At 30.5% G+C, this 144,179-nt stretch overlaps 1 protein-coding gene and 2 long non-coding RNA genes across 5 annotated transcripts; 2 read left to right on the top strand and 1 right to left on the bottom strand.

The window, feature by feature from the left end:
- Positions 1–45,123: 45,123 nt before the first annotated feature.
- Positions 45,124–83,449, bottom strand: LOC129989433 (gastrula zinc finger protein XlCGF57.1-like). Of its 3 annotated transcripts, XR_008785771.1 has the most exons (5): positions 83,360–83,449; positions 68,454–71,061; positions 59,835–60,243; positions 50,218–50,304; positions 45,124–46,648 (listed from the first exon to the last, which is right to left on the bottom strand). XR_008785771.1 is itself a non-coding variant. In XM_056097977.1 (2 exons), exon 2 carries the CDS (start codon positions 70,437–70,439, stop codon positions 69,489–69,491), a length of 951 nt encoding a protein of 316 aa, XP_055953952.1. In that variant the 5' UTR covers positions 70,440–71,061; positions 83,360–83,449; the 3' UTR covers positions 66,691–69,488. The 3 variants fall into 3 exon arrangements, 1 of the variants encoding a protein (XP_055953952.1); XR_008785770.1 differs by lacking the exon at positions 50,218–50,304; XM_056097977.1 differs by lacking the exons at positions 45,124–46,648; positions 50,218–50,304; positions 59,835–60,243 and having other exon boundaries at positions 66,691–71,061.
- A 7,622-nt stretch (positions 83,450–91,071) lies between these two features.
- Positions 91,072–111,570, top strand: LOC129989395 (uncharacterized). Its single transcript, XR_008785766.1, has 2 exons — positions 91,072–91,219; positions 109,785–111,570. It is a non-coding gene; the product is annotated as an uncharacterized LOC129989395 (long non-coding RNA).
- On the top strand, positions 101,493–105,987 carry LOC129989396 (uncharacterized). The gene is made up of 3 exons (XR_008785767.1): positions 101,493–102,272; positions 102,597–102,698; positions 105,127–105,987. It is a non-coding gene; the product is annotated as an uncharacterized LOC129989396 (long non-coding RNA).
- Positions 111,571–144,179: the final 32,609 nt, after the last annotated feature.

Below are 144,179 nucleotides of genomic sequence, written 5' to 3'. Positions count from 1 at the left end.
TCGCGTCCGGCGGTCCTTTAAACGTCGGTGTCGGTTGTGTAATGACCTTCGCGATCGCAACATTGAGCAATTTTTATAAAATTTTCTCATCGTCTCCTTTCTTATGTTAAAATGTATGTGCTGTAAATGTATGCTGTATCTGTATTCCAGCAAATAAATATTCAAGGTCGTTTGCGACTCTATATTTCTTTGAAAATTCTTATCGCCTTGATGCATACTATTACTCCTCAGAATTTTTCGGTAGAATTTTGCAATACTTTCTGTAAACATCGGTGCCGATGTTTAACGGCAAGCATTTTAGTTTTCCTTGAATATTTTAAAACCTTCTCAGTTTTCACACTACAGACTTATATCAAATTAAAGAGTATAAAATTCTTCATACTTTCAATCTTTTATTTTTTTTAAAGTTTAAATATTTTTGAAGGTTCTAAACTACTTTTTCGTTTTCAATAATTTACGACCCCCTGGTTCATCAAATCGGCATGTTACTTACATGAGAAACAGCCTTTAAGAATGTGCTTTCACTTAAAAAAAAAATTCATATTTGAAACCCCATATTTTATTTTTTTATAAATTTTTTACATTTTCCAACAGTTTACTGACTCCCTGTATTTTTGAGATTTTCACCCCCTAAACGTCGTTTGAGGTCCCATGTTGTATGGTGATTCTTTATCCTCTTGATGCCTACTATCATCCCCCTGAATTTGTCGGTCGAATTCGGCAACACCCTGTATATATATTTATCATGGCCTTATATTAAATTTATTTAATTATTTTATTTATTTTATTAAATTTATTTATTTTATTAAATTTATTGTATTGTATGTTTTGTTTTATTTTATGATATTCATTCAATGTAATTTTTATCAATGCAACTTTAACATCTAAAAGAATTTCATAAATGTTCTGCATTAAAAGTATATTGTTCAACATTATTTTTTTTTTATTGGTGATAAAAAAAACCCTGTTGTTTAGGGTGTTTCTATTGAATAATATTAATTTCATCATTTACATTGACATTCTTGTCATACTGTGTTTATATTTTTTCTAAGTGTCTAAAAAAATAAATGTTGATAAATCGCTTCCTAGTTTTTTGAATTAGTGAGTACATTGAAACATCCATTTGATTCATATTTTTTCAAATAATTATCATATATATTTTATCTCTCTTTTTTTTTTTTGTAATGTGTAAATAAAAAAAATATGAAAGCGAAATTTTGTTTGTTTTCCTTTAATGGTCTCAATAAATTAAAATGTAATAACTGATTCATAAATCGCATAGATTTAAAAAAAGGTATCTATACCTTTTACATTTCATAATTTGAAATTGTAAACATAATTTATTCAATATATACTAATTTGAGTTTCATGTTCTTTTCTCTGAGCACACTGAAAACATTAAAATCTTAATATTAATAAAAATCATTACATAAGAAAAAAAAATGTAATAATTTTGTTAGTAAGCTTTAAAATATTAACTTATCTAAGAATAATAATTTATTTTTAAAAAGAACTATATTCATAAGATTCAACATTCAATAATATTTAAATAATATGTAAAAAAGAACATATGTAATTTTTCAAAAACACAGCCATAGTAATTTGTCAAAATGTATCCTTTGGATAAAAAAAGGGGGGGAAAAGGATATGGGAAAGGAAAGAATAAAGCAGCAACAAACTAATAAAAAAGCGATGTTAATTAACTATGCAAAAACAATAATTCCATTGAAAATACTAATTACAATTTTAATATAAGAAATAAAATTATATAACTACGAAAATTTGGAGAAAATAATTCAAAATAATATCTTTTTTTTAAAAAATCAGAAGTTTTTAATAATTGATCGGCTAGCGCAATATTTACTAAACAATGGTTTCATCAACGTTATCGGCAGACAACGCGACATGTGCAGAGCGGTTGAAAATTGAACAGAAATGGTTTGTTCGGTACCTGACACGTGACCGTGAATTAACCCCATTGTAGTTTTAAATGCTTTCCAGATTTTGATTTATTTCTTTTAGATTTGTCAGATTTCAAGGTTCCAATCGTATTGTTTGTGGAATTCTCTTTTTCTGAATCAGTTGACTTTTCAAATGTTTTTATCTGAGAGACAGATTTTACATAATTTGGACAAGAACAATTTACAAAAAACTATTTCAGTACCGCAGAGGCCCAAATTAAACCAAGGCGTAAGTGTTTGAGCGAGGATTTTACGTCTAGCTTCAGGATAGGTAAGTCATATCACTGACTCTCAGACCTGCCCGAAGGCACACGGATAAAGAAAACTGAATAACCGGACCGTCGCAAAAGCAACATTGGTGGGAACTGTGGTTGAATCCTAAGGACCAACACCGGCCACGGTACAACCCTTCCAGAAGGAAGTACGTCCCGTCATTGATGGGAGGAGCCAAATCCTCCACCTTTTCGTGTACCCTCCAGTGTAGTGAGATCCAATCACCATATAGGAAGCATCTCATCCTCTTTTCGAGGTGTTCCCCCCGGGGGATGTTCAGGATAGGTAATGTTTTCTTTGAATTTAAGAGTGGTTATTTGTTTTTCGAGTATCCAACGTTTGCATAGTCGCGAAAAGGAAGCATGATCATCACCACAATTGACGCACTTTTCCGGCGAAGGGCACTGCTAGTTTTGATGATCTTTTTTCGGCACATCGGGCACAAGTTACTGTCTCACGGCAATTAGCTTTGAAGTGGTCGAAGCTTTTGCAACGGAAAAATCTCAAGGAATTGAGTATATATGCTCGGATGGATAGTTTAATATAGCCGGCATATATAAAAGCTGGCAGTTTAGGAGAATGGAAGATAAGGATGAGATGTTTCGTATTAATGAGTTACCCATCCCACCGAATGGTTATGCGGTGGACATGAGTAACTCTTTGATGTTGCAATTATTTAGATATTTCCTCAAGTGGAACATTGTATAGCTCTCCACAGTTTATGGCATCTTTCGAGTAATTTAATGACAAGTGAGGGGAAACAGTAACAGCTATTGCAACTAAAGCTTTTAGTTTGGTCACTGGCTGGAATTGCTTCTTAGGATTAACTTCTATAAGAAAGTCACCAGAACGCATTTTAAGTATTCCTGCAACATCACCAACGGTCGTTGCTATGGCTTTTTGTACAAGAAATGGTGATACACAGTGAAAAGAGTCTTTAGATTCAGAAACTCGTTTAATAATAATAAAAAAAAATGTATCAAAATGTGACGAAGTGATTGGCATCTGATTTGGTAATATTTGATGCCCACTAAAAAAAAGAACATTATTTAATTATTATTATCATTTTTTTGTCATACGACATTGACGGGGTGGCAGGCCCGACGGCACCGCCCATCACGAAACCCAACAAGGGAAGGCAGCCACCGTCTCTGTCCATTTGTCCATTCTCAGCCTCTGCGCATATTCGGGGCCTCCGAGAACGAAGAGAGTGATAAAAGTTTTATGGGCTTGGAACAGTCACCGTTTCCGCCATTACCGGTTTTAACTAAACGATGGACTGTCTTCAGCTTTGATCAGCTGAATGTCCATTGTCTCTAACGTCCGTACGTTTGCGATTGTAAAGATTTTTTCGCATTTTTTTTTTTTTTTTGCATTAAAATTCTAGGACATTGTCTCTGGATTGCTAAAACGAAGTACCATATCACACTTGATTATCATGTGAGTTATTAAGACTATTTATTTTTCTTTTATAGCAGTTCTTTTTTCGAGTTTTAAGTTCTAGTGTGAATTATACATTAAGCCTAAAATCCTTTCTTGTCTCTTAAGTATTATTTTTTGCAGAGCGTAAACTCGAGTGGTTAAACGATTCATATAATTCAATTTGTGTAATACTAATAACAGAATTATTTTGTTTGCTTATAAAATGTTTTTTTTTTTTGACATTACAGAAAACCAATTTTTTGTTTGTTTCCCTATTTTTTTGCGTTTAGTTTTTTAAAAAAAACCTTTTTCGCAGGAAATATTTTATTTTTTAAAATAATTGCAAACTAGTCCATCGCTTCTAATTTTAGAAAAAATAACATTATTACATCAGATAAATAAAATTATCATTAAATATTAGAAAATTAGAGCATTATTTTATAAAAATATCACAACTATTTGGAACCTATCCGTTTGGAAATGTGAACAATGTTTGAATTAACTTTAGATTATTTTTGCTCAATGGAATACATAATTTGATATTTTTTATTATTATTCTTTAAAAATAACAATGCCGTCAGTCTACTGTGTACAAAGTTGCAATTCGAATTATCCTCCTACTTTAGAAAATCCAAGAGTATTTAAATTCACCAATGATGCAGATTTTAAGGAACAATGGCTCCGAAAATTACCGGGAAAAGATTTTACGAATACTTGAACAAATTTTACAAGTAGGAAAAAATTAAGAATTAATACCTTGTTACCTTGTAAAACTGTATTAAAAAATATATGGCTCTTTTTATTTGAATTTTTTTTGTGATTTTTTTCAGAAAAAGAAGCATCCTTCGAAATCAAAATAAAAAGACGTAGATTTCTATAATTTTAAGGATGAAGAAGAAAAGTTGATTCCTTTGCATATTTATCTTTCCGGATATGTGGTTTACAAGCTGAAACCTTATCTGCAATGCAGTGACTGTATAAAATTATTATCAGTGGAAAAAGAATTGACTTTTGAAATGACAAACGCTGTTGCTAAAGAATATTTGCTTGATATTAATAAAGGAAAGTTGACATATCCAGATGAAAGCACCATTAAAATTTTTGTAGCAAGTTTCAAAATTTTTAAATTTATTTTAACACACAATGAAAGTTTTCTCCGCTCAGAAAATATACGACCAGCAATAAAAAAAATAATATTAAATAAAATTCCAGATTTAAATAGTGCAGGTATATGGTGTACAACAAAAGAAGCAAGTACAACAAAGAACAAAAGAAGAGCACGATCAAAAATTTGTATCTGTTTTTATTAATATATTTTTAAATAAATATTCCAAGCTCAAAAATATTAATGCAAAGTTAAGTAAAAGCAAAAAAAGAAAACTGGATATCATCAGTGCATCTTAGTTGTATTCATGGAAACAAAGTATTAATATTAATAATAAAATTTAAATTGTTGAAGAATTAAAAAAATTATTTTGAGAGGCAAAGTTCAACCACACCTCCTCGTGATGCTTCTTGGGGAATTTGATTTTTAAACAATCGGATGGCTGACGGGGCTCTGGCAATTTCACATTAAAGTTCAATGATTTTTATAAATTTTTTTACTTTCAAATAGTGTTAAAAAATTACCCCTTAAAATATTTTAAAGAAAGAAAAAATACTCTCTTAAACAGTTTAATAATTATTCCCTGAATTTATTTTTTTAAAGCCAAATACCAGTGCTAAAAATCAATTAATATATATTTGAAACATTTTATGTGTTTATTCTGTTCATGTATAATTAACTTGAATAGCTCTATATAAAATTATCAACAACTAAAGAAAGTGTAACGATGCTGTTAAGTACTCTTAAATTTAAAGCTATTTTGCACAGAGTGGAAGAAACTGAACGAAAAAGGATGTAAGCAATACGCTTAAGCGAAAAGCAACCATCGCTTAGTCGTTTCCCCTTTTCTGCTGTTCCAGGCCCATAGAAGAGAAAGAAATCTCGGAGGCCCCGTGACAGCTTCCGTCGAGGGAAAAACCCTCATTCCATAACTAAAACAAAAATAGCGAAGTTGGGGGGGGGGGTGACATAAAAATGTATCACGAGGTATAAACAAAAGATTGCGGCGGATGTTTACAAATCTTTATTTTCAAATATTTCTCATATTTAGAAGCCTTTTGACACACATTTCAGTTACAAAACTCTCGACAACTGCTTTGGGTAGTCTCGATAGCACACAATGTAAAAAAAATTCTGAAAGATAATGTATGGAGTTAAGCCCACCAAAGAAAGAAAAAAAATTGTGTATGTTCTATCTCTTATTAAAAGAGAGGGTAAAATATCCATATCTTAATGATAACAGACATCTTCGTTTATGCGTGTGTAACAAACCCTCTGCGGAAGTTTTTTTTTTTTTTTTTTTTTTCGTATCCGCAAAGAACATTAACCTTCTACTAGGAAACAGAAATATTCTTAAGGGGGAACAGCTTTGGAGTTGAAAGGCAGTATGAGGATGTGCACCATATTTCCCTTGCATCCATATTCCATTGTAACCATCCTCTATAGACACATCAAAGGTAGTATAACAAAAGATATGTCATTCAAGTATGTATAGCAGCAGGTATGTTTACTACCGTATCCGATGAATAGGATGCTACCGGATGTCATGATGGATAACTGAGGAAGGATGCAGGGGAAGATAGACAAAAGGGAATTCTCCTTTCTTATTGTTAGCGTGCTAAAATTTTTAATCAAAATTTTCGCTAAACGTGATTTTTATAAGTTCTATTATATCATTACAGTTAATGCTCAACCGAAATAGGTAGTGCCAGGTTGTGAACATATGCTAAGTTTTAGATAGTTTGAAGAAGAAAAGTAAATTATTAATATTTTAAAAAGTTAATAAATGAGTTATAGTACCTGGAAGACCAAGTTCCGTTCGGTATTTCTTTTCTTAAACTGTAAATAAAACTCTATCTTACGGCTCGTTTAAAGTTATAAGCAATGTTTAATTGAATTGACAAGCACGGATTGGACATTAGAAAAATGTATGGGAATCTGAAGCCCTAGCCACTTCCCCATCTCCGATACGTTTAACCTTGTCATGTATAGCCACATGTCAATATATATATATATATGTATGTAATGATATTTTAAACTCTTAATTTCAATTTAATTAATTTCCAAGATTTTATCTTAATTTAGCCCATAGTAACTTCATTCTAAAATATTCTCTTATTTCGTGATCTAATTCCACTTTCTCTACTTAATTAATTCAAGAGAAGCTTTATAAAATTGCTTAGTCAGCTAAACGCCGATTCTTTCACACGCTCGGCGTCATGTGGTAAAAATGTCCAGTAAGCACATTCTTTCTTAAAAGATTTCTGTGTTTCCCTTACATGTGATCGACATGCGTCAGAAATCCCTATCAGAATCTTATTAATATATTGGCATTGTGAAGAAATATTTTCCCTATCAATATCTAAGGTTATATAAGGCGAGGGATAATTTATTTCGCCCCTTCTTCCCCACTTCGGCTTTTTGTACTGCGCTGTGGCGGACGTCTTGTCCGCGTCTCTGCTTGTAAATAATTATGCTTTCCCGATGGATATTAAAAAGATAAAAGGAATCTCTTCACTGTCTTCAAACTGCATTCTGCTTCACAAAAATAATGTTACATATATAAAAAGCCGACAGGATTCCCGAAAAATATCATATATATATATATATATATATATATATATATATATATATATATATATATATATATATATATATATATTGTAAAATCATGTGTTTTCAGAAAAAGATATCTGGATAGATAAAATTAAAAGGCAAAATCTTATCTAAATATAGAATTTGGTCCAAATCGTTATAGCCATTTCCGAGATACATAAGATAAATTTATATATATATATATACACAAGAATTGCTTTTTTAAAATTATAAGGTTTTTAAGAAATTAGAGAAATTCAGTAAAAATTACAGATTAACTAACCGCAAATTATTTAGAGATATATCTTTAAATTTTAAAATGTTATAAAAATAGGTTTATGCAGCGATATTTATGAGAAAAACGAAGAGAAACAACATGCAAAGGCTGTCTTGAAATTTATAATGAAAATTCATCTAATTCCTATTTAAAAATGATAAAAGCGGTTTTCGAGTACATAAAAAATACTGATAAAATTTATGAATTTTGCAAATTTGAATATTTAAGCTTTTTTTCTCAAAAAATTTCAATTATAAATTATTTATGAAAATTGGAATTTTTAAATATAATTTCAATATTTATGAATGAACAAATGAATGAATTATTTCAATATTTCAATATTATGAATCCAGAAAAAATATGGGAAAAAGGGGAAAATTCAGTTTTCGTTTTTCTTATTAAAAATAACGTTTGTGGCTTAAATCGAGCATATTTATGTGAAAAAAATATTCTTATACTCTGACTATATTTTATTTTCATATCAATAATCAATAAAATAAGGAAGCAAATGCCTGAGAATTTGGGACCAAAATGATCGCGCAATATCTCAGAAGTGCTGAAAGATTAAATATCATTGAAATTTTTATTTCTTTTTTTTGGGGGGAAAAAAAGCCCCAATTCTATTAATAAAGAAGAAAGCGCGTTTGTCTGTGTTTGTAAACTAAAACACTAGTTATTTCTATGACTTTCTACCTTTTATTTTTTCTTAGTTAAAATATGGAAGCTCAAAATTCATTTTTTCTTGTATTTCTTATTAGATGGCATTTTTATATAATTAGTCGACAAAATTTAATCCTGAAAATTTTAAAATATTCCTTGTAAAAGAGAACTCGAAATTATACAAAATTTTTCAATTTCAGCTACATCAAGAAGTGAGGGTGAACTCGATTGCAAAATGGAATTTTAACAAACAAATCATGAAACATGTCGAATATAAACTTATTTAGCAAAATGTTGCATAGATATTTAAATCAAGTTTATTTTCATAACTGCATTTTCCTCATCAGACGCCCTTTGAAGGGTCCGTGGTCCTCGAATTTTTTTTCAATGTTTTAGAAGTCCTGTTTTACACCATTATTACATTTAGAATAAATACATGCAATACGAATCAAAATTAACATTTATGTATAAAAAACATATAACAATAAAAATTGGCAGAATCTTACCTTTCAAGAAATAAACTTTTCTTTGTTAAGAAACATCAGCTAAAATCATTTATTAGGCTACCATGCATCAAGAAGATGGCTTTCGCACACTACGGTGTTCTCAACCACAATCACAACCTTCTTTAGATGTGAAGGGCTTCACGACCCCGAATTATCCTAGTGACCTGGTCGGCCTTCCAAATTTTCTTCCCCTCAGTCTGCCGTTTTTTATTTCTTCCCTGGACGGCAAGCGAGGGAGCTCTCCATGGGTAGCTGTCGCCACTCTGTTTGCTTCCGATTTTTCTTGGCCAGCCACAAACCTCACGTGTTGGCCGTACGTGGCGGTGCACTGTAATCTCCGGTGTATCAATCGGCTGGTAGCTAGTCACCTGAGTGGCTAGTCTGCAAAGGATCAAGTGAAGGGGGTTACTCCTTGAACTTGGCGTTAAGGGTGGTCACTCCCCCGGGGGTAAATCTGAGCATATAGGTTCCGACTAGCACCAAGGTTCCTACGACTGAAGAATTTTCAGGCCCGCCACGCGTTCCCCCCTTGAGCCCCACCTGCGGTTTTCTGGGGTGCTTTGTACCAATAACGAGGTAGAAAATGTGACCTTGAACCTATAAGAATACACTGTGTATAGAAAATACACAGACTATAAGCGATGGTTGCTTTTCGCTTAAGCGCCTTGCTTACGTCCTTTTTCGTTCAATTTTTTCCACTCTGTGCAAAATAGCTTTAAATTTAAGAGTAATTAACAGCATCTTTACACTTTCTTTAGTTGTTGATAATTTTATATAAAACTATTCAAGTTAATTATACATGAACAGTATAAACACATAAAATGTTTGAAATAGTATATATTAATTGAATTTAAGCTCTAGTATTTAGCATAAAAAAATAACTTCAGAGAATAATTATTAAATTGCTTAAGAGAGTATTTTTTCTTTCTTTAAAATATTTTAATGGGTATTTTTTTAACATTATTTGAAAATAAAAAATTTATAAAAATCATTAAACTTTAATGTGACATTGCCAGAGCCACGTCAGCCATCCGATTGTTTAAAAATCAGAGTTCCCCTAGAAGCATCACGAGGAGGTGTGGTTGGACTTTGCCTCAAAAAAAATTTTTTTAATTCTTCCAACAATTTAAATTTTATTATTAATATTAATACTTTGTTGCCATGAATACAACTAAGATGCACTGTGATATCCAGTTTTCTTTTTTTGCCTTTACTTAACTTTGCATTACTATTTTTGAGTTTGGAATATTTATTTAAAAATATATTAATAAAAACAGATACAAATTTTTGATTGTGCTCTTCTTTTGTTCTTTGTTGTACTTGCTTCTTTTATTGTACAGCATATACTTGCAATATTTAAATCTGAAATTTTACTTAATATTGTTTTTTTTTAATGCTGAACGTATATTTCCGGAGCGGAGAAGACTTTCATTGTCTGTTAAAATAAATTTAAAAATTTTGAAACTTGCTACAAAAATTTTAACGGTGCTTTTATCTGGATATGTCAACTTTTCTTTGTCAATATCAAGGAAATATTTTTTGACAACAGAATTTGGGAAAAAAAAAATGTATAAAGGGGTCGGGTGCAAGAAAACATTTGGGGCCCTTAATTTTTAGTAAAGAAAAAAAAATACGAACTATTACATGTTTATTTAATGTTCTATTTTGTTTTTGCTATTAATTACCTCTTTTTTGGTGCTTGATATAGCAAATGCATGTATACATGCTTGATCGAAGACAATTATTTGTTCGTTTTAATTTGCTGAAAGAGCGCTCATCACTTGCTTATAGTAAATGGCAACGCATCTTTATCTCTTCTTCCCATCCTGCTATTATTGTTCAAAACATTATTTTACTTCTTGATCATGTTGAGGCCCCCGCAATCGCGGGCCCCGGTGCATAGCATCCATCGCACCCCCCAGGTGGCCACCCCTGGTATTTTGTTTGAATAACTTAGATGTAAAGAGGCACACCATGTTTCAAATACTGGTTTGTTGGTTAACCAATCGTCCAAAAAACGCTTTTGATTTAAAACTTTTTTAATGTTTGTTTCATTAAATGTTCCATATGTTTATACAACTTGCCGTTAATGTAATTTAACCCATCGAGCGCCGGCTGTCTAGCTTAAGAATGTTCTTAAAACGGCGGCAGTCAAAATAATGGATGAACACAATTTACTAGAAAAGAAATTGGCAGAACGTTCGTAAACCGGCCTGGTATGTTTTACTTTCCCCCGACCATTAACAGCAGGGTGTAAACTTTCCCGCGTCTCGACTATCACGTCCCCCTAAACACCGGGGATTTTGAATAGTACTGACCGATTAATCAAGTAATAAATCTGTCAACGCAGGGCAATTGCCATGCGGTTTTTCAACTGAGAATTTGGTTTTCGCTCTGAAGACTAAGAACTTCTCTTTTAATCTGCAATATTTGCAAAAAATAGAATTTGTTCAAAAATAAATTCCGCATAAATTCAAAAATAAATAAAAAATTCCGTAATATGATTTTATAATTTTTTTAAGTAATAGAAAAATTTGTTTAATAAATGATTTAGAGGAATTATCATTTATCAAATTGCATTACGAATATAATATATTCTTTTTACTGACATTCAGAGAATTTTACTTAAGTTTCATCTAATTTTTAGTTTTAAGCATTTTACTCGTATATTTGGTATACGAAAAGAAAATAGCATTGCATATTATATATATATATAATATTATTTTCTGATTAAAACAGATTGTAAAAAATTTATTTTTAATGATTTAATAATACGTAATAGTAAAAATACTACGTTCATTTCGGAAAATATAATCTGTTATTGAAAATTTTTAAATAAAAATTTGCATGATTTTTTTTGTTTTTTTTGTTTTAGATTTTTGTTTCCTATTCCATTTTTTTAAGTTCTGAAAATAATAAAACAATCTTTGGTCAATATATAGTAGGTGAATATTTTATTGATAATATGTTTATGAAAATATTATTAACTTGAATATTTTTGACATATTTTATAAATCCTTTATCACTTTTTATTGCCTCTGCTTTCTTATTGGCCACATGTTCAAATTCTAATTTCTCATTGGTATTTTCTTCATAACAGCTTGACTTATATAAGCATTCACCAGGATTCTTATTCTTATATTTTAAATCCAAAGGCTCTTAAGTTTTGCTGGCTATAGTTTTCTGTTTGAAAGGTCTAGCAACTCGAGGGAAGTGCACTGCGCAGGGAACTTCAGTAGACCTTATTAATATTTATTTAATTAAATAAATGTTGATTGCTTTAATGAAAGATTTTATCATCCAGTTTCTTTAATATGTTATTGAAATTTGCAATTGAATTCCTGCAGTCAAAGTAATTAATATTATATTTATGAGAAAATTGATGAGCTTAATATGGATTCAAATTCTGACTATTCTGACTGTGATGAATTAATGTTATCGTCTGAAGATGAATACTCTGAAAGTGAATCTGACGATGATACTTTAAATGCGGCTCGCTGTTGGTGTCCTATTGACTTGCAAGCACTTTCACATGCTCCTTAAAATTTGCAATTTACTTCGACTCCTGGTATCAGTTCAGCGGCAAAAAATTTCCTTGGGGACTCAGATGATCCGATGATGTTTTTCAGCATATTTTTTGATAATGCAGTGATGAGTTTCATTATGGAAGAAACAAATAGATACGCCGAAGACTTTTTCAACAAAACCGATTTGACACCATCATCGAGAGCATTAAATTGGAAAAATACGGATATAAAAGAGTTACATCTATTTTTTGGTTTACTTTTACTTCAAGGAATAATGCCAAAATCTTTGGAAGCAACGTACTGGAGCATAAGACCCATTTTAAACACTCCTTTCTTTGGACAAATCATGAGTGAGAAAAGATTCAGTTTGCTAATGAAATTTCTTCATTTTGAGAATTCAGATGAATTCAATAAAAATACGCATCCAAATGTAAAGTTAAGAAAAATTTTTGATATCCATAACATGCTGGTTGAGAGATTTAAATCTGCTTATACACCCAATCAATCTGTAACAATAGACGAGTCTTTGCTTGCTTTCAAGGGTTTACTTGCATGGAAGCAATACATTCCAACTAAAAGAGCTAGATTCGGAATTAAATTTTTCCAACTCTGTGAATCAGAAAGCGGTTACATTTGGAATTCTATTATCTATACCGGTAAAGGAACCCTTTTCATGGAAGAATACGAACAATTTGGATTATCTACAAAATGTGTACTGACTTTAATCCATGAACTTAAAAATAAAGGATATCAGCTAACAACAGACAATTTTTATACTTCTCCGGAAGTGGCCGAAATTCTTCTTCAATATAAAACTGATTTAATAGGAACTGTTAGAGGAAACAGAAAAGGGTTACCGGTGGAATTTAAGAACACAAAATTGAAAAAGCATGAATTGAGAGCATTTCAAAAGGGAAAAATTATGGTACTACAGTGGAAAGACAAGAAGGTTCTAACAATGCTAAGTACCATTCATAATGCTGCATTAGTTAGTGTTGAATCAAAAATATCCACTACAACCAAACAAAAGCCTAAGGTGGTAGTCTATTATAGTAGATCTATGGGAGGAGTTGATAAGTCGGATGAGTGCTTAGCATACTATTCTTCACCCAGAAGCCGACAAAGGAAATATTACAAAAAAATATTTCGACATCTACTTGACCAGGCTGTGTGGAATGCTTTTCTGCTTTATAAAAAAAATGGAGGAAGTGTAAATCATCTGGAATTTAGAATGCGATTGATAGAGAGATTATGTGAGGAAGGAAGAGGATTACCATCGTCTAAAGTCCCAAAGAGTATTGAAAATGTGGGAAGATTGACGGGCAGACATTTTCCGTCTTTAGTAGCTCCAACAGAAAACAAAAAATACTCTGCTAGGAGATGTGTCGTGTGTTGCTCAAAAACAAATGCAAATGGTAAAAGAGTGAGAAGAGAAACATGTTTTGAATGTGTAATCTGCAAGGTGGGTTTATGCGCTGCTCCATGTTTTGAGATATATCACACTCAATCTGTTTTTTAAACTTCCTTACATGTAATTGCAGTGGATGAAATATTGTAAAACTTGCTCATGATCACATTTATCTTTCAAATATTGAATTATGCCTTTTTATAAATTTCATCTAAAAATTTTGCTGTATTTTAAGTTCGTATTTTTTTTTTTTTTCAGTATTTATAGCTTCATGTTAATATTCTCACTTTTAAGAATTCTGTAATGATACGTGGAATTTGGCAGTTATTTTCTAATTTTGTCACTTTTCAAAGAAAGTATACAAACTATTTCTGATGAAAAACTTTTAATAATCGCTTAATTATTTTTTAAAAAATATTTCTAGTAAAAAATAAACAGATTTTAGGCAGTACTGTTTGTGTTATATTTATTAATCTTAGAAATTTTATTATATTTAAAATTTCTTCTAGAAGACATTTTAAAATATTTATATTCTACAGATTATCAGCAGCTTTGTTGCAGATATATATAAAAAAAAATGTGTCATCTGTTAGGTAGTAACTTTTATTTATAATTGCATTCATTTACTTTCATTTTTAAGTTTGCATGTAAATCAGTATTCATTATTAAGTTCTGAATCCACAGCCTTGGGATACGTTCAAACAGCTAGAAATCGTATCAGCCTTTAAATGCATTTGTTTAATTTCATTAAATAGCTAATATTGTTTTAATGCAAAGCAATAATTATAATCACACAGATACAATTTATTCTTTCCATTTTTCAAAGCAATATCTATTAAATTCACTCATCATCGAATTTTGTTGAATATAAATAAATATTTCTATAATAGTTCCCCATTTATTAAATATATTTTCTTTCTTTCATATAATAAACTTTTTTTAATAGTCCTTATTATTTCTATGTTATTATTATTTTTTTATTTTTTTTCATTTATACTTTTCGCAGCCCGTCACAAGACACAAAACTTCTTCCCATTTCAATGTGGTTTTTTTTTATAGAGATTTTAAATATATATTTATAATATAATTATATATTTTAAAAATATAATTTCTAGTTGTTTTTTTTAAATATTTATAAAAGAAACGTTTTTTCCCTTCCCGAGCCCCTCTCCCGAAAAAAAGACAAATATGATTTGCAAAAAGCAGTAAACAGCGCTTGTATTAAAATAGTGAAATAAAAAATAATATTAAGCAGTAAAAAGAATAATAGTAACAACATTTATTAAGATACTTTAAATAAAAACGTTTATAAAAATAATTAAAAACACTTTTACTATAGTTCACTCTAAACTATAAAAAATAAATATATAATTAGATCCAAAAGTTTTCAAATGTGCCTTTCATTACGTATTAAATACTTCGCCAAAATCTATATACAAAACCTAAGCAATAATTAAAATTACATTTATAAATAAATATTTGTCTCGATTAATAAGTGGAATGAAAATAAATTTTAAAAAATTATATAAGGATTTTTTTTATATTTTACTGCGTTTTAAAAAATGTATTATTAAAAGTTCAAACGAATTTTTTTAATATTTCATCAACCAAGTACTGAAAATTCAAATCTGTTTTTGCGAGCTAATCACAGTCATTAACTGTTATACATGATTATGACATGTAAATATGAGGGATTCCCTACCTTTAATAAGTATGATAGTTTTCACCTGTATATTAAATTTGCTGTGAAATAATGAAATATTCAAATCAATAATGAAGTATACAGCTCATATCACCAATCGATCCTGCAATCGTGAATTCTTGCGAAGAACGTTATTTCCACTTCTCGTGAGTTCATTCCCCTAATTGGAGGGACCACCCAAATTCTAACTGTCAGCGAAAACCACAAAATGACCTTAACAAGCAGATGACCCACCTCGTTTATTGCCTTTAAGGGGGAAAGCATTGACGACTTTCTACGTTGGAGCCGGGATTCGAACGACACGTTGGAGCGACTTCCTACGTTCCAGCCGGGATTCGAACGACACGTTGGAGCGACTTTCTACGTTCCAGCCGGTTGAAGAGTTAAAAAAAATTCTCTCAATGAAAGGCAGTTATTATACACATTACTGTTGGACGATTTTTAAGAACACAATGAAAGCTCCACTAGAAGACATTTTGTACATATAGAGCACCACAAGCATGAAAAGCGATTAATTGAATAGTATATCTTTTTAAAACATAATTAGCTATTTTATTTTTGGGAAAACAAGAAAGCTAATGTTTTAACTTAATTTTTTCTATGTCTGAAAATCAGTTCGAAATTATTTATCGTAATACTATTTAAAATGCAATATATTTTCAAATAATTTTTAAAAAAAATGCATACTTTTCAAGATTTTTTTATGACTATCTATTGAAGTTTAAAAGAGAAAGATAGTAAAATCGAATATTTGAGCAATTCTCCAAGAGAGATTTTTAGTTTATATTGTTTTGGATCCCACAAAATTTTAATTAGATCTTGAGTGTTGTTGACTATCATTTCATAAGAATTGCATTAATTTTAATTTTGATGGTTAATTATAAATTATTTCTGATTTAATAATTAATGAATTTTTAAATAATTGCTATTGTATAACTGTATTCTAAGCGATTTAGTTAACTGATAAAATGTGATATTAATTCGTTGAAGCTTTCGATTCATTAAAAGGATATTCAGTCTGTTCACCTTCTTTTTTTCTCTCTCTTTTTTTTTTTTTTTTTTTGAACATTATCTACTATTATTTATTTTTTTGTTCTACATTGTTCCCTAAGCTAATGAATTTCTAACTTGAAAGAATTTTACCCAGTCTGGCACAGCATGACCAGATCTATTGCTCTTGAGCAAAAAAAAAAAAAAAACCAATCATTAAAATGATGAAGAGTAAATCAAGACATCTGTCATTTTACATATATTTAATTGGAAATCATAAGAAATATGTTGCAGTAATTTTGAAGGCGTAGCAAAAATCCGCATTTTTTTCATTTAGCCATTGATATAATATTATTTGCAATGATTACATGAAGTAGACTTTGTCTGACACTTTTAACTACTTTAATAACTAATATCAATTTCTTAGCAGTGTATGGAAATTGTACTGTTACTGAATTTTGGAAAATGGGACAGTTAAATAATGATGTTATTCCATTTAAATTTGATTTCGAAATACTTTCTCTATATTCCATTTCGTTTCATTAAGTAAATGAAGCTAGTAATAAAGACTACATTTGCATTAAATTAAAAACTATAATTTTATTAAATTAACATTAGTACAGTGCTCATCAAAATTATTATTTCTACACAGCTAATATATAGACAAGCTCAGGTTTCAGTTAATTTTTTTAGAAGCAAACCTCATTTTCATATAACACTATAAGTCATCTTCCCAGAATTTTCAAAGCATAAAAAAACCTTTCATCCGAAATATTACTATTTGTCCTTCTTGAGCATTCAAAAATAAACTTAAGTTATGACCAATTATGCCATTAAAATATTAAGGGTCGATAAAAGTGATGCAATTGTCGTCATTAGATTCATGTTGAATTTGTCAACCTTTCGCCACCCCCCCCAAAAAAAAAAAAAAAAAAATTGGAAGCCATCCATCTCGAAAACATCGTATTGAACGTCGAAAATATTGAAACAACAGTGGGGCAACGATTGCATTCTTCCACTGATAACCTCTCAAAATCTCTTTCTAAAAAGGAATCTTCCTCAAATCATTGAGGCATTAAGCAAATAAACACCTTCGACTAGCTTGACCGATTGAAATAAAGCGAGTATCCGTCAACACATAATAGTTCAATCCAGTACTTAGCTTTTACTGGCAGGTCATTTATTTGGGAACGGTTTTTTATTTTCTGGGGCATTTGCTGCCACATCAGGAATATACTATTTTCCAGGCCGAGTGCGCAAGCCAAGGAGAAACGAAATGTTACATCTATTTGCTGATCTCGAGATAATACTTTAACGATTTTTCTTCCAACAGAAAGTTCTGTTGGTAACCATTCTGTCACTAACTTCTTAAATATTACGAAGTATAAGTATCGGCATTGATGGAATGATTCTAATCTTGAATGTTGTAATGAGTTAGCCGCAACTCGAAAATTTATAGTTGTTTGATAAAGAAATTTAAAACAACCTGACAACCTCTTCGAATAGATTTCACTAATGCCCACAACTTCGTTCTTTAACTTCAAGCCAACGATTCTAGCCATAGTGGCCACTTTTTTCTGAAGAACTACCGGAAGATTGAAGTTTGATACCTTATCATCTATAAATATTTTCCATTCTTTGTTCCAGTCTGCTGATTCCACGAGTTTTTGTCTGACTTCAGGATCATTGTAGACAAGTACTGCTACATTAGACACTACGATGTCTTCAAAAGTTGTATTCATGTTTTATGCAGGATTTCTTTTCAGCTAAGTGTTTTTGATAAGACTATTTACGTAGATGAATACTCTGGATACAAAAGATATATGTTATATAATAAGAACTTTTTGAAGCAAGAAGACAATTTCGATATTCTTGGATATTTCGGTCAGGTGAGATTCGAAGACAACCTAAAAGGCTGAAAAAATAAAGTAAATATTTAAAAAAGGCATAATTATTAAATTATATTATGTGATATTTATAGAATAAATTTTTTTTGTGATATTCTATACTAGATTTATATTCCAATAATATTTTCAACTATAGGACGTATTTAGGAGATGGGAGAATAAAGTATATTGCATCAAAAAGAAATCAACAAGTAATTCTATACAAACACACATTATATATACAAGTAAGAATGCATAAATTCTTCTTAGAGGTACAATTAATAACCTAAATTGTAACAAATATATCTAAATATTAACAAATTACCAATAAATTTAAATATTGAATTAAATAATTAATACCGCAAAACCGTAGAAAGCATCCATTCCATTCTGTTTCTTTTAAATAGCATATTCTCTGTTCGGTTCATAAGAGTATATCCCCTCAGGGGCTCACCTTCTTTAGGTGAGCACGGGTGTCTCAACCCCTAGTTACCCAGAGATCTTTACTCCATTCATGTTTACTCTCCCCTACGTCTTTTATTGTCAGCTTGATCTTTCCATCCCTCAATGGCAAACGAGGGAGTTCTCCAAGAGATGCTGTCACCGCTCTGTTTGCTTCTTGCTTCTCATGGACAGGCAAAAAAAAACCCCACGTATTGACCGTGCGTGGCTACCCATTACACGGGTGCTGCACTGTGGTCCCCGGTGTATCAATCCGCAGGTAGCTAGTCACCTGAGTGACTAGTCTGCTAGAGATCAAGCAAAGGGGTTACTTCTTGGGCTTTACTTTAAGGGTGGTCACTGTCCCCCGGGGTAACTCTGAGCGTATAGGTTTCGGCTAACACCAAGGTGGGCTCGGTGGTGGGCGGTGTCGTCGGACCCGAATCCCTATTCATGTCATAAGGAGCCTAGAATCAATTATCCCTTCAGTGGGCAACGTGTATCGTTACGAAATCAAACTCCAATGCCATCGTTTTTCATCATTAGTCGTGTATTATCTGAAAATGAAACATTTCACGGTATGTCACCATTTCTGGTTGAAAAAGCTATATCTGGGCATATCGGGAGAGCTAAAGCAATAAGGAAAATTAGCTCTGGCGATTTACTTATTGAAGTAGCCAATAAGAAACAAGCTTAAAAAATTTTGAAATCAACATTACCTGTCATTGTCAGTGCCCACAGATCTCTGAACTCTTCAAAAGGAGTTATTACTTGTGGGGAATTCTATAATAAGGAGACTGATAAAATTTTAAAAGAATTGCGAAATCAAGGCATTACAGAAGTGCGGTGGATAACAATGAAAAGGAATGGAACTATTTTGAATACCAGACACATTATTCTGACATTCAACTTTCCAAAGGCACACAAATTTATTAAGGCGGGTTACATGCGGTTAGCTGTCAGACCATATATACCGAACCGTTGTTTTTAGTGCCAGAGCATAGGTCACACCAAAAGCCACTTGCCGAGGCACTCTTACCTATTGTGCTGAGGCCGGTCACGAGAGCGTTGATTGCACTGCAGATGAAAAATACGTTAGCTGTAAAGGAGAGCATAGCTCCTTTTCCCGCTCTTGCCCTATGTGTCAGTTAGAAAAGAAAGTACTCTTTGTCAAGGTTAAGAATCAAATGTCTTATCCAGAAGCAAAAAGGATTGTAAAAGCCCGTCTACCACCGGCTGGTATTAATTATGTAAAATTGGCAAAGTTAGCAATTCCTTTCACTCCTGGAAACGCACAAGATAAATCATGTGTAGGTCTTTCCCTTTTTGATAATCAGCCAACAACTGAATTAGATGTTTCAGATGCTGGTTCACCACATAAATTAAAACCAAAGAGAAGAAAATTACAAAATCACAGAAATCATTGGCACTGAAACTTGCAAAAGGAGGTCGTTCTTCTAAAGACATTACTTTTTATCTTTCTACAAAGAAATCTCTTGCCTTAGATATGGTAAAATCTGACCTTGTTCGTAAAGATCTAACTTCCTTGCTCGGTGGCGGCCGAAGAGTTCGGAATTATTGCGACTTCACCCCTCCGAAGAGGAAGATGACTTTCAGATGTTTGCAACTTCGCCTACGAATGATAATAAAAATTCCCCAAATAATTCTTAATGTGTACTTTCCTTTACTGGAATTTTCGCAGCATTCGTTACAAGTCTTCTGACATTATAGTGTTATTAAGTACATTTCAACCTGTTTGCTTCAGGAAACCTGCCTTCTTCAAGAAACCCACCTTAGGTCAGATATTCCTTTTAAGATTCGTGGTTACAATTCTGTGCGGAAAGATGTTGATACTGGGAGAATTAGCTCCGGTGGAGTTTGCATTCTGACCTCCAACCAATTCCCCAGTACACCGCTTACCTTTCATACTTCTCTGCAGGCAGTAGCTATCCAGATTCACGTTAGAACTCTCATTACAGTCTGTTGTATTTATCTACCGCCAAATGATACTATTAGCTAAAACGACCTCAATGCTTTAGTTGATCAGCTTCCTAAACCATTTCTCTTGATTAGTGGTTTTAACGGCCATAGTCCTTTATGAGGTTCAGATAGTTCAAATTTTCGAGGGAGACAGATTGACGAATTTATCTCAAGAAATTGTCTCTGTCTTCAAAATAATGATGAGCAAACGCATTTCCATAAGCCGACGCATGCTTTCCACAGTATTGAACTTGCTATTTGTTCTACCTCACTTTTCCCATTGCTGAATGTAGGCGTTGGAGATAGTCGGTTTAATATTGATCCCTTTCCCCTCATCGTCTCCTATTCTGATAGTATTTGTGGAACTCAGCGACCACAACGATATCTATTCCACCGGGAAGATTGGGGAACATTCACTGAGCTTGCAGTTATTAGGGAAGCAATGTTTGCTGTTGAAAATATAACTGATGTTACTCAAAATATTATTAATACAATTAGAAGTGCTGCTGACATTGCCATCCCAAAGAGCTCACCCCACAAAAGAGCATTTCGTCGGTCGTGATGGAATGATTAAAAGACGCAAAAGAAATCATGGGGAATTTTCCGTAGGTATCCCACTACTGAGAATCTCATTGCCTTTAAAAAAGCACGAGCAAATACACGGAGCATTCGACGTCGTAGCCAAAGGGAATCATGGCTCCAATTTTTCTCCTCTGTCACTTCATCTACAACCAGTGCGCAACTTTGGAGAAAAGTTAAGGCAACAAATGGGATTTACTAGGAATTCTTATTTCCAATTTTAAACACAGGAAACTTAACAAATGTTTTAAGCACATATTCCTCTCTTATAGATGTTGCTATCATTTTCGGGCAAACATTTGAGAAAATACAAATATGAGCATTACTTATACGATAACAAATTTTAATCTAAATATTTTTTCTTGAAATGCCTGAAATTTTCCAGAGAAGGAGGCTGAAAAGAAATGTGTAAACTTTATCACAATTTTATAACAGAATTCAGAGTATATTGATAAAAAACTAGATGTCTTGAAAGGAAGAAAACATACAATAGTTAGCATTTTACACCCCTGCTGAAAAAATAGGCTACAAATGTAAAATTCTGTGGCATTACTAGAGCACATATCAAACAATGAAGCAAAGAGAAACAAAAATACATTTATTTCTGTAGTCGCGGCTTGGCAGTCCAAATTGGTATTCAGAATGTACGATGGACCCCCCCCCCTGCTAATAACGGGTATGATTCCTTTAAGCTGAAATGCATACTTGATAACGGCGAGGGTGCTGGGAATTATGTCGTTGATTTCTAGTTGTGACAGTAATGTCCATTTCTGTAATATGGCTTGTTGGAGTTCGCAAAGTGTGCCTGGCTGCACACCGAGACCTGCAGTCCATATCTTCAGCATTTCCTACCCATACTCTATGGGATTTAAGTCCGGTGATCTAACAGACCACGTCATCTGTAGAATGGTTTCATTTTCGAAATGACTCCGCACCAATCGTGCTCTATGCAGGGGAGCATTATCGTCCATAGATATCGCGTCAGTACTCACTGCAGCAATAAAAGGACAAGAGGGTGTAGGATTTCGCTGCAGTATCGGACAGCTGTGGCGGAACCGCCAGCGAACACGTGGAGATTGGTTTGGGCGTTCATTGATATGCTTGCTCAGACAAGTAAGCTGCCACTTCTGTATTGGTACCTTTCGACAATGTTTGGAGTCCGATAATGTGTCTATGGCTCTCACCATATCCTCGTTCTTCTGGAATCGTTCCGGATATTAAATCAAACGCTATCGTAACGAGTACCTATCCCTAATGCTGTAGTGTCCAACTGCGATGTTCAAGAGTCTAATGCAACCATGTGCTGAGGAGAAAAAGCACACAAACGACAGGTCATATTGCGAACAATCCGTCTTCATGCAGTCTACGTGATACAGTTCCTCGGCATTAAGGCCTTCCTACATCAGCTAGACCAGCTACCATGTAGTTAGTGACCTCCGGCATCCAGCACATTGCAACAAGAATGTCGTCTGAAGATGTGGTGATTCTCCGGCGTCCAGACCCATGTCTTCTTCAGGCGTTTTGATCCATTCGATAATAGTTCCACAGTCTATGGCGAGGCACATCCAGCTCTCTGACAGTAGCAAACTGTTTTGCTCCAGCCTGAAACATACCGACAGCCTTCCAACACATCTTATCATGGAAATGGTTTCTTTTACTCATGCTTTCCGCTTTGGTTATCTCGTACTTTGCGCAATTATCACTGCTTGCGAACTTAAGTACACGTCCGGCAAGGCCCTTTTTAAAAAGTGTTACAGTGTGACTGCTGGATTGTGTTTTACGCAAATTTCGGTTACCCATTTGCATTCAACGATGCAACCTCTATCTCATATGTAAGTTATGTGTTCTAATTCTCCGTCTTGCATGTGTACCCTCTTTTCGTGTTTGTTGCTTATTTTTTGAGCAAGAGTGCACTTACATATTCACTTATTGTCTTGAATAGATACCAGATAGTGGTGTCAACGATAAGTAAGGATTCAAAAATTTAATTTAATTTATCGAATAATAGTTTTTTTTTTCTTTTTACGGTTTATGAAATGTTTATATTATTTTTTTAAAAAATATATAAAGAGAAATCATTATTTATTACAAGTATTAACATTACTAGTATTAGCTTTATTTATTACTATTACTGTTGTTTCTTATGGCACTTGCCACTGACAAGCCCGCTGTTACGAAGACAGCGATTTAAGCCTGAGGGGGAACGTCTCTTATTTTTTATAGCAGCGCCAACTAGGGCCAAGAGCACGACTTTGCCACTCACGCATCATTCATTCGCCTGCACAACCCCTTTTTACAGGAGGGCACATTCACACATCTCACAGATAGAACAACAGAAGAACAACCATGCCCAAACCGGGACTCGAACCCGGGACGCCCAGATCACGGGAAAGACGCGCTACCCCTATGCCAGGACGCCGGCATTATTATTACTAAATATTTCATATATAAAGAAAGAGTATTATATTTGTTAATAAATTGGACTGCGATGTTTGATAAAATCCATGTAACAGGACTTCAGATATCTGAAAAAAAAATGGAATCTGTATGTCTGTCTGTCTTAGAAACACATAATTAAAAAGCAGAATATAATATATGGAATATGATTAAATCTATAAAATTCTGTTGAAAGAAATCCGTATCTATGTAGGCATAATTATTCAACAAGAGTTAGTGGTCTCCTCTAAACTTTCTCGTATACTCTCTAACAAAGATTTTCGTCGCACAAAATTCTGGACTTTGGGCAAGGCGAATGCTACGAGTGTTCAAATTTTCTGAGTCTCATATAAGAGATTCCATATTTCATGTTAAAGATTAGAAAATTTATATTTATTTATTAATTGCATGTTATTAGCAAATAATTACGAAATATCGATTTTTGGCAAAAATCTAACGTTTTCGAGTCTCATCTGCATATACACACAAGTACCAGAAAATGGAATGTGTATTTTAGAAGACTTTTTTCCCAATAATCGAAACCAAAATTTGGCAGAGAACTCGATGATAATCACAAGACCATGTATCAAATTTCATTGATTTGGAATTAATTAATTGGAATAATTTGAAATTAATTACATATATGTACATGTATGCAAAATTACAGACCAAAAGACTGTCAACCTCTCGACCATGGTCAAATATGGTACTTGCCCCAATAGGCATCACACAATAACAGCAGCCAACCTCTCGATAGATTTGATCCAAAATTTTATACGGGCCTACACTTCAGATGTTAAATTTGTGTACCAAATTTTATTGATCTAGCTTTTTCTAGTTATACTATTCACTTAACTCACACACTTAGACTCCTCTAAAGGGATTTCGTTCAAAATTTAATAGAAATCTGCAAATGCGATGTCTAGATAAAAAAAAAATTAATCCGTTTAGTTTAAAGTGTTTTTAAATTATCATGTTTAGAGACAGATAATTTCAAAAATATGTTTTTTGGGGGACTCGGGAAGGAGGGGGGGGGGGGTCTAAAATATGGAAAATCATTGAAATCTCGAATTCAATTAAATATTTTACCATTCCACTAAAAGATTGATTGTCTATAAATTCGTATATATGCGAACGCGAATAAAACAAACAGACAACAATTTATAAACTAAATTCGGTTTGTAGAATTGGCATATTTGTAGTTTTAATACAGGGATACATGGAAAGAGGCTCAAAATGCATTCTGGGTGTTTCTTAGCAGTTTTGTGAAACATACAAAAAAGTCAAAGGGAAAAGTTGCAAGAACAATTTAATTATACAAGTCTCACAATTACTGATATCTCAAATGATAGAATGTTTTCTAGTGTAAATAATGTTTTGGATTTGTTAATTGTTTTACCCCTTTATTTCTAGCAAAAGATATGTTCTGAAGGGAAAACTTCTGAGTTCGCGAAATTCGTTTAATTCACTTTTTGCCATAAGAATCAACGGTGACTTAGTTTAGTTATATTAACGTTCCATTTTAAAGCAACACAATGGCTATTTTGGGATGGATGTCTTAATTTTGAACCGCCGTCATACCAGAGGCGGCGGCAGAGATTTGCCGACGGGCAGGCAAGACAAAGCCGACAGGAGGGTAAGCACAATATCTCTCATTTTGCTTCAAAATAACTCATAATATTAATTTTACATTTAATTAAAGAAAATCAAATATTATTTAGCTTCTTTTTTATTCAGATGCTGATCCTTTTTTTCATTTTTAAAACTTTACAAAGAGATTTATAAAAACAAATTCTCAGTTTCTTTTACTGACCATCAAATAATTTTTAATATTTGAGTCTATTTCTTTATGAGACTGTTAAGATTTAATTTCTTTGAGATCTGAAATTAGAAAAAGTATGTTATATTCCTTTCTAGATTGCTGAATATAGATAAAACACAGATTGCGCCAGAATGACATGTCATGCTAAATGAACAAATGCATGTTCTTATTTTATATCAGAAGCTATATAAAAAAAAAGTTCAAAGAAAAAGTTTTTTAAAAGAAACTTTTTCAGAAATCTAAAACAATAAAAAATTTGGATGTTTTCACCAAAAGTAGATTTTTCAGCGTAGTTCCCCCTACCTAAAATATTTGTTAAATCAGGATTGCAGCAACGAGCAGGAATTCAGATGTGTTTCGAATCTAAGAATAATAAGTGCGCAACAAAAATACAACAAATTATATTTAATACAACAACAAATTTACTATAGTTCTGACACGATCAATATAGAATGCGGAAAAGATACAATGTGTTGTTTTTTAAGAAGAGAGGAGAAAATACTTTGTAAATATATGTACAAACTTACTATTTTATGTAAGATATGAAAAATATTCTTATGAAAAATGGACTGCGTAAACATTAGATCCCCCATGATTTTATTTTTCAATATATATTTAGGCTTAAAAAAAAACAGTTAATTTTATTAAGAAACAATTAGATTTTGAATATGAATTCCCCTATCTTCAGTTTTAGGCATGCGTTCTTATGGGTAAATACTTTTTTTAATTTAAAGTTATTGCAAGTTAATATTCCTCCCAATAAGTGAGTTTTAATCCCTCAGTTGCATGCATTGGTTTTTCTTAACCCCTTCTTATACAACGGCGAGTCTGATTCGCTATGGAATTACTAAATTTTTAACTTCAAATCTGCAATTAAGGGAAAGTATTAAGTAATTTAAAATAAGAAAATCACTTGAAAACGCATCATTACCTCAAATGCCCTATATTATTCTGGGGATTAAAATAACAATAATTATCTCAAATAAGATCTGCCATCTAATTAGGAAGTTAAGTAAATTCGTATGTGAAGGGATTAATGTGTTATATATGAATATTCTATGAATAACAATTTTAATCATCCTTTTATCAAGACATCTTTATATAAAATCTATTAAAAATTTAAAAACATCTGAAATTACTTAGTTTTTCTGCTAATAGTAATTGGAAAAAAGAAAACCAATACATTCCCCAATTGCAAAATCATAATATTGAACACTAAATTTGAATAATTTAGGAAGCAATTTATTTAACGAATTTAGTGCATACTTTAGTGCATACAGAACTATTGACTTACACTAATAAATCTTCTCAACATCCTGAATTTCTAAGACAAGCTGCTCTTGAAGTAATCAATAATATCCCATCTGAAGCTGTACTGATTTATACTGACGGTAGTAAAGATGAAAATGGTCACACTGGTAGCGGGGTTGTAATTAAATCCGGCAATGAAGAGACTTTCCTTAGTCAGCGCAACCCTGACTTTAGTTCCGTCTTTGGCTCAGAATTGATAGCAATTGACATGGCTCTGGGCTTTTCTTTAGATCACCAATTAATCGGTGAGATTTGGCTTCTAGTTGATAGTCGTAGCGTCATACAGTACTTAGAAAACTGGAGGAATATTGTAGACCAGAGAGGCATCCGTGTTTTTGAAAAATTAAAATTGATGTCCAAGTCCTCCGCTATACATTTTCAATGGATACCATCTCATGTAAACCTTAAATATAATGACAATGCCGATAGTCTGGCTAAGAAGGGTTCATCCCTGACTCTGAATTCTGCTGAGCCCTTAACTTTCCAGGAAATGCATTCCAGAAGTAAGGCCCTTGTCAACTCATCTTGGAAACTACCACCTTCCCATCCTTGGTACCTTGGCTCTGGCCCTGGTGGTGCTAGACAAGACCAGACGGCTCTGTCTAGATTTAAATCTGGCCACCTCAAGACTCTTCGGTTCTCCGGTGGGAACAAGATCTTCCCCATCTGCACAAAGTGCAATTCAAGCGAGGCCACTGCTGAGCATTTGCTTCGCTGTATTGGCTTTTCCCGGGAGAACCTGCTTCATAGCCCCAATAATGTCCTTGATGGTTTGAAGGCGAATGGTCTCATGGACCTGATCTGATTCCGATCAGGGGATTAGAAAGAAGAAGTGCATACTTGGTTAAACTCTTTTAGTGTAACTAAAAAGCTACCGTACCACAAATACTTTTTTTTTTGTCGTCAGGTGTAGTCGGTAATACCTCTTTAGTGTAATAATTGGAGCTTAATAAATTAGATTTCTTAAGAAAGCAGACATTTTACTGTAAATAAGCTTAATTTGTAATTGTACAATTTACTTACTTCAGTAATTTATAATGAAGCCACATAATTTCGCTACAATAAAGTAACTTTTTTAGCATGCATATGCACAATCGTGTCAAAAAAAAAAAAAAAAGAAAAAGAGTGTTTGAGGAAATTTAGTTTAACCATTAACTAGATTTTAGTCAGACAATTCTCATAGTGAAATGAATAAAATAAATTTACGAATTCGTTATCGAGGAAGTAACCATTAGATGAATAAGATAACAATTAACTTTAGAACTTGAATTTGAATGATGAATTATGGAAAACAATTCTATCGTCCTATTCATGAACAATATAAAAGCTTCAATTTCTCTAATAATTCCACTGGCAGATAATCGAAGTGCTCGATGAAAATAATTTTTTTCCCATAATCTATGATAAAATCTAGCCGAAGGGGAAAAGATTAGTCGAGAAAAATGTGTCGTCTTATTCACTTGCCAGCTTATTGATTATTCTGCTAAATATAATATAAAGTCTATGCTGAATGAACCTTATAACATTTAAATCAGATGACTGAGAATTTGGATTTAACATCGTCGACATCCATCACATTGAAGTCTTAGTCGTCCGATCAAAGTTTTTTTGGCAAAATGCGATATATTTTGTCTTATTCGCATGTCACTTTGTTGGTTATATATTGCCAAAAGTAGTGAAAATTAAAAGCTTGATGAACGACATTTGAATCAAATGTCTGAAACTCTGCCGGTATAGTCTTAGAAATTCATCACATTCAGTTCACAGTCGGCCACCTTAAAATTGTCTGCAGAATGAGATATCTTATTCAGTCGGATATATTGCCAAAACTAGTGCAAATTATAATCTTAATGAAAGACATTTGAATCAGATGTCTGAAAATTTGCGAACTTAACATCTTCGACATCCATTGCATTCAGTTCTTAGTTGGTCTATCAAAAATTGTCCGCAAAATACGGCATACTATTGACCTACCACCCTATCTATTATTTTGCCAAATATAGTCAAAACACTTTAATCATTACTTGAATACTTCGACTGTTTGCAACATATTAACTTCAAGGCAGTTTTTAAATAATCATATTCGATAATGCGCATCTCCCTACAACCATCCTGAAGTGGTAAACACTTTTACCGACGAAATTCTGAATCTCTTGCCGGTGGGGGGGGGCAAGACGCTGCCCACAGGAGGGGGGGGGAATTTTGCAATAAATGTGAAGTTCGATTAATCGAATTAAAACCTGTGCATTTCTATGAAAAATATTTAAAACATTAAAATTACTTAGTATCAGAAATGCAGGTAGATGGTAACAAGTACTCTGTTGTTAAGAGAATGAATAGTTTGGAAAAATAATTATCATCAATGGTTTAAAGAACAGCTTTAGAGCTTTATAAATATTCTAAAACATACTAAATCATAAAAATATAAATACAGAAACATATTTTATCAAAAGACATTTTTATAAGATTAGTGAAGTACTCTTATGAAAAGAATCAGCAACTAAACTCAAAAGTATGCTCAATCAAAGGATTAAAAAAAATATTCCATTTTTATTATTCTATTTTTTTAATTTTACTGAATCTTCTTCTAGTCTTGTCTTGTTTCAATAACTAAAATGAAGGAGTTGATTTATGAACGAACGAACTTACGAACTTGAAAATATGAACTAGAGGCATCCCGATTATTTAACATTCATTTGGCACTAACTGGGAAGTGACCAAAAGATATTGTTTGAAACAGGCTGGAATTTAACTTAATACTTTCAATGATATAATGCTAAAATATAAAAGATGGTTGCATACATATAACTCGGATATGCTCTAACATGGTTTTAAGAGGATTCGGTAAACTATATAAAGGAATCTATTTTTCCCCCTTTTTAAAAGTCTTTTCTTACTTTATATAACCGAAGCCAAAAATGATAGGTATTTTAATTAATTTCATAATTCATTTACCAAGTCTTCTAAAACAAAAAATATATATATATGAACTTATTCGAATAAAAATCTTAAAGCTGTAGTAAAAATGCGAAAGCCTGCCTCATATCCGGATTCAAAATTTAAAAGATACCGAACCTACAAAATATTTTTTATTATTTAATATTTCTCATACATATTTGGAGAAGAAAAAAATGTTGGGCCTAATAGAGAAAAAAAAATTATTTCATTGAAAGTCGACAATGAACTTTAATGTTTTCAGCCCTCGAATATGGTCTTCCCGAAATTTGTGAGCATATTCCCCTATAAACCTTCCCCTTATCCCCCCCCCCATCATCTTCGTGGAAAAGGCCGCGATTGCCTTACGTGGTATTGGAGAGCAATCGTTACATAATGTAGATTTTCGGCTTGAATTTAGCATTTTTCTGAATCTATCGTGTGAATATGTATTTTGGGTGGCTTTTCTCCAACCGATTGAGAATAAAACAAAGTTTTAAACGGAACTACAGTTGTATTCACAAGATCACAGAACGAATTTTATAAATTTAAGCCATTGTATTTATACATTGTCGCGTTTACTTGAATTGAAAAATTGTACGCCAACATAGGGTCAACCTCTCGATTGATTTGATTCCAAATTTGATATCCACACTTTAGATTTTAAATCTGTGTACCAAATTTTATCCATTTAGCTTTTTACATTGGTAATTACCAAGTCCGCTTATACTCGAGCAGTCAGACTTCTTTTGAATAGATTTATTTGAAAATTCTTTAAAAAATCTGCGAATTCTGATGTATATTTAGTACACCAAATTTCACCCATCTAGGTCAAAATGTTTGAGTTAAAAGTGTTTGTAGTATTATAAATAGGACAAGTGTTTTTAATTATTGTCTAATTAGTTAATATCTATTAAATCATTCTCGATCTTGACTGCTGAACTAGTTGAAATTTTCTGCGCTCTAAAGAAAATTGTAATTTCTCAAGTGCGGCAATTTTGTACATACACAGATGATATGAGTGTTTTGGAAACTTTTTCTCATGCTGACAATTGGATGCATCCTGTGGGTGTGGATATATTATCGGCATTAACTTCAAAATAATGGCTTCAAATTAATATTTTGCTGGGTTCCTAGTCTTACAGAAATTTCAGTAATAGAACAAATTGGCTGCCCAGAAAAAACGGCATCCACATTTTTACTTCATCACATTTCATGTAGTGACACGAGAAAGGTAACTTTTCATTGTATTCATTATTTTCTTTGTAAACGGACATCGGCGCTCTAAATCTAAAACAATCTTCTATGGCTAGCTGCTTCCATACGAACAGTTGTTTTAAAATTAATTAGGCTGCGCATGTGCCACACTCGCTTCACTCACAAGGTGAGAAAACGCTAGAATGTCCAACATGCCATGTTCAATTTACAATTTTGCATATCTTAATTGGGTGTCTTACTTTACACCTTCATCGAATTCATTATATTAATGTCTCCTCATTAACCCTTAACTGGGGAGGTGAAATTTTAGGACTTAACTGGGGAGTTGAGGTCTACGAGACCGCATTTCTTTTACACTCAAATTAAATTTTCTAATGAATATATTAGAATGAAAAACTGCCAATATATTTTGCAGATATTTTTCTTGATATATAGATAGGTTTTAGAAATTCTTCAAAATATATTATCATTGGAAAAAGTAAATGCGTTGCAAGATACGTTTTCTTCTCAAATTACATGTTACAATAAATAATATTCTTGAAAAAACATATTATTCTTTATTTTTTAAATCATATTTATTTTTACAGTATATGAAGGTATATAGAAGACAATATAAAGTAAAATTCAACAATTATATGAAAAATAAAAAATTAAAAAAATGACAAGGGGTAAAATTAGCCCTTTTTTTTATCGAGTTGTGTGACTTTCATAGCATGGTTTTCTAGGGCATTTTAAACATACAGGTTTAGAACTAGTATAAAAATCAACCTATAAATTCTGTATATATATATATATATATATATATATATATCTTGGTATATTAATATATTTTATAAATTTTTCAAAATACATTATCACTAGAAAAATTAATGATGTTTGAACATACATATCAAAATTAGTTCAATGCGAACTTTCATCGAAAAACTCTTCTGTACAATTATCCTTATCACTAAAATCACTTTCTGCTTCATTTAAAAGTGTCTGGAACACTGCTTCATAATAGGATCAGTAAACTGGATGATATTTCGGAGCCCAAGTTTTTGCGCCATCTGCTAAGCCTTGTTTATCACTGGGACACTAACAGGGAGGTACGGTCTTAGAGACCGCGCTTAAAGAAACAACTGAATTATTTTAAAAGGCATCCGCTGAAATCGGTTGAAAAAGAGCACGTGTATTGAAGGTCACAAAACAGAAAGCTACAGGGTCAATCCATTCAATTGAACTAAAAATAGAATAGGGGTGACCGAAAATCCATCGCTAGCGGTCTCACAGACCGCACGTCCCCTGTTAAGGGTTAAATATGCTTGATTTGATTGGAATTAATTCCCATAAAATATTTTTAAATTCTTACATGTTATTGGTTTTTATAATTCTATTTAATTTTTAAATTTTTTAAGAAGGCATCAATTTCAAATATCATTATCGTAATTTATGATTTACCAATTAGTGTCCAAATAAAATAGTCTTCATCAACGTAAAATGCCAAAATTTTAATTCTATATTTACATGTATTAACTTCTAACACTTTATTTTAATTATTCTATGCATTTTCATTTGCGAGTTTTAGTTTTGAACCGTTTGTATGGCGTGATTTAACCAATCTTGGCTCTTGCCGCCACTAAATGGCAATAAACTAAATAAAAATAAATTGCTATTTTTCCAGAGTTCATCAGTGAAAAAGAAAACATGCAAAATGACACAAAATATGCCTTAACATAGATATTACAAATGAAATAAGTAAAAAGAATAGCGTTTTGTATTTATACCTTCTCTCCTATGGTTGCTACAGCATGTTTAGAAAAGACGAGACTTTACGATATATCAACTACTTTCTACATGAACTAATTTTGATCAGCACAGAGCATTGGCCAGTTGTCCTTTGTTAAAGTAAAATTCGAATACTATAGGAGAAAACATCCGTCCTTTCCTTTTTCGTAAAAAACTGCATATCAACAACAAAATGGTCAGCAGAATGATGGACGCAGCTGGGAGCTAAACCTTCGGGAACGAATCAGAGAAGGGTCCAGATGTTTTTCACTCCCCCTACCCCCAATGTAGGGGTTACACTCAATAGTGACTCGAGGGAAACTCAGCCCTGAATATGACGGACGATTCCATTTTTCCCCTCGTAGATTAGCAAGGTAAAAAATAGAGGGGGGAGTTTCGATGGTGAGGCATGACTAGCGGCTAAATTACAACACGCTGTGTATGAGACTGACGAGTCCATTGAAAGACGAATTTTTTCGTAGGGACTAGGTTTTAAGAAGAGACTAGTTTATGTTTACAAAACTACAGGGGTTTGCAAATTGTGCAGGCAAAGGATACCGACGTGCTCTAATTGGTAGATTTCTTTCTCGCAGAATTTTCTGTGCTGTATTTGCTGCATCCCTACGTGTTGTTTAATTTGGTTTATGCGTACCTTTTCGTCTGTTCTTTTTCAAAATGGTGAAATTAAATCTTCCAGAGAAATATAAGTATAAAATAATTGAGACTGATGAGAATGTAGCTGTTTTCCATATTTCTGATATTATAAATAAAGAATTGGCACAGTTAGCAGTTCTTCAGAGAAGAATTATTAAAATAAGATTTGAAATCAAGCTTATTTTAAGGAAAATGTGCGGCCAATTTATAATTCAATTTTCACGTTAAAATTATTACCATAAAATATCTATATGCAAATATAATATATTTATTAAGTTATTTCGATGACATTAAACGGTGTAGAAATCATTATAATTCTTATTGAATATGCATGTAATATAAAATAACACAGGGAGATATTTATTTTTTAATTTTATATTAAATTTATTACCGTTAGATGTCTATCTGCGAATGTATATTTTGATGAAATTAAATGGTATAGAAATCATTTCAATTCACACTGAATATGCATGTAAAATATCACAAGAGGAGACATATTAAATCAAGAGAGATTCAAAATAAATGAATTGAAAATCAAACTATTTCTTTTGCTGATTTTCTGAATTTAAATATGATATTAAAATTTATCTATGTTTATCTGAAAACAAAATATATAATTTTATGAAAAAAAAAAGTTTAAATTTTGATAAAATTCTTACTTTTGGCAATAAAAAAATTGCTTCGCTTATAAATTGAATTCTAAAATATGAAACGTTGATGGTGTGTATCAAGAATAGATAGTAGATAAATGTTGTAAAGTGGTGAGCAGCAGCTGCTCCTCGAATATTTCAACTCTGTTATGGATAAAAATCATAATATTTTTGACACCTTGCAATGAAGAAACAACATTCCCAATGGCTTCATTTTTTAAGGATTGCCCAGAGATTTCTGGCTTTTCTTTGAGCTCTGAACTTTTAGGAACTTCTTTTTCAATAAACTGGGATTTTCAGAAAACAGAGAATTGAACTCTGTTTACTTATTAACTCAATATCAAGATTCATAAATATATACAGAGTTTATACATCTCTTTTGAATACTTATTTCTTGCATTTTTGTAACATATATTTTAGGAATGGATTAAAGAATACGAACAAAAATCAGAAACAGGCGTGTTCAGAGAAAACACAAATCAACTGCGCGACTTAATGTTTATAAATGTGACTTAATATGCCAGCTCAATGTGCGACAAGTAATAATTATTATTTTATATTTTATTGTTTCAAATGCATTACATGTGTGATTTTATACACTTTATTTTATTATTTAGATGATAACAAGGTTAGATTTAAAGTTATTTGCATGTGGCAAGAAACATATTTGTATCTGTCTAGCTACAGATATATTTATTTGCAGCAACTTTTATTATAATAAGTAATTGTATTATTCATGTTTTCTGAATTGTATAATTTTAATAATATAAAATTTAATTCACTGAATAAATATTAATTCATTTTTTATTTTAAAATTGTGTTGGAAACATTCACTAAAGTATTCTGATACAGATAAAAATGAACTGGTAGAACAAATTATAAATTAATTTATAATTTTGAGTAGCGTTTATTTGATAAAGTGATGGAAAATATGCGGTTTCGTTTTTGGATGCAGTATTTCTATTAAAAAAATTACATAACTTGAATTCTATTATTCGAAAAAAAAAGTAAAGCAAACACAGATGTGGAGATCCAAATAAATAGGCTTTAAAAGAAAACAGTAAAAAAACCCCCCAATCTGCCTTTTCAATGCAGTAAGATTCCTTTAACCCTCGATTCGGCTTTAACGCTTATCCAACAACATAGCTGTGGGAGAAAGCAGCAACACGGTTGCGTATGATAACCGAACTTACCTACGAAAAAAATAGATTCGCCCATCCAATCCACAACCGTGTTGTGATTTAGCCGTTACTGTGAGACTCATGTGTCATTTGGGACGCATATTGTTTTTTAGTAGAGTGTGAGCATTTATCTGTTTTTTTAAGGTCTTATTCGGCGATTTTTCTCTTTCTCTCTCACTGCTGTTCGAATCAAGGCCGGCTATCTGTTTGTTGCGGCTGATGCTATGCCCTGGGGCTCAGCGATCGAGGGTCCCCCAGCATGATCAAGAACTAAAATAATGTTCTGAATGGTAATAGCGGGACGGAAAGAAGAAAGGAAGAAATTTAAAGACTATAAAAGGCAGCCAGGAATTCCAGTATCCAAATGGATTCTGCTTGTGAATTTCCCACGAGTTTCCCAGTTTACCCGGAGAGGGTGTAAAACCATTAAAGGGGACACGGGGAAACAGGATCCACCCCAGCACGCCGAAGATCCCGCGGGGCCGGATCAGCCAAGCGGGCAGATTTAAGCCGCGGTCCAACGGCCGGATGATCTTCACAGATGTGGTCATAAAACTGTCACCCTTCCTTCGTGGTTCCACCCCCGCCTGTGGCAGCGGACCCACGACCAGAGAAATCTTCAGACGGCACGCGTTCCCCTTTCGACCGCTCAAAACCCTCAGTTTCTTTGACTCCCTTCCCCCCCATAGCCCAAACAAATTTTCCGGTTCTTTGATGTTTATCCATCTACCGACATTTTGCGGGAAGCTACAGGCGTACCACGGGCGACGGGGGAGTGTGGTCCCCCAGTGGGTTGGATGTCAGATTTATGACCGAATCCATGAGGTGGCAGGTCGTTGGACAGGCAGGTCGCTTAAAGTCGTTACAGGCTTCAAAGTCGTTACAGGCATTGCCCCGACATGGGCAGTAATTATTTACATTACTTTTTTGTACATAGGTTCATGTTTTATTTGCATGGCTCGACTCACAAAGATGGGGAGTTCTTGTACATTTGCCCCGTCGGGGCCAGCAGAACTGACAAAATGAACAAAATAAGATAACTGACTAAAATAAAATTAACATTTAATATATATGGCCGTGGAGGAGGAGGAAGGCCCATTAGGCTATTTAACTAACAAGATGAAAGGATGGCAGATGGATGTGATTTAGTTAAGTTATTTAATTGATGTTTTTATTATATAATTGTAGTTCTATGTTATTTATTGCTTGCAGTTCTATTTAGATGAATGGAGAAAAAGTTGATATATTGCTATTGTTTTCATGTTTATAGATTTTAAGTTTTTAACTATTTCCTCCCACCCCTAACCTCATCTCATTACATTTCATCGTAGTATCGGAACCCCAGGTTAAAATTGCATGTTTACTATTATTATCTCTTTTCTATTGCAGGTGTGGATGGGGACCGGACCAATGGGAGTCGGGGGCCCCCGGGCTATAAGTATATGTTTTTATTTATTTTTTTAAAATTTATTATTTATTAATCTAATTTTAATTAATCCAACCCACCCCCCAGCTGGCAGTGGTAGCCAAGCCGGGGGGCTTATTTTTTAAGAAATTTTTCTGTCCTGTGTTCCGATGGACTTAGAAAAAGATGGAAATTTGAGATGAAATCGAGCCAGGGGGTGGGAGTCGGGCGACAACCTCCCCAACACGGTCACAGAGCAGAAAAAAAAAAAAAAAAAAAAAAAAAAAAAACACGACATCACACGAAAATACACAGAGTAACACAAATCATACAGAAAGACAGGTAAGCACAAATGAAGAAACACGGAAGTAATTTTTAAAAACATTACACACAAGTTACAAAACAACACTAAGACAAAACAGAAATGGACAGGACATCACACACAAAACACCAAAAAACGTGTTGGTCCAATTCCTTTTAAATGTATCTGTTACCGTTAAAGTATATAATGCAGTTATTTCATAGAATACCTAATTATTCCATGAAATAACTGATCGTGTCCGTTAAAGTGTGTAATATGTTATTAATTTGACACTTTAACTAGTTATTCTATGAAATAACTAGGTATTCCATAACTTAACTAATGAGAGACAGTTAAAGTGTAAAATAAACAATTTATCTAACATGAAATTAAACTAATGATAGACAATTAAAATGAAAAAGAAGCAATTTATCTAATTTATGCAGCGTAAAAATGGTATTTATGGAAACGTACCCTAAAATCATTTGTTACAACAAGGATTACTAAAATGACACTTGGAATTACAAAGAACATTATTTCTAAAACAAAAACATTTTTTTATTTCTAAAACAAACAAACAAAAACATAAATGCAGTAGGGGTGGAAGGTAAATGTATTTGTCGTGGAGATATATGATATAGATTATTTTACACTTTAACGGGCTGCAGATCGTTATTCTATGAAATAACTAGTTAAACCATGAAATACAAGAGAGTTTTACACTTTAACGGACACGATCAGTTATTTCATGGAATAAATAGGTATTCTATAAAATAACGGATTTCATACTTTAACGGTAACATATCAACAACAACAAAAAAAAAAGATAATAAGAACAACAACAACAAAAAAGCTAATAACAACAACAACAAAAAAAAAGATAATAATAAAGTCCCAGTATAAAATTCAAATATTAAAAGAAAGTAAAAGCAGGCGTGGAACCCGGATCTGCTGAGGTACATGGGGGATGAGTGATAGTTTGAGGATGAAAGTAAATGCCAGCTATGGAAGTGCTGCCTTGTCGCTATCTTATTTGTTACTGATTTGGACAGTTGCGGTTTGTCTTATGTGTTTATTTTTTAATCTTTTTTTTTTTTTTTTTTTTGCGGAGAACGGCGTGTAAATAATTAAAATAACCATAAAATGCTTTAGGTTAAAATATAATAATAAATATGTCGATGATTAAAAACAATGAATCAATAAAACAGATGAATGAATTGTTTGTACAATGAATATATACACAATGAAAGTGAGAATATATATTGTTACGAAATTTCCCGGGGTTCGTTTGGATAGTGGATGTTATATGGTGTGGAGAACACTCAATCACCAGGCGGCAGTAGAAAATAAAACAACGACGTTTATTTACACGAAGACACACAGGACAGCACAAAGGCGACAACTATATACAGCACAGAAGACGATTATCTTCAGCCGAGACGTGCAGCATACAACAGTATACACAGCAGCTCTACTCCGTCGCTGCTCCGCTAGTCCCTGGAAGACGATTTCTTCACCGTCACTTCCGACTACTCTTCGACTCCACTGGTCCACGACTCGACTCACCACCGGTTCACACTACTATGCTCTGCCGCTTCCGACTTCTTCTCAATTCACCGTCCCGGTTCACGACTCGACTCACCACTGCTGGGTCACGACACAATTCCCCACGACGACTCTGGTTCACTCTACTGTGCTCTGCTCTGCCGCTTCCGACTTCTCCTCCATTCACCGCTCCGGTTCACGACTCCCCGGCAGCTGCGGCTGCTTCCTTTTATAGGTCTCATTAGGCGGAGCTAGACGCCTCTCAACCAATCAGGAGCGTTCGAGAGGTATCTCCGTTCCTACTCGACGGATCGGGAAAATTCTCAATGTTTCGGGTATAATATATTTTGGCGCCAAAGTCGCCAAGTTTGTCGCCAAGCTCTGGGACCTCCTATGGAACCCACTATGCTGGGAAGCCGCATCGCAGGTTCGTAACAATAATTAACTATGATGAATGAATAAATATATGTGCATGAGTGTGGGGTGAAATAAAATTTTATGTACACTATGTCCCAACATTAAAAGTACGTTGAATAAAAATTTGTTATATAAGTCAATTAAATAAACATTTAATAAAATTCATAAACATCCATAAAAATTTTTCAATAAAATCCCTCTAAGTCAAAGTTACATTTAAAATTAAATATAAAACTTTAAAAATTTTATAAAAATCTTATTTTTTATTTTTTGGGGTGCTCAGAGGTGTGGATGGTGTGGTTCTCAGTCATATAATAAAAATTCCATAGAATTTTAAAACAATATTTATAATGATATTAAAACTTATCCTTTGAATTCTTAATTAATTATACAACCCATAGTGATTGATCCAAATAAAATTTAGAATAGCGTATAATTAGATTATAATGTTAGATTTGTATATATTGTGATGTAATGCATAATGCATTGCGCTCCACTACTTAAATGGATTGTTTAAGTTGTATAAAGATATTTAGATAAAATATTCTATATTTAGTCAGTCTTATAATAAATCATTAAAAAATCCTTCAAGTAAGTCGGTTGTCTGCAATTTTGTACAAAAGTAAAATGCCATTCAATTTGGACCGAAATTCGCAACAATACCATGAAATTAAAGTATCCATTAAAAAACTCTTGCTTCAGGTGAAGAATTAGTAACAGTGTTGTGAAGTTGAGAAATATCATAACTTATTTTAAGTTCTTCATCCTCTTCTTCAGATGGATGAAGTGCGATTAGGTCGGGACTTTTGGGTGTGCCACCAAAAATGGACGTTAAGCTCAGTGAGCAACACCTTGAATTGTAAGTTCCAAAACAAGGAGAAATCCTGTGGAGAAAGGCCATGTTTTGAGAGTTGTAGTTTCAAATGCTTTCCAGATTTTGATTTATTTCTTTTAGGTTTGTCAGGTTTCAATCTCATTGTTTGTGGAATGTTCTTTTTCTGAATCAGTTGACTTTTCAAGTGTTTTTGTCTGTGTGAATACATAATTTGGACAAGAACAGTTTACAAAAAAACTGCTTCTGTACCTCAGAGGCATAAATTAAACCAGGCGTAGGTGTTTGAGCGAGGATTTTACGTCTAGCTTCAGGATAGATAAGTCATATCCGTGCCCGAAGGCACACGGATAAAGAAAACTGAATAACCGGACAGCCGCAACAGCAACATTAGCGTAAACTGTGTTGGAGTCCTAAGGGCCATCACCGGATATGATACATCTCCGAAGGAAGTACGTTCCCATCATCGATGGGAGGAGCCAGATTCCTCCACCTATTTATGTACCCGCCAGGTTAGCGAGATCCAACCACCATACCGGAGGCATCTCATCTTCTTTTCGAGGTGCCCCCCGGGGGGGTTAAGGATAGATAATCATATCATTGACTCTCCGACCTTCCCGAAGGCACACGGATAAATAATACTGGATGACCGGACCGCCGCAACAGCACAACACTGGCGGGAACTGTGGTTGAGTCCTAAGTGCCATCACCGGCCACAGTACAACCCTTCCCGAAGGAAATACGTCCCGTCATCGATGGGAGGAGCCAGATCCTACCCCTTTTTGTGTACCCTCCAGGGTGGCGAGATCCAACCACCCTACCGGAAGCATTTCGAGGTGTCCCCCCCCCCGTGGGTTTACAGGATAGGTAATGTTTTCTTTGAATTCAAGAGCGGTTATTTGTTTTCGAGTATCCAGCGTTTGCATAGTCGCGAAAAGGAAGCATGATCATCACCACAATTGACGCACTTTTCCGGCGAAGGGCACTGCTAGTTTTGATGATCTTTTTTCGGCACATCGGGCACAAGTTACTGTCCCACGGCATTTAACTTTGGAGTGGCCGAAACGTTTACATTGGATAAATATCAAGAGATTGAGTATATATGCTCTGAGAGGTAATTTATATAGCTGGCATATATAAAATCAGGCATTTTGGGGAATGGAAGGTAAGGATGAGATGTTTCGTATTAATGAGTTGCCCATTCCACCGAATGGTCATGCGGTGCTCATGAGTTACTCCTTGGCGTTGCAATTCTTTAGATATTTCTTCAAGAAGAACATTGTATAGCTCTCCACAGTTTATGACGCCTTTCGAGTAATTTATTGACGAGTGAGGGGAAACAGTAACAGCTATTGTAGCTAAAGCTTTTAGTTTGGTTACTTGCTGGGATTGCTTCTTAGAATTAACTTCTATAATAACTTCTTAGAATTAACTTCTATAAATATTGAAAATATATTAAAATATTTCAACTTTTATGAATAATTTATAATTGAAATTTTTTGAAAAATAAAGCTTAAATATTCAGATTTGAAAATTCATAATTTTTATCACTATTTTTTATATACATTCTTAAAAAAACGCTTTTATCATTCTTAAATAGGAATCAGAAGAATTTTCATTATAAATTTTAAGACAGTTTTTGCATATTATTTCCTTTCGTTTTTCTCAAAAATATCGTTGCATAAACCTAATTTTATAACATATTAAAATTTAAAAGATATATATCTGAATAACTTAATTAGTTAATCTGTAAAAATGGCTGCAACAATTTCGATCAAATTCTATATTTAGATAAGATTTTAATTTTATCCATGAAGGTGTCCTTTCTGAAAAAACGGAATTTTACAAAAGAAAAAAAAACAAAAAAAAAAAAACTGAATATTGACATGTGCTTCAGACTTCCATATATTTTTCCAATGTCCGATCCGTGTTTGCAATTCAATTAAACATTGCTTATAACTTTAAACGAGCCGTAAGATAGAGTTTTATTTACAGTTTAAGAAAAGAAATACCGAACGGAACTTGGTCTTCCAGGTACTATAACTCATTTATTAACTTTTTAAAACATTAATAATTTACTTTTCTTCTTCAAACTACCTAAAACGGAGCATATGTTCACAATCTCGCACCACCTGTTTCGGTTGAGCATTAACTGTATTCATATAATAGGACTTATAAAAATCACGTTTAGCAAAAATTCTGATTAAAAATTTTAATTAATTTAACTAACAATAGGAAAGAGAGAATTCCCTTCTGTCTATCTCCCCCTACCAACGATGTGCTTCGTGCACGGTGTTGGGGTGGAGTGCCGTATCAAATGTCTATCTCCCCCTGCACCCTTCCTCAATCATCCATCATGACATCTGGTAGCATCCTATTCATCGGCCACGGTAATAAACATATCTGCTGCTTTACAGGCTTGAATAACATATCTTTTGTTATACTACATTTGATGTCTCTACAGAGGATGGTTACAATGGAATACGGATGCAAGGGAAATATGGTGCAGATCCTCATGTTACCCTTTAATTCCAAGCTATTCCCCCTCAAGAATATCTCTTTGTTTGGTAGCAGGAGGCTCTGTTCTTTGCGGTTACGAAAAAAAAAAAAAAAATGACCTCTTCTACAGATAGTTTGTTACACACGCATGGACGAAGATGTCAGTTATCATTAAGATATGGATATTTTCCCCTCTCTTTTAATAAGAGATAGAACATACACATTTTTTTTTTCTTTCTTTGGTGGGCTTAACTCCATCCATTATCTTGCAGGGATTTTTATATTGTGTGCTATCGAGACTACCCAAAGCAGTTGTCGAGAGTTTTGTAACTGAAATGTGTGTCAAAAGGCTTCTAAATATTTGAAAATAAATATTTGTAAACATCCTCCGTAATCTTTTGTTTATACCTCGAGAAACATTTTTTATGTCATTTCCCCCCCCCCTTTGCTATTTTTATTTTAGTTATGGAATGAGGGTTTTTCCTTCGACGGCAAGCGAGAGAGCTAAGCTATCACCGTTTTATTTGCTTCTCATGGACAGCCAAAAACCCCATGTACTGTGCACCACCCGTCTTATCTGTACATGGCAACAAATAAGACGAGTGATGCACTATGATCCCCGGCGTATCCATCGGCTAATAGCTTGCCAACTGACGGGTTAGTCTGCTAAGAATCAAACAAAGCAGTCACTTTTTAAACTTTGTGTTGAAGAGAAACGGCATGACTCTCAGCATAAAGGTTCCAGCTAAGTTGGATGCCGAGTCTAGGAATGCCCAGCTTCGGTGGCTGCTTTTCCTTGTTGGGCTACTCATTCGAGTCCTTTTTTTTAGAATTCCATTGGAAATTTATTTAAAACATGTTTCATACTATTAATTGTTCTTTTCAATTGATAATTAAAGAATGAAATGGTCCTATTATCTTGTGTTTGGTGCAGCATAGTCAAATATAGCTCTTGCTCCAGAAAACACAACTCAACCAACCAACCTTGTTGAGCTACGCAGTGTCGTTGGGCCTGAATATATGGTTCCAAAATCCAAATCTCTCCTCAATAGGCATCACAAAGACTTTAACTTGACTCAATATTTTACCTTTTGATTCATACTTTATTATAAAGCGTCTTTTGAAAGGAAAAAAATGAAGCATTTAACACCGTTTCTCCATGTCTCACGCAGAATGCCATTACATTGTCTCCATCCGAAAAAATGCGTTCTGGTAATTTGCTGGTTGAAGTTTGCTTTTAATAGCAATCCCAACAAATCATTAAATTAAAAGTTTTAGTTACCATTAATGTAACTGTCCATCCTTACATTTCATTAAATTATTCAAGGGGTGTCACACATGTGGAGGAATGTTCAATGCTCCTTTAGAGGAGATGTTTTAAGATGAAATCTCAAGGAATAACGCATATTTGTCAGATTTCTATTCGGAGGGATAGACAACTTCTTCCCACAAAACATTACGTCCTTACATTCCATAGTCTCACGACATCATATATGTAGGATATATACAATTACAGGTTTGATAATACATTTCAAATCAGTTTAAATATTTTTAATGCCGTCGTTTCGGCCTTTCGATGACTAATTGCCACAGGACACTCACTTGCGCCCACTGTGCAGAAAAATGTCATGATAATCAGTAATATTGTGCACAAGAAACGTGCATAAACGGCGTAGGTAATCATACATCCTCCTCCTGAATAGGCGAATGCTGGCAATTAGAATCATATATCAATTAAATTGAAAGAAAACGCACATTGATGATCCTTTACATGATTGATTTATTCATTTCAGTTTTCTTGCATAAAATCTGAAGTGAATAAAATTTATCTCAATTTTTTTTTCTGTTGCAGCAATAAGTGTGCCTGTGCTTTCAATTGTATCACAATTGTTTATAGTTTCACTTTAGAAATTTGATGTACAGATATCAGATGTGATGTTTATTAAAACGGCTATTAATTTTTCTCTATAATAAAGTAAATGTAGACTTCTTTTCCTTTAAATGTATTCACTTATATGTTTCTTTTGTGATTAATTCAGCCATCTATTTTATGATCCTCTCATTTTATATTACTAAAATAATTGCTCTTTGTTCGTTCAGAAAAAGGCATAATGGTTGCAATTATTACAAAATCTGTTTCCGTAATGGGGAAATTCCAAGATACTAATTAATTATGTTAATTAAATCGGTTTATCAGTTCCCCAATCTAAATTAACATGTCAATTGAAATATTCCCTGGATGCCAGTTTTGTTAAAATGCGAAAATGCATACTCAAGATATTCAGATGTCCCCTTCTCCTTTATTTTTATTGTTGTTGTGCAACTTTCGGTAATAAATTCATTTCGTTCTCTATGTTTTTTTTTTGTTGTTGTTGTTTTTTTTTCAATGAAACTTGAGAGAGGGAAGGAGGAGGAGAGGGCGGTCCAGCCTTCTTATATATCATTGTTTTTTTTTGCCAATTTTTTAATTTTTATTACAGAAATATTCAGTTTTAAAATGGAATCCATTGAGAAGCGGAATACTTATGAAGGATCTTCATAATTTAATTAATCATGAATGATTAAAATTCCTTTTTTTGGAAGGGGGATTATTTCTGTCAGTTCATGCTTTTGCATTTTGAGCCCCAGATTTGATAGACATACACGCACACACACACAAATTTCTACCATTTGTTAACTCACTTTTCTTAGTTTTTAAAAACTTTATTCAATTTCGTATATTACAAATGCAGAAAAAACAGCAAATTATATCAATGATTTAATTACATTGTCAAAACATGAACGCTAATTGATAATGACATATCTATTAGATATTCATGTAACAATTAAAGCTGAAATTTGTACTGATACATATATTGTACTTAGAGAGCTACACAACTTGTCTTAGACATCAAAAAGTTATACCATTAAGGTAATAATGGGCATATATGACCCAGTTTGCAATTTTGGATAAAAATTTAAAAAAAATATGCCATTCCAAGATTTAAAAGTGCACCCTACCATTTTTCTTTGAAAATATTAATAGATGAGTTCTTTAACTTCGCTTATTTCTTTTAAGAAAATATCATGATATTGATGAAATAAAAAAAAAGGTCAATACAAATTATTTAGTGACTTATTTCGAGTAGCTCTCTATGAAAATAAATAATTGAAATCTATTTTTCATAATAACCAAAGACGAGTGTTATATTTTGCAAATTAACTATTTTCCCCAGATTTTCTTTTAAGAATGTCATAAAATGCTTATTGCATATCTTACAGTTAAAACTTTAAGCTATTTAAATTAAAGCTAATTAAAAGAGTGTATATTTTGCAGATTTAGCAGGTATGGAGATACTTATTCATGGCAATTATGTCCCATGATAATTCTCCTAACAGAGCCAATCTTCCACTGCACAATTTTATTGGAAAACTGGCTTAAACGATGAGAGATCAAACTTGATGTGGAGAAAATTGAAAAAATTCTTCTCTGCACAAAGAAATAACAACTGGTCAAAAATCCAGATACATGACATTGACGGGGAAAATGGTATAAAATACTTATAGATGGTTTTAGATAAAAAATTAAATCTTAATAACCATATTATGTATATCAGAGAAAATTACAATCTGGTTTTCAGAACCCAATATCTGCTTATCTGCAGAAACGGTCTTGTCTTTAGATTAGTTAAACTGTACATGCCCGTATTAGGTTGGCTTAGGTTACAATAGGTCAAAAATAGGCCTTGTTGCTGACAGAAAGACCGTTTGTACTTTACAAATCTGTATTGTTGCTTCCCAGCACGACTAGTTGAGTCACTGAAAAGACCGTTTTACGATCAGCTCTGTTATGGATGCAGACCGGATGCTGAATCGGTAATCCCAGGGTTTGGCGACATCTGGCGACGAATTTGGGAACTTTGGCGACAAACCGGAAGATACTAGAATCTTACAGAATTTTGGCGATAGAGTCAATAGAAACTGAGATATGCTTGATTGTTCCAGAACCTTCTCTGCCCTGATCTGGGAAATGTAAAATGCCTGTAGTCCTACCCGAAAACAGTCGTGTATACAGCGTGAAAACAGTCGTCGAGAGGTTTAGAGTTGCATAGCGAGTCAACGGCAAATCAGTTGGATCAATCCAGTGAAACGCGAGCGTTGAGTGGAGCTCAAGCGATTGGTGAATTAAGCAGCGTGCCGAATCTTGGAGTTTATTATAGAAGCAGCATACAGTCGAGTGAGGAGAGCACACTTCATAGCAGTGTTCATTTTAGTTCTGGCAGCTTGCTTCATCTGAAGCACTTTGTATTTCAGAGCTGCGGTAAATGCTCTACTAAGAACTACTAAGCCATTGGGAAGATGTCCTGCTTCGACACACAGATTACCTGCAAGGAAAGGAAGTATTAATTATGCTTTGCAGATGCTAACGACCAATAAAAGATTAAAAGGTTTGATATAAAGAATTCGGATATCAAAATTTAGATATTCAGATATGAAGCATCTGCAAAATAATTGAGAAAGAATTGGTAAAAAATTATTAAGTAAAGAATTTTGAGAATAGCAAATTCATGATGATGATGTCGTGTCCGCGTTGCAACGGAAAGGGGAATGCAGTAGTTTCTGAGATAGTCCCTAAACGGTAGTGGGACTCATCCGTACCGGTCATAAAAATCCAATAAATCACACGTGACTCTTTGAAAAAAAAGGGGGTAAAGAGTGATTACTCAGTCTAGGTTTGCTAAAAAACATGTCATCTGTTGGCAAGAGTATTTGGCGAGAAAATACATTGGTATTATTTTAATTTTGAGGTTTAAACATAAGGAAAAAGCTTGTTAGTTAAAGTAAAGTTAAACATAAGAACCTCCTTTGAGCACCCGAGGGCAGAAGTCTGACTTCCAGTTCATATGCAGATGACACTCATACACACGTTTGCGCAACCCCTTTTTTACATGGGGGGGGGGGCTCTTTCACACCTAACAGATAAAACATAGAGTAAAGAACAAGAACCATACCATACAAGAACAAGAACCATAAGGAACATAGAGCATAGAACCATGCCCGAACCAGGATTCAAACCCGGGACCCCCAGATCACGTGGAAGACGCGCTACTCCAAAGCCAATAATTTGTTAAAATGATATAAATTGTTTATATATTTGCAAAATTGCTTTATTATCACTGATTCACCTACAACGTAATTATTTCTATGAGCATGAGCAGATAATATAATTTAGTTTATGGTAACTTATTCCCTGTAATAAAATACAATGAAAGAGAAATGTGTTTCCTTCCCTCATAAATATGTCTTAATATTTAAAAAAATTACTTTAGACTTTAAAGTCTATGGTTTTTATTTGGTTTGCAGTTTGTTTCCTACAATGTTTTGTTTTTCTTTGCAGTAATAATGTAAATATATTTGCAGACCATAGAAATATATTAAGAATTTTTTTCATTACTATGTTTATTATCACAATAATGTTCAAATAAGATTTCAAAATTTAAATAATTTTCAAATAGTTTTAAAACAATTTTCTCGGATTTTCAAATGCAATAAAAACATTTTAAAACTCAAAACAAAGTTTAAAAATAATAATATAATTATGCTCAATAGCATTTTACAATAGCATTTTATTAAAAAATAATTCAATTAATCTACAAACCACTCAGATTCTCCTCTTGTCAAAATCAATATATATAAAAAAAAATGACAAATAATTATATTCTTAAGAAAAATATTAACTTTTATCCTCAACTAAAAAAAAAAAATAGTTACATAGATATATTGATTAAAGGGTAGTGTTAACCATATGACACATTCCCCCAGCTCACCCCCGTTCTAACGAATGCCGAAGAAAAAAAAGCGCTTAACGATTCCTGTAATAAGTTTCTTCAACGCGAATTATATATAAAAAAAATGATGGGTCAAATTTATAATACGCAGGTTAAAAAAATTTATTAGATGTAAATTTGAGGCCACGAAAATACAAATGTTTTTCAGCTTTTTTTTTCTGCACCAAATAATTTCAATAAGAAACATGCAAATCATTATTTATTCGTATTCATATCGAATGTTTCAGAAGAATTTACATTACCACATAGCTCGGTGAATTTTGAAAGCTATGATCATTAAAGTGAATGTTTGATGGTATAAAACAAATTAAAATATTTTCCAATGATACCATCAATACTGTTAAACAACACGAAATTGTATTCTGAAAGACGCATTATTTTTAACTTCCATCAAGAATTTAAATGAAATTTGGAAATTAATTTCATTGCCTCGAACAAATACTAAATGTGATTTAATGGACCAATCGAAAATAAAATCTCTAAAATTTAATGTTATTTATTGCGATTTAATTAGTTTAAAAATTTCGAATTTGTTCGGAAAAAAAATCAGAAATTAACATTATCACAAATAGTCCAGTATATTTTGAATGAATATTTAATTATAATAAACAAATTAAAATATCTTCCAATGGATACGATTCGACTCCAAGAATTAAAGTACAACATAGATTTGTATTCCGAGCGAAGCATTATTTTTAACTTCCATTAACAATTTAAATGACACTTGGAAGTTCATTTCATTGCCATGTACAAATATTAAATCTGATTTAATGATTCAATTGAAAATAAGATGCCTAAAATTTAATTCTAATTTACACGCTAATTTATTGCCATTTAATTAGTAAAAAAATACTCGGATTTGTTTGGAGAAAAAATTTGGAAATTTACTTCAAATAGTCCAGAATATTTTGAAAGCTGTTATCATTAAAATGAATGTTTAATTATAATAAACAAATTAAAATATCTTCCATTGAATATTGTTAAACTACAAGAAATAAAATTACAACATGGACTTGTTTTTCAAATGAGACATTCTTTTAAAATTCCATTAACAATTTAAATGAAACATGGAAGTTCATTTAATTGCCTCGAACAAATATTAAATTTGATTTAACGAACAAATCGAAAATAAAATCCCAGAAATTTAATTCTGATTTACACGCTAATTTATTGCCCTTTAATTAGTTCACAAAAATTCGGAAATTTACGTTACCACAAATAGTCCAGTAAATTTTGAAAGCTATTATCATTAAAATGAATGTTTAATTATAATAAACAATTTAATTAACATTAACAATAACAATAACAATAACATTAACAATTTAAAAGGAACTGGGAAGTTCATTTTATTGCCTCAAACAAATATTAAATTTGATTTAATGTACCAATCGAAAATAAAATTTACAAATTTAAATCTAATTTGTACGCTAATTTATTAATCATTTAATTAATTAAAAAAAGAACGCATCCATGTGGAGGATTGAGATTTACCATGCTTGAGATTTACCATGCCTTAGCCATAAATAACATTCATAATAGTATCATTTCTAGTCAAAAATGAGATTCATAAAATGAATATATGCAAATATATCATATGAGGGTATCGCTTTTTTATTTTATTTTACTATTAAGAAAGAGCGCTCATAAACGAGGGCTACCTTCTTCAAGCAATCGATAACGGCTCATAATGTTTTATTCTTGGCGTGTAAATAAAATTGGCGTAAGTGCTTTGTCGCCAAGCAACCGTACAGCAAGCGCGGCTTCCATTACTACCGAAATAAAATCTATCCTCCATATCAACTATTTTCCCCTTTCGCTTAATAAATAAGGTTATTTTTTTAGCATAATTCATGATTCCACAAAATCACATCTCCTCAAATTAAATTAGACGATTGTTTTAAACAAAATTTTACAAATGCATTAAAGTAGAAAAAAGTTGTTAAAAAATTGACGATACCTATTTGGAATCTGTTCTTTCAAAAGTGGTAGCGTCTACTCTATTCTATATCAGAAGTAAATACAATGTAGATCGGAATAGTTAAGTGGTTGCGCGTTGGGATAGTAAAATAGTAGACAAGTGAAAGCAACAGGCGATGGCAACCTACCAATCATATCCCATGAACTTTCAAGCTTTTCCATTATTTGCAGGGTAGGTTAGAAAGTCCCTTCGTCCCCCTCTATGGACCCTCTTCCTGGAAAACAAAATTAAGATAATTTCTAACCCCAATCCAACTTCCAAAATACTGCAACCTGAAGAGATAATAATTTATCATTTTTAGTAATTTATGTATCATATTTAACTTTATATTACCCATACACTTTCAAATAAATCTAAATATTTGGTAATTCTGAAGTTTTCTGCCTTTTTCGACTCAAGTTTTGTGACGTATCTCCACAAACGTTTGCATTCAGTGGCATGACCAAGGAACTTCAGTGGCGAAGTAATAAACATAGCCAGGAATAAATTTCAATGCAAAAAGAAGTGCTAAGCGTCGAAATTATAAGCAATACATTTTTTGTTGTGTAAAAATAATAGAATGGATAAAATAACAAATTATTAATTGGATATTTAGAATGCTATTTGAGGCAGGATTGATTTACTGGAAATTCGAATCACAAAATAATAATAATAATAATAATAAAAAAAAGAAATAGTTTGTTTTTTGTATTAAAAAAAAAAAACGTCAATTGAAAACGAATTTTTCTCCGAGAATTCTATTCTGTCTCATAAACTAATTTAATATAAGTTCTTCAAGTCATAAAGATAAATACCATATTTTAATTGCAGCACTGTATTTGATAAGTTGAAGACCTAAATCTTTTTACTTTATTTTTGAAAAATACAGCATTTTAACCTTCATTTAATTTCGAAGTTAGCACTTCCGAATTTTTAAGAAATTAATGTAAGAAAATTTGTAACTATGAAGAATTTTTTGTATACTTTCACAACGTGGGGCTTTTTGTGTTCGATATAGTGAACAGTATCAATCATAAATTTGGAATTTTTTTCTTTTTCCAGATGTATAATGTCCGGATTTATAATAACAGTAAAATTTTTCTGCCAAGGACCTATTTCAAATTTCATTTATATAGTTAGTTACGCTTTTCGAATTAGCGTATCCAATGGTGAAGCCACAGGCGCTAACTTATTCTGTGGTCCCCTTATGTATAAATTGTATTGATGGTTAGAAAGTAACATGAATTAAACTTATTTGCACTTTTAAATTCATCTTTATGCTTATTTTATTTATGTGATATATATATAACACATATTTTTTCCCTTTGGTAGTTTTTAAAATGAGATTTTGATGTGGATTCTTTACACGTATCGATTTAGGAAAGGGAATTAATTATATGTATCTTTTAAAAGAATTTGCTTAGAATGACAAGTTTTTATTCCTTCACTCGAAGTCTCGGAACTCGAAGTCAACAGTTTTACAGAGCTTCTGTACCATTAATTAAATAAAAATGATGGAATTATATCAGGAAATAAGAGAGCATTTTCGAATGAAGTTAATACGAGTTAAATTATGATAAAAATTAGGAAATTAAGTAGGATTTAATTTAGATTTAGATATATTATTACATATATATATTACCAAAAAAAAGCCTCACATTTTAACACAGAATAATTTAAAAAAATATATGTAATTCTTTAAAATTAATTATCTTTCCTTTTTAAAGATGAAATTTTTATGAAGCATTTGGGGTCTTTAAAAATATTTAATGCTTAAACATTTTTTAAAAAAACATGTACTTTCCATAAATAAATTTTTAAAAAAGGATGAAAAATTCCCTATATTTTGAGATCCGTATTTTCATGCGTATTTTTTTCAAGGAATTAAGTGTTCGTGTTAAATTATGTAAGAGTTCTGAAATTTGCCGAAACAATTTATGATTTGAATTACTGATTCATAATGCTTATCTGTATTTAAAGAGAATAATATTTTAACATTTTTGGAATGAAGATGTCTCTTTATTTAAATGTAACTCACTTAAATTAAATACTTCTAAAAAAAAATTCCGAATCTAAATACTATTTGCAGAAAATATAAGAAAAAAAAATTAAAGCAGCCAGGGAAATTAGTAAAAAAAAAAAAAAAAAAAAAAAAAAAATCGTTTTCAAGGGGAAAAAAAAAAAAAAAAAAAAAAGCGCCATAGAGACAAGATTTAAGGAGCGGCTTTTAAGCTTCAATAATTTGGTTTTAATAAATGTTAGTATTCAACCATTCAGCAAATAGTAAATCTATTTCTGTTGAATAATAAATACCGTTCCTGCGATTCTTTTTTTTTTTTTACCAAAATCATAAAATTTTCATAATATATAATTATATGAATGTTTTTATACTAAATGAATTTGTTTATAATTTTTTTTTATGTTGGAAATAATCCTAAGAATCCACAAAGTAAGTTCTAAGAATAATATGTCTAAAGATTTTTTGTTTTCCTGGGATCTTATACTGGAGAATTTAACTAATAGTATTATGAAATTTTAAAATAATTGGGTTTTTTTTTTCTGTCATTTAAAAATATTAAATTAATACGAAAATAAGTTGATGGCAAACACCAATATTAAAATTAACATTTCATTTTTTAACTATTATTCATCATATTTTTTTAATGAATTATGCTGAAGTTTCTTAAAATAATTTTTTAACATACGCAGAAAATTATTAAATGAATTCTCTTTAAATCATTCAAGAATAGAAATCAATAATTAATCAGGATAACGGAGAAAAATTGCATTTTTAATTTTTAAAAGTTGCATTTGTTTGACTCCAGATTTTGAAAGATGCCAGAAGCTGACTACAGTAAACTCCCGATTATCCGCGCCTGCCGCACTAAGTGTTTGTTTTTGCTTCCAAGCAAAGAGAAAATGCTTCCAAAGCAAGAAGCAAACATAAATGACTGATTTCTTCAAAAAGGTGTAGTTTTACAGCTATGCTTTTGTAATTACATAATACATTATAGTATTAAAATAGTACATATGTATTAATTTTTCTGTGTATCCTTGACGCCTCTCGTAAGTACAAAGCACTTTTCTATTTTCATTAACAAAATGCATTTTAGGTTATTTTTGATTGATATACTAAAATATTAAGCGTTAGTTAAACATTTTCTGCTGTTTATTTTACGTTTCATTGTACATAAAACGATTTTTCAAAGTTGGAATGACTGTTTTCTCTTTTGCTATACCCGTTTTTAGCTTTTTTCGGATTATCCGCGATTTTTGTTATCCGCGGCGGCCGCGTCACCCAATTCCGCGGATAATCGGGAGTGTACTGTATCTCCAAAAAAATTCAGCAACAACAACAATAACAAAAAAAGAAGCAAAACAAAACAAAAACCGCCAATATCTTGTGAGGAGTAACGGAAATGTTCACAGGCAGGAAACAAAAATACGCAGATGTGTTCAAAGTCATCCCCTAGGCTTAAGGTCAAGGGGGGATCAATGTCACACCCTTCTTTTCGTGAGGAATAATTCTTTTTTTCTTCTTTATTTTATGATAACAGAGAATTGTTAACTTCCGAGTCAAATCTTCATACAAAATAGTTTGGCTGTTTGGTCCATAAAAAAGCATTTGGATCATCATCTTGGTACGCCATATTTCACTTGGTTAATAATAATATTCGGATCGTATTATATTGCTAATCATGTTGCAATTTATTTAGAACAAGTGCTTTTGATATATTGGCACCTTAAAAAGTTTTCGAATACTATTGCTTTTGAAATGATTTATTCATCTTTTTTTTTTTTTTTTTTTGTCGTTTTATTTTGCATTTCTCGTTGTACTTATTTTCCCTAAGTTCGCTTCTCTCTTGTCATTTTTATTCGGTTTCTTTCTTTCACCTTTAATTTTTTATTTGGAGTAAAGAAAAAATGATGCGAGAATTAGCCTGCAGTGAAAAAAAAAAAAAATGTCACTAACTCAGCAATGAAATATATATTTTGTGGCCCCCTAGGTCACGAGTCATGAGTCTCCAACCGTGACCTCCGACTCTATACGGCATTTTTTTTTTTTTTTTTTTTTTTTTTTGCGAATTATTCATTTAGAGTTATGAAATTTTTTATGCATTTGTATTAAAATATAAATACGTCAAATTTCTTTTTAAAAAAAACTTTTTAAGACGAAATATTATTTTTTTAAATTAAAAGATGTATATATTTTTTTAAAATTTCGAAATATTCCAGACAAATTCAAATTTTAATTTTTTTTTCAAGACATTTTTTCCTTATTTTCCAATATAAATTTATTTGGAATAAAACAGTGAATGATTTTGCAATTTCAATTAAATGCTAATTTTTTAGAAATATTTTTATGCACATCTACTGAATTTTCACAAAAATTTTGTTCTTTCGGAATTAAAATTGACTTTAACTATCTAAAAAAACTGGAAATATAAAATGTATACCCTTTGATCTAAATCTTTATTATAGATTTCATTTAATTTCTTCAAAAATTAAGACACCCGGAACATTTCAAAGATATTTAAATCTAATTGCAATATCATTTTGAGCAAAATCATTAAAATGTACTTTTTTTTTTTCTCTCTAGGCCTTTGAAATATTCATTTTATTGAACATTATATCTTTATAACACTGTTTTAGTTTAATATAAATATATAAGGAAACGTTAAAAATAAAATTTCGTGTTTTCTGTCCATTTTTGAATTATTTCAAAGTCCACTGTCCCCTTAAATAGAGGGCAAGCAAGCATGGACTGATTTTCATTCCTGTGACATACACCACAGTTTTTATTTTTTAATTCATTGAAAAAAATTTGAAATAATTCTAGCATTTTAAAATGAATTATAAATTGTCTGCCTTTTACTCTTTACGAGTTTGCCTCTCAGATTAAAATATAAATCGCACTCTTTGGCCAACTCAATAGACCGAAACCATTTATTAGTCTTCTTAACCTTAATATGAGTGGCTGTTTCTTTGTCTAATAATTGGAATAATTTATCTAATACTATCAACTATTTTAAGTTTTCGAAATCTGGTCTCTCAATTTTAAATAATAATCGAAACTCAATTATTCAAACGAAAAGATTGAACGAGTGTTTCGTTTTGCCTGTATACATTTCAGAAATTCTCTAAGCAGGCTTCGGCGGGGTTGAGCACAAATTCCCACATTATAATGGATTGGCTTTCCTCATTTTGATTTTAAGAGAAAATTCTTGAATCACTTTTTGTTTAGTTTCCAATAAATTGTAATCTGGTGGGAAATACATGCTAATTTGCAATGCAAGGGGTGAGAGAGATTTTCTGTTCCAAAACGAATCAAGAACTGTTTAAGGAATAGTATGAATCAACCGCACTTAAATGGTCTGTCACTTATTTAAATATTTAAAATGACATAATACAGGAATTAGAGAGTAAAATATTTATAGATAAATTCTCCCAGTTGAAGGCAAGAAAAATCCTCCCCCCAATCGTTTTTTAGTTTTCAGTTCTTTTATTCTATTTCAAAAATATCATTTTAATTTTACTTTCTATGTATGGAAGCATATTTTAGCAGCTGCGTGTTCGAATAGAAGAAACTTTTGAACTTTGATTTATTCCCTCCCTGGAGGCATAATTTATGTACAAACAAAAAGTGGTCAGAAACACGACAATCTAAATGGCGAAACAAGAGCAGAAGAGACCGAAATTTTCCATTCAGTGGTTTTTACAATGAGATTTTGATAGAGATTTCTTTGACACGAATCATTAAAAGAATGTTGCTGACATTAAAGATTTTTATCTCTTCATTCAGAGCCTGAGAAACCGTTGAGACAGCAGTTTTGTGGAGCGCATGTAATATTAATTAAATAAAAAAGTAGGATTTCAATCAGGAAATAAAAAAATACATTTTAGCATATGGGGTAAATTAAGATAAAAATGAGAAAATTGATTAATAAATATCATTCATATATATTTGTGCGTCCTCAAAAATTTATTTTTTGCTTTTATTATCATTATAATTTCTATCATATTGATTTAATTTTATTTTTTTTTTACCAGAAAATATGCTAATAGACTGAATGTAGGACACCAATATATTTTATAGTATACTACTGTTTATATATTATATTAGAATTCGCTATTTTCTTTTACAGTCTATAATACAGAATTACGATAAATTACATTATTAATGAGGGGGGGGAAGAAAAGATTGTTTTACAAGTGATCAAAGACAACAAATTTGTTCTTTCAATAACTTAGAAAGAAAAAAAAAAGAAAAAAAAGGAAGATAGACTGACATTTTTGGTTTTTGGGCCAAGTAACATTTTAAAATGGTAATTGAGATTTTAATTAATCTTCATTTAAATTTCTAACAATTACCTATTTTATTAAATACTAGCTGGTACCCGGCATGTTGCTACCGCTGAAGAAATAATTTTGAAACATCGTTTGAAATTTGAAATACTATCTTGTTTAATTAGGAATTATAGAAAGAATGATATTTATTTTCTTTTTGACAATGAATAAATTGAAATTTGAAATAGCTATCTTGTTTAATTAGGAATTATAGAAAGAATGATATTTATTTTCTTGTTGACAATGAATAAATTAATTGAAATTGAAGGATATGTAAAGGATAAGTATAAATATTATAATAATTATTATTATTATTATTATTATTTTACTTTGGGTTTAGTGTTTTAGAGTAGGAAATACTTTTTTATTTTTCCGTCTTCAGCAAAAAAAAAAAAAAAAAAAAAAAAATTCTTGGTTGTCTGATCCGTGAGCATCCAACATAGAACTGGCCATGTGAAAAACATAGATTTTCTAAATTCAATTCGCACACTTGAAGTGATTGACATTGCGTCTTGTTGATGGTCATCTAGAACGCAAGTCAAATGAGGAATTACAATCGTTTGACATCAAAAAGCATGTCGTTGTTAACAATGGCAATGTGTGGAATGAGCACATCTTCACCAACCGACTTTCCGTTAAGAATAGTTGCTTCGATTCTTGCCACATGTTGGTCTTCTCATTCTGATGCGTATGATCTGGTAGCACATAAACGTTGTCTTTCGATTCTTGCCACATGTTGGTCTTCTCATTCTGATGCGTATGATCTGGTAGCACATAAACGTTGTCTTTCGATTCTTGCCGCATGTTGGTCTTCTCATTCTGATGCGTATGATCTGGTAGCACATAAACGTTGTCTTTCGATTCTTGCCACATGTTGGTCTTCTCATTCTGATGCGTATGATCTGGTAGCACATAAACGTTGTCTTTCGATTCTTGCCACATGTTGGTCTTCTCATTCTGATGCGTATGATCTGGTAGCACATAAACGTTGTCTTTCGATTCTTGCCGCATGTTGATTTTGAGATTTTGAAGCACGTTTATTTGCAATTCGTTAACGATCTGCTTCATTGCTCGCTTGGATAGTCAACATAACAACTTAACTCCTTTACATTATTGTTACATATATTTCTCTCGTCGAAGAAAAATATAACTAGATAATTATACTAAGAAATAAAAACAAAAGTGAAAATATCCAAGAAAAAAAAGCAATTTTGACATCAATTAAATCAAGAAGTGGGCGAATGACAGATGTGATTAAACAATAAAGTATTTCTTATATTTTAAAGAAAATGAAAAAGGAATTGTTACAAATTAACATGGTGGTGTCCTAGCATAGGGGTTGTGCGTCTTCCTCGTGATCTAGGCATCCTGGGTTCGAGTCCCGGTTCGGGAATGGCTGTTCTTCATCTGTTCTCTCTGTGAGATGTGTGAATGTGCTCCCCTGTAAAAAAGGGTTGTGCAAGCGATTGTGATGCGTGAGAAGCCAAGACGTACTCTTGGCCCTAGTTGGCGCTACTAAAAACAAGAGACGCTCCCTTGGCTTAAAAATCGCTTTCGTCAACAAGCTTGTCCATGGTAATTACCATTAGAAACAAAAACAACAAAGTAATATTGATAGAAGTGATTAAAAATTAAATAGCTTTTCAAAATTTATATTTACAACACGAAACATTAATTTTTTTTAAAAATTTAGGATCTAAAAATAATTTTTATGCTATAATATGTCCCGAAATAGGCAGAAAAACGTTATTTTTTTTTACCGCTATCACACAACTTTTTGTAAACTATTGATATTGAAAAAAATGAATTCAAATTAAATAGCCATTCGTAATTTAACTTTATGACACTATATATATATATATTAATTTTAGGATGATATAAAAATAATTCTTGTGCTACGATAGCTCCCGAACTAGGCAGGAAAACGTAAAACTTTTTACCGCCATTTCACTCTTTTGTAATCACTGATATTAAAAAAACATTGATTAAAATTAAATACCCATTCGAAATTTAAATTTATGTCACTGAAAAATTATTTTTTTAAATTTTAAAGATAATATGAAAATAATTTTTTAAAAGCCAAAAAAAAAAAAAAAAATTTTCTACCGCCATTCCGTCCTTTTTGGGAACCATAATAACTTTTAAATGGCGGGTAAATTCCAAGAAACGCTTTCTGAAACAGGCATTCAACAGGCGAACCTCATGTATAAATAGATTTATCGATTTTCTCTTCGTGGAACTCGAGATTTCTCAATCATTATAAAAGCAGCTTTGAAGGCACGTGGACAGTCGACCACGCAGTTTAACTGCGCAGACGACCCCTGGATGTTTTGAACACGTGTCCCTGCACCCGGGGGAGTGGAATCAGACCGGGGATTCCGAGAAAAAGCTCTCTTCTCTGAATTCGGAGAAGCAGGAAGGAGTAAACACCTACGCGATGGTCGATTTTCACTTAAGCGACTTGTTTTTTTTTAATACATGCTTTTTTATTCCATGTTTCCCCGTTTCCTTAAAAAATTAGGTAATATAAATTAACAAGTAATTAACAGTTGCTAAACTGCTCATAATTTTACACAGAGATAATAAAATATAAAAAGCACATAAAATGTTTAAAAATTATATATATATATATACACAGTACACTCCCGAGTATCCGGTTCGCGATTATCCGGCCTAGTTTCCTGATATCGTAATTAAATGAGGAAAGCAAGACCACTATTTAAGTCATCTATCAAGGACTTTTTCAAAACCTAAAAACTGTAAATTTTGACTCTTATCTTAGGGTTACCTTTTCATATCTGTGTAATCATTTATCAGTGAAAAATAAAATTAGTTTCAACACATTTTCTTAAGAATCGTACCTACGATTTACGTTATTGTTTTGTTTATGTTTCCTGCATTTAAGTTGGGCATTACAGAATTTATGTGAAAATGTGAACAGTTTATATCTTTTAACTTATCTTTTCTCTAATAAATTCTTGAATTGTGTAGTGCAGTATCTAAACAAATATAAACAACCAGTACAGAGCTTTCTCTTGAACTCGACACGTTACCGGCAACTGCTTCTATGATTCACGGGGCCGCTATTGCGTTCACAGTGAGGTAAACGGAACACTTGTTACTCAATAAGAAGTGAGAATAAGCGTATTATAACAGTGTGTTTTGGTATAAAAACTTTGTCTTCTGGTATTGGTGGATAAAGAAATGAGCTCATGGAACTCCGGCCTATCCTTCCGCCACATTAGGCCGAATACTCGGGAGTGTACTGTACTTTCATTACTAATATATTTATTCGAGGTTGAGGCTGTGCTAGCATTTTTGTTTTTAATCTTTTACAAATTTCATTTACAGATATACCACTTGCTGAGGAACACTTATTCTAAATCTAACTAGAATGGTGTTCAAAACAAAACTCACCTGCGAGATATTCCTTACGAATCTGCGTGTGCTCCCCTGAACTTTCTTGGTGGCAGTAAAGAGCCTGGGCCCAGCTGGCTATAGTAGTCTTCAGCGTGATAACTTGTATAATATCCAGGTGGCTCTTCGCTATGTACTCACGCGTTATTTCCAAAGATGTGGGGGTCACTCGTCTTGGAGGCAGCGCCTGGTGGCTGATTCGGCTCTATTTCCCTTACAACAAAGGGCTGGGTCAATGACACTTCATTCTTTAGTATATCCTCATCTCCTGATGAGTTCTCAGACATGCTCTTCCACTCTGATCCTTCGAAAGATCAGTTCGGGCATAGATCGGGCCATCGATTTTCTTCGTTAGCATCTTCGCCGACTCCTTCCTCTTTTTTGGTGACGAAAGCAGATCCTCCCTTTCCTACAAAAGACGGAGGATTGTGCGGAATTGTGTTATTGACAAACTACGAGGTGATCAAGAAATAACAGGATGTTTTCGGAACCCTGTAGCGTGTTGTGTACTGGACGAAATGTAACAAAATTTGGCCACTATACACATTAAAGTAGGCGGTTTCGATTTGTCAAAGAAAAAAAAAGTACCAAAAAACGTCGATAGGGGGTATCCTAGCCCTGCAAGCGCATAATGTGTGAAAAAAAAAAAAAAGAATATATAACTGCCAATGAAAACAGTAAATAACAACACACTAAATAACAATGAAAAACGTTTATTATAGCAACTTACAATTTTGGCTCAAGGTGATGCTCCAATAATTGCATGCGATATGCGAGGTTTTGGACGGTTGTTAACAGCATATCGGCATTTATTCGTCTGACATGTAACGTTATTTGATCTTTTAAAGTAGGAACATATCCTTGATACACAACGCATTTCAAGTAACCCCACAACCAGAAATCGTTCTCGGCCTTGTTGCATACCAAGAATTCCTGTTGTTTCAAATCTTTCAACCATTCTTCGTAAGTTAGTTATGGTCATCAGTCCTCTACGTAACTATTTTAACCGCTGGTATTCACGAAGAGCAGCACTGGCATTTTCATCCCGCTGATAAAACAGCTTGACTAATAAGGCGCGTTCACATAGTGACAACGCCATTTACGGGCGAATTCATGCAGAATAACTTGAATTCCCACAACCCTTCCTTTTATCCTCTATATCGTGTCACAAAGTACCCGAATATGCAATGCAAATTACTTAATAAAGTTTTCGGTCGAAGCATCAGAATCTTCCCTACCGGCGTTTTTTGGTACAAATTTTTGTTTTCTTGACAAATCGAAACCGCATGCTTTAATGTGAATGGTGGCCAGATTTTGTTACATTTCGTCCAGTACATAACACGCTACAGAGTTCCGAACACCTTCTGTTATTTCTTGATCACCCTGTAGATTTCATAGACGAAAACGATCCCAATAATTTTTTTTAATCCAAGAAAATGGACAACGACCAAAAGTTAAATTTCACATTCCTATCTAGGACTTTTACGGAACAGATAAATTATAACAAAAAAAGAATACACCCACCCACCAAGTGGAGGGAGTGGTATAATAATATTAATAATAATAAAAGAAACTTACGCTTTACCCTATCTATACCTATGCGAAACTGCACTTTGTAAAAGCAACCACATTATCTCTGAACTTCGACGATAGAGACCACTTTACAATTACTTACATTTCCTTTTTCCTCCCAACAGTAATCCTACTATTATATTACTCACCTTGAAACTCCTATTGAGAAAGGTCCCTTCTGGGGCTGCACGAAGTAAAGACATCCGACTACATAAAACGACCTTTGTTATTTTCTGGGAGATCCCGACATGGATTATATGGAGATTTCATTTTCTATTGACAGGGGATTTCTCTACACAATATGAGAACTGGGGATTCAAGGGGAAATGCACAGGGATGGGAATCCTCGACTAATTTCCCCTCACCCTCCCAACGGCATTCAGTTACAATTCTGGGAACAACAACAACTACAGACAGCAAAAACCTTTATTCTCCCCTATTCCATTAGCTCCTTACCTGAACTGCATTCAGTCGCTAATCCTGTTCAACTCACCTTTCATCTCAAATATTCGAATCTTAAAGCAACACATCTATATTGAACCCATATCAAGACGATACTCGGATGATTTCCCTCAGGTATTATTTAAGACGGTGTATTATTTTCATTTATTTATTTTATTAATTTTGATTGTTAAAAATATTTACAGAGTGGTATGAAGATGCAGATTAATTTTTTGGTAAATTCCCTTTAAAACAATTATGTATACGTATTAGTCGCCTCAGATGACCAGGAATATTGATTATATTTGATTTCAGTTAAATCGTTCAATGCTCATGATTTCGCAAATTGTCTGTCATAAACGCTGTTTTATTTGTCTTATTTAAGTTCTGTTCATTACGTACATGAACCTTTCTAATGGATGCCAGTGTCCTATAATATCATGATGCTGTAATAAATAAATGTTTTCTATTTTATAAATTTTTATCTTATATGCGATTTCTATCTTATAAATTTCATGATGTTTTATTAACTTTTTTTTTATCCCTCTTGTACACTACAGAGATGCTAAACAAGATATTTATTTCTTTAATTTTCAACAATGGAAAGAAAAATCACACAGTCAGATAGTTGATGAAAACGGTTTGAGCTTCAGGGGGGGGGAATGTAATCTGTGGTAATTAAGTGTTAAGAATAATATTTTTTAAAAAATTGCTAAAACTCAGCTAAAATTTGGACGACTATTAAATTGGTTTCATTAAAAATACCATTTTTAAAAGTTCTGAAGCGGTTTTTCATTCATATGCGTTATAATATTTTTGTTAGTTATCGCGAAAAAACACCAAATTACAGCCTAATTTTTAATAAATTAAAATTCTAATTGAATTTTTTTTAAAAAATTACTTTTATACTTCACTTTATATATATGTGCCGAATGTAGTAGATATAGGTCAAACGAGCACCACCACTTTCATTTTTGTTAATTATATCCCTAAAATCCATAAAAATTACAGACATATATAGGCAGCATTAAATCAGTACTTAGCAATTCCCAATATCTGTTTTTTTTTTCAGTTTTTTTTTAGATAGAAAATTATCCTAAAAGATTAAAAAAAAAAAAAAAAGGAATTGATGAAAGAAAATCACACATAAAAATAAATTAATCCTTTGCACTCGGAAAACTAATTCGATACAAAATTATTCATCTAATACAAGGGCTTCTTTATTGTTCCGAAATATACATAATTGTTTCAAGTTGAATTTCTCTGAAAAGTTAACCATTTACACCTTTTTATCATTCTGTAGATATTTTTAACAAACAAAATAGAAAAACAAATAAATAAAACGGCAAAATGATGCACCGTCTTGAATGGTGACCACCATGAGTTGAGGATTGACCATGAGTCACCTCTCTAGTACAAAGGGTTAAATAATCAAATCATACAATAGACTCTGCAAATCAAATATTTAGCCCTCACATCAAACATAACTGTAACAACCAATTTGCCCCTATTAAAAACAAATTCAAAGATTCAACAAAAAAAATTTCATCCCCTAATATTGCATGCTTATACCACAATTTTGCATACAATTATTACGTATTCCTGTCCTATTTGTAAAGCAACTGCTAAATCCAACCTCAAAATTCTTGAGGTTTTATTGAGATAAGATTTGGAAAAAAGTATCCTCAGGCAACTTTGTAATAAAAACTGAAAAAAATCAGAAATGCCATAAAAATTGTAACTTAAATTGATTTCATTAAATATACCAACTAACTTTTACAATACCTAGAATGTAGTATACATGTTACAGTAAGAACCCGAAATCAAAACGCGAATTAAATAGGTAAAACGCGTTCTGACTGACAGCGCTAGGGAGAACTGGTTTTATCTAATTATTTATCCATTATTTTCTCTAGTTATAAATGTATGGTTATTATTTATATTAACTTTAAATTCTACAAGTATTTATACAGTAGACTACATCTATTCAGGATACAAGTTTGATACAAAAGTTTATTATATTCTCTGATTTTAGATCAGAACAGCACCAATAAAAGGAGCTGTAGGAAAACAAGGCGGGTTTGTCCTCTGCTCTTGTAAAAAAAATTGTTCTTCAAAGAGATGTTTCTGTATGAAAAATAGTTCTCTTTGCAATTCTTAGTGTCACAATAATTGCCTAGTCGAAATAAGTAATTTGTAATAACGGTACTTACTATGTTAAACAATATCCAAATGAAGTATTTTTTTTTTTTTTTACTAAGTCTAATTTCACACAATAATTTTGGATAGATACATGCAATACTGTCTAAAAAATCAGTCGAAATTCGAATAAAACGGGTTCTCCCTAGCGCTGTCAGTTAGAACGAGTTTTTCCTGGTTAATTCGGGTTTTCACTGTAACATATATATACAACAGAGGTATCAAAAATTCGAAAAGTGTTCACCAAATCCAAAATAAAAAGTTGCAGAAAACTCTTCTTGTTCAAAATTAAAATACTGCATTTCGAAGTGCTCCAAAGTGATACCGAAAAGCAAAGCCTTTAAACATTAATGCAATGGACAGAATTGTGATTTTCCGGTTTGAGCTTCCCTTCTTTATTTCTGCAGATAGAGCATTTGAATGGATTATTTGTCTTCTTTCCCCAGCCTCCTGCTTTACATCGCTCCCATGCAAAAGTACAAAGGCCACATCAACAATGGAACCCAGGTAGTTGAGTCCCCTTATGCGGATTATACAGCAGTACGACGAATGAGACCACCTGCTAGGGACATAGGCCTCTACTTCTTTATCGGATTCTTTTCATCACCAGACATAATGCATTGTTTGAAATCTGCACAAATTTAGTTGGAATTTGATGGAAAATCTTAGTAAATAAGAATTAATAAAATATGGATAACGCACAGTACAAAAATCTAAGTCCATTTGAATACATTTTGGCATTTATTATGTAATATTCTTTTAAAGCTTTAAAGAAATATGTATAGCGCCTTTGCAATAAGAAGATCCAAGTATTACAGAATCGCATGCCTCAGTTAAGAATTTAAAATAAAATTCTGTTGATCAAGTAAAGGTTTTATTTCCGTATTTATAAGTGCCTTCTAAGTAATGTAGGCAAAGGAAGGAATTAAAACTTTTTTCCTACGTTTAACGGCATCAGCCAGATTAATCTTAACCCTTCTTTCTTTGCATGACTATGGAAATTTCCATCATAACATTTTGTGAACAAAAAATTGTACTCAAAACAGGTGTACTGTAAACTGATTGTTGCTAGCAGCCTTTTTTTCCCAAGACTATTGCATAATAAGAACGTAGCTGTTAAAAAAATAAATCAGATGTTGCTGTCATTCCACTGTTTGTTGTGATAGGAAGAAACGTTCGATTTCTTGAATATTTTTATAGCTAATCTGAAATTTTTTTGCTAATAAAAGCGATAACGAGCGGAAAGAAGGTGCGCTTTTTGTGTCTGTTATTTTCTGTGTAATTTATAACGAATACGCCAAATAATCTTCCCAAAACCATAGGACAGAAATTTACATCACTATGCAGTTGTTTCACTTCTAATGTATGACGAAAATATTTTTTACTATATATTTTTATAGAGAAATTTAGAAGAGAGGGAGGGGCATTGAAGATTGGCCAAAAAATAGGCGAGTCACTCCGGTGCACATACCCTAAATGCGAGGGATATTTTACAATCTCATACAGTAGATGTGGAAATAATTTGTATCTAAATAAGACTAATAATTGTATTTTTAATTATTATCAGGAATAAAAATGATACAAAGATACATTATTTTTTATTTATTTTGTACTGAGCTTAACATGTAAATTTGTATGGTGATGGATATTTCCGTCATGCAGTTTTTTAATTATTTTAAGAAATATATCGGGGTGAATTCTATCACCCTGATATATTTTACACACACACACACACACACACAAACACACACACACAAAAAAAAAACATGCAAAGAAGTAAGATCATTTAATGATCAACTCATTATCACATATCCCTACGCCGGCGTTCTGTCTTAGAGGTGGGGCGTCTTATCGCTATTTTCGATTTATCGCTTTTCAGATAATTGTTCGCTTTTAGAGTTACTAGAAAATGATAAAGAAGGTTGCCAAATTTAGAGAAAATAATAAAGAAGGTTGTCAAATTTAGAGAAAATAATAAAAAAAGATTGCCACATTTCACGACTTATCGCCAACAAAAAGTTACAACTAGGCGCGAATGTCCATCATGTACCCGATTCTCCTGTCGGGCCAATAAAGAGCAGGGTCGAAAAAAGTTTTGGAACTCGAACAATTTTGAGATAGAGGGAGGGGTGGAAACATCGTTTTCTAAATATGGATGCATGCGTAATATGATAGTCGCGTGATTGTTTTAAACTAATTTTTCAGATAAAATAATTCTGGCCTCGAGAAAAATATTTTAGAACTCGATTGATTTTGAGATGGTCAAAACCCATCGCTTTCCTAAATGTTGGTGATTGTGAAATATGAGTCATGTGAGAAAATGATGTTTTTCGGTCTGATCGATACCACGTGACTTATAAAAATACTGTTCTCACACGATAACTTGAAATTTGCAATTGCAAATTTCAATTTTTTTTTTCAGTTTTATGTATATTGTCATGAGGAAAATTCAATTTTAAAAAACAAATTGGCTTACCTCAAAAAGAGTACTGGCCATACAAGAAGAACTGTTACCTAGCGGCATGTGGTAACAAGTTGTAATTTTCTTAGAATGATAAGTAGCCAAAAGAATTAATATTTTATCTTACTTTCTTATTATATTAATTAATTTTCATAGGTTTGGCTAGAAATTTTTTCGCTTTGGCGAGAATGTTAGTACACAATTCTCCTGTTTTACCGGACAAATAAAGTAAACATACTCACACTCTTTCTTCCAAGATAAAGTTTATTATAAAATACATTAAAAAAATGTGCAGTTTATGGATATTTTTAAGTTAATCATTTTTACATAATCTTGCCATTAAATCTTCATCCTCCTTTATTTTTATTTATTTAATTGTATTCAAACTCTTAATCTTTTGCCCACGTGCATTTAAAAAATTTCAAAGAATCAAAAGGAAATCAAAGTAATAGTTTGATTTCATTATTTTCAAAACTGGCAACAGGAATTTCCGATGATTAAAAAATCAGGAGCTGAAATTTTTTTTATCCTCTAAATTCTAAGCAACTGCAGCTATCGAAAAACTTTTTAATTAAATGAATTTAGTGTAACTCATTTAAAATTCAATTTTATAATGTTTCTCATAAAGGTTTTTTTATTATTATTATTTTTCGTTCTTATTATGAACTTATTTCCTTACCTTTCTTTATTTCTTAGTATTCTTTCGAGATACTTTTCATGCGTATCATTTTTGAAAATTAAAAAAAAAAAAGACAAAGTTAAAAAAAAAAACCTGAATCGAAATACTTAAACAGGCTTTGGAATTAGAGGCTTTGTCAAGCAACTGAAGAAAGACAGAGAGAGAAAAACAAAATTGGGACACATTGATCTCCAAACATGAATTTAAAAACGTGAAGGGGACGCTGTAGCCTGTTGGTAAGGTCTCCGCTTCAGGTTCGAGACCCGATTCCACCGAAGAACCACCGTGTATATGGGTCTGGTGCACGTTAAATCCGTCGGGGCCAAGTATGCTCACGCTGGTGCGGCATGGAAGTTTGGAGAAGTGAGTGCCAGCTCAGGTGTCGTCCATGTCATCTGACCGCTGATCAAAATTAGGAGGTCCGTCCCAAATTAGCCCTAATGTTGCTTTAAAATGGGACATTAATATAACTAAACTAAACGTCATAGTGTAAAAAAAATTCCGAAGAAAATTTTTTCTAAAAATGAAATTAAAATTAATTTTATTTAAATAAATTTGAATCCGTGACATATGTAAATCAAATCAAAGGCTTACATTAAATATGATTTGATAATATTGCAAAAAAGACCTTTCTACAAAAATGGTGCCCGTAAGCACTTACAAATTTTAAATAAATTTTAATCCAGCCCTAAAGAAGGTTACAATTTTACTCAGTAAGTTAGCAAAATAATAGGTTGGACACCTCTAGCCGTTAACATCTTTCTGTGAGTAAGTCTTTTTATTCATTTCTCTCTTTTTTATTATTATTATTATAGAGGATGCATTAATAACAATTAAAAAGATTTTTAATCTCTAATTTCAAAAAAATAAAAAAATTAACCGAAATGTTAAGCCATTTGAACCAAATGTGTTCATATTGGTAAGTGCTCATACATAAGTTCACAGAAACATACATGATTTTAAAATGTTAGTGTTAATTCCAATGGAAAAAATTTAATAACAAACAAGTCAATGCAATATTACTTAAATCGGAAAAAATCCACTTACATACTGTACATAAGAAAAATAGAATGTGAATGTAACTTGTTAATGATCTGTGACATATGTATTTTTTTTCTTAAACATTAATAAAGATCATACAGTCTAACTAAATATTTTATAGTAATATATGTTCTTAAATTTCTTATTCATGAGGATTTCTTCTTCTTCTTCGGCATTTTTAATTAGAATACAAAAAAAAAGTGTCCATTAATGCTAATTATATTACCAGATTTATCTTCCATACAAATGCAAGAAATCATTTTGGCGATAGAACCAATAGGAGTTGATATATGCTTGATAGTTCGAGAAACTTCTCTGCCTGCTCCGGAAACTATAAAAGGCCGACAGTTCAAGCAGAAGACAGTCGTGTATTTGATACAGAGTCGAATAGCAAGTCAACAACGAATTAATTGGATCAATCCAGCGAAGCCCAAGCGTTGAGTGGAGCTCAAGCGATTAGTAAATTGAGCTGTGTGTCGAATTCTGGGGTTTATTACAGAAGTAGCATCGAATCGTGTGAGTAGTATCCAGTCGTGTAGTAGTGAATCGGCAGTTGGATACAGCTAAAGCGAGGAGACAGTGGAGAATCGCAGGCGTTTGGAGAGACCATAGAGAATAGATACGTATATTCCCTCCTCCTGCTGAGTTCTTTCTGGTCTCTTTGTGTGGTGTGGCTGTTGTTTACTACTTGTTGGCTGCTGTTTGTTCTAAGTATGCTGCTGTATATTGCTTGCGTACGTCTTAGCTGTTTTTTGCCGTCTGTGTATCCGTGCTTTCGTGTTAATAAACGTCGTTATTTTCTATTGAGGCCTGCTGATTGTGTTACACCATACACCCACAGCAGGTGAACCTGTTGACATTACGGACTTAGTGGAGGAAGTTCCGTAACAATATTGAACTGGTCTTGCAGAAGTTTGCAAATGCATTTTCACAGATATAACACATTCAGGAGACTCCTCTTACTTTAAATAATTATTGAAGTTACAGACAAGATTTCTGCCCTCTTGAATATTTTCATTCATATTTCATAATCAAAAGAATTTTCTTTTCCATGAAAATATAATTGATTTTTTAAATTGTCACTGTCAATGAGCACTTTATCAAAGATTTCACAACCATTTCTTTCGTATGGATATGTAAATGCCTTTTTAAATGGTTTCTCATGATAAGAGTCTTGCTACAGATTTCAAAATATATGGATTTTCTTCCCTATGAATATGTAAATGTATTTTAATGTGTCACTTTCTGTAAATACCTTACCTCAGATTATTTCACAATCGGAAGGTTTTTCTTTCGAATGAACTCGTAAATGTCTATTTAAATGACTTTTTCGACCAAACGCGTTACCGCAAATTTCACAAGAAAAAGGCTTCTCTTTCGTATGTATACGCAAATGTATTTTTAAACTCCATTTGAAAGGGAACATTTTACCGCAGATTTTACAATCAAAAGGTTTTTCTTCAAAATGAAGTCGTGAATGGTCAATTAAATGACATTTTTCATAAAATGCTTTCCCACAGATTTCACAAGTAAAAGGTTCTATTTCTTTATGAGTTGGTAAATGTTGTTTTAAATTGTCACTTTTATTAAATGTTTTAAAACAGATTTCACATTCGTAAGGTTTTTCTTTCGAATGAATTCGTAAATGTCTATTTAAATGATTTTTTCGACCAAACGTTTTGCTGCAAATTTCACAAGAAAAAGGCTTCTCTTTCTTATGTATAAGCAAATGTGTTTTTAAACTCCGTTTGGAAGCGAACATTTTATTGCAGATTATACAATCAAAAGGTTTTTCTCCAGAATGAAGACGCGAATGGACACTTAAATAACATTTTCGATGAAACGCTTTTCCACAGGTTTCACAAGAAAAAGGCTTTTCTTTCGCATGAATTAATAAATGCCGTTTTAAATGGCCACTATGAGTGAACGATTTCTCGCAGATTTCACAATTATAAGGTTTTTCTCCCGAATGAATTCGTAAATGGACAGTTAAATTACATTTTAGAGTGAACGTTTTCCCACAGGTTTCACAATTATAAGGTTTTTCTCCCGAATGAATTCGTAAATGTCTTTTTAAACTGACATTTTGAGTGAAAGATTTACCGCAGATTTCACAAATAAAAGTCTTTTCATTAGTATGGACAAGTAAATGAATGTTTAAATTATCTTTTTCACTGAACTGTTTATGACAGACATCACAGGAAAATGCCATTTTTTATGTGACAAAGTTTTTATTTTATTTCATTTATTTATTTTTGCAAGAACTTTGTACGACAAACTTCACAAGCATAATATTTTTTACTCTTATGAATACGCATGTGTAAGTTCTTAAATTATCAGTTGTATTGAATGTTTTCTAATACCGTTTCACAATCATAGTATTTTTCTTTATATTTCAATATCCTGCTTCACTGTTGATTATTAACACAGAAATTGTTATAGTATCTTTAGCTTCATTTGATGCAACAGTAAAGAATAGAGTGAAGTACTGACTAAATTAAAAGGAAACTTTTAAAACATCCCGAATTCAGAGGTTATAAAATGTATTCCGAATCTAGCACAGAAACTGATGGCAGGGAATTCACTCGCAAGAACACGTAGAAGCTTTTGAAACGAATCTTTTTCTGCACTCAGTATCTGCATCTGCAAGGAATATAGGCTCCATCTAAAAGAGGAAGGAAATTTCTTCTTTGAGATTGTGATGCAGACGAAATGTTGGTTGAAAGAACGAGACGGGCAGGGATCCCAAATGTCCAAAATTTGATTTAATGTTTCAAGCGCTGATTTCCGTTAAATCGTATTTTCAACAGAACTTTCTTTTATAAGGATGGATTCTACATGAAAGAAAAAAAAATCGTGTTATAAATCAGTAAATAAAAATTTCTGTTAAATAAATTTTAGTATACTGGGTGGTTGTAATTAAAATTCCACTTTAAAATGGTCATAAAAGGGAAACTACTGGACCAAATGTTATCAAACTTGGTAATAATTTAAAGAACATCATAAGAATTTCATTTCTGCAAAAAAAAAAAAAAAAATACCACCAGGCAGGGGGAAAATGGTGCTCTATCAATATTGTTAAGCGAAATAGGACATGAAGACAGCTGTTTAAAATGTGTTTAATCTTTTCTGTTACAAAGCATGTGCAATGCGTGTTATCTCAAAAGCACTGTTTATGGTGATACTCTAAACAATTTGGCGGAACTGAGAGATGCGATACACCGGCATGTGCGTAACATTCCTCCTGATATGCGAAGAGCTACTGTTGAAAATGCAGTCATGCGATTTAACTTGCTTTCAGAAAATGGTCGACGCCACATTGAACATGCTTTGTGACACATTTCAGAAACGATTAAATACATTTTTAACCGATGTCTTCATGTCCTATCTTGCTTAACAATATTGCATACAGCGACATTTAACCCTTGTTGGTGAGTTTTTTTAACTTTTTTTGGCGAAAAAGAAATTCCCATGATCTCCTTTAAACTATTACCAAGTTTGATAACATTTGGTCCAGTAATTTTTCTTTTATTTTACAATTTCAAAGTGGAACTTTAATGATTACCACCCTGTACTTCTACAAATTGTTTTCCATAGAGAAATTCAGAACCCATTTATATTTAATGCGAAAGCACTGATAACATTATTTTATTAATTTCATTCGAAATACAATATTAAAAAATGATAAATTAATTAGTTTTCAAATTCATGTAAATTCTTAAGAGTGTGAAAATGAGAATGGATAACATTGAAATATTCACTGATAGATCCAAAGATGATGAGAGGACAGATGCGGCAATGGTAGTACACTTCCAAGGTAGGGAAATAGATAAAAAAGATTCGTATTTCTTTTAATCATGCAACAAATTACCAAGTCGAAGTCTTAGCAATAAAAATGGCAGTTGATTATTGTGAGGGGCTGGAAGACTGGCATAGATGCTCTCTATTCTCAGACTCTTATGTAAACTCTTTAGGCAATACAATTCACGAACACCAAAAATAAATAAATTTGGAAAATTAAAGAAAATTTGGGAAAGGCGAAAAAGAACTAATGTATTAGATTAAACTGGATTCAGGCTCACATCAGAATATGCGGAAACGAAAAAAGCAATTAAATATGAAAAAAAATAAATAAAATAAAGCAAGAAAAGAAAAAGGTTGCACAGAAAGACCAAATAGATATTTTAGTCCTAAAATCATTCCAAATGTTAAAGAAGAAATTAGAAGAGAGAACTATGTAGTGATAGGATAGATGGATAGTGTCGAGAAAACAAAAATAAAAAAGAAAGTAAATACAAGTTTAATTCCTAAACTTTGCAAATATTTTGGGATAATATTTTATTTCAGTTTCAAATCAATTCTTTAATGATTATATGTACTACAGGAATTCCGTTCTAATCTTTAGTAATTTATTAAATGTTTTTGAAAAGTGGTGAAATTTAGTGCAAAAAAATTCCAAGCTATCTCAAAAATTTAAAAAAAAAATGTACTGAACCTTTTTGTATCCTTTATTATATCTTAATATAAATTCCATTTAAAAGTTACAAAAATATTGCTTTTAGTACCATTATCTTAAAAAATGTATCAAACCTTAACCAAAAATAGTAAGTGAACTATAGCAACGCAGTTGTTTTATCTATGTTTAATTCTTAATTTTATTGCATATAAAAACTTTTAATACTAAATTATTGTTCATGCTTTAAAATGAGATCACTTAAATAAAATTGGAACTGTTTTCTAGGTAAAATGAATAGAATTTTCTAAACATTGATACCTTCTTAAATGATCCTGAAAAAATATTTTTAAATTACTGTTCTTTAAAATAACTTTTTTATAAAATTTAAAGAATGAAAGAATTAAGAATGTAATTTTCCAAATACTTTCCATTTTTTTAAAAGAAAACACAAACACATACACAAAATTTGAAACAGCTCATAAATCTTAAATGCCCGCCACTCAACTGAAGCAATTCTTTGCCGACAAAATGCCGACTTCTATTAGCCGTTCCATAGAAATTAGTGCGTGCGCAAGTAGCCTACAAGAAATTCCAAATTGAACCTGTTTCGGAATTTATTAAAAGAATATCAATGAAATCCTTCGAAAAATTATCCCAGATTCGCAAGTAGTTACTTCAACTGCCAGCATATGATGCGGCTGTGCTCATGGAAGTAAAAGATCTAGGGCTGCTATTGACAATATCTACGTTAATTTTCCGTCCGTAAAAAGACTGAGAATTTTTTTTAACTCAGTTACCTATCTGGAGGATTAATAATCGACCTGTTTTGACTTTAGATAGCTACGATGAAATTTTCTGGATTTTTTTCAAAAATAACTAATCAAAGTTAATTAAATCCATCCCCTAGTAAAAGGCACTTGCAACGTAAATCCATTAAAGCTCTCTATTCCCCCCATAAATAATCAAAATATTATTTTTCTAATTATAATTATATCATATAATAATTTAATAATTATACCGAATTTCATGAAGTTAGAGTTTTATACGCTCGTCTGAACTAACGTCATGAATGATTATAAAAAGATTTGGCGAAATTTAACATGATGTTTAAGACAATTAAAATAATTAATGGTTTGATTTTTAATACAATTTTTAGCGTTTCTAACACAATCTGAATAATTTTTACTTGGTGTTTAATGAAAGATGAATTGTTTTTCAATAAATTTATTCAAAAATGTATGATAAAGGACGAATGATATTTCTTATCAAATAAATTCTGTACGTATGACGAAGAAATTAAAATTTATTCTATATTTTAGATAATTAGCATTTCAATTATAAATACATTGTTTTATTGAAATATAACGACGTTCATTTATCGAAAGTTAAATGGGTATCATCAGTTTTCGTCATATTTCTTCTTGATTCATTTGTTAAATTTAATAAGTTTGAACACTGATGTTATTTTACGATGCGCACTTAAAAAAAGTCAAATAACTTTTTGAGTTTAAGTACAGTTTTAAAATTTCAAGAACAATTAAGTGAATTAAGAAGTGGTATTAGAATGATTTGTACGGGAGGGATAACTGCAAAAGGAATAGTCTTAAAATACCATAAGAAGTTATAGAAATTTCCCAGTACGGATGCTGCGTTTTCATGGGATGGCGTGTTATATCAGTTTCCAGAGTAGCAGAGTTATAAGAAATTTAAATCTTTTCTATTATCTTCTTAGATTTAATTCCAATGCTGTTACATTTTTTTTTAAAAATTGTCTTCTGATAGGAATACATTATTTGTTCAATTTATAACTTTACATCTTGTATATGAAATATTGCAAGCGCAGAGTGTATAAAAAGTAAGAGCCTACTCATAAAAAAATATATTATTTCGATAACTGATCATTGGAATTGCGAAAATCTGTAAGAGATGTTAGCTGAATTCAAATTTAATTTTCTTCTCGTTGCACTATTAAACGATAACAGAAATCTGTTGCTAAAAATAAAAAAATATTGAATCATGCATTAATACATGTTGTATATATTTTTCAGGAATTAATTTTTTTAAAAAAATATTATTCATATATATAAAATAATTCTTTAAAAATCGTGATAAATGAAGTTCTGGCAATGCACTCTTCAACAAAATACATCCACAGTTTTGCTTTAAATTTTTATCCTTAAGTTATGCTTTCTTCGTATAAGGCTCACAAAACAATAGCCCTCTTGAATTCATATTGAAGTTGATCTCGCTTTCCATATTTCAAACAATGCAATCCTCTGAAGTTGGAAACATTACATTGTTAACCAATGCACTGCTACATCTAAATAAACCCTCTAGAGGACCTTAGATAATGCAATTTTGGAGCCCCTTCCCCCTTTTCTCCTCCATTTTTAAAACCAATATTTATTATCGAGTTTAATTTAATTTGTATGCAGTAGTTTTAAGCGGCAACTTTGTAAAAATACGATCACAAATTCCTTTCTGAAATATCACTTTCAATATTTCACGTATGAAAAAGTGCACAGTTAAAATGTAAAATTAACTTTAAGCAGAATATAAAAAATTAAAGACCACTTGCCTTAAATATGTTAAATAATATTATAAAAGAGATAACATTTTTTTTTAAATAAAAAAACACCATTTTTTTTTTTTTTTTTTTTTTTTTTGCAAATATAAAATAGCATAATATATAACATGCAGATGGTAATTTGGAATACTACTAGAATTAAGTTCCAAAATTGATTTTAATAATATTTGATTCTGATTTGAAATAATGAGATTGCACGACCTCAATAATTAAATGAATATATAATTAAATAATCTTCAAAATACCGCTAAAAAATTTCAACCGCTCAGGGGCTCCTTAGTAATTATCAACTTTGTCTATTCAATAATTCACCCCACTCCTTCATTAGAATTATTTAAATAATCTTTTTGGTCTGTTAACATAAAAATTCCCTTATTGTAAATTTATATATCTTGGGAATTTATTTGATATATTTATTAGAAACAGCTTTTCGGACATGTTTCGATGATCCTATTGATTCAGAAGTTCTTAAGCATTCTTTTTGCCCGTGTCTTAAGAATGTAAAAGAATGCTTAAGAACTTCTTAACATTCTTTTTTAAAAGCTATGCCCGTGTCACGGGCATAGCTTTTAAAAAAGAATGTTAAGAAGTTCTTAAGCATTCTTTTTTAAAAGCTATGCCCGTGTTGCAGACCTTTTGTTATGGAAAAAGTTAGTTGTCTACACAGTGAGCCCATAGGTTGAAGAAGCCCAAGCGAGATCGATATAAGATCTCGAAGCAACTGAATTTAGAGCAATAGTTTCTTTAATAAAAGAAATAAAGTCAGACTTGTGTTATATTGCTATAACTGTAGCCTTATTGAAACCTTAAAGAAATTTATGTGAGTGAATATTCACTTTTATTTATGCAATTCGCTTTCAGTCATAATGCATGAAACTTGAATTAAGTCTTCAATAGATTTTCGTTATAGTAATTCGTAATCGAATTATTAACATAAAATGAATAATTTTGTATTAATATATTATTGTATTTAAAAAAGTATTATAATACTTTTGTAACAGCTGCAATTTACTTCTCAAAATAATCTAAAATTTTGATAATTTTGTATTAAATTTGAAGGAATATTTAACAGAATGTAAATGCTTTAATGTTACTATACATTAAAAAAAAATTAAACTCTTTTCTACATCAAATTTATATTTTAAAATTACTATTAAAATAATCTTTACAAAGAATTCTCAAAATACTTAAAGACACTTTGACCATTACTCAGCATTCATTTATTATGAAATTAATAAATTGCTAATACTATATATCATTTGCTTAAAGAAATGCTCCTCTTCTTTTTTTATGGAGATACAAAATGAAGTAAACCAAATTAACCTTATGGTACATTTACGTGAAAGAATATTTCGTATTTAATGTACTTACTTTAATATAGAATATTCTTTAGTTTAATGTTGATTGTTCATGGAACATATGGCATATCAAAGACTTTTAGTTGAATAATATATACTTTGAGAAATCATTTTAGTTTATATATAAATATACATTATTTTGACTTTTTAATGTCTGTTCTTCCAGTGAAGTAGCAAATTCAGTTATTTTATAAATAAACATATTTTTTTTTAAAAAAAAAGACTTAACTAATTCGGTTTTCACAATTTTTCATAGAACACCGATTTTGAATAACCTTTTATTAACTTTAAAGACCTTCTATAATGCTGAAGTTAAAGAGACAAATATATAGCATACGGAAAATTAAAAAGTAACCTACACTTCATAATCTTCTAATGTAGATTTATTATAGCAAACTTAAAATAAATATACACTAGACGATAATATGCATCTAATTTCTTTACATCGGAAGCGTTTTTTATTGATAAAATTTCAGGTACAATTGGTAGCTCTAAAAAATAATTTTTATAGAATGAACTTTATTATCTTTTTATTGCATATCGTTTTTATATCTTTTATAAGCAGCTTTTAGTGTAAATAAAAATTCAGCTCTTTTGTTCGCTAATAAATAATTAATCGACAACTATTTACATTTGAAACATCTATTCTTGACATTTGAGCTGTAATTATTAGCAAGACTAAATTTACAAAAAGAGGGAGAGAGAATTAAAATAAACTTTCCTTTCCAGTTTTCAATATTTATTACATAATTTATTACATTTATCTTTTAACTTCATAAATAAACAGAATTAAAATTACAAGTGATATTTGACACTGAAATGTTGCTACTTGGAAATAAAATTAGGGCATTTCATTGAAACTGTAGATTTAGGAATGAAAAAATTACGTACATTTCTCTATACGAATAATACATATTTCTATAAATAGTTGCAATTATACAATGAAATATTTATATAAACATTGAGTGTAAATATGTACTATACACAAAAAGTCTACGCATAAATCAACATTATAAATAACAATCTTTGACTTATGTACACCTTTTGGTGATAAATTATTTATTCCTTCAAAATTTAAATATTTTCATTACACATTAAATAATTCAGCCTAATAAATGATATTAAATTTCTACCAATTAATTAATAAATTGAAAATTATTTTAGTATCGATATATTTTAATTAGCATTAATTAATTAATTTGTAAATTAACATTAACATAAAAACAAAATTACTTTACATTAATTCATCAAATTCTTTCATTATATTATATATAAATCCAGTATTATTATTAAGGCATATCACTCCATTTTTGATATGTAAGCTGAAAAGGTCAGACATTTTCTCATATCTTTTGTTTCATCATAATCATTAATGATTCTGGAAATTCTTTGATCTGATTGGACATACTTTTTATTTCGTTTCTTTCCTTCTAAATTCATTTTTGTCGGCTAATTAAAAAATCACTATACCTTGACTCACCTTTTAAATCCAAAACAAGAATTTTAAACCTTGGATGTGGTTTATTAAGAATAGTCTCAAACTTATTACGCCAGCCTTCTATTGCATTATTTGTTCGATATTGCTGCTTATAGCAATTCCACATACTTGTAAATATTACTGAGTTGTCTAACCATTCTTTAAAAAAATAATCATAAAATTGTTGCAATTTTGGTTGCAATGGAGATGTTTCTTGAATTCACAGCCAACCGTCTTCAATATCATCTTCTGGTAGATGTGCTAAAGCTGCGCACATGAAAGCGAACTCGTCATTTTCTTTATATTCTTGAACTAGTCCAAGATTCAATTTGTCTCCATAAACACTGGTTGAAGTGAAGGTTACATCCTGATATTCTAACTGGCGGAAAAAGCCTTTCTAATTCTATTATAACAGCTACTTCAAAATCCATAGTAATGGAATGAGGATTCCACACTGCATCTTTAAAAACAGTAACGAGTTTTGAATTGTTTCTAAATTATTTCTGGAAAGCAGCGATAAACTATTGGCGCAATTGATCTGTCTTCCTGATTCCCTTTTTGTCAAAATTGCATGAATGGTATAAATCTGGTAAAATTGCATGCAGCAACTTTTAAAAGTACCATCCATAAAGAAATTTTTATTGCTTTTCATTTTACTTCGTCCTTTTGCGTTGACAAAAATTAAAACATTACCAAAAATTAAAACCAGTCAAACATTATTTAGCTCAGATCGGAGTTAGGAAGGGACGCTTGCCCTCCTGGCGGTAACTATTTGCCTCCTCGTCGGCGAGAAAGTCAGAGTTCCGTCGGTTGTTCGGAACTGTTGTGGAAAACTGCGCATTAACAAATATGATAATTAAAAAACAATCTTATTGTAAACAATCGGAAAATCCAAATGATGATTTAAATCGGCAGAATGACATCATTCGGCAAAATAATCGACAAGTCAATAAGATGTCGCATTTTTACGATAATTTTTGGTTCTGGCGATTATCGATGCGATGGATGTCGATGGACGTTAAATCCGCAGATTTCCAGACATCTGATTCAAATGTCGTTTATTCAGCTTATAATTTGAACTGTATTTAGTAGAATAATCGAAAATATAGCTAGTGAATAAGACGTCGCAATGATTGTACTTAGTTTTTCGGCAAACATATCATTAGGATTTATGAAACATTAGGCTTTTTTTTTCCTCCACTATTTTAATATACAACCCATGCAAATATTAGGAAAAATATAGCATTTATATTAAACATGCAAGAGCGATTGGATCATTTTTCTTGATTCAGAATTCACTGAAGAGTTTGGAAAAGAATAATCAATTCAACCAGTTGTTATTTTCTAAGTAATGAATTTAGAAGTTTTTCTAATCTAATATACTTACTTAATTATGCTAAAATTTAATTGATGATGACTGACTAACATTTAGTTGATGGTGAAATTAAATTTAATAAAACGTAAGCAACTTCTGCCGATACTCTTTCTACAAATGCATATTAAGAGTTGCTTTTTGTAGGAAATTATGAGAATTTACTATAAATTACTGGAATAAATAAATTGTGTAATTATAAATTAAGCTAATTTAATATTGCATTTTTTTGCAATATAATTTATAAAGCTACAGTGATTTTACTAATTCCATAATTAAATATCACCGACAGCAATTGACAACAATATATAGTTTGATATGATGATAGTTTTTTTAAGCTACACTAAAAGAACTTATTCAAGTAAGCATTACACTCTTTAAATGAATTAGCACCTAAATTATTCATGTCCTACATTGAATGTTATAATAATGTAATTGGGAAATGCAATTTTTCTTTAAATTTCTCTTCATGAAAATAATTATATAATACTAAGAATTTCTAAATTTTTAATAGACACAGAATAAAAGTATCTTAATAAAAAGATAAATTAAAATAGTTATTCATCGAATATACATAAATAACACAATACGAAAATTCAATTCATGCAATTGAGAAGGGGGGAAAAACTCATTTGGGGGATATTAATTTTGCAAAACTCCCAGAAAAAAAGTGCTTAATGATAATCATGGTTAAAATTGAAAATAACCGAGTTCAAGTGTTAATTATTTTTTTAATAAAATGCATTGGTTTTTAAATCTGAATATACACATTATACTAAATAAATAATAAATAAATATATAATAATATAATATAATGAATAATAAGTATATAATAATAATATAATAAATAAGTATATGAAGAGTCTAATGTTTAAGTATTTCATTTTTCATACCTTTCTAAGCATTGTATAAAAGAAAAAGTTTGTACATATATTTTAAAAATATTTTCTTCAACTTTTTAAAAAACAACATCATTTATTTTCCCTCATTCTACATTGTTCGCGTCCAAACATTAACATTTTTTTTTTTTTTTTTGATGTAGGCAAGCTTATTTGCCTCAGACTTAAACACATTTCAATTCCTGATAATTATTTTAAACTTTATTTAAAAATTCTTTTAGGTAGGTAACTATGCTTTCGAATTTTATCAAAATTATAGAATTTTTTTTTATTAATTATTCTGGATTTCTGAAATTTTTTTTAATAAAAGCATTTGAATTTATTTTCTGCATTCATATTTTTATAGACCCCATTATAAAGGTTTGCACTCGTTCATTTAGTATAGTATGTCATCTAGATTCAATCAATGCAACGTTGAATGCATTCTTTTCCAAGATTTTGACAAAAATTACGCTGAAAGACACACGAGTATAAAAAATTCCGAATTAATATTACGAAATTCGGTAGCTTTGGTTTTAAATGTGAGAATGAAGAAAAGGAAGAATCCATGGAAAATTATTTTATCAAAACTTCCTAGATTGAACACAATAGAAACTTTAGTATTCTTCAGGATACCACTATCAAAGATAATTTTTTTTTCTTTCTTTCTAAATTGGAAGATTTTATAAAAATAAACATGCGATTTTTTTTTCATGCTTTCTTTTGTGTAGACAGTGTCTTAAGCATTAATTCTTTTTGCATAATTATATATTATAGAAGTATTGTTCCCTTTCAAGAAAATTAATCTAATCAAAAAATCTTTTTATGAATTCTACATTTAATTTTTTCGTTTTATTAAGCATTATTTTGCATATATTATCATTATTCAATGTTATTCATTTATAAATCGCTATAGTATTGTCCAATTAATTCTTTTTTGTAGCAATTTAAAATGTTATAAATGTTATAAAAGATCCAGAAAGATTAAAAATTTTGTTAAATTCGAATCAAATTTAAAATGGTGAAAATTAAAAAAGTATTCTTTGTTTAAAACCCGATAAAATATTTCCACGATCATGCTGCAAAAACTTTAGGTGATTTATAGATATAAACTATGTGTCGATCTATATATTAAAATTTAAAATAAAATATAAACTTTTTTTTTCTAGAATTAGATCTCATTGTAATTAAATCTCCAGAGTTTCATAAAAAAATAAACTTAAAAATTAACAATCTATTGATTATCAATAAAAAAAACTATGAAATTTTTTTATGAATATGTTAACAAATTTTTAACAATGAGAGGAAAGATCAATAATTGAATTTAGAAAAATTAAGGGAGTGAAGAATTTTACTGAGCAAATTAATATTTAATTTCCTTTAATTAAATACAAATTAATTGTTATGAACATTTTGAAGTTAAATTAGAGAAAGCGTCGGATTTATCTTACACTCCCTAGTCGCCACTCCTTTCAAGCTGTCTTTAACTTTATGAATTCTCAATTTCATGTTAGAATGTCAAAAAATGTGCATTTTATATAGAATATCTCTTCTTAAATAATAAGTTCAATACAAGTAATGTTAAGTATTATACATTACTTGTTGCATATTTATGCTTATGTCCTGGAGTGAGATTTAATTTTACAACAACAGATTTTTTAGTTTTTCAAGACCTTAGTTGAGTTTTAGACGAAAATTCTTCTTAAAGATGTAACATGAATGTTTTTGATGAATCTTCATTCAACTAAGACCTCTCTGCCCTTTGAAAATGTGAAAATAAAAGTAGAAAAACATATACATTTATTGCAAATATTTTACAATGTTCTGCTGCAAATGTAAGATACTCAAGTCACTTAGTTTATGTAGTTACTTAATTTGTGTAAAATTAGATTACTTTTGCATGTAATTACCATGCTCAGTTTTTTATTTTACCGTTACTAATAATTCAGCAAATATAATAAAACATTAAATGCATGTAATAGAATAAACACCATTAACAATGAACAAGCATAAAAATGCACGTCAATATCATAACAGTAATATGCCGATAAAGCTAACAACTAAACTCACAACTCTACTCACATAACTTAGATTGTAAAATCATATCTCTTACAATTCATAAGCATAGATGTGAACGTTTTAATATAAATCTTTTAGATTAACATCTAAAAGGAGCTTGGAATTTACCTTTATTTAACAATCTAATATGAAAATGAAAATAAACAACTTCAACTTTATATGCTAGTAATGCAACTACTAGGTTAGTGGTCTCAAATATTGTTAACTTTCAATTAATTATATTATAAAATCAATTTAAATCTGTTATTGTTATTTTTGATATTTAGCTATCTATCTTATCTATCTATATCTATATATATCTTCTGCGAATAGGTGTAAACAAATAAATAAAAGACATAAGATAGTATATTTTAATGTAATAATTCAAATAACTTTTCCTGTAAAATAATGAATATTATATTATACAACGGAATAAACTTAAGAAAAAAGAAGAAAATAATATGCATAAAAATATTGCTGCGAACCATACATAAAATTTTTCTTGTAAAATTTGTTAAAATTAAAGGGGAAAAAAATGCATGATTACAAAATGTAAATCATTGGATACTGTAATTGACAAATTATGATTTTTTAAAGGTGATGAATTTCCTAATAAGGTAACCTAATTGTAATATTTAATTAATATTTGGCGAGTATTTCTATTATTTATCACAGTATGATGAAGACTGGCAAAAAATCTGAACCGCGTTCTTTGGTTTTACAGAAAAGAACATCGTTTAAATTCAGTTTTGCGTCGTAATATTACCGTAAATTATTATCAAAATGTCGTTTGATTTTACCTTCCGTTCTCCCAGACAAACAAATTCGTTTTGATATTTTTCATTATTAAAAATAATTGATATATAAGTGAATATAAAATTTAATTAATCATAAAAACTTAAAAAAATGTTTTAAATAATCCAGATATTGATAAGTTTTCACCTACCATTTATAGAAAGATTTGTTATTTGTCACGGCCATTCACCAAATCCGAAAGCATTTGTAAAAAAAGAATTAACGTGAACCTCCCGGTCTTTTTAAAGCAAACTAAGTGAGTAGGAAAGCAGGGAGAAGCTTTTACGGGAAGTGCCGAGGGAAAAAAAGAGGAAAAATTACTAGGGAAAATTCATCAGAATTCACCTATCACGTGGTTCACATCATCCCCTCGCCCAGGGCAAGATGAAGTATTTTTTTTTTTTGGGGGGGGGGGGGGGATCCTGCTCAAGAATATAGTCTTACTACTTGCACAACCCCCGATAGACCCCACAGACCAATAGCACAAATCCCTTTCGGGGGTTGTGCTATTTGGGTACATAAATTTTTCGGAGGGATTGAGGGGGGAAGGGTCAATAAAAGACACCAAATCGGCTAGGAATAAAGCGTGTCACTACGCACCATATGGTTTTATTTTAAATTCAAAATTGGAGTTGATATTTTAATCTGTAACTGAAGATGGGAGTCAAAAAGACTGCGTTATTCATTAGCTCTTACTATCACACCGTATTTTGACTTTATATATAGTCATCTTCTCAGTACCTTCAAGTTGATTTTTCAGCAATTATGTTAGTTAAAGTCTAAAAATGAACAAGTGCGTTTAACCGAGTTATTCTTTTTCAAAGTTTTTGTTATTATTTATGGAGTCATTGACTCCATGTTTCTGAAACTGTGACTGAAAAAATGTATAACACACCAGCTAATTTCTACATATTTCGCATTATAATCCGTATTGTTTTTTTTGTTTTTGTTTTGTTAAATTCAAATAGTTATTAACATCAGTGTAATTCCGTAATATCTAAAGACGTAAATATTCATTAAAAGATTGTTTAGGTTTTTCTTATAACATCTTTTCAACATTTAATATCATAACGTTTAACATTTTTAATATTTGTATTTTTAATATTTTCGTAAACTAAATGATTTCCGGAATGTATTATGTTTTCAAAATAAATTCCAATTCTGTTTACAAAAAATAAATAAATAAAAAAACAATGAAGTCATTTCGACTCAATGTCTCAGACCGCATGTGGAAATTTATGTCTCCAGTTACGGGTTAAAACTTTAATTAATTCCGTAGAAAATAAAAAGATGTATTCGAACGAATCTTGGCATAAAGCTTCCATCATTGCTAATCGTCCACATTATATTCACTCCAAGTTTGACTATATAATACTTTATATAAAATATGCATATAGATAGATCATATTACAATTTCCTTGATATTATATAACAAATGGCACCTTTTATTGAGACATCATCTTGACAACGACTAAGTAGATGTATTATATCTAGTACTCATAACATGCCTTTACAAGAGTCACATACATCGAATTAAATTCTCATCAGTAAAAGTTTATTTATTTTTTAAAGAAATTTTAATATTTAAGGCTACAAAAGGATAAATTACAAAAATAAAACGAATTTTTTAATTCTTTTACCTGAGCGATTTCGGTCAAAGATTGCTAATCAAACAATCATATGTGACCCCCCCCCACGTACCTCCCCTCCTCTTACACACAACCATTGTCTTCATGTGAGGCATTTGAACTGATTGAGGATTTCATAAGCTTTTGAGTTTTTTTTTTTTTTTTGTTCTATTGCTATTGAAATTTTTTTTCTCTGAAAATAAAGTATTAAATATTCTTAGCAGTTATTGAATCTTAAAGTTCAAAAAATTTAATATTAAATATAAAAATATTTACACAAAATTGTCTAATTTATATTTTTTATACTACAATTATATATCTGTTTAGTATGTTTATGACTTTTTGCATGATGTTAATTTTTTTCTGGATTTATCAATCTAGGTTACAATCTGCTTAAAATATCTTTTTGTAATCATCATTCAAAAAAATGTATTGCAGTTAAAAAACGAAATTTATAGTCAGCTAATAACAAAATTAAAAACATCAATTCCTCACTATCAAAACTCAACTTTTAAAACTCAATAACAAACCTTTGACACATACTCCATATAATATTTTACTGGCAGTTTTCATGAACATAATGAAGCAAGGGGGATGGGGTAAACTTTAAAAAATGAGGGAGGGAACATTTGTAAGGTGAATCGGAAATTTATATCAATAGTTACAAAAGAAATTTAAACGCTTTCAACAAAATCGTCTTGCTTGTCATTGTCCAAGAGCAAGGGAAAAATAAGCTTATAACAACTGTAAAGAATTTCAAATTCCGATAAATAGTTAAAGAAAAAGCAGTTTTCTTTTTAGCCCTTACAAAAAGTAGATAGACAAGTAAAGGCGAAAAAAAAAATGTGTGTTTTTTTTCTAACTTTTTTTTTTTGAAAGATTAAAGAAGATATAGTGATTTCGTCCACCCGAATCACTATATCTTCTTCACTATACTTTCTTCTTTTAATTCTGCCGAAATCGTTATATTGCTTGTAAAAATTAAAATGCACTGCTCTGAAAAGTGCGAAAGCAACAGAATTCACTCATATAATTACGAGAAATTATTCCAATTTCGTATCTTTCATAATGATGCAGTATCTAATCTTCACTTGAATATCAAAAGGCTTTGATTTCAATTTTTAGAAAATCCTTATCCCAGATGGAGCCGGAAAAAAAATGCCTCATGTCTCTAGTTTTCTTTTAAACGGTCTCTATCCGCAACAGGTATCAATCAGATCGATATCATTCTAAAAGCAACGGAAGCTTTGCGCACCCCTCCCCTCCCCCCTCCACCACTTCCAGGATCAATCCACGTGTAGAAAATATGGCGGTCAAATGGGGAAGATAGATTCTGATTGCCTTCCCTTTCCACTTAGGAAAGCAACATGTCTTCTTTTCTCACTCCGCCCTCCAAAGTTTCGGTTCTTTTTATCGATCTCAAAAATGAACGGATGATATTTGACGTTCACTGCAGAAAAGTATTCGGATTTCCGCAACTGCAGAAGGATATGGATAAACATTAATTATGTTTACAAAAACTGTTTATTAATAGAAACATCAATATAAGTAATCTTATGAAATCTTATTAAAGTAATCTTATGTTTCTTATTATGTTAACAACATAACTGCTAAAAAAAATTCTGAGCAATAATTCCTTTTTGGTTTCAGATCAGGATCTCTGACGTTTCCTTGTTTCCAGGACTACGAAGTAAACGGAGATACAGCTGAAATTTTGGTTTCATTATATTATTAATTATTTGATACATTATTTGATAATAATAATTTCTTCAGGAAAATATTTCAATATTTAAATTAGATTCAGTATTTTAGTTGCCTTTCAATAGACTATCTCTTTAAACTATTAACTCTTTTAACAAAATCCAGCCAAATCTCAAAAGTCCATGAAAAACATAAATCTCTGTATCACCTAATATTTAATTGCAAGTTTTTAATGAGGTGCTGTAACTTCTTTTTCCTGCCCCTCATACGCTGTTGACTCTAACACAAATTACGCATATGACACAAATGGTGCATAGTAATTGAGAAAGCTCAAGAGCATGTTAGCTGCATTGGAACATGATAAAAAATTAAATAACGACAAAAAGCAATCATATTGAGTACTGAATTTATTTTCAATAACTTCATATCTAAATGAGTACGTTTATACTTTTATTGAAAACACAAAAATTTAAATAAGATAAATTTAGAAATTAAACATTCATTTCGACATATATATATATATATATATATATATATATGGCTCAAAAAAATTGAGAGTACACCTTACTTTTACTTGATAAATCCGACTTTAAATATAAATAACACATTACCGGGAAGTGCAATCTAAAGAATAAAGTAATCTAAAGAAAAGTACTAAAAATTTGACTTTAGATGGAAATTTCATTTTCCTGCAGGACAACGAACCCAGAAACACTGCACATGACGTCAAAATGTGGTGTCTTTTTCAATGTAAACAGCAGTTGCACACACCACCACAGTACCTTGACATTAATGCCATTGAATATTCGTGGGCCATACTCGAAAAAGCGATTCAAAAACACAAAATTAGAAACAAAACCCAATTAAAACAAGTAGTGCAAGAAGAATGGGGTAAAATATCTTCAAATACAAACAAAAATGGGTCGAATCAGTACCATGACGTTTAGAGGTCATTATAAGAGCCAAAAGACATGGAACTTAATAGTGACACTTTGTTTCTATGCGTGATGTTGCAAAAATTTCATTGGTGTATTCTCAATTTTTAGAGGCAAAATTCTGCGTATGTTTATTTAAAGTGCTTCTGAAACTTTTCAGTTTCGAAGTTTTTCGTTGATTTTTCTTTGTTTTTATTCTAAATGAAACCATTTGTAATTTGTAAAAATAAAAACATCTTTGCACTTCCCGGTAATGTGTTATTTATATTGAAAGTCGAATTTATCAAATAAAAATAAGGTGTAATCTCAATTTTTTGAGTCACTGTATATACAATCTTTTCAAAGTTCCTAAGATTCCCTTTCCAAAGTCGACAAATGTAAACGAAATCCCTGTCAGAATCCCTTGGTAAAATCCCCCCCCCCTCCAGGGAAATCTTTTCACTTTCTTTGTTGTATCGCGATGTATACAGATGCTTCTTTTTATAACTGCTTCTCACCATGTACAAATTATATCATCCTGAGAAAAATTAATTGTCCTTTCCAAAAGTATAATCTTTTCTGCCAAAATTATGCTGCATATTTATATGAAATTATATTGATCATGTATTACATGCAGAGCAGCGTAAAAGCAATTTAAATTATGAAATACAACTTTTCTTCATTTCAGCTGTTGACTAGTGACTCTATAAGAAACTAACTATATTAAGTGTATAATATATTTTGTTTGCTAAAATAGGTTTATTTTTTGTATTGCTTAAAAGTACCGTAATTAATACCATTGTAATTTGCCATCTATTTTTAATGGTATAATCAGCAACTATAAAATAAAATTATGAAATTATAAATTAAATGATATATTGCATTTTTATTTACAAATTGTCATTTTTCTTCCGTCATGCAAAGATTTTAAATATTTATTGTATATTTAAACTACGAAATATGAAATTGAAATAGCTCCATCATAAAATATAAGAACATTATATAGTTTCAAACACAATTCTTTCCGCCGTCCTGGTGTAGCGTCAGCTCGTCTTCCTTGTAATCTGGGCGCTCTGGGTTCGAGTCCTCGCTCAGGCATGGCTACTCCTCCCGCTGCGCTCTATTCGTGAGATGCGTAAATGAGCCCCCCACTCCCCGCAAAAAAGGGTTGTGCAAGCGACCTCTCCCCTCGGGCACTCCGAGGTAAGTGCAAGTTTGAGTTTCGAACGCGCAACGTTAGAGTTCATAGCCGAGTAACAAAACCACTAGACAAAAGTGTACACTCCTTTCCGGAAGTTGTTATCTGGCTTACGAAGTTACCACCACAGGTATTTACCCTTGGAAGCTATTGCCCCCTTCCACGGTAACGCGGACGCGACTTTATTATCAAATGAAATTCATGTTACAGAATTTCTTGAGTAATTCACTCAAAATTCTGTAGAATTGACTTTTATTTTCACGTTGGGCAGGAAATTCATACTGTTCATCCGCATTTTTAGTTTATTTATATTTGATCAACACCTATTCCCTAAAATATATAGATCCGAAATGTGTCGATGAGATGAATAGAAGCTCTAATCCTAATGCATAAATTTTTATTTTACTAAAAGTAAATGAACCACATTCCATCAAATGATATCTCCTTGTAGCTAAGGTCGTAGACTACCGACCTTTGCTGTAAACGAACGTCTAACGAAATCGCAACAAAGAGCGCTTTTTCATCAAAAGAAGCTTTTTTTTTTTTTTTTTTCAACTCACTTTCTTTGCAATTAATAGTATCTGAAAATCGAATTTGTGTTTTAGACGCATTTCCCCTAACCAATTAAAACCAAAATTTGACACAGAACTATAATCATAGCTACAAAATCACGTACCAAATTTGTTTTAAATATGTTACTGTATTCTTGAGTTATCGAATTTACATGCTTCTGAAAGTACAGATAGACAGACGATCAACATCATCTTAGACTTGGCTTAAAATTTCATAAGTGCCTACACTAAAGATGTGAAATCTGTGTATCTATCCATTTAGTTGTCTTCGTTTTGAAGTTATCGTGTTAACTTTTGTTCAAATACATAGATAGACAGAATTTTTTGAACGAATTTTGCTTAAAAGTTGATGGAAAATTTGGTGTAAAGACCTTACACCAAATTTTATTTATTTACCTTAAAACATTTTTGAATTACCTCTGTTATAGACAGATAGACAAATATTTTCCAAAAATGGGGTTTTTGAACTCAGGAAGATCTAAAACGTGGAGATACGTAAAATCTCGAGTTCGAATTATTTTGGTGATTACAATGCTTTCTCTATACTTCGTATACGAAAAAGTTAAATTGGATTCGTTCACCGTATTCACATTCCTCATTAGGAGGAAATAATATCGCAAGTATACAAATTAGAAATGTAATAAAGAATTGGAAAACTATTCTCATTGTCGTGAGTTTTAATGAAAAAAAAAATGTATTTTTTACTATGGAGTTTTTAATCTTGATAAAATAAAATGAATAGTAAAATTTTGGGATAATAATAAGCTATTAAAAAAAATAGATAATTTATTCTTTACTTATTTTAACAAAATGAGTTAAAATATTAAGAAATTTTTAGTAAAAAGTATAAGAAATATGGTCAAAGCATTATTAATGAATAGTGTATTTGCTGACTGTAGGGTGCTACAAAATGCTTTTTGCAAATATATACTATGTTCATTAATTGTTTTTTATTAGAATGTAACGAAATTAGCATTTATTTTGCTTTAGAACACTCGTTATAGTTAGGGGATCTAAGAATGGGAGTTAATGTCAACTTTCACTAATAATATTTTAGAAGTGGAAATAACTGTAAAATTGAATTAAATATTGAATCTACGACAAAATTAAAAGGAAAAAAAACTTGCCATGAACTTAAATTTTCCAAAAGATAATTGAGCATGGCGTAATAGGATAAGCTTTCAATATACATTTACTTGTGTGCTTTAGCTTGAATATTAAAAACAATTAATTAAAAAGGTAGAGAAATCAATAAAAATGAAATCTTATTAATGAAGTTAATAACAGATTAAAACCTTTAAATGGTGACATTCCATCTCGTTGATTTTGTTTGAAATTAATTATCGTGAAATATTTTGAAGCAAAATTAGAGAAATTATCTTGCCTTCATTTTAGAGATACCTTTCTCCTGTTGGAAATTTTCAGCTCTTGTCTCCATCAAAATACTGAAAAGAAAAGTATGAGAAAAATAGCAAAATTTAATAATTTAAAGTTCAGGAAGAATAAAATATTAATTATTTTTAACAGAATGTGTTAAATAAATATTATCATTATTAACTGAGATTAAAATTAACACATGAAATCACCCAATAAAAATATTAAGATAAATAATTTTATGAAAATTACATTATTACTATTCATTATTCATTAAATTATAATATATTACTTTACAATAAAGACTTTATTATCAAGTAACTTATGACAATATTAGCATTTAAATTTTAGTTCAGAATACGTAGACAACAATTCTATTCGAATTCGGTTCAGAACGAACACTCGAATCCGGATCTGCAGCTGCACTTGGAACCGTAGATCCGAAACTACAAATTCACTTGTCAAACTCCTGCAGCATCATATCACACCTCCTTCCCTGATTTGACGGTAGGAGCATATCGGCTCACTTCTGCATTTGTGTCTATTCTGAAATCAGTGTTTTCATATTATATTTGTCAAAAGTTATTGACTCTTCTGCATATCCATGACAACCGCCGAGTCTGTGTAAGTGAAAATTTATTAATTACATGTTGTGAGAAAATGGTTGATATTCAGTTTCATGATTTCCCAACTTATTTAAATATTTTCTGGCAAAGCCATATTTTTCAAGAAGCATAAGCCGGTAAAATTTATTATTATTAACTTGCCATTTTCTAGATCATTTAAAACTTTTATCCACTTTTTAGTTTGATTAAATTTTATGTAACGTTATTTACTAAAAATTAAACTGGATATTCCTGTGGGGAGAATAAAAGCGTAAAAGCAAGTGATATCTTCAGGATAAATTACAAAAATGCTATGACGTATTCTTAAAATTGAAGCAAAATCGTTTAAGTGTTGTAAAGTTAGTTGTCGTCCATTTGTTCTTTAATTTTAACAAATTTTATAGTAGATTTTTGTATAATATTTTCAACTGTTATTTAGAATATCTTTCTTCAACGTTACACTTTTTTTTTTTTTTTTGTGTATGTGTGTGTAATATTAAATTCTTACAAGAAATGCTACTTGAATTATTTTAAGAATACATGTTATCTTACTGTGTTCTGATATATGTTTATGCCAACTGCTTACCACTTATTTATAGAAGATATATATGTACGTATAAAGCATCACAGTGACATATAACATTTTTTAAAAATATATAACTGGTTAAAAGTTAATAATATTTTAAATCAACATTATTTGACATAAGATCTTATCTGCAATTTTGTTAATTCTGAGTTATCATTAGATTGTTAGCTAAAGTAGATTTTACACAGAATGTCTTCCTTTATGCGATAACATGAGAAATTTATGCTAATAGCATTTATGATATGTTAATACTTATGAATTGTGAATGATTTAATTTTACAGCCAAAGATTGTTAAATTTATTTATATATTCTTGTTATGAAATCTACTGATTGTATGTATGGTCAGTCATTGTTAATAGAATGTGTCCTATTATGTAATTTTTCTTGCATACAGCTCTTTGCATAAATTGGGATCATTTTATGAGATTCTACATACTATAAATTAATTATTTTTACATATTAGATGACATATAATATTGGAAGAAGGAATTTTGTCATTTTTGATATTCATTATTTTTGTTAACTCTTTTAAGTTTATTCGTCAGTATATATTACTATATTTTAACTCATTTACTTACAGTAGTTGGTGTGAAACATTAAAGTCCAAATTAAAAATTAAGCTTTGGAATTATGTGCGAAATAATCTTTCTTTTATACAAATTAAATACATAAAAATAAACCAAATATCTTTTAGTAAAACTATCTTGTGTTTTTATCAAAACTCAACATGAAATGTTTGCTCTGTAGATAATTATGTCTTTCCACTTTTATTTTTACATTTTGAAAGAACTTTTAGTGGAATGAAGATTCATCAACAACATTCATATAAATGTTGTAAGAATAAGTTTTCATCAAAAGTTCAATTAATAACTTGATTTGATTGATCAAAATTGTTATTATAAAATAAATCACTTAAAAGAGCATGAGCATTTGAATATTATTAATGTAAGGTTCCTACCATTTAAGAAGATACATTTGATATAAAATTAACATTTGTTGGCACTCTAACATGAAAATGAGTATATGTAAAATACTCATGCTTGCTCATGACTGCTTGAAAGTTATATTCAAGTTCTAAATTTTTAACTTGGTTATATTTAAGAACTATTATGATGCTGCATGCATACAAATTATAAAATAGTGATATTAACAAAAAAAGGTGAAATAGATGCATTATTGTTAAAACATAATCAAATGAAGGAAAAAAACTTAAAGGCATTAAGATTGCAGTAGATAATGATTGAAGAGTGCACAACAAAATTTTCATGGTAAATATCATAAATAAAATGTAAAAATATCTAAAGCAAGAGCAATAATATACAAAATAAACACAATCCATAAAAATACATTTTAAATGAATGAATAATAAAATATCAATGCCTATAGAATATAAATGACCTGAGAAGATAGAAACAATTTAAAACTTGATCGAAAGTTTTTAGGAAGGAAGGAATGAGGTTTGTTTTCCGGCGTATGCTCCTGAACGGATTCTTAGCTTGTGCCGGGTTCTTTACTTGTGTTCAACCACATTGAGGAGAAACAGAGGTAAAAGTTTAGTGTGCCCCTTGCTGCGCCAAGGATGCCAAGTTGCCAATAAAGATAGCGGACAAAGTAAACAAATACTTCTGCAGAACAGTTACGATTACCCTTAGTAATCGTAACTGTTGTAATCGTAACTGTTCCGCAGAAGTGTTTGTTTACTTTGTATCAAAATTATTCCGCAATATAATTTTGATTTTTTATTGATAAGTATTGTTTTTTTCAGACCGGCTAGAACAAAAGTTAGAGCATGCGATGCCTGCGGCATCTGTAGAAAGCAACGGGCAGAATTTTTTAACTTAAAAAATAAATAAAAAATCCTACGGCTTTGCTAGCACATTGAACATAAGGACTGGAACAGCACATAATCAATAGAAAAGACAGAATGAAGGACCAGACCAGATCTTTCCATCGATTCTCTCATCCAAATCAATCAATTTCATATTCTCACCATACATCGGGCATACACACTTAGAAGCAATCAAACCATTCTCCATATAAAATTTCAAACAAGCATCCTTTCCTAACTTCATCAACTCGTAAAAAAATATATATTCATATTCCACTCACCCTTCATCCATTCTGCAGGTTCGAAATACTGTTTTCCATCCCATTTACCCGACATCCATTCTTGCACAATTGCCGGCATAACAAATTATCTAGGGAACCAACCATTAGAGCACCAGAAGAATTACGAGAACTGCGAAGAATTCCATTACAGCTGACTTTTAAAATAAGACTGCAGACGATTTCGTAAAGTAAGAATTCAAACGATTTTTTAAAGCGCATACTGACAATTAAAAATTACAAAACAATAAATATTTTCTATTCGTATTCACATGAAAAATAAAATTGCAGTGTCTTATTAGTTGTAAAAAAAACCTTTTAATTATAATAAAGAACAAAATTAAAATCTTTAATCGATATTTTTAATTTAACATTTTTCATATAATAGTTGTAATTCATGTACGACTCAACCATTGTAAAAAGTAGTAAACAAAATAGCATTAGGGTTGCTAGAAGAGCGTTCCGTTGGGTTGCCATATTCGCGACAAACTCGGGAGTTACACTAATCTTCACGTAAACCAAAACGGAATTTAACGTCAACCAAAACAGTCCTTATGTTCAATTTATATAAATCAGTTAAGAGATTAGATTTTTTCCCCCAGTTTATTGCTTTATTTCTTCATTTACCAATTCTTCATATTAATAATTCTTTCATAATTAAAAGTAGTCTATCATTGTTAAGAGAATGAAGTCAGTCAAATATTTCTAAATAGCATAGAATTCATCAGTAGATATTCAATGATAAAAATCAAAATATTACAGTTGTGTGTTCTAATGTGTTTTCTTTTTTTTTTTTTTCTACATGTGTTGAATGGTTTTAATATCATTGGAAATATTAAAGACTTTATCATTCTTAAAACTGCTTATCTGTCATAGCTGAAACAGCAAACATACATTATTTTAAGTAAATCTGCAGTTGTCTCTCCCAGTATTGAATATCCATTTTATCCATTTTTAAACAATTTATAATAAATCATTAAAACTTAAAATAATTTTTCATTTACTAAATTGTTCAAAAAATAATAATTTTAATGAAGAAATTCAAAAAATGGATATATATGTTCCCATTTTATAGAAGAAAAAAAAAATTGTAAGGATTTTATCTATAATAAATATATAATAATTTTTGAAATAAGGAAAAATGATTTATGATAAAAATTTGACATTTTATATAAAAAAAATTGAGGCAGCATGAAATTGTGATTTGAAAATTGTGTCCTGTAATTGTTTTTTAATTGATGTGAATTAAAGAAAATTGAAAGGCTTCAAATTCTTAACAAATAGAGAGGGAAAACTGACATAAACACATGTTGTATTTAATTTAGTATGATGAATTATAATTTTAGTAAAACGAATCTTTGGGAAATGGAAATTTTCCAATGGATAAGTATCTAACAATAAAATTTTTATTATTATACTTTCTTGTTTAATTTGATTATTTTTATTTCAGAACTCTTCTGTTGTGAATGCACACATTATTAAAAATTGTCTCTTATATTTAGAACTTTGAGCGTGTCAAATAATACAGAATATTTTACTGATTTGTCAATGATTTTGCTATAATGCCCAACTTTTCAATAGACAAAATTGTACAAAACTGAAACTTGCCAAATATGCATCAATACCTCCCTAAAAGTCCCTGTGGATATTACTGATGTGCTTTCCATTCTCAGCAACAATTGCTCATGAGAACTTTTCACAAATAGGTCACTGTTGTTTAGTAATTTCATGATATTATGTAAATTTATCTTTACATCTCTCCTCTCATTTGGTTGACATTGTAATAATATACATTTTAATGACAAATGATATTCATATAGTAATAACGTCCATCAATTTGAAATTATTGTCAGAAACAAGTTTTTGTATTTTCTAAAACAATTAGTGAGGTTATTTCTTTATAAGTCTTATATTGCTTTTTACTGGCAATAACTTATATATATTTGTAAGTATAGTGTCATATTTAAAGTTAGGCTCACCATATCAATTGCTTTTGCTTTTATTGCTTTAAGTTTTTATCCCAATTCAGACTTGGGAAAATTTCTGCATTCACTCTTTGCTTACATAATTTTATGCAATAATCAATATTGATTTTGCTTAAATAATTTAACTCACCAAAAGTTGTAGTAGATTGAATTAAATATTTGTTAAAGACGAAGTTATTGGATTTAAAAAGTTTAGAGTATGGAAAAATTTGTTTCTTATAGAAAATTGCTGATAATATATTCTTTTTGGTTCACTGCTATTTTAAGATATTGTATGTGCATTATTATTAAACTTAGTACTGAGTATGATGTTGGCCCAGTGAATAAGGTTCATAGTTTGCATGTGTTTAATTCTTTTATCACTTTTACTGAAGTATCTACAATGTGTTTTAAAACTCTTAAAATCATGTTTTTAAAAACCTTTGCAATTCAAAACTTGAAACTGGAATGATTCGATTCTAGCAGATGATAATTAGTTGGGTAGGTGCTCAATTTTGGCGGGTGGAGTTAATTCTAAAAAGATATTAGTTGAAAGTTAACTAAATGGCATTGAAACAGGGTTCATTTTTAATCTGGGGAAACTGTAATTTTGATGAATTGAAGTTTTATTAGCTGAAATCAAAATTACCCAATTCATATTGGCTGATAATAGGCTAGAAAAATAACTAGAAAAAACTGAAATTGGGGGTTTTTTTTTTATCAGTAAAGATTTAAAACTTGAATTAATTTTGTATAGGAAACCGCACCAATGCACATTTCTCTCTGTCAATAAGTTGTTGGTTGATTCCTACTTGTGAAATTCCATCCAATTTATATTGAACCTTTAAATTGGCAGTTATATGCATTTCAGGCTTTGTTTTAAATTTGTAAGGTTCTTTGAGTCAATATTTTTTTTTTCTGGTTACAGTATGTATTATTCATTGAAAAATTTAAATTGTTATGTATATAGTTATATTTATTGTAGAATAAATTTAAAGCATATCAACAAATTTCATTATCTTTTTTTAATAACACATATTTTATGCATATATATTAAATTTAATTCTTTTTTTCATTTTTTAAAAATATTTTATCATTTAAATTTAATGCCACATTGTTAATAGTATGAGATTTAAATGTTATTATTTTATTGATTGGAATAATTAAATAATTTCTTAAAAAATTTGTCAACTTATTAACAATCATAAATGCATAATAGCAACAAAAATTGAAAAATATTGTTAAGAAATAAAAATCTTAAAAATTAAAATTGGTAGTTTACTTATCTGATCAAAGTTTTGATGCTGAGTTAAATTTTTTGGATTTTATCTTTGAAATTAGCTCTGAATTATATCTTAAGATTTTTTTCTCTTATTAATTTTCAAAATAAAAATATTTCATTTGATTCATTTTTTCTACAATATATGCTATTAAATTTTCAAAACTATATAACATTTCGAAGTTTATATCTCTAATAATATTGGTTCATTTCTGTTTCATAATATATTGCCCATTCAGTTATGTTGGTTTTTACTTTTTACTTTCTGCCTCTGACAGAATTGATTGCCAGGATTGCCACTGATTTGCCAGGATTAATGGTCACTAAATTTTTTAATTAAATATTTTATGAAACTTGAACTTAATGTCTTCCTCAATAAAAAGTTTTTAAAGTTCAAATTTTTATATTATTTAAATCCATACAAATTTAGACGATTTCTGCCATTCCATTTTATGGAATGCATTTTCCTTATTTTCTGTTAGCTGCCCTAAAATTAGTGAAAAAATGAATGGATACGCTTTGCTATTTTGGGCCTTATAATAATATAATTTTTAACCTAAAACAATATATAATTTCCGATTTTTTTCTTTATGTTAATAATATTTTAGGCATAAATTTAAACTTTTTCAGATTCTTCCCAAAATAAATGAAATATATCGCTTTCCTGAAATCTACTTTGCCAACAATGATTTGCATTGAAGACAAGATAGTAATTCATTCCCATTGCAAAACAAACATAAAAAAAATATCTGCAAGTTTAACTGAAACTTTTATTAATGGCATTAGTGTTCTTCCAGAATTCTTATGTTTTTGCATTACATTCGTATTATGTGTAGCATTTTGTTCAGAATTCTTACGATTCTTTTTGGAGAATAGGTTTAAAATTTTTTTTCAAGAATTGATTTATATGGCGAAAAACTGTTGCCGTTAAAAATAAAATACAATATTTTTAAATATTAGGATGACGTAGAAACAATTTTTTGTACTATAATATTTTCGAAAATATCGGAAAAGCTCCAAAATTTTGCTAAATTTTTAATTATAGTTTAAGTGGAAAAACATCACTCCTAGTTTTATATAAAAGTTCCTAAATTTATGCCAAATTTGATAGTTTTAGATCAAATGGTTTGACCTGTAGAGCGTAAACGTTCAAACACACATTCATCTTTACTAGTAATAGAAATCGCACTTAACTACCGGCTTTGCTGGGAATATTGATTACATTTAATTTCAGATACGTCGTTTAGGTATAACTTCTGATTTCGCCAGATACATTAAGCCATTTATTTTAATCAACTTCCTTAAGTTCTGTTTATCTTATATATAACGTTTTTTTAATCAATGCTATATAGTCCCTTAACATCATAGTAAATTCCCAATTTTATTTATTTTTCTTTTCAAATATACAGTAATTTGATTTGTCTAGAAAATTTATCCTATTTCAGTTTTTAAGATATTTTTTGTTGAAATGTTTTATTATTTTTTTATTTTAAAAATAATATTCCAAAGGACTGTATGAAATGAGAAATACTTCAAACAAACATGTTGTAACTCGAGATTCTTTCATTCGATATTCCTGTACTGAAGAATTTATTTTTATTATGTCTGGTAAGTGTATGTTTATTAACTTATGAGTTGTTAAAGAAAAATATGCAGATTCCAGAATACGACTAACGTGTGGAAAATAATAAATTAAGATATATTTGGTACATAAAAGAAATATTCATCTAACATGGGAGAGGCTGTTCTAAAAACACACGAGATATGTATGATATTTAGCCCTTTTTATTCTTATAACCACGAAGCATCTTCAATACATTACAATTTCGATCATCATTCTCATTAATATGTTTGCCTCATTAGGATGCTATTCCTATGCTGTTTGCTCCATTTTGGAGTTATCCCTTAAACCATTTACGAAAGGGGTTTTAGTGTATGCCGTTGAATAGAGGTTAATTTCGTATGCATTAATAACAATAGTTCGTTATCTAAACTCTAACCTGATGAAATTTTAATTAGAAGCCATAAATTATCCCATACAAGCGATTTCTTTTCCGATATATATACTTTTTAAATGTTCTCATTCTTTTAAAAAATATTATTTGTTAGTCCAATCTTATGAAATCCTAATTTTTATTTTTTTAAAAATTCTGCTAGATATGATATTTATTTAAAATTTAAAAAGAAAAAAAGTTTGTCTAAACCTTTATTTTTAGGGCTCAGATTTTATCTTTTTTTTTATGTTTTTGCTTTTTCTCTTTTTGTAACTCTTACAAAAGAGAAAAAAAAAGTGTGTGTGTGTTGAAGACAGTGAAGAGACTTTGTATTTTTAAGTTCGTTTTATTCTCTTGCGGGAGGCAAGCATGATTTATTTACAAGAAGGACCGGACAAGGCACGTCCGCCACAGCAACGTTGCAAAAAAGCAGAAGTCGGGAAGAAAAACGAAATAAATTACCTCTCTTCTTATATAACATGAGATATGGATAGGGAAAATATTTTTTTACAGTGCTAATATATTATATGTATTATTAAGATTCTGATAGGGATTTCTGACGCATGTCAATCACAAGTAGAGGAAACACAGAGATCTTTTAAAAAGAATGTGCTTATTGGACATTTTTCTAGCCCTTCAGCGGAGCGTGAGAATGTGTCGGCGTTTAGCCGATTCAGCAATTTTATAAAGCTTCTCTTGAATGAATTAAGTAGAGAAAGTGGAATTGGATCAAGAAATAAGAGAATGAACTTACTATGGGCTAAATTAAGATAAAACTTTGTAAATTAATTAGTATTGAAATCAGAGTTTAAAATATCATAACATATATATATAATACTTTGTCCTGATTGACAGAGCAACGCTCTGCCTGAGTCACTGTATTTTGGAGAGTGAAATTTCTGAGGCATAATTTTAACATGTTTCCGCCATAATATCAAAGAATATTATTGCGCAAAAAATATTTTAACGCCGTCTTAAAGGTAAATAAAAGTTAAATAAATAAATAATAAAAACTTCTTTTCAATAATACCAGTTTCCTATGACTGAGCGCTTTCTTTAATTTTAATAAATTTTTTAAAAAATTAATTTTGGTCACCGTTTGTAATGATTTTTATTATAATAGAATTCAAAACAATATCTTTGCTTAATCAAATCTATGAGTCGCGAGAATTTACCACTATTAATGTCTTCCTTATCATTTCTGGAGTATTTCTTAAAAGTCTTCTGCGACTTTTGTCGCCGCATTTTACTTTTCTTTTTTCCGTCGGGAGCCTAAAATTTGTATCCAGTCTCAGTTTCTTCAAATGCCTGGAAAGTTTGTGTTTAATTTTGATAGGATTAGAGAGGTTTCTCATTATCAGTTCTCGAATCTGATGCGATCTGAATTAGAACATGCTATGAAAATGAGATTAAATCAACATTTGACATTCTGCTTTTTTCCTTTTCAGTGTGAAATAATAAAATTTTTCAGCATCTGCTCCTAAGTCTATAATTTGATATAATATTTGCATACAAAAATAGATATCGTATCAAAAAGATAATTACTCGAAAAAAATTCTGGCCTACTTCATAATATCTGCTCAGTTAGATATATAACGCTTTTTATAGAAAGCATAACATTTCCCTCTGGATGTAACTGATTCTTTATGAAATTGTAGATCAGAAGAAAGTACGAAACAATTTTTTACTAAATAAAACTTGCGTGCATGTTTAAATAAGTATACTTTTGGATTTTCTTAAAAGAATTGCATATTCTAAAAATAATTAATTGTAAGAATTTTTTTTTTTAATTCTTCCTATGTAATATTTACATTACATCTAAGAATAAATTTTTCAAATTACTGAGAAAACACATTCCAATTCTCTTCATTCTGAAACTTCTTTATTTAAATAAAAAATAACTGAATTCTAGGGTAAATATATTTGTTATTTATTTGAGAGTAAAACGACAATGCTTGAATATTATTATTTCGGTGTAAAGTAAGCTTCCAGATATTTTATTAAAGCGAACGGATCAATCCATATTACTTTGTGTTTGCGGAAAAAGTGATATAACTTATTTTTACTTGCCAAATAAATAATATATTCTGCTTGTAACTTAAAAAAAAATCAATCGACATATTTTCTTCAAAATCTTATCTTAAGCATCAAAGAATATATAAAACTAAAGAAAGAAAATTTTGATTTAATATATTTTATTATAACACTCTTATATGAAGTATTCCTAAAGCATATAACAGATTTACAAGCAGATATAAATTTATAAACAATATTTGAGTTCTTAAAAAAAAAAAATTTCTTTTAATCTTGTATTTTCTGCAAACATTATTTTTGCTTTGCAAATGCAATATATCTGCAAACATATATCCTGAAAATGGATTTTCATCAATGTCTAAAAGTGCACATATTTCTTCGTCCCAGTTCAATAAAGCGCTTTACAGTCAAAACACTCTGAAGTCCCTTACGTAGAAGCGATAATATTAAAGCAAAAATGCTTTAACCTCAATGGAATCGAACCCCCACCCCCCATGAAACCCGCCAATTCATGGATAAAATGACGGGAAGGAACATATCCCTGAGAAAAACTTTCTACTCTGCCGTTTTATCTATCAAGGTCAATTGCCCTTTTTTTGCTGAGAGACATTGCAACCCCTCCAAACCCCTCTTCTTTCTCGCCCCTTCCTATGAACGAACCGCAATTCTGAGTGTTGTGCTGCAGAAAATAGCAAATTCCTCATAATCGTTCGAGAACGGGATTAATAGGGGCGTCAATGAGAATAGCTGGATCCACAATTTCGTTCGTGAACTAACGACATTTACTGAAAATTGTGACTTGGTTCATTGCGTTCACTTCGAACGGTAATCTTTCGTTCGGTAACCAACCATCTCTTGTAGTTATTGTTGCGGAGAAAGAAGTATGGTGAATATATTTCGGCTTTGTATGAGATAAAGTTTTCTAGTCTTTTTTGTATTAATTTTAATATATTACTATAAAGATGTCTAATGCGTTAGCGATTGTAAAAGTAAATACACTAAAAATAGGTTCAATGTTTCTGTATTTTCATTTCCAAGTGACGAAATCACTAGAACATGGATCTCTGCAATAAAGCGGGAAAATTTCGTACTAACCAAACATAGTAAGGTAAGTCTGATTTCTTTCGAATAATTTTTAATTAGTTAATCCTTTTGAACTGCGAAATGTTTAGAATGAACTATCACTCCATTTATATTTTCTTATTTTTGTTTGCTTTACATTTAGTTACTTATGCTTCCAAATACTTTGTTTTTGTTTGCTTGAGCTAATAAAAATTTTCTTTGTTTTATCGTTACTTCTCATTGTCTTTTATTTGTTCTTAGTATTTAAAATTTGTTTTGATTCTATATCTTTTGATTATACTTCTCATAAATGCATTTTTAAAAAAAAAAAAAATCTGATTTAGGCCTAATTTTTGTTTTGTATTTGTAGGTTTGTGCTAAATCTTTTTTCAAGAAATGAATTTTTAACTGTGAGAAAAGCCTTTAATGTTAGTGCAGGAGAACTTATTAAAGTACCACTGGATTGTAAAAGGTAAATTTTTGTAAAAATATCACAAAAATTTTATGAAGCTCTTAAGTGCTTTCTTGTTAGTATGCTCTTTATACAGTGGCTCAAACATTTGAAAGTACACTTTACTTTTACTTGATAAATCCGACTTTCAATATAAATAACACATTACGGAGAAGTACAACCATTGTTTTTTATTTTTACACGTAATAAATGGTTTAATTTAAAGTAAAAACGAAGAAAGATCAACGAAAAATTTCGAAACTGAAAAGTTTCAGAAGCATTTTAAATAAATATATCCAGATTTTTGTCTCAAAAAATTGAGAATAGACCTATGAATTTTTTGTAATATCTCCATAGAAAGAAAGTGGCAGTATTTAATTGCTAGTCTTGGCTTTTATAATGGCCACTAAATGTGGTACCAATTCGACCAATTTTTGGTGGTATCTGAAGATATTTTATCCTATTCTTCTTGCAACATCTGTTTTAAATGGGTTTTGTTTCTAATTTTGTGTTTTTGGACCAACTTTTCGAGTATGGCCCACGAATATTCAATGATATTGATGTCAGCGAACTGTTGTAGTGTGTGTTATTGCTATTTACAATGAAAAATACATCACATTTTGATGTTATATGCATTCTGTTTGAGGTCAGTGTCTTGCTGAAAAATGAAATTTCTGTCTAAACCCAAATTTTTAGAACTTTTCTTTAGATTGCTGCAAAGTATATCCAAGTAAACGATATGGTTTATAATTCCAGATATAAGAACTAAACTTCCTACCTTGGATGAAGCCATAAATCGTATCTGGAGTTACCACCATGTTTAACAGTAGGATGTAAATTTTGTGAATCCAAAGCAGTATTAGGTTTTCTCCATGTGGTGCGACGGTTGTTACTGTCAAAAATGTTGACTTTTCTTTCATTCGTAAGTATAACTTTCCCCAAAAGTTATTGGTCTTCAATTGATGATTTTTTGCAAAATCCAAATGCTTTTTCTAAATTTACAAGCTGATGTAAGGTGAAGATGAAGGTTTCTCTCTAACATTTCGACTTTTATATCCAGCTTGTCTAATTATATTTTGCTCAATTTCAGCACTTACTCTTCTGCCAACTGATTTTAGAAATTTCAGCAGCAAGTTGGATGAACCATATTATCACAGTAATCTAAAAGAAAGTACTAAAAATTAGGCTTTAGATAGAAATTTCATTTTCCTGCAGGGCAATAAACCCACAAACACAGCACATGACTTCAAAATGTAGTGTCTTTTTCAATGTAAACACACTACCACAGTATCCCAACATCAATGTCATTGAATATCTGTGGGCCACACTTGAATTGGTAATTTGAAAACACAAAAATAGAAACAAACTCCATTTAAAACAAATGTTACAAGAAAAGGAGAATAAAATATCTTTAGATACCGCCAAAAATTGGTCAAATTGGTACCACAACATTTAATGACCATCACAAATGCCAAAAGACATGCAACTGAATATTGACACTTTCCTTCTATGCGAGATGTTACAAAATTTCATTGGTGTATTCTCTGCATATGTTTATTTAAAATGATTCTGAAACTTTTTCAGTTTAGAAGTTTTTGGTCGATTGTTCTTTATTTTTACTTCTAATTATACCATTTGTTATGTGTAAAAATAAAAACATGTTTGTACTTCTCGGTAATATGTCATTTATATTGAAAGTCGGATTTATCAAATAAAAGTAAGATGTACTCTCAATTGTTTGAGCAACTGAATAAAAGTTTAAAATCATCTAATGAAATGTTAAATATAATTTTTAATTATGTTTATCTTGGCTATAGACTGTAGCATATTGAATTTACATTTTGTTCTAGAATATTATGTGAAAAAAGTTATAAATAGCTTTATAAACTGAATATAAATTGCAGGCTCATATAGATTTAGAAAATTTAGTTTCCATCTGTTTATCTATAAATCATTATATTATATATAAAACAATTTATATTTATTATTATATTTAAACATAAAAATTTTTAAATATCATCTTTAGTATATCATTAACATTCAAACTTTACTTACAAAAGAATGTGACAATTGCAAAATATCTGAAGCTTTAAAAAATGAATAAAAATAATAATAAAAAAAATTGCTGTTTTTAAATCAGTTTTTCATATATTGTAAAGTTAACTTATTAATTCATTTAAAATATTATATTACTTGAGTTATAGTAAAAATAATTACTTTAGATATTCCAACTTATAATATCAAACTATTTGTTTTTGATAAATATTTATGTTGATTTTAAATTTTATTATTTAATGCATGAAATGTTTTTTTTTATTTAATACTGTCCAACATATTTTAACTTTCAGTTTAAGTATTAAGAAGACATATATTCTGTAGTAAAAATCTTGTTTTAAATAAAGTACTAAAAAAATTTATCTCTTAAAGAATTTCATTTTTTTTATTCTAGGCTTGTACCTGGTGCTGCACCTACAGTTTTTCTGAATTTACCCTCATATTATTTCTGAGAATCCTCAACTTCAAATTGAGACTTAACACTTAAAGAAATGGAAAACTTAAAAGCATCTATAAATAGTGCTCTTGAATATAAATAAATCTCTTTGAATATAAATAAAAAAAAAATCAGTATTTGTTGAAGTTATCTATTCCTAGTAAATCTTTTGGCACCATTAAAATCACGAACTCTGAAACAGATGATTAACTCTCAGGATTATGATCTGAGCTCTTTAACTGCTTTCTCTTCCACTTTGAAGTGAAACCAGTAGACATTTCAAATTTAGAAGAAAGCCTTCCTGTTTTAATGTATCTTGCAGGATACTGCATTTTTTTCTGTTTTAATAAAAACTAAGGGCAGTCACTGTCTGTAGATTTAGATAGAGTGACTCTTTTTTACAGAAACATTTTAATTGCAGTACTATTCAATTTTGCAGTTTTTAAAAAATATGTGGTGAATATATGTCTGGATAATTCTTAAAGATTTGTGAACAAAAAAAAAAAAAATAGTTGCTTGCATTATGTATGCTGTTCTAGAAGAAAATTAATTCTGTAGTGGAGCATGTGATGAAGTCATTGGTTAAATTCTACCTGGAAAGTTGTTTTGCTACACAAATATATTTTTGAATTATTATGTTAAGGAAGAAAATGATGATTTATCAAAAGCTTTAGTTCAGAAAAAAAAATATCTCCAAAAAGAACTAAGAAAAAAAGAAAGGGGAAAATGTTTTTAAATTACCACCTTGAAAAAGAGCACTGGTGATAAAAATATTTCATGTTCTATTTTCATGCATAACAATATCAGTTTAAATTGTTAATTGGCTTTTATCATAATTTTTCTTTTGATATTATAATTAATTTTATTTATATATTTGTATTTTAACTTCATTTAATATTATAACTATTATTATTTGTTTGTGTGAAATTAACAATAAAGTTTCAAAACAAAATGTATTTTGTTATTGTCTCTTGGAAAATAAAATATATGATTCTAATAGTGTGTATTTTTTTATTGTGTTTTCATATTGAATGGAAATTAAATATAAATGCAGTGAAGTCAGATGCAATAAAAGCTTATTTGTTAATTGTATGGAGTACTACTATATTAATTGACAACAATTATTTATATGAGTGTAATGTAAATTTTTTCATTAACGAAATTATTTAAAGTAAACTTATTAAGATTTTACATTTAAAATTTTATAAGTAGTTTGCCAGAAGTAAACAATTATATGTTGAATAAAATACATGTTTACTATATACCTGCCACTATAGCTAAAATAAAGAATTAAAATCATTTATAAAAACTTTTATTTATTAATTTAGTTTTAAGCTTTAAAAAATATTTTCTGGAAAAAAATGAAACGAATTTTAACAATTTTTAATAAAATATAAAAAAAAATCTCCATTAAACAAGAAGAAAATAATCAATATCCCCAAGTTATCTATTTAATAAATTTCCATGGTAGTTCAAACTTTAGAAAATTCGAAAGTTATATGTTCAATAAGCTAATGAGTACCTGAAGTTTTTCTACCACGCAGTTTCTTTCATTCAAGGAGGAAAAAATAAGTTTCTTTAATTTTATGGAAGATAAATATATTAAAATTAAGAGTAGTAACTTTTCTTAAGTGAATTTAAAATATATATAAAGATGAAAGAAGAAGGCGGAATTCTGCCTCATGCAGACAATCGCCCACCTTATGTGACATGAACAAGTTTTGAGACCTTGTTTTACAAAGGTCGCGTATGGACATCCAGACCGAGGACTGGTTTTGCTGAAGATTGAGCATGTTCAGAGGGCATTCAGTCGCGTAACTCTGTTTTCATATCCCTGAATATAGTGAACTCAGAGAACTGTAAATAATATTCTTGTGTTTTACATAAATTTCAGTTCTAATTAATTTCCAAAGTTTTGTCTTAATTTAGCCCATAATAACTTCATTCTAAAATATTCTTTTATTTCCAATTCTACTGTTTCTACTTAATTAATTCGGGAGAGGCTTTGTAAAAATGCTTACATTTGCACTTCCACATGCTCCGCGTGACGGGATAGAAAAATGTCCAGTAAGCACGTTCTTTTTTAAATGATCCCTGTGTTTCTCTTATTTTTGATTGACATGCGTAAGAAATTGCTATTAGAATCTTGAAAATATATTAGCACTATGAAAAAATATTTTCACTATCAATATCTCATGTTATGTAAGACGAGGGATAATTTATTTCTCTCTCTTCCCCACTTCTGCTCTTGTAGTAGGGGACGTTCCTTGTCCGCGCCATCTTGTAAATAAATCATGCCTGCTTCCCGGGAGAGAATAAATCGAATTTAAAAATGCCAAGTCTCTTCACTGTTTATCGCACCTGCATTCTGCTTCACATAAAAATGCTTATATATATGTCTGTGGATGTGTCTTAATCTATTTTAAGTCTTAATTAATTTCCTAGTTTTTATTTTAATTTAAGCTATAGTAATTCATTGTAAAATGTTCTTTTATTTCCTGATCCAATATCCACTTTTTTTAATTAATTAAATATTCACACCTTCTGTAAAACTGCTGAATTCAGCAGAATATCATGCTCTGAGCGAAGAGATGAAAATCCCTAATGCTTACAACATTGTTTTAAAAATACCTAAATTTCCCTTTTTCTAAATCTACACGTGTCAAAGAAATCCCATAGTAAAATTATCAAAAGGAAAAATTTCTGGCTCTTCTGCTCTTGTGTCGCAATGTAGACCGACTTGTCTTACCGCTTTTTATTTGTATAAATTATACCTCCGGGATGAAATAAATCGAAGTTTTAAAATTTTCAAAAGTTTCTTCTATTCGGCCAAGTTACTGCTTAAATATGTTTACATATATATATGTAAAACATATATTTTGAACAGTTTTGTGGACGAAGAGAGAGAAGACATTTTGAATTATTAAACTTCGCTTTTATTCCATCCCAGGAGGTATAATTTATGTACAAGCAGGAAGCAATGAGGTACGTCTATCTACAGCACGACACTAGAGCAAAAAAAAAAGGCAGAAATATTTCCCCCCGGTGATTATATATTATGAGATTCTGATCGGGATTTCCTTACATGTGCCGATTTAGAAAAGGCGAACATAGATATCTTTTAAAAAAATTTGCTGAACTTGAGAGATTTTTATCCCTTTACTCGGAGCGTGGAAACCGCTTATTTAAGTATTTTTACAGAGCTCGTGTAGCATTAATTAAATAAGAATAGTGGAATTGGTTCAGGGAATAAAAGAACATTTTATAATTTAGCCAATATGGGTTAAATTAAGATAAAAATTAAGAAATTGATTAGAATTTAATTTAGATTTAGAGATATCATTAAATATATTTATATATACTCATTCAAATGAATCGGACATTGGTTTGTGTGTTCTATGATTAAACACCTAGAAGTCAGGAATATGTAAATCAAAAGTGTCAATCAGAATAGAAGTGCTATAACCATTAATGAAAAGTGGCTATTGCAATATTAGTGCTATAATTGTCACATATTTGAGCAACATTAGATTTTTAAAGCTTACAAATATCGTGTAATATAATAAGCATAATAATGTATCAGAATGATTGAGACGTTATTAATTAAATATATATATATATGTTACCGTTAAAGTATATAATGCAGTTATTTCATAGAATACCTAGTTATTCCATGAAATAAATGATCGTATCCGTTAAAGTGTGTAATATGTTATTAATTTGACACTTTAACTAGTTATTCTATGAAATAACTAGGTATTCTATAAATTAACTAATGAGAGACAATTAAAGTGTAAAATAAACAATTGATCTAAAATGAAATTAAACTAATGATAGACAATTAAAATGAAAAAGAAGCAATTTATCTAAGTTATGCAGCATATAAATGGTATTTATGGAAACGTACCATAAAATCCTTTGTTACAACAAGGATTACTAAAATGATACTTGGAATTATAAAGAACATTATTTCTAAAACAAAAACATTTTTTGTTGACACACTGGGTTTTACACGAACATTTTTTAAATCCCTGACCAGTACCTAAACTTTGAGTTGTAGCAACCGACCGGAGCGATATTTCTAAATCCGGTACTTCTTCGATTTTAATTAATTTTTGTTCGCAGACACTGAACTGGGATCGGGAATATAATTGTTTTATGCGGCCATTTCTTGTGCCCAATTGGAAAAATCCTTCTTCGGTTATTTTTATGATGATAGCTAAAATAGATTTGGCATCACCTTTTCCTCTATCAACTTCAGGCACTGGGATACGGACGGTAAACCACACAGGCTTCAGAATGAGATTTATCCGACATTAATTTCATCTTTTTCGGCCTGGAATAGTTCATAAATGCAGTAGGGGTGGAAGGTAAATGTATTTGTCGTGCGAGATATATGATGTAGATTATTTTACACTTTAACGGGCACGATCAGTTACTTCATGGAATAACTAGGTATTCTATAAAATAACGGATTTCATACTTTAACGGTAACATATATATAAGATTATTTTGAACTTTATATTAGTTCAATTTGGAATGTCCCTTTGGCGGCGGCGTTCCAAAGAGATTTTATTGTATAATTTATTTTAATCATCTGATATTTTTTCTTTCAGATTTCTTCTATATCTCATTTTAGCAGTCATTTATTGGATGCTTTCGACTGCACGAACCCTCCTGGTGGGAGGATCCTAAGGAGGGAAAGATGCATATAATCAACTGAACATATACCAGCCATATTCATCAGCCAAAATTCATAGATTCAAAAGATTTAAAGCGGAATAAACATGGAAGGTTTTCCTATTACAACTCTTGAAGAAATGGCAATAAGTAAGATCAGTACACTTCTTTCAAGCGATACGGATATAAATCAGTTCAGGAATAATTCGTGGCGTTCTGATATGAAGTGGAAAAATTTATTAAAAAGGAAAATATCCGACTTATTGCTACCTCCTCACTTTCATAAAAGAATGATTGGAATGGCAAACCGTATTTATATGTTTTTCGAACAGATAAATGCAATCCACGATGGAATTAGACCATCGTTCGGTGGACCGTGTCAGTGCTTGGATGGAGTTCTGCAAAGCTATGTTTTTGACACATCAGACAGTATGTTTGATGAAAGAAAAATCATTGAAAGTCTTGTTGTAGACGAGCGAATTGATGCGGCGTTTAGATTCATTCTAGTCAGCTTATACTTTCTGGAAGATAGCCGAGTACCTCTCCTGCGGCATTTGCTCGCGCAGATACCTACACCATCCGATCAGCTGCAAAACGAGGAAAATTCCAGAACTCTTGTCGTGCGCATTCGCAAACCCTCCCGTTTCCGACGACGCAGAAGGCATTAACCCTTTGAATCGAAGAGGAAACTTGTTGGTCGATTAGAGTTCAGTATTGTACAGTGATTACTTTATTCTTTCCTTTTGAAGATTGATATATTTGAATTTATAAATGAAAAAATTCTTTTGAATATTGATATGAATTTATAAAATGAGTGGAATCAGGAAATGAAACTCTGATTCAGATAACTCCAGTTAATTTTATTCCATGCATGTATGGTGGCATTTGTATTAACAACCTGAAGCGCAGGTTGAAGATGGTAACAAACATTACTGCATTCTTTTCTTTTGAATTGATATGAATTTACAAAATAACTAGAATTAGAAAATGGAAATTTGTTCAGAAAACTCCTGTTCATTATACCCCATGCATGTTTGTTGGCTTTTATATAAATAATCAGAAACATCGATTGAAAATGGTATGACTGTCACTTTATTCTTTTCTTTTGAAGATTGATGTGAATTTATAAAATTAATGAAATCAGAAAGTGGAACTCTGATTCAGATAACTTCAGTTAATTTTATTCCATGCGTGTTTGGTGGCATTTGTATCAAGAACTTGGAGCACAGATTGAAGATGGTAACAACCATTATTTCATTCTTTTCCTTTGAATATTGATGTGAATTTATAAAATGACTAGAATCAGGAAATGGCACTCTGATTCAAAAAACTCCAGTTCATTATACCCCGTACCTGTTTGTTAGCATTTGTATAAAGAACCTGAAACACTGATTGAAAATCGTATAACGCTTACTTTATTCTTTTCTTTTTTAAGACAGATGTGAATTTATAAAATGACTAGAATCAGAAAACGGAACTCTGATTCAGAAAACTCCAGTTCATTATTCCCTATGCATGTTTGTTGGCATTGGTGTATACGAAACCTAGGACACCGATTGGTGTTCAACAATTTCAGTAAGAATTCTAGTTAATCATCTTTGTGCTTTATGAATAAAGTTTTGTGTCTTTTTTTTTTTTTTTTTTTTTTTGTTATTTGAAGAAAACAGTATGGAGGGCAGGATCCTCTATGAAATTTCACATCGTCATATTTCCATTAAAAATGGCCAATCGAAATATAGCATGAAATATATTAAGATGAGGAACATTTCCAAGCTAATTTTCTTTGAGAGCAAATAATATCATTTTCTCTTATGTTAATATTCATCGTGTCATTAATGCTTGTTATTCAGTTTGATAATATATGATGATCTGTGCAAATATATTATGATCTTCTTGTTTTCAAGGTTTTTTTTTATATTCTAAGTTAATTGTCTTGTAGTACAATCAGTTAATAAATGTAAAAGTTATTCGTTGAAAACAATTCTATGTCTATCATTATTTCTAACTAACACAGTGAGGGTGATGAGCTCCGGGACAGTATATAATATTTTAGCTTGCAGTCTTCTTTAATAGTTTAACAAGTATATATGGTGCTGATTACATGGCATAATTTGTTCTCTTCTTCATGATATTTTACTTCAAAAAATGATAAATGCCATCGCGACAAAACAATACGTTTATTTTGTTTCAAAAAAGGATATAAATTTATTGTTTTCTCACGATGGCTTCCGGTTGTTATGCAATTGAGTTGGCCACCAATTGGTCTAATGGGATTATTGGTCAATTAAAATCGGAATTAAATATTTACCGTAATTGGGTTTTAATGGCTTCTTCGTTAAAATGTTTTTTAACTTCCAATTTTAATAGATATATAATTCATAATATTTTAGAATCCTTGCACTGTTCTTAACTCTTTAATTTTGTAGTATGCGTTTCCCTGATTTTCCATCCAAATCTTTACACATTCAGTTATCAAGCAAAGAACAGCTGTCTTTAAGAATGGGTGACTTATAATCTTTTTTTTTTTTTTTTTTGTCGTTGCTGAATTGTAAACTCAAATTTTAATTGTAAGTTCTACAAAATTTTAAAATGTTTATTGAATGCAGGCTCTATATTCATTATCGAAAAAACCGAATATTCCGAATTTGATCACAATAATGGTGAAAAAAAAAGCCAATATGTTATATTAGTAGCAACAATGAAACTATTTCAATTTTATTTCCTCGATTAAATGCATTTTTATTTGTCCTCTAATAAAAATGCATGTTCTCTAACATGCGGTTAAATGCATATCTTCAGGTAGTGGTAAAGTTATTGGATTGTAACTTGTACCTGCAGTCTAGAGAAAGATTGTAAATGGAAATGAAGTGGGAAGGCATTTACTATTAGTGGTTGTTTTAAACTTCAGTTAATATTAGTGGATAATCTCCGCATGTGGTGACCATATATGACTTAAAACGCCAAAATGATCCACCAATCCTACTACTACAAGTTACTACCTACTACTATGCATTATACATTTGTTATATTTCTTTTTTTTATTTGTCTTCGGTAGCTAATTAAATTTTATTTTTTAAATTTTAATTATGAGCTTTTTACCGGTGTAACGCCACTTTTGGCACACACCTAATCATCATCAGAATACATTTGTTATATTAATAGTCACCTTATGCGAAATTTTCCTGAAATGTTGGTTATATTATTATATTCCAAGATTCTGCCAAATTGACAACCATTATAGCTGTATTGCTTAAGTTCTGTCAATTGTATACACGAACTATTCTAATAATGTTATTAAAATCGGAAAGGTCCAATTCATTTCTAAATTTCGCGGTATAGTAAATTCACTTTTTTATTCGTCTTATAAACAACATAGATATTCAACAGAATCATTCTTTTTTAATTTTCAACAATGAAAGAAACTCATGCTATCAAATATATCCAAAACGATTTTGATTTCATTAACAGCAATGAATATATTGTGAGATATACTGAAAAACATGTTTAAAAGTTAATTAAAATTAGACTAATGAATTTGACTGTAACTGAATTGACGTAACTGAAAAAATATCTATTAAAACCGGTGTAAAAATCATTTTTTGGAAGGAGGAATATCTTCGAAAGTTATCGCAATCCCCCACCTTTCAAAATTTAGCTGATTTTTCAATTAAAATTTGAATTTAAATTTTTAAAAAATGCTCCTAGGCACACATTTTCCACTCTCCAAAGTATATATGTGACAAATTTAGTAGATCCAGGTAAATGTATGGCCTGACTAGAAGAATTGAGATTAAGACAAAGGTACAGTCTACACTTTCGACAAGAAATAGAGGAAATAAGAAACAGAGAATAGCATATAAAATTATTTTTTTTTCTAGCTTGAATGTGCATAGATTTCACAAATTGAAAATTAGTATCAAATCGTTGGCAGTGCTTTTAAGAAAATGGACGGTAATTTCGTACTTGACCTGCAAATAAAACTTGTTACTGAGAATAAAACGAGAAACTGAGAAAAAAACTTTTAAATGTAGAATAGGTGTTGTTTTTACATGTTGATTTCATGTTCGTACATAGAAAGATATATTTAGATATCACAGTAAATGAATTAGAATGGAATAAAATATAATCTAAACAGGTTTTCGAACTTAGTAGTTTCGAATTAAACTGAATTTGAAATGGTAGACATTCATGGTTGTGTATCAGATGCGCTCAGTCGCATTTGCATTCACTCATTAACTAGTACCATTTGCGCTCAAGTATAAAAGTTGTTGCCACATTATAAACTTTATTTTTGTCTATACGATTTGGCTTATTGACGACATTCTATATATGTTTATCAATCAATATCAAGTTAGTTAGTTAGTCGGTTTTTATGGCGCAAGGACCAGATTTGATCATTCTGTGCCAAACATTTGTTAAACATGGCTTTCGTGTTAAAAAGGAAATCATTTTAAGAAAAAGATACAATTAAATCAATTTCAGACTAAGAATGATACTCTGTGTCGCAGATAACGGAATGAAGATTCCGTGGGAAAATGCTAATGATCCTAAACATTTAACTTTTGAAACGAGCGACTTATACCACGTTTCTGAAGAACGTTGGAAATAATAAATGAAACCTGAGAAATTTGCTTCAAAAATTTATTAAATAGGAACACGACTATGGTTTTGCTATACGGAAGACATTAAAAAATTGATAATTTTGATGTACATAATACAAATTCAGTTTAATAAACTGAAGTATATTTTTCAGTTTAATCAAGATATAATTTTTATATCTTGCTTGTAACTTTATTTTTATTTAATAGTATAAAATAAAATATGTTGAAAATTTTTTAAATTCAAATTTAAATGGCTATCTATAATGTTTTGTTTTTAGTGATATTTTATAATTATATACATTATTCCCCATATTAATACTTTTTTGAAATAATAAGCGTTCTGGCTAAAATAAGACAGGTACTATATTAGTAATTTTGAAAATTAACGTTGGTTAATTAAAAAAACATATATTCACTAAGAAAGTTAAATATCTCTGAAATTCGTTCAAATCTCAAATATATTACCTCATTTTATTCTAAGTACGAAAACCTGGCTAAGATCTGCATTGAACTGTCCAATGGATCGTGGATGTTATTAAAGCTGCCTAAGAAAAATCACCGTTTCCTTTCGCTTCCTAAATTAAAAAAGAAAAATAATATCCCACCAGTAATACATTCAACCTGATTTTATGCCATCTTGGGATTGAACTACAAGTTGCCATCAGCAAACCGAGACAACTAAACACATTTCTTAATTAACGTTGCCATTCTAAAAATAAATAAAAATATTAATACATATTCAACATCTTCCCACCTTTTGATTATAAATAATACTCAAAACATAAAACTACTGGTTAAACACAATTAAGAGATTCAATTGATGGACACTTTATACAAATTTTCAATTAAATTTAAATATAAAAATGAAAATAAATGTGAAAGTGTCCAATTAAACAAAGTAAATTACAAGTTTAGTTTCTCTGGCAGTTTAATGCTTCTTCCGGGTCTACTAAATTTCATCTCGTTTCCAGAAGTACTATCCCAAGTTTCGGAGATGTCATTTGACTTTTTCAAATCATCGGGTATAATCGAAACGGACAAGTCATCAGAGGATGATATCTCTAATGGATATATATTCTTTGAATTGGGCGCAGGAAATTCTACTGTGAAGTTTGCATTCTAATAAGTCGTATGTAGCAAGTGTCCGTCTTTACCTGGTACGATTTCAGTAATACGAACTAAAGGCCAGAGAATTCTTCTTTTATTATTGGCTTTCACCATAACAATTTCGCCACTAGTAACTGTACATTTTCTTGATTTTTTTATTTCTCCGTTGAATGATCGCATCTAGATACTCCTATCTGAAACTATTCCTTAAGTCTTTAAGTCAGCGTTTCTCAACCTTTCAGTATTCGCGGCCCAGTTTTCAATCATAATTTCCATCGCGCCCCCCACTTACAATAAAATGTATACAACAGTAATGCATATTGAGTATTTTTTATTCTGTTTTTAAATTATTTTTAACTAACTGCCAAAACAAGAGTAAAAGCGAGCCAACCACATTTGGCATTTTGCCAAGCGGATGGTGAACAGATGAAGCGAATGAAAGCGGTGAAAATTTAAATATTATATTTGAAATGAAAGCCAAACAGGGAGATAACGTTAAAAGAATATGAAAGTAGAAAAATTCGTTAATGAAAGTTAACCTAGAATGGGTGAGCTAAATTTAAAAACTGGGAATACATTTTTTCAAATAATAAAAAAACAGAAGCATGACTAAACAAAAGTGAAAAAAATAGCAATGTTTGTGGAAGGGAATCCACACGACCGACGCCGCCTCGAGCAGGCGCAGAGCAAATGTTTTCACATAGGAGAAAGGAAAATGTTCGATAACTAGAGATGCATAATCCACGAATTTTTGAATAACAAATAATTTTGCTATTGTTATTTTTAAATATTTGTTCCAAATATCTGTTATTTCAATCATATCATTAATTAACAATTATTACTTAATATTAAATATAAAATTTATTAATTGTAATTAATACTTAATTTACAGATTTAAGTAACGTGTGATTGAATTAATTTATCTATTTCAGCTTACTTCTTAAATTTGATTTTTTTTTAAACCATTTATTTAATTTCTTTATTGGAGTAAACCATTTTTTGAAAAATTTGAATTAAATATATATGTCATTTCTTTAAATTGTTTAATTTAGTTCTATATTCTACCAATAGATGGCGCCAGCAGTAAATGGAGTATATGCAAAGTCAAGTAGCAAGCAATTAAAAATGATTTGTATGGAATAGTGCATCATCAAATGCGAATATCGGAAAGTGAAGATCACTCTCCTGAAGTGGAGCGGCGACTTCACACTTTCCACTTCAATGATACGTTAATTCCAATAACCGGTCCGTTCACTTTTCAATCCATTCACAGATTCTCCTTTCCTGTTTCGTTCGAGAGCTTCCATTGGACAGATCGTATCGATTGTTACTTTCCAGTGAAGTCACCTCTCCGGTAAATTTCAGTGATATCGTATCGATTGTTACTTTCTATCGTGATCCAAAACCTGTAATCGAAATATCGCCAGTAAGATCGTAGCAAGGATTTCAATCACACCCCTTTTTGAAAAGTATTTATCATTGGTATTTGTGACTTTATGATATTGGTGACGTAATAACCGCTCGTAAAATATTCGTCATCCCTATCGATAACGCAATTCAATTCCTGCCAATCTCATTCGACTCGATCCTTCTATCGCTATCGAATCTATCGTGAATGTATATATTATATGTTTTCGTGTTAATTGCATTATTAAATATTCATGGCAGTAGATTTATGAAGACTCGTGGATAAAGTTTTAAGCGGAAGTAAGCGAGAATAAGACGACAGTCGAATACACAGACGAGCGTGGTTTCGAAAATAAAACCAAGAAAATATTCTCAAGAATACTTAAATTTTGGGTTTATCAGTAAATGAAGAAGAAAGGCCCATGTGTATAATTTGCTCAAAAATGTTGGCCGCAGACAGCATGAAGCCTAAAACGACGGCATTTGGAAACGCTTCATAGTGAGTAAAACAAACCCAGATAATTCTTCGAAATAAAATTAAAATCATATAAAAAGCAAAAATTACTTTTTAAAGAAATTTTGTGAATAAAAGAGCTTTAATTGCATCTTACAAAGTTTCATATAAAATAACCAGATGTAAAACTCCTCACACCATTGGTGAAGAGCTTATTTTGCCAGCAGCAATTGAGATTGCAGAAACTATGTTTGGAGATAATTTTTCAAAACAATTCCAAGTCCATACCTCTTTCAAATGATACTGCTGCCGTCGAATTGGTGATATAGTTGAAGATGTACAGTGTCAGTTTTTCTCGAAGTTGCGTGACAAATTGTTTTCAGTACAGCTTGACAAAGCAACAGATAGTAATAAAGATGCTCATTTAACTGCCTATGTTCGAATTTGTGATAATATGTCAGTATTAGGACTACTTTTCTGCAAACCAATAGAACTCAAAACAACAGCGCTCGCATTATTTGCTATTTTAAATTATTTTATGAATGAGGCAAACATAGAATGGAAAAATTGCGTCGGAATATGCACCGAAGGTGCTCGTTCAATGTCCGGAAGATTCCAAGGTATACAAGCACTTGAAAAACAAAAATCGCCTCAGTTGGTCTGGATACATTGTATGATCCACAGAGAAGCTTTTGTTTCGAAAGAAATGAGTCCTTGTCTGGATATTGTATTAACTACGGTTGTAACCGTAGTAAATTATATAAAAATGAGACCCCTGAAATCGAGAATCTTTTCCGCACTTTGTAAAGACATGAGTTCAGTACATTCAGTGTTACTATTTTATTGCGAGGCAAGATGGCTATCGCGTGGGAAATTTTTGCAACATGTTTATGAATTAAGAGAAGAATTCGCTATTTTCCTAGAAAAAGAAAATAGACCGGAGGCCGAGAATTTTCGCAATGGTTTATTTGTAATGAAATTGAACTACTGGGTTGACATATTCGATAAATTAAATAACTTAAACCTTCAACTCCAAGGAGCAAATAGACATATGTTGGAGTGATAAAGTTAATGCTTTTTGCAGAAAATTTGAATTGTGGAATAGAATTTTAAAGCAAAAAAACCTAACAATGTTTGCAAATGTGGATGATTGTACTAAAACTTACAAGGCTGAAGAAAAACATGTAAAAGTTGTTTTTGTAACCATTGAAAATCATTTAGCCATGCTGGCAAGGAATTTTAAAAGGTATTTTCTTGTTGATGACAAACTGATAGCAAGTTACGAGTGGGTTAGGGATTCATTTTATAAGACTCCCGAAGGATTCTCAATTGATGAGGAAGAAAAATTCATAGACTTCACTACAAGTGGTGAAACTAAAAGACAATTTAGTAATAAATCACTATTTTAAAGGATGTAGAGGATGATTTTTCTGAACTAAAAACAAAGGCATTTCGCATTCTATTACCATTTTCAAAATCCTTCCTTTGTGAAACTGGATTTTATGCTGTGGCTTCTTTGAAGACAAAATATAGAAACAGAATTGAGAGTGGCTATTTCTAATATCAAGCCTTCCTTCGAAAAGTTTTGCTCTGAAAGACAGGCCCAAGGAAGTCACTAATAATTATTAAATTTGTTTTTAATTTAGTATGTTTCAATTAAGTAAATTTTGATTTAGTAAGTTGTTTTTCTTTAATAAGTTATTAAATATGTCGAAATGTGTTTTGTTTTCTATGTGTATGTGTGCTTTCCTTTCAATCATTTGATCAATTTTTTAAAATAATATTTTATCTTGGATATTCCCGCGACCCCCCTCTAGTGTTCTCGCGCTCCCCCTAGGGGGGCGCGCCCCACAGGTTGAGAATCGCTGCTTTAAGTACTGCTTATCTGTATTTGAGTCTCTTGCTCACAGGATTTTACTCGACAGCATCTATATCAGGAAGATTGCATTCATGCCCATCTTGTATGAACATCGAGGAAGAAATTGGTTTTATAGCTTCCTCTTCACAAATGTAAGCCAGAGGTCTTGAATTGATTACCCGCTTGCAATCTGCCAAAACCGTTATCATTTCCTCATAATTAAGACGTGCCTGCCCTAACACTTTTTTGTTTGTTTTAAATAATTGGCTGCTCCAGCAAAATTAGAAGCATTATCGCAAATATTCAGTAGTACATCTTCTTCTGTGAGTAGCAAATCTTCTAAATGATATTAAAAAACATCTGTCGATAAAGAAGTAACAAAGTCGAAATGAACTACTCTCTACACTGCACACCGAGGTACCCAGGGATCTATACTCAGTTTATGTTTATTCTCCCCTACGCCTTATGCTGTATGCTTCATTCTTCCATCCCTTGATGGCAAGCGAGGGAGCTCTCCGTGAGAAGCTGTGGCCGCTCTGTTTGCTTCTTGCTCATGGACAGCCGAAAACCTCACGTGTTTCCCGTGCGTGGCGATCCATTAGACGGGCGGTGCACTGTGATCCCCGGTGTATCAATCGGCTAGTAGCTAGCCATCAGAGTGGCTAGTCTACTGGGAACAAGCGAAGGGGTTACTCCTTAGGCTTGGCGTTAAGGGTGGTCACAGTCCCCGGGGATTACTCTGAGCGTATAGGTTCCGGCTAGCACTAAGGTAAGGGCCGAGGTTGGGAATGGCCAGAGCCATTGGCGAATTTCTATTCGGAGAGATGGCCAGTTCCTAAATAAGAAACATTTGATATTTATTTTCAATTTTTCCAAATTACCAGAACACATAAAAACTGGTTATATGCGTCTTCCTGTCAGAGCATATATACCAAACCCCCTACGGTGCTTCAAATGCCAACGTTTCGGACATGCGAAAACTTCTTGCCGCGGTACGGTGACTTCCGCCCGTTGTGCAGAAGTCGGGCATGAAAGTACTGCTTGCTCTGGTAATGAAAAGTGTGTAAACTGCAATGGGTACCGCATTTCATTTTCTCGAGAATGTTTTGCATGGAAACAAGAAAAGGAAATACTTTCAATAAAAATTAAAAATAAAATTTCTTATTTCGAAGCAAAGAAACTCATAAAATTCCTAATTCCTACTCCCGGAAATGCGAGGAGTAATCCAAAAAAAAAGTTTACAGGGCAAAGGAAAAATGCTTTATCAACAATAGACAAAGGATAAAAATGTAATTAAGAGACATATGTGGCGGTCATTTGTCTACATAATCACCAAACTTGTTGAGGCATTTATCACTCCACTGGACCAATTTGTTTAACCCGTCTTGATAATAATCAGGTCCCTGGCTATTGAGCAGTTTTCGGCACCTTTTTGAACATAACCGTCTGATATGAATCTTGTTTCGGATAAATGTTTCTTCAATGCCGGGAAAAAAAAATAGTCACTGGGAGGCAAATCGGGGCTGTATGGGAGGACTCCAGACGTTCCACCTAAACGTTTCCAGCAATCTCTCTGCCCTCTTCAAAAGAATGACACCATATCGCCACCTGTTGTCTACTCATTGCTTCGCCCCCGTAAACTTCAGCGATTCATGTGAATGTCCGATGGGGACATATTCTTGGCCCATAGAAATCGTATCACGGCTCGCACCTCTGTGCGAGACCACTTGTCTAGACGTCTTGCCATTACTGTGGTTGTTTCAAGTCTCAATACTAACACTATCTGCTCGAACGACCGGTCTAAGACAACTAGCGCCATCTGTCTCCACTCTAGGTAACAATATTCCCATCCACAATTTCTACTTTACAAATGCTGCTGCTTGTAAACTTTTTTTAGATCACCCCTCGTAATTATGTTTCTGTGGTTAAAAAAATCACCTGCTTTGTCACCCTCTCAAACAAACGCAAGTAATTCTGTTTCTATTTTTAAACATTCCGACAACATTACAACTCCATCATCTTTGCCCTAACTCGTCTCGAAAACTCCGTCAAATCTAGTGACCATAATAATGATGTAGTTTCCACTGCTTCCACAATCCTTAATTCACAGGAAGCTCAGGACCTTAATTGTTTTTTAACAGCGGGGGAAAAGAAGAAAAAGCATAAAAAAAAGAGTCTAATGCAAAGATAGAACACAAATATGAAAACGTAAAGGCACGATCTAAATTTTGGAAAACCTCACCATTACAAGTTCAATGCAAATCGAGGAATCCATTCCTCCTGCACGAAAGGTTGACAATGCCACAATCTCCGAAAATTTTACTCCATCTCTTGCAAATCCGGAAGATATGCCCATTGACCCTAGTTCTACCAGTGGTACGGCGAAAGAAAGTTAACCACCTGAAACTGAAGATATTATTCATTGTGGTCCACATGAAACCATCGGGGAAATGCCTTCTGGGGTTGACTAGCTATCACAAATTTATGGCAATTCCACCAATTTGGATAGGGCAACTTTTAAGCAAAGACTTAAAAAGAGTGTCTTTCGATGATTGGATTTTAAAACATTTTATAATAGTACATTAAGTACTCCTGCTGGTGGCAAATACGTTAAACGGCATGCTGTTAAGCGTTTACAATGACTTTTAGCTCTTTGTAGTCATTTGGAAAAAAGAATTCTTTTTTTGGTACTTCAATGATTTTTGTGCTTATGAATTTTATCAATTTTGAGAACTTGAATTTTACTTTGGCATTATATCTCTTTTTAACTTCGCTGAAATTGCTTTTCACTTTTTTATTCATGCTTTATCTTTCACAATGAAAAAGGTTTTATTAAAAATTTAGGCTTTTAATTGCACTTTAATATCTACCATACGCTTGGTGCAGTATAGCCATATCTGGCTCTTGCGCCATAAAAAATCGACAAACCAGCCAACCAACCAACTTGTACACTGCACAAGTAAAAATTAAAACATCGCTTTTCTTGTTTCCTTTAAGAAATAAAGTCCCAGTCATATCAACACCAGTTATTTGAAACATCGCAGCATCTTTTACTCAGTTTTCTGAAAGGAAGGAGGGGGGGGGGGAGGACTTATAATTTCTAAGTTCTTTGAACTATATCTCTTACACATAGTGGAGTTGGCTACCACATCTTTCACTGCTTTTCTTCCATTTAGAATCCAATACTTTTCTCTAAGCACATTCATTAGTATCTGGACTTCTGCACGACAGTTATTTAAATACTTGTAAGTTTTCCAGTCTCCTTTCTTCTTAGGGGCATATTCATGAAACTAGTCTAAATCAGGATTAGAATTCCGAAATTAAGTGAAGAAAAAAGTGTAACAGAAGATGACTATAACAAATGACGTACCCGTAAGTGCCTATTCCTCTTTTTTTTTTTTTTTTGGATTACCTGTATTTTGAGAGATTTTGTTTCAATAAAAACTCATGAAATAGATTAAACTCATGAAACTGATTAAATTTTTATAATTTTTTATGAAAAAAATCTTTGGATGTGTTTATGAACGCAATTTTAAATGTAATGTATTGTATACCAAAATTTCTGTGTGGTATATGGAAAATGTTTCATATATATATATAAATAATATAGATTTTCTACACATATAAGAAATTTATGCAAGTTTTATAAGTTATTATCCAAGTTTTAAAGTAATTATTAGGTTTTAATCTCGTTTCCATTGTAAAATAACATAAAATAAATTGGTAGGAAACTAAAGGTTTTTACAAAGGAATTTTCAATTTAAAGGAAGTCTTATTAAAACATAAAATATTATGTTTATTAAAACTTGTAAAAGAATAATATGACTTTTTTTTTTGAGAATGAGTTTCATCAGTCAAACAGGCTTTTCTAATATACCAGTAAAAAAGATATATATTTACTCTATCTGAATGGCTTATCTTTTACAGTTTTCTCATTATGCTTGTAAATTCGGTAGAATTTTAAACTTTCCTTTTTGAGGCTTGGAATTTATAAACATGCAGATTCTTTTTTCTGAGGCATTTCTCCATAGAGATGCAAGTATTCAATAGTGATTACATGCACTTTTCAATTTTCAGCATTTGAATCTAGAAATCCGTGCACTGTACGCTTCGGTTTCTAACACAAGTAGCGAAATCTTGTGACGCGAAAATGTATGTATGTTCAAGAAATGAAAACTCACATTAAGATAAGTACTCTATTTTTCAGACAAAATAAAATGTTTTTATTTACATTTCACGCTTGAGTAGCCTCTTAGCCGTCGCAGTTCAAATGAAATGCAACGTTGCCCAGGGAACAACCACGTGGAGGTGTGCTACTCTCGTTCCCCTCCCACCGCCCTCCCTTCATCGCTGCATCAAACGTTTTTTTTTTTTTTTTTAATAGCATCATTTAGAAGCTGATGACAGTTTTTGAAAAGGCATCTAGATGTTGACGACAGTAAAAAAACCATCTGGGTAACGACGACAACTTTTCAAATAGTATCTGGTTACTGTTGATAACTTTTCAAATAGCCTCTAGAAATCAAAGGCAATTTTAAGTAGCATCTGGTAATAATGGCATTCTCTTTAACTGTATATGAATATTGAAGGCAGTCAAAAGTAGTATCTGGTAGTAAAGGCATTCTTTTTAACTACATCAAGATCTTTAAGGCAGTCAAAAGTAGCATATCTTAATAAAGACTTTCTTTTTAATTGCACCTGGATGTTGAAAGCAATCAAAAGTAGCATGTGTTAATAAAAGCAATCTTTTTAATTGCGTCTGGATGTTGAAAAAAGACAAAAGTAGTATCTAGTATTAAAGGCATTCTTATTAACTGCATCTGGATCTTGAAGGCAGTCAAAAGTAGCAGCGAGTGGTTGACAGAGGTTTTGATATTAAGCTGCATTTTGCCGATGCCGGTATTCTACAGGCAAGTCCAAGGCCAGGCAAAATTGATAGACAGCATATGACTCGACAACTGGTGTTCCAATGGGAGCCAACCGCGCAGGCAAATTCAATGCGCAGCACATTGCATATATCATACGCGATTTCACAATCGGAGCAGCAGCTTTCTGGGCTTTAACTGGAACCAGTTTAGCCGGCAGCTCCAATGCCTGGCAAAATCTATAAATAGCATACGAGTGCACTACAGCAACTCTCGGTACAGGCGGAGGAGATGGTATTTCCGCATTCAGACTCAAATCAGGATCAGGATCAATATCCCAAAAAGTTGGAAGTAAGGGAAATAGGAAATGTTTCGTAATTTCCCATATCGCCAGTATGACGATGATTCCAATGAAGGCCGTAGCCTCATTGAAATGTTCCAAAACGGCACTACGCATTACTCAGAAACACAAAGAAGCACAACGATCGGTTGCAAGACAATAAATGAATTTTAGCAGATAGCAACAATGTACGTGTTCATTGTCTAATCTATTACAATGATTGTATACTATAACTTTTTTGAGCATTTAAACAGTGATACTTTCTTGACAAAAATAACGGAAGTGACTATTGAAATATTTTTGTGTAACAACAATCCAAATATGACGAATAATAAAACCTGCCTAACAGTGTATTAAATTCCACTTTTTTTGTTTAGCAAAAAGAGTGTATTAATAACTAAAGGATATTTATAGATATAAATATTTATTATGAATTTAATTAGCAACTGGTATTTCCATGGGCAGTTAAAAATAATCTAACTTACTGAAAATGTAGATGAAATATGAAACTCTCAGTTCCGGTTTGCTTTATATGTGCTTTATATTTTCCTACATCATATCTAGACATAGTATTCATAGAACTTAGAGGAATTAATCAGAGAGAAAAAGCAGAAAACAACAGCAATGAAAAGTTAATATTTATGAAAAACAATTGCATTTTTTATTGATTTTAATACATTTTTTTGTATTTCATTGGTGCATAGTCTTTTCATGGCGCAGTGCTACAATTGAATAACTGATAGTAGATTTGGTTTCAAATGCCCCAACCCTCCTGACGATATGATTTTTTCAATTTCATCCAATAGGAAGGATATTTTTCTCTTCTTATACGCATACAATTACGGAAGTATATTAGAAAATGAGCGTTTATACACAAATTTATGTATAGAATTTTTTCACTAAATATCAAATCTTCAAATTTAACTCAATGGAAATGAAAATAAATCGAACTGTTTGCCTTGTTTAAATTTACAGATGAAATGCTTAAAAACTGGAAATAAGCACCTTTTTTATTAATATTGAAAATAAGAGACTGAAATAACTAATTTAAATATTTTTGTGTTACAATAAGTCATAAATAATGATAATCGATAACAAAATTTGACGATATTAACCATTAATTTATAGCTCCTAAATATACGTAGTTAGAATAATATTTTCATAATTATATATAATTAACCATAAATCAAAAATCGTTTGCTTTGTGGTTGAAACTTTAATTAAAATAAATGAATTTTAAAAAAATGCTGCAACAAAATTAAATTCCAAAATTAATCATTAAATAATACAGTCTTGCGTAATATCCTCTCATTGCACATATAGATCTGACCATCTTATGAAATACTTCGTTATACTGATTTATTTTACAGTTAGATTAGTAAAATATATTTCAATGAAACTTCCGAGGAGAAAGTTTCCGAAAGAAAGAATGGGATCCATTATATCTAAATATTCGACTATGAACCTCTGAGGATGCATTTTCCGTATTACTCAATTTTCGATTTAATTTTACTGAAACCTTATGAAATCTCGACATTAAAATTCTGTCGAATACGTTGCAAAGCTACATGCTTGGTAATATAATTAGCATGAAAAATTTGTGTCCATAAATTAGCGATTTAAATCTTTAATGATAAAATAAGTTCCATGTTTCAGAGAAATTAAAAATAATTCCTTAAATGAGTCTCTCTAGGAATGATGCAGCATGCTTCAAATGATATATTTTATTTAATACTATTTAATTTTCAAACTTTAATATTTTGCCTCTAGAATGCATAAAAATAGGCAATTATTATTTCTCTAACAGGCAGAAGTAAATTGCAAAATAGTTTTAAATAAATTAAGATAGTTTATGATAACGAAATGGCCATTCAATAGATTTTTTATGAATTTACACTTTTTAATTTTTATTTAATTTTTTCTTGACAAAATTGGTCGATTAGAATTTGTTTTTTTTTCTGAAATTAGATCAACATTATAAAATGCATTCTTTTATATGTAAAACTGTCTGTTATGTTTAAGTGAAATTGAAACATTGAGGTAGTACTTTCAGTTTATATATCTTTCTATTACATAATATATATATATATATATATATATATATTATGTAAACACTACGGTTTTTTTTGTTTTTTTTTGTGATTTGTTGATAGCGAGACGCCTAATTTATGATATTTGAGGTTTGTTTTGTCAATAATCTTTGAAATATTTCATAAGAATCATTTTTACGTCGCAGTAAGTATTTATAAAATGTATAAGATTATAATATATAATTTTAAAAGAAGTGTTTAAATTATAATTTTAAAGTGTTATAATTTATAATTTTAAAAGAAGTGTTTCTTTTAATCTGGAAATTGAAGTTTTTTGTTTCCACTTTTCAAAACTTGACAATATTTTTTTAAACTATCGATGTAAATAAACATTCCTTTTTTTTTAAAAAAAAGACTGTCTTCATATCCAACTTGTAAACACGGAAGTTATCACTCACAGCTAAATTTCGTGTCATTCTTAAAAAATATTGAAAAAATCATTTAAGACAGGCTAAATTTTCGAAACACTGTGAGCATTAAAACTTATTGTGGCAAAAATTTATCTCATTTTATTTAAGAATAAAGTAAAAAGAATCTTTATAAGCTTGAAGATGATAAGAAGATTTTATATTACAGTATTGAAGATTCAACATTGTATAAAAAAGATTCTTACAAGAATATTAATAAACATTAAAATATAGAATATCTTTCGTACACTTTGTGATTTCTATCCAGTACGAATATTAAATATATTTTTACATTCTCTCCTTCTACTTATTTTTCAACATCTTATATGATAGCTTCAGCCTTTATTATAAGCATTTTTTTTTTTATTGAAAGCATTTTAAATTTTGCTCACAAGTCCTGAAGTATAAGAGAATTTTAATAAAGGTTTGATGATAATTAATTCAAATAATAATTATTTTATTAGAAAAAAAAACAAGAAAATAATTTCTTTTCGATTATCGGAATCGTAGATATGTTTCAAATTTAAGATCGAATCTGTCAACAGTATGATCATAAGATTGACGACTGCAGAATAGCATATAATATATCCATTATGTTTGTTATGCACAGTTGTCGATAAAGCATTAGCTCGAAGAACCTGAATTTTGTCAATGATTTTCCCTATCTCTTTTAATGAATGTTTAAAAATGTGCTTAATACGTTAATTCTTTGCAATTAATACGATCATTCCTTTTGCACATGAAGAATATGAAAGAATTATTACAAAAAAAAATATAGCGATTGACGAAGAAGAATAGGAGTTAAGCGACTAAGCGATAGAGAAACAAAAGTAGTATTTAGATTATTTTTATAATGGCAGTCAGTTCTAAAGTATTGTTTGCCAATGGATTCTAAAATCGTCCGAGTTTTTGCGCATGGTAGATAATCGACAATTTACGTTTTTTTTTTTTTTTCATTTTAAGAGTAGCTGTAAATATAGAAAGTCTTAAAAATACTATAAATATTATTTTTTAAGTATATGGTATTTTTAAATAAATAATTTAATATTTAAAAAAATAGTAATAATAATGATTTTTTTTACTTGAAAATATTATTAATTTAAATACATTACATGAAATACTTAGCAGAAGTTGAACCGGCACTTGAATTAGCCATATAAGCAATCAATATTCAATTTTGAATTAATATAAAATAATGCTGTCAGAAACCACACTCACATATACGTGAAAAAAAAAATGAACGAAAAAGTATCTAATAAGGCGGAAATCAAAAGATGAAAAAATGACGAAGAATTCTGGAGATGTGCACATCTTTCCGCTTCTTACCCCTTAGTGAGAAGAATCGTTGAAAAGTGGTAGCCTCAGATTACTGAAACGAACAGTATTTTTGATGAATCAGTTCGCTTCTCCGTATGCTGGACCCTTTCTCAGAACCTAAGGGAGGATGGGGGTGGGGGGATCAATAGGAAGAAGAGTTACGGCCTACTAGACAGAAGGTCATAGTAGAGCAGGTGGAGTGAAATAGAAAAGAAAATGGGTAGAGAGCAAAATTCAAAGTACAGAGATCGTTCTTTCTTGCTTGTTTACTTTTTCCTACCCACCCTGGTCGCCGAGAGAAAGATTACTCTGTCTCAAAGGCTTCACCTTACATTTCACTTAATCAACAAGGGGTCTGGTAGAGGATTTGCATTTGGAGGTTTCCAGGAATTCTTAACTGGGGATGGATCTAGCAGTACTGTTTTTCAAACTGCCTATTTTTTGAAGGAAGGATGCAGGTAGGGTTTTTTTTTTTCTTTTTCTTTTTGGGGAATTTGGACGTTGAATGTTTTTTATGAACTAGGGCAAGTTCAAAATTTGTCATAAAATAAGGAAAAGATTCCTTCAATTTAATTTAAAGCATAGATTTTCAGGAATTTCTTTTAAATTATGTTTGAAAAAAACATAATTTCTTTTAAATTATGTTTGAAAAAAACAGCAAAGTAAGACGACAGTGGTAAGTATAAACAGATTCCATCAATTTTATTTAAAGCATAGATTTTCAGGAATTTCTTTTAAATTATGTCTAAAAAAACGGCAAAGTAAGACGACAGTGATAAGTATAAACAGATTCCATCAATTTAATTTAAAGTATAGATTTTCTGGAATTTCTTTTTAATTTTTTAAAAAAGAAACGGCAAACTAAGACGACAGTGATAAGTATAAACAGATTCTATCAACTTAATTTAAAGCATAGATTTTCAAGAATTCATTTTAAATTATGTTTGAAAAAAAAACAGTAAAGTAAGACGACAGTGATAAGTATAAACAGATTCCATCAATTTAATTTAAAGTATAGATTTTCTGGAATTTCTTTTTAATTTTGTTTAAAAGAAACGGCAAAATAAGACGACAGTGATAAGTATAAACAGATTCTATCAACTTAATTTAAAGCATAGATTTTCAAGAATTCATTTTAAATTATGTTTGAAAAAAAACAGTAAAGTAAGACGACAGTGATAAGTATAAACAGATTCCATCAATTTAATTTAAAGCATAGATTTTCAGGAATTTCTTTTAAATTACGTTTAAAAAACACAGCAAAGTAAGACCACAGTGATAAGTATAAACAGATTCCATCAATTTAATTTAAAGCATAGATTTTCAGGAATTTCTTTTAAATTATGTCTAAAAAAAAAATGGCAAAGTAAGACGACAGTGATAAGTATAAACAGATTCCATCAATTTAATTTAAAGTATAGATTTTCTGGAATTTCTTTTTAATTTTGTTTAAAAGAAACGGCAAACTAAGACGACAGTGATAAGTATAAACAGATTCTATCAACTTAATTTAAAGCATAGATTTTCAGGAATTTCTTTTAAATTACGTTTAAAAAAAACAGTAAAGTAAGACCACAGTGATAAGTATAAACAGATTCCATCAATTTAATTTAAAGCATAGATTTTCAGGAATTTCTTTTAAATTACGTTTAAAAAAAACAGCAAAGTAAGACCACAGTGATAAGTATAAACAGATTCCATCAATTTAATTTAAAGAATAGATTTTCAGGAATTTCTTTTAAATTATGTTTTTAGAAAAACAGCAAAGTAAGACAACAGTGAAATTAAATTGAATTCAGTTGGAATATTTTCCCCTGTCTTAAAAAAATATAAAAAATTTGATTTAAAAAAGTATATAAGGTTTTTTTTTTTTTTTTTTTTTTGTTGATAAATATAAAAAACGAATTTTAAAATGTCAAATGATATATTTTGGTCTGAATTCACTCCCATGCATCATGAATAAATCAAAATAAAGACTTAGACTACAAACTCTTGCTAGTGTGTGATACATACACATTAGACGTTTGGGAAATCATATTGAACTTTAGACAAAGTAAAAAAGAGAGAAAAATGAGTTAGTTTTAGTCACAGAAGTGAACTATAATTTTCCTATAAATAGATTGCTGGAACGAATAATTTAAATAACTTCTTAATATGAAGTAATTTGGGGAGTAATATGATGCATATTTCTTAATTCTTGTCTGTAGTCAAATGAAGATCAAAACCTTGACCAGCGATTGTTCCCTAAACTTCTGAATCATAGAATAGGGAAAATTTCTGTTACTCGACGCTATATTAAACGAATTCACAGACATGAAATTTGGAGAATTTGTGTAAAATGGAATTGTTGTTGTGTAAAATGGAATGCAGAGTGGGCATTCAAATTTTTAATTATATTTAATTTAAAAATAAGCCTTCTTTCTGTACTTGAAACTCATTGAAATACGGACTTGTTAATGAATGAAAGGTTCATTTGCCGCATGTTTTTGGTAGAATCGAGTTTAGAACCTGGAAGTGCTCTTAAAATATCCAATTAGATGCGGAGAATTTTTTTAAAAGAGATTATGCATAAAAAATTCTTTATAGCACCAAATAATTGAAATAGCCTGAAAATTTCATAGTTAAAAGGAAAAGAAAAATAGTTAATTATTATTATTATTATTAATAAATTAATAATTATTATTAATTTTTGAATAGCAATAGTTTAGTAAATGAAATTTTAGCAGCATTTTCAATGTTAAAAAATAGCTTAAATAAAAAGAATAATAAAACTATTTAATTTTTCATTCCACATATATACTTTTAAACTATCTAGAAAATCAAAGAACACAAGATAGAACTGTTTCAATAAATAAATATTTTAGGAACATTTGAAGCTATAAATGATTTTTTTTTTTTTTTTTTTGTCAAAATTTCTTTATGCTCTAGCTACTTAGAAACATACAAACAAGCATTTTGTTTTTTTCTTACTTTTTTGCCTGAAAATTTGGATTAATTTTTTTGTCAATAAAAATAATTTTATTTTCTCAGTTTCGTGTATGAAATGCTTTGTGGTTTTAACAGTGTTGCAGGATCAAAAATAAATAAAATAAAATAAAATAATAATAATGAAATCTACGATCGCAAATTTCAAGTTATCATGTGAGAACATTATTATTTTTTAGTCATTATTTGTCTTAATTAATTTAAGTCATTAACCAGTTTAAACCGGTTTACGAGAGCTCCAAAACTTTTTTGCCAGCCAAGAAAAAATTGAAAATGCAAATTGCCATTTATGCTTTATTTATTGCCTGCGCGATTCCGAGCTTCAAAATCCCCTAACCTGACTAACCAGGGGAAGACCAAACGAAAAACGAAATAATAATAATAAATAAATAAATAATAAATAAATTAATAAGATTAAAAAAATGAACTGAAGATTGGAACTCTTATTTTTCGCTAAATAATCATTAGAAAAAAGGCATTCTTTTACAATATCAAGTCTCATTGGAATAGAGCACTCGTACAATACGAGCAAAATTAAACGATTAATTTTATTTCTATACTAATGTAACAAAAATAAAACGAAAATAATTTTAAAATATCTGAAAAAACATCTTAGTTGCTTAGTAATTTTGTTCTTACTAAAACTAAATAAAACGGAGGAAATAAAGATATCAATTCTTGTTTGCAAAATAGTGCCATGTAAAAAAAAAAGGAAGTTGATTGCAATTCATAATAAATGACTAACAATTAAAACTAATAGAAATGGTCCCCCTTCCTTAAACTTTCTCGCATGCTCCTAAAAAAAGAAGCAATTCTCCTGTATAAAATTTTAAAACTTTACAAAGTGTCTAGCATTTGTTATGGCAAAGAATGCATATCGGTGCCCATTTTTGATATCAAAATTTGATCGAGTGATTTAAAAATTTGGCATTTTACCTACAGAATTAGAAACAAGATCACATATCAAATTTCATCAATCGAAATTTTATGTTTTTGTTTTATCGCGTTATATACAAAAGAATGTACAGACCTATAGGCGGGAAATCTTTGGACGGACTTGGTTCAAAATTCTATAAGGGTCTATACATTAAATGTTGAAACTGTGTACCAAATTTCATTTATTTAACTCATTGTGTTTTTGATTAATTCCATTTATATGCACATGAAACAAGAGACCTACAAACAGTATACCCCTTTGTGGGATTTGTTTTCAAATTACCGTAATAAATGTGCTTAACCTGCTAAATCTGTAAACCAATTTTATCGATAAAGTATTATCTATATATCTATATAGTATTTTATCCGTATATCTACATACTATTTTATCCATATATCTATACAGTATTTTATACATATATCTGTATAGTATTTTATCCATATATCTATGCAGTATCTTATCCATATATTTATATAGTATTTTATCCATATATCTATACAGTATTTTATCCATATATCTGTATAGTATTTTATCCATATATCTGTATAGTATTTTATCCATATATCTATATTACAGAACATCTAATACTCGGGCAACCAGACAGACAAACTTATTGTAAATTGATTTCTTCCAAAAATTTGATTAAAAAAAATTCACAAATTTTGTGTTAAGATTACAAATAAAAAATTTCATTCGTCTAGCTCAAATTGTTTCTGTGTTATCGGACTCACAGACAAACATATATAATTTCAAAAATGTATCTTTCGGATACACATAGGTCTTCAGAATCTCAATTTAAAATTTTTTTGAAAATAGCAATTTTTTTTCTCTTAGGATATTTTTGTATATAAGAAATGAAAAAAAAAATTTAAATTTTATAGATATTTCAAGATAGCATTTAAATTACTAAAGGTTCCACCTTTCAAAGATTCGTAGCACTCTAATATCATCTTGTAAAAAATGGTTTTGTGTACAGAAGTTGATTTTCAACCTTATTCAAATAAGCATACAAGAGGAATGTATGCGTTGACTAATGTTGTTCTATTCTTTAAAGGACATAATGATAAGGGTGATGACACAGTAAACAACAGCATGATAAGATAGCATCATTCATGCTGTTGTAAACAAATGTTTTCAAATAAAGCTCAGTAAATTAAAACTTTAGACTACAATTTGTTTTAAACAAAAACAAATTTAAAAAACTATGTAAAATTATTCATAAAAATAACTTGTATCTTCATATAATTTTTTTTTGTTGTTTACAATCATTTATGAACTTTAATTTTAGCATAATTTTAATTTTAACTTCAATGAATATTTTTCTATCTTTTCATACCACTACTTATTCATTCCTTTTTGTGTCCTCTGATGGTATATGAAACAGCATTAGATTTCTACATAATATAATTTTCTAATTTTCAGTCAAAGATAAAGTTAATCAAATGATAATGATATTATACTTCGCATTACAAGGGGGTGAATATAAGCTAAGAAATACAAATATTTGCATTTTAAGTGGACAAAATGCATCTCAAAGATCGGCATATTTAGTCTACTTCTTTCCTTATTCCATATTTAGTCTACTTCCCCTCACAAATGAGATAATTGTCTCGTCCTTGATTATGGCCAATAAACATCACCAAGTTAAAAGATAAAATTTCAAAAATTTGGCCTTCAAAATACAAATATGATAACCCTTATTTGAAATCTAAGGAAAGAAATATGCTGGACTCTGTAAACTGATGCATATAGAAACCGGACATTTGCCAGATTATTGAGTGATCGGATTATAAAGGATCATACAGACATCACTCAATTATACAACGATGCATATTTCTACGAGTGAGAAATAAGCCAATAATATGGTAAGGTATTGAATAAGAGTATGTTTAACAGAAAAATTATGTTAAAGAAAAAAATTTTAAGTCTTGACAAAAAAAAAAAAAAAAAAATGCTTATCACCTTGTAACATGTTTTAACAAATGTACTGGGCATGTCGGAGCAACAGGTATCGGATTAGATAGTCTATTGTATGACGTTCTATTTCCTCCTTCTAGTGGCTAACCAGTCCACCATTATCTGGTGTGCTGGCCAGGACAGGTCTCGCAGTTTCGAGAAAATTTTCAAGGTCTAGACTAAAGCTGAATCCCATTCCATTCGAACTCTCCTTCCCCTGCTAGACACAATCTCCAGACCTTCGTTGTCATTCCCCCCTCCCCCTCTGAATTCCCGATAAGGCTCATTCATGAAGGGCAACAGTGGATATCTGTTTAAACATGATTAGTTTACAAGAAGTTGCTCTACCGTAGAGTGAAGCTGCAGATTGGTTGAGATTGCACGTGCGTTGATTTTGTGTTGATGAAGAGTGAATCGAATTTTCAAAGGTACAATATTTCAGTTTTCTTTTATTGTTTGGTTGCATCATTTATTTTTTCCATAAAATTGCGTGTATTGACTTGTAGAAACTATTTTTCTGTTTCTGAATTTGATAGTGTAATTGTATAGAATAATTGAAAACAGATGAAAAGATTTCTTTTACAGAGATAAAGGTAATTCATGGAATTTTGATATTGTAGATCGATTTCGTTCGTATCTTCCAAGTTCGTCATAGGGCCTTATTTTTATCATTCTTAAAATGTTATTTAAATCTTCAGAAAAACTTCATTGATTCTTTTGATTTTGCGAAATACTATTATCATTAAATATTTATATGATCACAATTTTTTTTTTAAAAAAATTGTAATATGTTTATTTTTGGGAATCAGTTTGATACTATGCTTGATTTATAGCTAATTCGGTTGTTTAAAATAATAGAAAAATAAAGAAAAATTCTTGAAGTGATAGCTCCTTTTCGATTTTTTTAATTGTCAATTATAGGAACAAAATATGAATTAAGCTACGGTTCATTGAATTAATTATTTGTTAAGAGTTAGGTCACAATACTAGATGATTTCCGCTAGTCTCGCCGAAATTTCACTAAATATTCAAAAACTCGCCAAACGTTTTCAGGGTACTTCTATTAATTGGGCTACCACATTTGGCGTACTATTGTCAAAGAAAAACAAACGACTTTCCCTAACAATCTATTGTAATTATATTTGATTTAAATAAAAAAAAATAGATGAAATAACAATTTAATATTTATAGCAAGTCAAGATTCGAATTAAAAGGCAATATTTTTTTAATTTATTAATTACTTAATTGAAATTTGCTGTAAATGGAGTAAATAAAAATTATTTAAATATTTAAAAAAAAACATACATCTTTAAATAAGAATTCTTTTTCACACTAAGAATTCATTACCCTATTTTAAATGTTACCTAAAAATTACCTAGAAATTATTACTTGCTTGAATGCTACCTTTGATTTTTGCTTCTTATTAAGTTAATGGTGGAGGAAAAAATGTGTAAAAATTATGTTCCAAATAAATTATAAGGATAAATAAAGGCAATGAAATATTCCCTACATTTTCTTAATAATTTCAAAAAAACCACTATAAATGGAGTCTCATATTTATTCCTTATATAATTTTATTTGAAGCCTAAAGAATCCGCGCTAGCAACTTAAGTGCAAAACAATTTGTTCAATCAGTAACCTTATTTTTTCTATAGATTTTGAAGTAACTTTTAGATCCTAATTTAATCACAGATTTGTGAAGTTAGTATAGTAAATCGGAACAAAAAAATATTAGCAATTTTTCAAACTTTCATTATTTTTAATATTTCAATTTGCAGTTTTTCAATATTAACAATTTTTTATTAAAATGTACAGTTACTTTTGAAATTATGATACTGCACTTTTACCTTCACATATTCAATAATAAGCTTTAATTCTTATTTTTAATGAAAATTTATTCATAAATTCACAAAAAAATAATGGTTTTTGTAAAGCGTTATTTATTACCATTTAAATTAAGATCTCAAGTCTTTTTCTGTATTTTATTTTTGACCTTCTTTTTATATATCGCTTAGTATAAAAACAAACATAAATGTGAAAATGAATTTTAGTCACATAAAATGATAATAGTGTTATATTTGATTAAATTTCAAATTTTTATACATAAAAGCAAGTTATTCAAAATATTTCATAGTTTTTAACTCTAGAATACATGCCTTTTTATTTTCTTTTACAAAAGAAATATTTGGGTCTTGAATAACTGCAAATAATTTAGAAAAAATATTTTTAAACGTTTTTACTTATTTTTTCATGCAATTAAAAATGTACCAAATGGCTACTTTTTGAATTAAACAATACTCCAATGACACAAATCACATTATAACAACTCTGCAATAAAAATAAAAGTCTTTTTACCAATATATTATTTGCAAAGCAAAAAAAAAAAAAAAAAAAAATGATAGTATTTTTAATGATAGAGCTATTCATACAGCAATCATTTGGTATTTTTTCTGTTTCCAGTTTAAATATAATTCCAGTACGGCTATTTCCTACATATCGTCATTTCTACAAATGCTTATCAAAAAGCATTTAAAACCAGTAATATAAAAAAAAATTAATTCAATTCCTACTTAAGTCAACAAAGAAAAATGTTATTTTAGTTACTTTTTATTAAATAATTATCAAAAAATTATTGATTTTCGTAAATAATTGAACTCGCATTCTTCACCTTCATGTGAAAAACACTGAAATCCTTGCATTTTACCGATTGAGCTACTGCCTGTTGATTTCAATTTTCATTGCAAACTGCTAAAACTCTATTTAAAGTATTAAAATTTAATTAAATTTAACTAATGAATTAATATTTGAAAAAACTATTAATTTCAAGTGTAATCCACTAAAAGTTTAAAAAAATGTATTTGAACTTGAATGGATGAATAAAAAGTATTTTATTAACGATTGAAAATTTGAACAAGATATATAAATATATATAGGGAGAGTGTGAACTAATAATAGGAATTGAAAAAGAATTTCGAAACACTCATTGCTGCCTTTTGGAACAGTCATGTGAAGCTTATAAATAGAAATAAAAACGTGTAGGAAAAACGTGCTCACGATGCACTGTAGAGTTAAAAGGTTCGAGTCTTTTGAAATATATACATTATAAAAAAATTTCCTCTGAACTTTATAATTTGAAAAAAAAAAAAGTATATTTTCAGAATTATTTTTCTTTCTATACTTTTTTTTATTAGAAAATAATCTTTTTCATGTTTTTTTTAAATCTTTTTAATCTCTTTTTTTATTTTGATTTTTTTTGATCATTTGATTTTAATATGAATTTCCATTATATTCCAATCAATTTTTCCTTGCTGTCTGTGATAATTTTTTTTTTTTACTTGTTTCTATTTTTCTCTGAGCTTTAGGAAATTGCTTCGTATTTACAGGTCATATAACTGAGGAAATCAATAATATATTCACACTGGCAGCTCGTTCAGTCAAAATTTCTGTTGATGAATTTCCGATGGCTGAATCATGCTTGACCTCGAATGAATCAACGGCTTGTCGGTCAGTTGCAGATAAAGGCTGCAATTCTTCCTCAGATAAAATATTCTAAAAAGAATATTGATCTGATGATGAATTTCTTATCTGAATTTAAACCTATAGCATTGAACCCTTCGTTATATTATTTTGAGTCAAAGTTTAGAAAGTCAGTTTAGCCACAACACAACTGATAACATGTTTACTATTACTTCATGTTAACGTCAGTTGTAAGTTCAATGCCTGTTTTTGACAAGTTTTAAATGTGCCAAATACATCCCTATCGGACAAAAGCATCCGATGACTATTTTGAAAATAAAAGATCATGAAAACCACACATTTTTTTTTTTTTTTTTTTTTTTTTTTTTGTCATTTTAATAGTAGAAATAGTTTTATCAGTTTCATAAGTATCAAGAAGTAATAGAGCAGGATTTTCCGGACCTGGCCGAATATAATTGATATAGTGATTAAATAATTGTAGAATAGCGATCTTTTAAAATAATCTAAAGATCGATTTTATTTAAGTCGAAAAGTAATCTCTCAAGAAAAGAATCGTAGACTAAAAATTATCGAGAGATTAAACTATTTAGAATTAACATACTTATTAAATATATCAAATTAGGAATAGAATTCTGTTTAAAATTAAATATTTTATTTAATCATTTCAAGACTGAACTGACATGAACATAGAGAAATGAAAAGAGCAAATTTGATTCAGCTTCTCGAAATATATTTAATACCCACCGTTATACTGGTTTCTTTCTAAAATTGAAAAGGAAATCATTTGGTTATATCGTCATTTGGCATAGGTTAAATAGAGGTAAACAAATAATTATCTTCTTCACAATCTGAGAAAATAATCTTGAATAAACTTTTCCTAATTTCCTCTGAATAAAAAAATGTTGCATTTTTTTTTTTTTTTTTGCCTGGTCTAAGGAGCAATTTAAGCATGGTGATCAAAGGTTCAGCATGGTACAGTTTCCCATTTAAAATTCTATTTTTGATCGCGAACAGAAAAATCAATTTCCACATAATCAGATTACACATCTATAGTATGCATACATTAGTATCATTTAATCATATAAACATATGACAACAACAAGTCAGCCAGCTACAATCCATCCAGTAAGATTACGCATGCGCAGAAATTACTCAGTAGCATGTACTTGTCCCGTTAAGACAAGAACTTGTTATTTATTGTTCGCTCTCTCAGCGCATGCACATTTCTGTTCTGCGCCTGTGTGATCTTACTGGAATCTTAAAATTGGCTGACCGTAAACTCATCTTAAGAAACACCACACTTTTATTTGGAATTCTAAGCATTTACAGCAGGGTAAGTGTAAATCTTCACTTATTAAGCATTTTGTTTATCGCAGATTATCTGCAAAGGGTTATATTTGTAGACGCGTTAAAGTAATTTACGATTATATTTGTACCAGTGATCTTCTGATTATGAAGCTGTGGCTACCTGTCGTCAGATGTCACATGACATGTTTATTCAACAACAATTTGTATAATTATTTCTGCTATATCTTCATCTCAATTTATATCATTTGTGTCAACGCACTGTAGAAGTAATTGTAAATGTACGAAATAGTGATTTCAGAGAAAGCTGAAAGATTCTAGAACTTTATGGGATATATATGTTATCTTATCACTAAATAGCCTTTATTAGTCAAGGAATGTAGCAGTAGTTTGGTTGTTATTTGGGATTTTTTATCTTTTGTTGTATGTAAAGATATGGATGGATCCTGATATTAATGTTTGCAAATGGTCAAGGCAATTTTTTCTGCTGCCATAGAAGGAAAAGAGGGAGGGAATGATGCCCCTCAGTAGAAGGTTAGTAGTTGTTCTCATATCTCCATTTATTTAAGAATGAATATGGCAACAAAAATGAAAACGGTGTTGAATGTCAGATATAATTTTCAATGACGACAAGCCCTGAATCAAGAGTTTGGAGATGAGAACATGTGTCAATAAATCAAAGCGCCCATTAAGTGTGCAAACCGTTTTAAACCTTTTAGGCAATACAAATCACATGACTTCTGCCCCCTCTAAACTTTCAAACCATTTTTTTTTTTTTTTTTTTTTGTCAGTTTGAATGGAATTTTTAAATTAATGGTTTTAAGAAGAAAACTTTCACAAACTGAAATAACAAAGTGCCTAGTTACAGATCACTTTTGAAAAAAATGGTTTCAGCATATCAGATTTAAAAAAAAAAAAACCCTTAAAATTTAAATAAAATTGTTAAAAAAAAAATCAAAATTTTTCTTAATACAATTGGAATAATATTTAATAATAATATAAGATTTTTAAAAATTACAAAACATCTCGTATTTTTATTTTTTGAATTCGAAAATAATATAATATGAAACTCGCAAATGGTAATTAGTTAGGAAAATTCAAGAATAAAACTTCAAAATTAATTAAAACAATATTTGATTAATTAATTAAAACAATATTTGATTTTAATCTGCATACATTTGATTGTCTAGCTTTTGTAAAAAAATGAAAGTCTAAAATTAAATACTTTTTGAAACACCACAAAACGATCGGACCCTCTGACAATTGCCTTCTCAATAATCAGCTTCCGACTATACGTTATCATATGAACAATAAGGAAAGAAACGAACTTCTCTAAGAATAATGTAAAAAATCTGATATAAAAGATTGGTTCATAAAAATAACAATAAAAAAAATTAGCATTCCTCCTCCCCCAGTGAAACAATTTTTGGATACACTGTTTTCTATAAACTGTAAGACGATTATTTTCCGTTAATTATCGAAATATCCGATTTTCTTATTTCATATTCGTCTAACAAAATTTTCAAAGTTCTTTTCATCAAAATTTTAATCGTCTCAAAGAAGTTTTACTGCAATATTTAATAAGTTTTCTAGAATATTTATTTTTACAATGTTATCTTATCTCTTGTTTTCATAAAAAGATTTAATATTATTAAAAATATTAAATCTTATAAATTATATTATATATTATATAATATATGATATAAACTATTTAATACATTATTGTTAAAAATTGATTTTATGTATTCTTTATTTACTCCTTTATATAGGTAATAAATTTTCACAAACTGATGTAATCAAACTTTTATTGTTTGATTACATAAATAGGTAAAATTATCAGATTTATTTGATATGTAATAGACTAAATGAATTTATTGCAATACATGGATTTTTTAATTAAATTTTTGAAACGCATATTCGATTTTTTATGGATAAAACAATTAAAATTTAAAATTAGTATTAAGATATACCATCTAGTTATTTTACAGCAGTTATACTTTCCTGTATTTATTCGCCTAATTTTTTCCCCACTTATTAGTATTTTAAGATTTTATTTCTTTTCTTCTTTTTTTCAGATTAATTTCTAGTTTTGCCAAAATCCTTGCATCATCTTAAGCAAGTTACCACTCATCAATTTCGCCTTTTCTTTTAAGCAACAAGTGAATATCTCTAATCGCATTCATCTACAAAGAACATTCAAAAATCCACGTGAGAAACAATTATATATCACCAATAATGTTAAAAACTCTTGAGGACACCGCAGCTCTGAACATAGCGGTGCATCTTTTCAACGATCCTCAATTCAGAGAAGAGCTCCTAGAAGTGGATGGTAACAGGTGGCAAAAAATCATGCATGATAAACTGTCAGAATTATTTGTGCCTGTCACACTTTATGAAAAAATGTGGTCTCAAATCAGACATGTTGCCTGGGAAATAATATTTAGAAATATAAGATACCACAAAGTGCATGAGAAAGTTTCTCAGAGACTTGAATACCAATGTAAATGCTTCAAAGGCATTTTACACAGCAATTACCGATGGACGTCGTGTGAGTACTTTGACGAAAACAAAACTATTCAAGCATTGATTCAGGATAAACAACTAGATCTTCCATTTCGTTTTGTATTATCCTGTGAAAACGATTTAGAAGACAGCATAATAGGTATTTGGGGAGAGATGCCCCAAAAGCTGAAATATTGTTTCTATCGAGACAATTTACCATTCCATGTAAAACGTTGGGTGAAATTATTGATAATTGCCGAAAATGCTGTAAGTAATTACTACCCAAGTAATTTGAAAGATGAAGTTCACCAGACTTTACGGAATTTTGAAAAATACCCTTTCATGAAATTTCGTTTTGAATTCTTATCTCCCGCAGATTGGGCAGACCATCAAAAAATACATTCATTTCAAGCAGAATATGAACCTGGAGTGAATTACAGTTGCAAATGGATTAAGATGCAAAAAATGCTAAGATGTATGTGGAATTTTGTTCTACGAAAAAATCCTCATAGTAGATAATCGTCATGGTATTGATATTCCAGAAAGGATAATACTTGTTCTAGATTCCATCAGAATTATGACTCTACAGGACACGAGCCATAACTTTAGAATGAATGTTCTTTCTATTCATAACATCATCTCAAACAGAATATGAACCTGGGTATAGTTTCCTCTGTGAATGGATCAAGATGCAAAAAATGCTAAAATGTATGGGATTTTGTTCCACGAAAAAATCCCCGTCGTGATCTTGATATTCCAGAACTGGCTATACTAGTTCTGGATTCCATCAGTATTATGACTGTACATGACATATGCCACAACTTTAAAATGAATGATCCTTTTATTCATAAAACGATTAATGAGTGGCATATAAGTGTCTCAAAATTAACGCAAGATTTGAATTTGCCACCATTCGTGCAGAAAAGTGTTGACAATCCTATTTTAAAAAAATGACAGCTGATCATTTAAAGTTAGTAAAAAATGGAGCGTTACACGATAGAAAAAAGTGTTAACAAAAGATATGAATTAAATAAAAAACATAGTTTTTTTAATTCCTTTAAATTGTTACATTGTATTGAATCGTAAAGTACACAGGATAGGGTTATGTATGGAATAATGCATAGAGTAAGTGACTTCCACGGCTTAGGTGACACATACACACTCTTTTGTCGAAATTTACCAAGACCATTTTGCATAAATATGGCTGAATTTTTTGATGCAGCTTTCAATTTCTTCCTCCAATGCACTCGTGCTTGTTGGCATAGACCTTTGACTCTAAATAACCCCATAAAAAGAAATCCAATGGTGTTAAATCACATGACATAGGGGGCCATTTCTCTCATCTTCGGACTGTGGCAGTCAGATTTTCATTATTTTCGAAATATTGTTCAACAACGAAAACACGTCGTTCTATCGAATAACGCTCTATTTTTACTTACCCTAAACTATCAACTGTCAATTTTTTTTTAATAGGGTTGCCAACATTTTGCTGCACGAATGGTGGCAAATTCAAATCTTGCTTTTGGGACACTCCAATAAACTGAAAATTAAAGCAGAAAAGTGTCATCATTTCTCACTACCAAAGTGATAATTGTATATCATATCTTTGTTTGCCCAATCAAAACATCTTGTCGCTACTTTACCAAATATTAATATTGTCCAATCACATTCCATCCCGTCTTAACAATTGATAACCTTCTTCTTTCCCAGCAATTATTAACTATTGTTATCAGATTAATTGTTCTATGGACTTTTTATCTGCCTGTAGGTTTTAATCACATTGTGTCAAATGTTTAAAATTTATCAATAAAATTTTTAATTTTTGCAATTGTTTTCATTCATTACTGCTTTTTGCTATTATTTATTTTGTGTTAACCGAATTGTGTAAAACGAATTAAATAAATTTGTGTAAGAATGTATAAAAATGTATTTTAATTTTCATCCCGAAAGGATTTTTATCTTTTCTTGTTTAACATAGAAATAATGCAGATTAATAAATGAAATATCTGAAAAAAAAAATACTTTTTAAAGTAAATCACAGAAAGCACGCAGGGGGACCTTCTTGAAGAAATTTACTTAAGGTTTCAGAATGTATCGCAAATATTAACTTCCAAATATCGACTTGCCGATTATAAATAAATAAATAATTTTGCATATTTTTATTTATCAGAATTTCATTTTTAACAATAATTGAGAATTATAATTATTATGTTTTTGATTTTCTTTGTTTATTTAATTAGTTTAATCGACAATTTTAATAATTAATATGCTATGAATTCAGCAGACAATTTCATGAAATTCAAGCCCTTAATTCATGTATATAAATATTTACATTATTATCAAAATAACTTAAAACTCACGAGATAAAAGAAAAATTAATTCCCGTTTTACTTGCAAAATAACATTCTAATAAATAACTATTTATCTAGAGAGTTAAATGCGATAAAGTAAGATGACAAAAACAAGAAATGTAAGATTAAAATCTTAATATTAATATTATCGATGCATTTTTTTTTCCTTCGGTGTTTTTTTCCCCAAGCCTGTTATAAAAGAGTTTCATTTCCCCCTTTTTTTAATCATTTAGAATCATTTTTAATCATTAGAGGCATAAAATCATGTACAAAGGGATTCTTTATTTGAAAACTAATCCATAAACAACATTATAATAAATATAAAAAAAATGATATCAGTTTTGAACTATTTTGAAATTTGTTGAGACTACT

The sequence above is a fragment of the Argiope bruennichi genome, chromosome 10, assembly GCF_947563725.1.
Source record: "Argiope bruennichi chromosome 10, qqArgBrue1.1, whole genome shotgun sequence".
Taxonomy (NCBI): Eukaryota; Metazoa; Arthropoda; class Arachnida; order Araneae; family Araneidae; genus Argiope; species Argiope bruennichi.
Note: the sequence above shows the minus strand (reverse complement) of the source record. Positions and strands in the feature narration are given on the sequence as shown.

Bases quoted from the DNA above. Each gene is read 5' to 3' on its own strand.
- LOC129989433 (XM_056097977.1), bottom strand. From the start codon at position 70,439: ATGGCATTTTCCTGTGATGTCTGTCATAAACAGTTCAGTGAAAAAGAT.